The following is a 141,244-nucleotide window of genomic DNA, read 5'->3' as shown; positions in this document are numbered from 1 at the left end:
ATAGCATTCTTCTTCCTCTTCTTTGCAACAATCCAAAAGTTCTTGACAAGACAATTTTATTAAATTTAAACCTTTAGCTCTACGTTTGATATTCACTGCCGCTGGAACAGCTTCTACACTCCCAATAGCCCAACACATGTCACAACAAAATAGTATATAATTAATTTCTAAAAAATAATATAATTAAAATCAGGACAACAATGACCAATAATGCAGTGGTATAAAATGTTACTCCATTCATTTTCTTAGCAAAATAAACTGGAAGTCACTTACTGCAATCCCTCGGTTGTTTTATGACTGCATTCAACACACAACCTCTCTCAGTACGCCAATCCAAATGATTAGGAAAATCATTCGGCAATCTCTCCTAATATATCCATTAATACGTCAAAAGATATATGCCATACCTAATATTGGAGCATTACATATAAAAATCAGTGTTGTTCTATATAATATCAGGTAAAATAATCTGCAAAATCCTACCTGAACAAAACTTGCTTCCATCAAGATATAAGCAGAATATGAGCTAAATATTTAGATTCAGAGAGTAGAGAGTAGTAGAGAAATTCAAATTTACAGGCTAAATATTAGATTCAGATAGTAGAGAGTAGGAGATAAATTCAAATTTACAGGGAGAGTAGAGAGTAGGAGAGAAATTCAAATTTACAAAAATGAGCGAGGAGATGGATCGAAGTATCAAGCATAGAGTCTAACCTAAAAACTTGCAGCAGCAACAAAGAAGGAGAGAAAAAATGAGCTGGAGAGTAGGAGAGAAATCAAATTTATAGAAATGAGTGAGGAGATGGATCAAAGGATCAAGCAAAGTGTCTAATTATCTGAAAACTTGCAGCAGCAATAGAGAAGAAGAGAAAAATGAGTCGGAGAGTAGGAGAGAAATTCAAATTTATAGAAATGAGCGAGGAGATGGAACGAAGGATCAAGCATAGAGTCTAACCTGAAAACTTGCAGCAGCAACGGAGAAGGAGAGAAAAAATGAGCTGGAGAGTATGAGAGAAATCAAATTTATAGAAATGAGCAAGGAGATGGATTGAAGGATCAAGCACAATGACTAATATGAAAACTTGCAGCAGCAACAGAAAAGGAGAGAAAAATGAGCCTGAGAGTAAGAGAGAAATTCAAATTTACAGAAATGAGCGAGGAGATGGATCAAAGGATCAAGCATAGAGTCTAAACTGAAAACTTGCAGCAGAAATAGAGAAGGAGGGAAAAATGTGCCAGAGATGGAACCTTTCAACAAATTGGAGAGGGTAGTGTGAGGTTTTGTGAAAATGAGCGGGAGAGTATTATATATACAATTCAGGCTTTGAGAAATCTACTAAACCATGCTAGGCTTTTTCTTTTTTCTTCTAAGAATGAGTAGGCCCCTTTGTGCATGGTGACCAGCACAAATTACGTTCTTGTAATTTCATACAATTAAACTCGTCGTTGATTAGGTCACTACTCATGCGGACGTCGTGTAGGGCCCGAGGTTGAGCTACTCTGTTTTTTTGTTTTATAGATTTTTAGTCATGAAGATGATGACAACGCTGACAAGTTATTAGTTAAGATATTTTTTAAGCCAAACACGAGAATTGCGAATTGTTAAATAAAGTTTAAACGGTGCGTTTAGTCTATATTGCTGAATAACTAATAAGGCTGACACGTGAAATATAGAAAAACAACAATTAAGATCTCAAAGATTTAGAGTGCAGAAATATAGAAAAAATAAATACTATAAAAATTCGCAAACATCAATTAAGATCTTAGAGATTCAGAATGTAGAATATAGAAAAATAAATAAATACTATCAAAATTCGCAAAGAACAATTAAGATCTCATAGATTCAGAGAGCACAAATATAGAAAAAATAAATAAATAAGAAATACTATCAAAATTCACAAACAACAATTAAGATTCAGAGATTCATAGACTAAAATATATATATAAAAAAAAAAAATTTCACAATTTGCAAATAGAAATTAACATTCAGAGATTCAAAGTGTAGAAATATAGAAAAAAATATATATATATATACTTTCAACATTCGCAAATAACAATTAAGATATCAGAGATTCTGAGTGTACAAATATAGAAAAAGGAAATACTATCAAAATTCTCAAACAGCAACTAAGATTCGGAGATTTAAATGGTAGAAATATAGTCAAAATTCACAAACAACAATTAAGATCTCAGAGATTCAGATAGTAGAAATATAGAAAAAAAAATACTATCAAAATTCGCAAACAATAATTAAGATTCAAAGTGTAGAAATATAGAAAGAAAAAAAAAAATTACTATCAAAATTCACCAACACCAATTACAATCTCAAAGATTCAGAGAGTAGAAATATAAAAATAATAAAAATAAAAATGAAAAAATATAAAAAATACTATCAAAATTCCCAAACAACAATTAAGATCTCAAAGATTCAGAGTGTAGAAATATGTAAAAAAAAAAAAAAAAAAAAAAAATACTATCAAAAGACACATTGAAGTTACGCCCTATAGCTACACCTCATTTACAAAATTTGGGCACATCATCACCTTCTCAACGAGAAGTATTAATTTTCCCGGTGAATTTCCCTGCAAACGAAACAAGTTCTCACTTCTAATCGATTGGCGGTTGGTAGGGTTTCTAATTTTTGGTTTGTTGCGTACATGAAGATCCATGATACATTTAACGAATCTGAACATGAGATGAAAAATCTGCAAGGATCAAGTTTCTAGGAGCAAAGCATAATTATACCTACGTGTTTGAACAAGTGGCTCATATTAGAACACAGTAGAAGACCAAGTAGATGGGAGCGGAGTAAACGTCGCGATAGTAACGTTCACAAAGCGAGAATATGTGGATAGGACCTCGAAAGGTCTAATTTACTTGCACAATTAGGGTACGGGGTATTTTGGAGATTTCCAAAATGCGTTCATACAATTAGGGTTTAGAGTTTTCCTATATATATGTTATTATGTAACCCTGAACAATTAGTAGAAAAATACAGCCGCACTCTCTGTGGATGTAAACACATTGCCGAACCACGTAAATCTGTGTCTCAACTCTCTCTTAATCTCTCTTTTCGATTCTATATTATTCATCATTGTTGTACATGGTAACAACACTATGCCTATTGCCTATGCTTTGTTCCTTTTGATTAAATTATTTTTTTCTTTTTTCTATATTTCTATTCAATACTCCATAATACAACAAAAGTCTAACAAATAGTAAACAACCATTAAAATTTAGATATTAGAGAGTATAAATATTAAAAAATGAAATACTTTGTATAATCCTCTATGTAATCTAACCTGAACACTTGTTGAGCTTGCTGTCCTTCAGCGGAATAGGAGCTAAGGATTCAAATACAGAGAGTAGCAGAGATATTAAGAATTACAGATATGAGGGGGAGATGGAATGATGGATCGAAGGACAAGCACAATGACCAGATAGAATCTAACCTAAACACTTCCAGCAAGAGAAAAGGAGAGAATTCATAATGCAAAAGTGAGCAGGAGATGGAACCTGAGCAATTTTAGTAGGATCTAAAGATTCGGATTCAGAGAGTAGGAGAGAGATTCAGAATTATAGTAATGAAGGATCGGAGGATCAAGCACAATTAGCAGATAGAATCTAACCTAAACACTTCGAGCAAGATAGAAAATGAGAGAATTCAGAATGCAAAAATGAGCAGTAGATGGAACTTGAGCACTTTCAACAAATAGGAGAGAGTAGGAGTGACTAGTGAGGTTCAGAGATGTGAAAATGAGTGAGAGAGCAATTATAATTCAGGCTTTGAGACATCTTTGGGCAGAATACGGACTCTAAGAAACCAGCTTAGGTTATTTATTTATTATTTATTTTTTTTCTAAGAATGAGTAGGCACCTTTCTGAATGGTAATAACTTGTGATTTCTGAATCTAAATGAGGATTGCATGGATATAGAGCATGTGACTTCCAAACATTGTAACCGTTGTGCATCGTGGGCATCAACTGCCCCCACTAGCCAATGCTTTCTCATTCTATATGCAAAGTTGACAGTCAAAAATTGTATAAAATGAGTTTAATTATATATAATTAGGCGAATCATCTAATATTATTGTACAACTAGTACTACAAATTTGTGAAACATTCAAAACAGCATCAACGATAATAGAAGACTACCTTGTTCCTAAAATCATGCATTATACATGATTTTTCTGCATCAGTAGCCCTTTTCCCCTGTTATTATTACTATTTGAAATATGGAAAGATGCTTAAAGATTCTTGTGTTCTTACAAAAGTTCAATTGTTCATTGATATAATTTTCCCAGGTGAAGAAGATTGTGCAAGGGCAATTTGATTTATTCCAGTCCAGGTATAAGTCATTTCTTGAAGAGTATGAGGCTAAAGAGTTGTTGAGACTCATGTCATATGAAAGTCGCCAAACAAATATTTACCAGGTCTGCTTAGATCCTTAAGTTATCATTTGAAAGATGATTCAATATACCATCTTCAATTTTTTAGGTTCTGTTATAGAGAGACCTCAATGTTCTAACCTCATATCATGCTTAATGAATCAAATATGTTTGGGGCCTAGCTTGAACTCAGCCATAAAGTATAGTTGCAAGGTTTTGGTATAAAAGTTTCTACTTCCTTTTTCTAAATGTTGACATCATGATCAGGCAAGCAATATTGATGTAAGAATTAGTTGTATAAGGGTTTGGACTCCATTTACTATGACTACAAAACGCTGGCTTTTCTTTATGCCATGCCTTTTCTATGTGTCTTTCCTTTGCTCCATGAAACAGTTAGAATTCCAGCATGGAGGAAAAACTAGTTCCTTGTTTGGAGTTTTCGGTCTTCATTAACTTCTTGATTGCGTGCTTGATGATTCATTACACTAAACTAGATACTATTTTTGAGGTTCTGGAATATGCTCAGTTTTTCAAAAGTTATAATATTTTATCTCAAGTCCAATTCCATTTTCCTAAAGTATTGTTCTTTTTTGAATTCATTCATGTATAGGATTTCAGTTGTTCATTATAAGTTCATACTTACCCTCAATTTTTTTACAACAATCCCCAATGAAAGGTAAAGAGATGAGAGATGAGAGATGAGAGATGAGAAAGGAGAGAGATAATTTGTATGAAAATAATGTATAGAAAGCTATAGGAAAGATTTTTTTGGGAAGAACTATAGCATTCCCAATGCTTAGGGAGTATATGATGTAGGTGGTTTTTTGTGATTTTATTTTACATTTTTCCTATATGAAGGGAAGGGAAGAGGTTATAGGGAAGCTGCCAGAAATGCTCTTATACCCTACGCACTACCACCACTTTCTATCTAGCTTTACTTTGTGGATGAGAATTTTTCTGACTTGGACACCAAAGTGCCTTCAGTCTCTGAACCACCTTTGGAGGAAAAGCTTCCCTCGAAAGGAGGCAATCTACAGCCACATGGTCAACTGTCTAGACGATCAACTGAATTGTTGTCTTGATCATGTGGTCGTGAATACACGACCTGAAAATCTCGAGATAAAAGTTAAGAAATAGGCTATGTTTGTTTCGGCGTAAAATGCTATTTGCACACCTAATTAATCCAATTTATTGCAACCCCCAAGTCTTCATATGTAGAACCATCAAACTCTAATAAAATGTGTAAATTAAGCAACTTAAAATGTCGCAGGTCAGCATGCAATCAAGGGACACTGCATATAAGTTTTAATGAAAATTCTCTTGATGAGTTATTAATTCTTGACTAACATTTAAATAACGGTTACACTGCTAAGCATAACAAGAAACTAATCGAAGGACTAGCTAAATGATAAACACCTACTTCAGATAACATCCTCCAAGTAAGCATCATGTTGCTGAGGACTTCTGTTGAGAGATAAAGCGATTATGGAGTTTTTACCAAGAGTATATTAATATACATAGTTGAACACAACTCTAGCTCAAAAGCCTAAGCTAATGGGATAAGGTCCACTTAGGTATATTAAGCACTCTTTTCTTTTATATTTTCTCAATGTCAGACACAACACTCACGAGTGCACTCACAACAATCTCCCTCTCACTCGTGAGTCTTTTCACATTAACCCAGCTCTCCCTCGCTTGTGAATCTTTTTACATTTTCAAGAGTGTCTCACATCAAGAATTGTGCATTAAGACACAACTCTAAACCCGAGTTGTGGGTGGAGGCACAACTTTAAACCCAACGCGTCCAGACACCAGTCCCAGGAAGGTAACCATGGCTTTGATACCATTTGTTTGGGAAATAAAGCGGTTATGGAGTTTTTACCAGGAGTACATTAATATACATAATTGGACACAACTCTAGCTCAAAAGCCTTAGCTAATGGGTTAAGGTCCACTTAGGTATATTAAGCACTATTTTCTTTTATATTTTCTTAATGTGGTACACAACATTCACGAGTACACTCACAACAACTTCTCTCCTTATGCATGCACTCATCAATCGTATAACAAACATCTTATCAATCAATGCGAATCCCAAATTAAGTATACCTCTCACTAGCTTAGAGCACATGCAAAAGCAATGCGGATGAAGAAGCTGCAAAAGATGACGTGAACAATGAGGAATTGGTGTAGCAAGTAAGATGTGTTGGCCCCAACATATTTGATGGGAGGATAGACAATGGAGCTTCAAAATTGAGAACATGAATTTTTTGCCTAATTGAAGGCCTAAGGTTTGGCTTAGGGTGAGCGCACCAAAGCCCAATAATCATCAAGTACTCCATTTGCTACTTATCAAACTCTCCACCCAGCCTTGGATCAGCTGCTTCAAGTACATTTCCACTTCCACAGAGCTCCCTAGCTAACCCAATTCACCATGACTTCTTGATCTTCGGGTGCCTTGGGCTCGATTGGTTTTCTTCCAAAAGCAATCTCCAAATTAAGTGACAATTCCAAAACTATAAACATCTGATTCCTGTCTAGCTTTACCAGTCATGCAACATCCCAAAGACAAAAGAGTGGTTTGTGACCCCTTTACAAGCTCTAGCCTAGCTAGCCCAAAATCCCCAAGCTTGGTATTAAATTCTGAATCAAGCATAATGTTGCTCAATTATATATATATATATATATATATATATATATATATATATATATATATATATATCCTTATGCACAACGCACTGCCCCATTCTTCATGCAAGTAAAGCAATGCCAACGCCAATCCTTGAGCAACTTTGTACCTCATTGCCCATATCAACAAGTTTTCTTCTCGAAAAATATGTGAATCTAAGCTTCCATTAGGCATCAACTCGTACACGAGTAAGAGTTCTTCTCTTTTATGGCACCAACCAATCAATTACACCAAATTCTTATGTCTCAATCGACTAATGATTTTTACTTATGATGCATACTCCTTTATGATCCCCTATTTAGACCCTTTTAATTGATACCTTCTTAACAGCAACATAGGATTTTGAGTCCTTAAACAATCCTTTATAAACCCCACCAAATCCGCCCTAGCCTAGCCTAGCTTTTCCTCATGATTGAAATTCTTTGTGGCATGAGCCAACTCATTAAATGAGAACCTCTTTGGTCTAGCCTGTTCCTCTTTGAAACTCATCATCCATGTACCTACCAAAGGCAAGATCATCCTCTTCTTTGTCACTTTTATTCCTCTTCCGCAAGCAAAAGTACATAATTCATGTTTTTCTTTTGGTTGGTGGGTTTGGTTACAATAACTTGTTTTTCCATATTACTTGAACTAAACTCCCATGTGTAAATTGCATGCATTGCATCTTATAAGAAGCTCCTGATGCGCCCGAGAATCCAAAAGTAACCCATTTAGGAAGGTGATCTCTCAAATCAATGTTATAAGAAAGGGACTGCTCTTACAAAACCAGTGAAACGAAAAATCAATTCATGAGAAATAGAATAACAATTGCTATTTAATTGATTAGATATAAACAGGTCTGAAGTTCTCCAATGTCGTCCGGCCGGCCAGCCGGCTGACTAAAGGAAACTCCATTAAATTAAAAACATGAGATTTTTTTGGATAGGTCAATGCATGTCTCAGAGAGCGTTTTATCATACTATACGTGAACCCCCTAGCTTAATGCATGCAGAGGATGAAGAGTGAAACAATTGTAATTAAAGATTGGCAAGCTATATATTTACCATAAAATCGCAAAACAACACATAAATAAATAAAATAAATAAATAAAATTTTAAAAGAAATAGAATCTAAAATTCATCTGGGCAAGTAAATAAAAATTAAATGTTATATATTATTAAAGTAACTTTCAAAGGAGGGCTATAATTGGAGTATAGAGTTGTACTTATAACCTAAGTGGCTATAGAAAAATATTAGACCTATAACTCATTTACGAGTTGATATGTGGTAGTACTTAATTGAAGGACAGAAATTTAGTTAATTGAAGGACAGAAATTGATATGTGGTAGTACTTAATTGAAGGACAGAAAAAAGTGCATATTAAATTTGAATAATGTTAGGGACCATCTTTTTATCTTCCTAAAGTTGATGTGGCTTTCAAAATTACCATTAAATCAAAATTCAAGTATGATGAAACTGAATAATGCCTATATGGGAGTTTTCTCTCTAGGTTTCGAAAAAACCCTAGAGGAGAAGAAAGTTTGCTTCTAGTCTTTCAAAAGGCTAGGAAGGTGAATCAAGAGACGAAAGGAATCCGGAGTTATTTGGCGTTGCTAATGGCTGAAGACTTGTCAGCATTATGGGAGAATTTTTCTCTTCTGGACGAGGAGTGTGAAAGGGTGGAGATTGAAACTTAGGCAGTAGAGGGGACAGCATTACGTGGTCAATCCAGCTTGGTTAGGAAGCTAGTTGCTGATCGGTATGTTAGTAAGGAGATCATTCGCCGTACTCTAATACGGGGGTGGATGCCTTCGGGCTCTCTTACCTTCAAAGTATTGGGAGAAAACCTTTTTCTTATAGAGTTTGAAAACGATTGGGATAAGTCCAGAGTGTTAAAAGGGAGGCCTTGGGTGTTTGAAGGCAATTTTTTTTTTTTTTTTTTTTTTTTTTGTAGAAGAGTATGATGGGCTGACCCCACTAGTAACTATAGCCTTTGAAAAGGTGACATTTTTGGTCTGAATGTTTCGTCTCCCATTGGGATGCATGAATAATGTAGTTGGGCACCAATTTGGATCAACAATGGGCACTGTGGAGGAGGTGATACGGATGAGGATGATATAGGTTGGGGAGAATATTTGTGTGTTCGTATCAAAATTGATTTGTCCAAGCCTTTACCTCGAGGATGAATACTAAAAATTCAAGGGAATGAGATTAAGATTATGTTCCAGTATGAAAGACTCTCCCATATTTGCTTTGATTGTGGGGTTATACGGCATGGGCGGGGAGGATGTATGAAGCGAAGTGGAAGCAGAATCCAAGAAGCAAAAAAGCCATACGACCCTTGGATTAGAGTCCCTTCTCCATCTCGTAGACCGGTGTGGCAGAGAAACAAGGATCATGGGAGTTTTGAGGGGAGGTGGTGTAGAGGGTCGAGTTCAACTGAACAGCACCACAAATCGAAGAGTTTTGCTAGAGCATCTACCAGACGCAGTTCCGAAGATGGTGGAGGTGGTGCAACCCCGGCAGCGGCACAAAACCACAGAGGGGTAGATCCGACTTTTGGGAAAAATTTCCCTTCAGAGAATGGATTTGAACATTACTGCAAGTAACGGAAAGTACACTAATGGGGGGATTTCGAACGAAAATCTGGGCCATTATGATCCCCATATTTTCTCAAATCAATAGGGAAGATATGGTGATTATTATGGGCCATTAAATGATCCACAAAACATGGAGAATGAAGTTGGGGACAAGGAGAAGGATTGTTAATTAATGATGAAGAGTCTCCCCATATTGGGGTGGAAGCCATGCAAAAGGAGGGGTTGACACCAAACAATGCCCACGTGAGAGGTTCTGGAGTGGTGAATGAGCTATTAAGGGTGGAAACCAATTAGGGGAATTTGTTCAATATTTAATGCATGGAGGGTCAGCTTGGAGAGGGACACGTCATGGGTTGTTCTGTATCCAACGTGGCTCTTTATGGTGGGACTCATGGAGACTCATGACAAGCATCCAAAGAAGTCTCGGGCATGGAGAACAAGGGGACTACTCCCCACTCATGGAAAAGGAAAGCTCGTGGGGGGCAAAATTTGAAGCTGTTGTTGAGCGAACGTGAGTGAAATGGGGGAAAACGCAAAAAGAATGAGGAGGAGGGGGACTCCCTTGGGCTTCTGTATAAGGGCAGAACAATACAACACCAAGGGCGAAGCCCCTTTTTGTTACGGGATGAGATGGAGGAGGATGATGTCGGAGCAACAATTCAAAAGGCGGTGGCTGATGGGCAGCCCCGCCAGGAGCAATGAGTGCCCTAAGTTGGAACTGTCGGGGGCTTGGGAACCCAGAGACAATTCGTGACCTTTGCCAACTGGTGAAGGAGAAGAGACCCCGTTTGGTTTTCCTTATGGAAACCAAAATGTTTTCAAAAAAGATTGAATTTCTAAGAATAAAATTGAAATTTGAGCACATGTTTGTAGTAGATAGTGTTGAGCGGAGTGGTGGTTTGGCCATTTTTTGGAAAGATGATTTCAATGTAGAGATTCAAAATTTTAGTCGAAGACATATAGATTGCAACATCACACGCATAGAGGATAATAAAGTCTGAAAATTTACGAGTTTCTATGGACATCCCGAGACGAATAAAAGACAAGAAGCTTGGGCTTTGCTCTGCCATTTGGCCACATTCTCCCCAGAACCGTGGCTGTGCATGGGAGATTTTAATGAAATTCTAGAACAAGGAGAAAAATGGGGAGGAGCTAGAAGGGCAAGAGCTTTTATAGAAGATTTTAGAAGTGTCGTAGAAGTTTGCTCTCTTAGTGATTTGGGAGCAGTGGGCTAGAGTTCACATGGAATAACGGATGGCAAGGTAAAGATTTTACCAAGGAAAGATTGGATAGAGCATTGGCAAATAATAGATGGTGTGATCTATTTCCTTATGCGGAGGTCTCAAATTTGGCGTATAGAATGTCGGACCACAGCCCCCTATTCATAAATTTCGATGGTAGAAGGAAGGACTTAAGACACATGCAACGCTCATTTCGGTTTGAAGCTAGATGGTCAAAACTTGAAGGTTTCGGTGATGTGGTGAAAAAGGGGTGGAGGTGGAGGTGGAGGTGGAAGGCTAGAGAAAAGGACCCATGGGAAGCAGTACATGAAAATCTGAAGAAGTGTAGGGGTGTTCTCAAACAATGGGTGCGGAAGAAGACAAAAAACTCAGAGGCTTTAATTCAAATCAAGACCAAAAAGCTGGAAGCAATTCAATCCCTACCTGGTCAGCCGAACTTGGTGGTGGAAATGGCTCTAAAATCATATCTGAATATGTTATTGGAACAAGAAGACTGGAAGTGGCGCCAACGAGCAAAGGTGGAATGGTTGAGGAATGGAGATAGGAACACCAAGTTCTTTCATGCGTGTGTTAGCCAACACAATAGAAGAAATAATATTAGTAGTGTTTTGAATATTGATGGTGTTTTATGTACGCAATTAGGGGACGTGGAGGGAGCTTTTGTGACTTATTTTCAGACAATCCTCACTACTAGCAGTCCATCACAGATTGAGGAGTGCATCTCAGGTATGGAGAGAAAGGTCACCTGAGATATGAATGATAAGCTACTGGCTAGCTTTTCGGAAGTGGAGGTGAAGGCGGCTTTGGATCAAATGGAGCCTATGAAAGCACCTGGACCAGATGGTTTTTCTGCAGAGTTTTATCAACAAAACTGGGAAACAGTAGGCCCGGAGGTAAGTAGTGCTATTTTAAATTATTTAAGTAGCGCTACTATGGAGGGGAATTTCAATTCTACTAATATTGTACTGATTCCTAAAATAAAAATCCAAAAAGTGTCTCTGATTTTAGGCCAATAAGCTTGTGTAATGTGTTTTACAAGTTGATTTCAAAAATTTTGGCGAATCGCCTCAAGGTTGTCCTCCCACATATTATTTCATGCAACCAAAGTGCCTTTATTCCTGGAAAGTTAATCACCGATAATATTTTGGCCGCTTATGAGAGCTTACACACAATGCGCACACGCTTGTGGAGTAAGGTGGGGTTTATGGGGATCAAACTTGACATGAGCAAAGCGTATGACCGAGTTGAATGGGCTTTTATAGAGGCTGTCATGGTAAAATTGGGATTTGATGCGAAGTGGATAAAGCTGATTATGGGTTGTGTAAATTCTGTTACATATTCCGTGGTTGTCAATGGGAATCCGATGGGACATATAATTCCATCGCGAGGCCTTAGACAAGGAGACCCACTATCCCCATATCTATTTTTATTGTGTGCAGAAGCCCTTAGTGTTATGTTGCAAAGGGCTGAAAATAATTGGGTTATCACGAGAGTTCCGACTTCCAAAAATAGGCCAAGAATAAACCATCTCTTCTTTGCAGATGATAGCCTATTATTTTGTAAAGCGAACTTGGTGGAATGGAGAAGAATTACTCGGATACTAGACAGGTATGAAGGTGCATCGGGTCAAAAACTGAACAAGGAGAAAACTTCACTATTTTTTAGTCGGAATACAAGTGAGGAACGAAGAAGGGAGATTACACAATTGTCAGGACTTCCAGCAACTCGACAATATGATAAATATTTGGGGCTCCCAACCCTTGTTGGTAAATTGAGGACACAAGCTTTTAAAGGGATCAAAGATAAAGTGTGGAATTGTATTCATAATTGGAAGGTGAAATTTTTATCACAAGCGGGCAAAGAAATCCTGGCCTCCTAAAATTTGCAGCCCAAGCCATTCCAACCTATTGTATGAGTGTCTTCAAACTACCGGGGTCACTATGCAAGGAGATCAACGGGATGATGCAAAAATTTTGGTGGGGCCATAAGGAGAATCAATACAAAATTCATTGGATGAGTTGGGAACGGATGGGAAAATCAAAAGAAAATGGAGGTATGGGGTTTAGAGACTTGGTGGTTTTCAATAAGGCTTTATTGGCTAAACAACTTTGGAGACTTTTACAAAATCCGAATTCTTTGGTTGCTTGAATCCTCAAGGCAAAATACTACCCTCATGGGTCTATTATGGATGCAACTATGGGGAGGAGACCGTCATATGCCTGGCGAAGCATCTTATCTGCCAGATCCATTATTGAGCACGAGACCATGTGGAGGGGTGGAGATGGTGCAGACATAAGGGTGTGGCAAGACAATTGGATTCCAAAACCAATATGATACTCGATACAGACACCGAGAAACACCATCATGGCCGAAGCTCGGGTAAGTGCTCTAATTGATCAAAATACCAATTCTTGGAATGTCACGGCTGTGAAGGATATTTTCTGGGAGGATGAAGCAAACATTATTCTCAATATTCCCCTAAGTCCATTGAAACCCTGGGATAGACGGACATGGAGATGCACGAGAAATGGAGTCTTCTCCGTTCGAAGTGCATATCATATGGAGATGGAACTAGCAGATTTTTCTCGCAGTGGCAGCTCGGAGACAGGGAAACATAATTCAGTTTGGAAAACTTGCTGGAAGTTGCAGGTGCCAAATGTAGTTAAAATGTTTCTGTGGAAGGCTTTCAACAATGTGCTATCAACCAAGAAGAATTTATTCAAGAAAGGTGTGACGAAGGATAGTATGTGCCCGATATGTGGAGTCGAGGAGGAAACTGTTTCCCACATTCTTTGGGACTGTGCATCGGCGAGAGATGTATGGGGTGGGAGCACCCTGAAGCTGCAAAAATTGGCTTCTCGTGGGAGGGATTTCATCTCTATTTTTGAAGAAGTGGCAGCGCATGGTGACATAGGAGAGGTGGAAATGTTCTCGGTAATTGCCAGACGAATATGGTTAAGACGGAACCAGGTGGTACCCGAAAGTTTTTTCATGCATCCAAATCAATTGCTGAAAGAATCAATATCGTCGCTGGAGGAATACAAGGCAGCAAATATGGTGGAGGCAGCTCCTAAGCAGCAAATAATTGTGCCATCAGTAGTGTGGCAGCCCCCTCCAATGTCAATGCTGAAAATTAACTGGGATGCTGCTGTGGGGAAAAATTGTAGACGAATTGGCTTGGGTGTTATAGCTCGAGATTGTAATGGGCGGGTTATTGCAGCAGATAGCATAACCAGAATGATTGAAGTAGATTGGGCAATGGCAGAATCCATCGCAGCAGTACAAGGGCTGCTTCTGGGCAAAGAGTTGGCTCCAAAGGGTTAATCTTTGAAGGGGATGCAAAGCAAATTGTACATGAAGTTAATTCGCGCGAACCATGCAACAGTAGATATGGGCACTTTGTGGAAGATATCCAAGAGGGTATGGCGGGCCTCTATGCTTCGTGCTTTAATTTTATCCCAAGAGACGGTAATTATCCAGCGCATGGCTTAGCCAAGGAGGCCATCAAACATGTCATCGATATTACGTGGAGGAATGAAATACCCCCGTGTATCTATGATATCATAAAGAGAGAGGAAACTACACCTCCCCTTTGATTGTATTGTTATTTCTGAACGAGCTATGGAATAAGATATCCAGTTTTCAAAAAAAAAAAAAAAAAAATTCAAGTATGATTCATCTAAAATTTAATAGTGATTTTAAAAGCTACATAAGCTTTAGGAGGATAAAAAGATGGTCCATAGCATTACTGATTAAATTTAGTCTAAGTTAGTAAACTGCTATTAATGAGGTTAAGAATTTAATGTATATTTTAAATGTTTATAGACACTTGGCATTATTTTACATGGGTTAGAGGATATTTCCTCTAGGTTTAGAGGCAATTTCTATCCTTAATTGAATGGTGTTAAAACAATTTTTTTTTTTTAAAAAAAAAATGGTTTACGTTGCTCCAATCATATATTGACACTTGGGAACAAGTAGTAAATAAATTGTAGGTGTATGGTGCGCACCATGATTGTAATTTCGTAAGAACAATCTGCGTTTTTAAAAGATATTGCAAAACGTAAGGTGTTTGGCATTGCGATTTAAAAAAACATTTAATTTAAAATATGAAAAAAAAAATTGCGATTTCTATAAGGGTGCGTTTTTTAAAAAATAATCAGCGATTTTAAACCAAATCGCAACTATAGGGTGTTTGAGATTGCGATTTTAAAAATGCAAATTTTAAAATCGCAAAAAAATCTGCGATTTCCATAAGCTCATTAGAGGGTGCTTATTTGAAAAAAAGTGCGAATTTAAAACAAAATCACAATTTCTATTAAAAAGATATTTGGCGCAATAGTTACCTTTTTTAGAACGGGAATAAAAAAAAAATACCAAGAATACCCACCTAAAATATATTTAAACCCTTCTTTTCTCTTTTTTTTTTTTTTTTTTTCTTCATCCTCTCTGTCTTGTTCATCCTTATTGGTAATTTGGTCATGAAACCACAATTATATGCTAATGTTATCCAAACATTTAATTGATAAAAAGAAAATACTTTTTAGTATGTTTTACCAAACGCATGTGCGATTTTAAAAAGTAACGATTTTAAAAACGCAATTTTAAAAAATGCAATTTTTAAAATTGCACTTATTGAAATCGCACTCCCAAAAGTAGACTAGATGGTGCTTATTTGAAAAAGTGCAATTTAAACCAAAATCATAATTTTGGCATAACAAATATTTGATAAAAAAAAATATTTTTTAACATGTTTTACTAAACGCCTTTACTATTTTAAAAAGTAAAACTCAATTTTTAAATTCACACTTACTGAAACCGCAATCCCAAACAGACCCGTAGCATTGCTCTGGCATATAACATTATTAATTAGGCCAATAATTATATAAATCCATTCTCACACACCAACAATGTCAATACATATATACTCATGAAGCGCAAAAAGGGGTTATCCATTATCGTTATGATAAGTAGTACTGTTTATTTAGTTAAAAGAGATTCGATATTTCGTAGTTAATTAATTTGGAATTAAATTTTGTCTTTGACTCTTTGCTGCTCAAAAATGTTTACATAGGTGGCGGATCAAAATTAGAAATGATTCATTATGAGCCCTTAATAGTGAATCATAGTTCCAGGAAATTATATGATTGTGCAAAAACTTTGAATAGTCATAAGTTTATGCTCAGTGTTCATCAATGGTGAGAAGTTTTATTCACTTAAGGGCTTATTTAGTTCGCAAATTGAGTATTCCGTTAGGAAAAAGAATAGCTATTACCAGAAATAAATGAAAGTGAAATGAAATAGTTATTCATATTCTTTAGTTTGGTAACAATATATGTATTTTAATTGGAGTTAAACCAAAATTACCAAAAACCTCATCCTTCTTTAAAATAATAATAATAATAATAACAATAATAATAATAATAAATAAATAAAAACCTAGAATTGCAGGGGTGGCCCCGGCAACCCCATTCGGAATTTTTTTTTCTTTTTATTTTTTAATAGAAAACAAATTTTAGGGTTAAAATAATAAGAGGTTTTTTAGAAAATCTATTACAAATATTTCATAAGGAATAGTTATTCCACTCATTTTTTTTAGAGGAATGACTATTCCTATGTGTATGAGATTAGTTATTCCCTCTCAGAAATAGACCCCAATCAAACAAAAGAATGATTTTTTCATAAGAATAGCCATTCAATTCTACATGTCTAGTCCGCAAACCAAACGGGCCCTTAATGTATGTTTTTGAGATCTCTGTGGTGGAAAGTTGTGAAAAAAATATGTAATTAAATGGCTACATGAGCTACAAGGGATAAGCAACACTGTCTAGATCAATTTGAAATTTGCACGACGTCTAAAGATGGAGTGTTGCACATCATTTTTTGTTCATTTTTAATTTTATTTTTTTTACAAATCTACTGTTAACTCTATAGGACTCATATCTATCTCTTATACAAAAATAAACAAGAGATAGATAAAAAATAAAAACCAAATATTTCTCACAAAAGAGTAAAACTTGAGTCTAACTACAAAACAAATTTTTTCTTCAAATTCTTTAAATTTGGTCTATTGAATTGACTTTTATTTTTATAACCCATACATGTAATTTATTAATTCTATTAAAAGTACATGTAAACATTAGATACTCTAACAACATAGGTCAATTTAATATATTGGGCTTAATGCCAGCTCAGTTAAGAAGAAAACTTATTCTTAACTAGAATAAAATTTTATTTAAAAAAAAAAAAATGTAAAAAGAAAGTCATATTTTTTTGTTTCTCTTTTAATTTTTGAGTCCGTAGAAAGGAGGAATTAATTATTTACTATTTAGTACATTAGAAGAAAGGTCAGTCCATTTTCATATCCGGTGAAATCATACCACAATGACTTCTTTGACCTCCTCGCCAAACTTCAGTAAATTAGACCCGAATAACCGTGTAAAAATTCCCTAAGGTTACTTTTCAAAAACAAGAGGGACTACTTCACTTTGCAGTTCAGCTGTTTGAAAAATTTCCTCTTCAGAATTGCTAGTGTCAATATGGACAAAGCGGAGCTTGAGAGCTTTCTAAAGGTTCTACCTCCTGTAGACTTTTGCTGCGTCTACGGTTCAGCTCTTCATCCAAACAATCATGAAAAGGTTCTGCTTTGTTTTTGCCGTGTCAATATTATTCTTCTCAAATTCAAGATTTTTTTTTTCTTCTGTAATTTTATATTAATCAATGAATTTCTGTGGTTCTAGTCAACCATGGTAGATTACATTCTTGGTGTATCGGATCCTGAGCAATGGCATTCTCAGGTAAGTTCGAAATATGGATCATTTTTACTCATTCGCATGTAGAGAATAAAGATTGTTTCAATGTCTTAAAGAATTTGATTTTTCTGATTTTATACAACCCAGAATCTAAAAATGAACAAAAGGCACTATGCTTCATGGCTGGCGCACCTTGGCGGGGCGAGAATGGTATTGTTTCTCTCTCTTTCTCTATCACGTTGGGTTTTGTTCTCATTGTCTCTGATACTATATATTGGTTCATTGTGGTAGATTACTCAAATTGCTGATGAAATCGGTGTTGGAGTACACTTCAACCCTTTTGTTAGTTGGAATGACAAGGTATTGACCATTCAATCCTTAAAATCCCCTTAGCTGTGTCTCTGACTGTGTGGGCACCTGCTCTGTATGTTAGAATTTTATGGGCATTAACATTTTATCCTATGTCCCGGCATCTCATGCAATGTTCTCTGAGTGTCTTGTAATCGTCACATTTAAGCAAATGTAACAGATGTTCAAATATGGGATTGTTCGGATGCATGACTTGGTTCAAGACATACTGAATTGGGAGAGATTCTACTTGAGTGGTCGTTTACAAAAACCGGTATGTCCTTCCTATGGCTTTTAGAAATCATTTATTTTTATGTGTCTTCATTTCTTTGCCTGGAAATAATACAACAAACATCTATTTATGGCCAACAAGTCATCAACTTTCTAATTAATGTTTTTATTATGTTTCTGTATTTTGTATCCCTCTATTTTTTTCAATCCATCATTATATGTTATTTATGAGAGCGTGTTGCAAAATGTGATATAAATTCTTTCAAAAGAACCAAAAACAAATTGTAAAAGTTCAAATACTTGAAAATTCTTTCTCACTGATCATGCTTGTTCCTTTTCATAGTTAGTCATTTAATAATTTAGTTGTTTTTACTGGAAGCCCTTTCAAGTATGAGAGAAATCCTTTAATAAACTAGAATATTTATACCATAGTTTAAAATAATTTTGCTCGTTTAGAAGTGCTTGTTAATTTTACAATGTGCAGCCTCGTTTGAGATTCTAAAGTTTCTCGAGTAAGTCTTTGCTAAAGTTTAAATAGGCTTTCTCTAACTCAAAAAATCATCATAAGGACAGAAAACTAGTTTTTGCCCCTTTAAAAATCACAAATACTATTGTTCATAGTAGTTCTAAGAAAATGGAGGCTGACTACTGGTAAAGCATTTTGGACTAATAAGTAGATGGCAGATAATACATGTATGGTCCTGCCTGGGAAACACGTAATCTTGTAAAACAAGTTATGACTTGAAATTATAGTTCATGTGGGCTCAGATTAGCTGTTGAAGTTATTGATTGTACTGATTTGTCATAATGAGCCAGAAACAATCATGGTTTTGGTGTTTCATCTATTTGGTTAATATATTATAAGAAACCCATGTGAGTTTTTCTATAAGGAGGTTTTGAGAACAAGCCAAAATATTGGGAACATGTGGTTTTCTAGGCCTCCAACTTGAATTTTTTTTGAAATTCACTTCATTATGATTATTGGCAGCCACATTGAAGCCAAAATTGTATGTTCAATCACATCTGGTTGGCAATTGTTAATTTTTGACAGTAACAAGTGGGGAGGAGTTGATTATGCCTCCAAATCTTTTGAATATTCCTAAACCATATTTAAGTTTCACTTTAAATTTAAATGCTTGTATTATAAAGTCATTGATGAAAATCACTAAATATAGTCACGCTACTTGATATTGTCAAGTTATTTTACCATCTTATAAGAAAAGACAACCCGTCCGATAGCTAGAATAAGTAGCTGATATTATCCACATGCTTACTGCCATAACCACTCTGCGTTAGTTCCAACAGGGTACATTCCTGGCCACATGTTGATTGGGCTCAAAAATTGATGATAATGATGTTAAATTAGGTTTCATTTGTGGATTTAACAGATTTTTCATAGAAAACAAAAGAGAATAAAGCAAGCTAGCAAAATTTCATTTAGCTCAAAGTATATGAGCCAAAGTGTTCAAAACGTGTTAGGTTGCAGTTAATGTTGATATTGGAGGCAGGAAATTAAGTGAATATTTGAAGTGCCTTAGGCTTTCATGGAATGTGGGCAACACCAGAGGCTATTGAGTTTTTTCCTTTTGCTTGATTGCCCCATTAGGGGATCTTTTTATTTTTTTTCAACCACCCTCCTTTTCTTTCTCATCTTTCTTTTTTCTGATTTTGTTTTTGGTAGTTCGATAAATGTAGATATAGAAAAGTGAGTTACTGAATAGTTCTTTGTTGATGTTGTTTGGAGAAAAAAAAATCATTTTTGTGATACCCAACCATAATATGCTTCAATTGAGTAGCATCTGCATGTACAGAGTTCCATTTAGATTCTGCATAAAGTACATCAATACATGGTTGTTGACTAATTTAGCGTGTTATTTGATCATATTAATAGGGAGACTCTTTCTTATGCTGTTTACTAACTGTAATGTCCCAGCTTTTCGAACTCTGGTAGCATTGCCTGTCTCAAACTTCCTCTGCATTGCGTTTACCTGATGTTCCTAATCTATGATCACAAATCTCAAGGAAGTTTCAATTTCTTCTTACAGGTCCATATACTTGTGGATAATCTGGATCTAGAAAATGTAAACTCTTCTAATTTGAGGGCTGCAATCTCTGCTGCCCTCCTCCTTCTGCCACCAAAATTCACTGAGGTTTGCTTCGTTTTCAACCCTTGACCTCTCTTAGAACTACTAGAATTTGTTAAGTAATTATATATTCATGCAGGAAGATTTGTATGCCAAAATATGTAGCCTCTCATATATGGGTGATTTGCGTATGCTTTTTGCAGAGGACAAAAATAAGGTAATGGTTGACATAGCTTAAATAGATCTTCAGAGTGAAACTGCTTCTAGCCTTTCAGGCATTAACATCTTTATGCTTGCTTGCTACTTTGCATCTATTGGATCTGCTGGAATTATATGTTGCTCTGATTTGGCTGAGATTAATTAATAATTGGCCAACAAGATATGCTGATTTGGCTCTGATTTTAGTGAATAATTTTTTTGCTATGAGTTTATAAAACAAGATGTGCTTGTGGAAGACATTATACAGTTCTCACAAGTAGAACGGGAAGTTTCTTAAGTGCTAGTTCTTAACCTCCACTTCATTACTTGTTTTTCCATTGTAACTGCTTAGTGGATGTCTTACTATTTTTTTCAATGTCAATTTTCTATTTTTATATCAAAGACGTTAATACAAGTTACATCTGGTATGGCATTTCTGTGGCCCAATAGGAGACATTGTTTACCAACATTTCTTTTGTTCTTACAAAAGTTCAGTTGTTCATTAATATAATTTTCCCAGGTGAAGAAGATTGTACAAGGGCAATTTGATTTATTCCAGTCCAGGTATAAGTCATTTCTTGAAGAGTACGAGGCTAAAGAGTTGTTGAGACTCACGTCATATGGAAGTCGCCAAACAAATATTTCCCAGGTCTGCTTAGATCCTTAAGTTATCATTTTAAAGATGATTCAATATGCTATCTTCGATTTTTTAGGTTCTGTTCTAGAGAGACCTCAATGTTCTAACCTCATATCCTGCTTAATGAATCAAATATGTTTGGGGCCTTGAATCAAGTTATCATTTTAAAGATGATTCAAATATGCATTTTTACCTCTTAGAACAGGATTGTGGCTTATCCGTAGCTCGGCATCTTGTTAATACCCTTCCTCCAATGGTCAGAAGCCAAATGGGCATGAAGCTAGGAGAGAAGACAAAGCTGAGTGACTCTGGTATGAACTTCAACTTATCTTTGGCGGATTTATGGTAAAGAGTAGTTTTTGAAGACGCAAATAGATTCTATAGTTTTATCACTACACATCTACACTCATCCCAACTTTGTGCACTCAATTTTACTGGGAAAAAAATGATTTGGGTCATTCATTTTCAAACATCCATTTGGACATTGGATGACAAGCAGTGGTGTTACCATGTTACACTTAGTTAGACGATAGTTTCAATAATTATGCCAAAGTTGAGTTGATAATAACATCTTTCTGAACAACTGAAGGTCAAGTTATACATGAAGTTTTGATTGGCTCGAGAGATGAGGCTGCAAAATGCATGCAGAAGGTTCTGAGGCAAAAGGTCTTGGTTTCAAGTGCAAGGCAGGCTGTCTCTGGGCTACTAACCGCTGGTGGTGTAAATGCTGTTAGATATCTTGCTAACAAAATGTGCAAGGCTTGGAAATCCTTGAGATGAGACTTCACCTCTATTTTTTGAAAGAAAAAGAAAAAATTGTGTAACTCAGTTTTGAACCGGTACTAGTTCTGGCAGGCTAAACCTTTGAGTTACACTCTAAGCCTATTCCTTTGTTGCTGCCCCTTTGCAAACTTTATAATGGAGTTATGATGTTGTGGTCACCGTCAGCATGAGATTTCACCCCAACAACTCCAAATGGGCTTGCCTGGATGTGCTGATCAACTTGTTTGTCAAAAAAACAGTGTATTTGTTAAATAAAGAGTAATGTTATTCTTTACACTCTTTTACACCGGCTTATATGATATGTTTTAAGTGACTCATTATTATTATTTTTTTTTCCAAAAGTGACTCTTTTACGTCAATATGCCATGTAGCATTGAAATTAGAGGCTTGCATGGATGCAAAGATGGATATTTGTAAGCATACCAAACAAGGAACATATTCTTATTGTAGAAGCTTGATGACTTTTTGGATCTGCACTATTTTGAACTTGAATCTTTGAATTTTTTTTGGGAATTTCTTCCAATGGAAACATTATGTGGGGTCCGTGTTTACTTAACTGCAAGCATGTGGGAACATGAGGCAGATTTTTCTTGTGATGGATAAGGGTTGTGTATGTGGATGGTGGGATGGCAGCCCATAACACCACTACCCACCAGGGTGCCCATGTTAGCATTTTCCTTTGATTATTTCTTGCATAATTATGAACTTTTCTCTCACTCTTTTTTTTTTTTTTTTTTTTTTCTATTCATAATTATTAGCCATTAGAGGCTTTTGCTAGCTTCCTAATATTAATGATTCAGCTTGTGGCTTTCTCTTTGATTTTATAATTGAGTACATCGTACCAATGTTCAAGATTAGGCAACTTCAGTACTCCATGAGCAATCCCATAATTACTTTTGATGTGTTTCATATTTTTGAGAGGTGTTGATCTGCTTGCAGTATGGGATTTGGATCAGGTGCAAATCAATGAGCTGCTTGTATTACATGCTCATGTGAGAAGGCAAACAGCCAACTAGCTGTTCGAGCACTTGAGAAGGCAAACGAGCTTCTACCTGTTCGAACAAGTGCTTGGATAAGGTGCAATAATCTGCTCGTATTGCATGCATTATATATAGCTTTAAGTAATATGGGACTTAATTGCTATCAAAAGGTCAAAAGATTTGCAAAAAGACCTATTGGTACTTCAACAGCCCTGGGAAAGACACTCTGATACCTTAAATTACTTTACAACTTGAATATTTTGGGCTTGTTTGGGAAGACCACTCTTTCCAATTTTTCTCAACTTTTTTCAGTTGATTTGATACCCCTAACACTCAACTCAACTCAAAACTTTTCAACTTTATTCAAAAAATTTCAACTAAACTGATAAAAAACATTAAATAAAAATTTAAAATCAATAAAATTAAAAATATATATATATATATATATATATATATATATATAGGGGTGGTGGCCGAACCACCCTAAGGGGGTGGCTAAACCACCCCCAAGAGTCTCGAGGTGGCCAATCCACCCCCCAAAAGGTGAATCGACTACTCCTAAAATTAGTTGAGGGTGGTGCTACCACCCCCAGAATGGGTTTTGGGGGCGGATCGGATACCCTTGAAACAAGTTGAGGGTGGCGCGGCCACCCTCGATTGGGTTTCAGGAGTGGCTCATCCACCCTCGAAATTAGTTGGGCGCCACCCCCGTTTGGGTTTCAAGGGTGGTTGATCCACCCCCGAAATTGGTTGGGTGCCACCCCCATTCGGGTTTTGGGGGTGGCCAATCCACTCCCGAAACCAGTTGGAGGTGGTTTTAAGGGTGACCGATCAACCTTAGAAACCGGTAAATGGTGGCGCGGCCACACCAACTGGGTTTCGGGGGTAGCTTGGCCACCCCTGGGGTGGTTCAAAACCACCTCAATATATATATAATTTGATTTTATTATTAATATTATTATTATATTCTTCAAACAATCCAAACATAATCTCAACTCTTTTTTCTCATAATCTCAACTCCTTTTTCTCTTCGATATGTGCAATTTTGAGTTCAATAGAGTAAAATAGAAAATACATCAACTCTTTTGATAAAAAAAAAAAAAAAGAAGAAATTAGAATACAATCGTTGAAATCTTCAACGCACAAAGCAAGTTGCCTTTCTATATTAGTCCAATTACAGTTTTTTCCAGAAGATTCGGTATCTTGTTGTCTGCCGTGCCTGGTAGAAAACAAGATCCTATTTTATCAGGATTGTCGATTCCAGGTCAACCATTGTGCATGCCGCATGGGACTTGCAACCTCACCTTCATTATCAATTATTGAGGAAAATATATGAAAAATTCACAATTCCACACAAATAAAACCACGCTTGGTGAGATATGAAGGTCATATAACAGCACCAATATTCTTCCTATCTTTTTCATCGGTGTCTACATTGCCCGGATAATATTTGGTTAATTATATTAGAGGAGTATTTTTGTCTTTTCACTTTTTAAGGGACAAAAATACCCCTTTAATATAACTAACTGAATATTATCCAGTTCATTTCCAGTTCAAATGAGCTGGAGATGATCCTAATTCCTTTGGGTATTGGAAGAGAATACAAGGGAAAAACAAAAACATGGGTTCTGTGGGAGAATCGCAGAGAATACAAGGGAAAAACAATAACATGGTTTCTGTGGGAGAATCGCAGAGAACACAAGAGAAAAACAATAACACGGTTTCTGTGGGAGAATGGGGTGATAATGTCCAACCAAGAAACTATTGGAGATGTAGCAAACAAGATTTCTTCCCAGAAGAATCCTTCCAAAACTGGGGCACATATCGATTTGCGCTATCACAAATAGGGCTTCGGTTCAAAGATCGTCTCCTACGCAGATCAAATGATGCCGACGAGATTGGAGAACTTCGTAAACAGAGCGAGAACGATATGAAACGATGCCTGACATGGTGGGATCTCACCTAGTTTGGATTTGGCGCAGTCATTGGTGCTGGTATCTTTGTGCTGACGGGGCAAGAAGCGCATGATCATGCTGGACCAGCCATTGTCTTGTCCTATGCTGCTTCCGGTGTATCAGCAATGCTCTCTGTCTTCTGCTACACAGAATTTGCAATAGAAGTACCAGTTGCAGGAGGGTCATTTGCTTACTTAAGAATTGAATTAGGCGACTTTGCAGCTTTTATAGCAGCTGCAAACATACTTCTTGAGATGGTTGTTGGAATTGCAGCAGTTGCCAGAGCATGGACTTCTTACTTTACAAATCTACTGAACCGCCAACAAAACTCATTACGCATCCACACGAACCTTGCCGAAGGGTTTAATTTTCTGGACCCAATAGCCGTCACAGTCCTGGCAATTGCTGCTGCAATTGGAATGATAAGCACAAAGAAAACATCATACATAAACTGGATAGCATCTGCAATTAACACGATAGTAATTTTATTTGTGATAATTGTAGGATTTGCTCACGCTGACACATCAAATTTGAAACCGTTTATGCCTTATGGAACTAAAGGAATCTTTCAGGCTGCCTCTATTGTCTACTTTGCTTATGGTGGATTTGATAACGTTGCCACCATGGCTGAAGAAACCAAAAACCCATCAAGAGACATACCATTAGGATTGCTTGGATCAATGTCCATCACCACTGTGATATATTGCTTAATGGCACTTTCACTGGCCATGATGCAGAAGTATACAGAAATAGATAGGGATGCACCATATTCTGTAGCATTTCAGAGTGTGGGCATGAAATGGGCAAAGTACCTGGTAGCTCTTGGTGCCCTGAAGGGAATGACCACTGTTCTTCTGGTAGGATCACTAGGACAGGCACGATATACTACTCATATTGCACGAGCCCACATGATTCCACCATGGTTTGCTCTTGTCCATCCAAAGACAGGAACCCCCATAAATGCTACACTATTGATTACCATTTCAGGTGCCTGTATTGCTTTCTTCTCAAGCTTGGATGTCTTGGCAGGGCTGTTATCAGTGAGTACACTCTTTGTCTTTATGATGATAGCTGTCGCACTTCTTGTGAGGAGATACTATGTTACAGAAGTCACCCCGCAAATTCACCTTCTGAAATTAGTTATCTTCTTGCTGATCATCATTGCCTCCTCAATGGCAACTGCAGCTTTCTGGGGACTAAATCCTGATGGTTGGCTTGGATACACTATCACGGTTCCTCTTTGGTTCTTGGGGACTGCAGGAATTGCAATGTTTCTGCCTCAACAGAGGACGCCAAAAGTTTGGGGGGTTCCACTTGTCCCTTGGCTTCCATCCTTGTCAATTGCAACAAATATATTTCTCATGGGATCTTTGGGTTCTCAGTCATTTGTTAGATTTGGAATCTGCACCATTGTAATGCTAATATACTATGTATTCTTTGGTCTCCATGCAACTTATGATATGGCTAACCAGCAAGAAAAGATGAAATCCCTGAATGATGATGACAAACCAGGGCCTTGAAATTACTGTAATTCTTTACCCTTCAGTCTGCCACGCCTTAATAAAATTTCCTTCTCACTTGTGTTTCATATTAGGATGCTCGAAGTGCCTGAAAATAGTGATAGGAAGTCCAGAAAGAAATATTCTCAATGTAAAAATGTATAAACATAGTATATCTACAGACTACATGGCACTGTACTGAAAGGAAGACACATTACTAATTTAATATTTAAATGAATGAAGTTAATTCTAGACATGAATATGGTGGTTTACTGATCAAATAAAGTTAATAATAGAGAGAGTGAATAACCAAATATCTACGCAGAAAAATCTGCTATGACCTACTCCACCAGATTTTAGCATCCTCGCAACATCTAGGACTTAGCAGACAAGCCAAGATGAGAATCCTATGGATACTTATTGTTGCCCCCATTTCAGCATAATGGCCTGAAACAATGTTTGGTCCAGTACTATAACTTCAACTATTTGTGCTAGGTCAGATGGAGATCTCGAACTACAGGGAAATGGCGGACAAGAAAACAACCTGTGGATAAGACCCTACCCTAGAACAAACAGCTGATGGAACTTCATAATATATTTTAAAGAAACTCAACACTAGTAGAGAGATGCATGCTGATTAGAATTGCATGGAGGATACTTATCAAGGGTCTGATGTGAAAATGTATTTATCAAATGAAGCCCTTTGGCAAACCCAATTGATCTGTTACTCTCATAAATCCTGAAATTAGAAATCACAAGTAACACTATTGCCTGATCAATACGGGAAGTAACAAATTAAAAGAAAAAGGTATCATATCCTTTTTTTCTGTACTTCGATACAGAGCTTTCTCCCTAACAATTAAAAGAGGCATTTAAGCTAGAATCTTGTAACAGATAACCATTAAAGTTGCAAGAGCAATCAAAATTATCCATTACGCATTAGCCACTAATTCTGGTTTGTTTAATTAAAAGACCAATAAAAACCAACATAACCAAGCAAGCAAAGGAGCAGACCAACTGTCAAAAGAAACTCTGAAATTTAAGGCTTTAGTTTCTATTATTATTTTGTGGCTCCTAAAGACCTTGCAGAAGAATTACATGGCACCTTGAATTTCAATCTCAAAATGAAGAAATCAAATAGGTTATCAGGATCATATAAAAGTAACTATAATAGCACTTTTACCAAATTAATTGCAATGATCTTGTTTCAGAGTTTAGAGAACACCCCATTTGGAGTCCTAAGCCAAAGGCTAACAAACCCAGCCCACTTGGCCTTGTACGAATGGCAGCAGTGTTTTATTAGGTATAGTATCTTATCTGAGTTCAGAATTTGGCTCCGTCTGAATTTTCTTAAGGTTATTTTTGGTTATTTTAAGTTTCAAGATTCTAATGCCGCAGATTTCATTTTATGAATAGGTGATGCCAATTCAGTTACTAGGCAAAATATGTGGCCTTCAGAATGGTTCACTAGTCAAATTCTCCTTGAATCTTATAGTTTCTACAATGTTACCTCAAGAAGGCTTGAATCTTCAATTTAGAAGTAAAGCACGGATGGTATATTCCATAGAGTTAGTGACTACAATTGTATCACCATTCTGTCATAAGATAAAACAAAAAGTACATGAACATAAAAACCTAAGATTCAAGCAAATCAATGACTATAATCTGTTCAACCCAAGATAAGACAAAACTTCTACACTTGTACCTGACTAGGATTACCTATTTTAGATGATTTAAGAACAATTATTGTCAGTTTCGTTCCAAGCACTGTACTATTTATTCGTCTGATCGTCTCTAGTAAAGCTGCACCAACATTGAATCAAGAAAGACTTCAGAAGATACACTTTCTTTTTGATGAATGTAATTCTACAGACATCCCTAAACCAAAAAAGAAATAAAACAGAAAAGAATTCCTACAGACATCACAGATGCCACACTCCTATATATATATATATACAAGGAGCAAGTATCCCATTTATATAAAAAACTTCTACAGTGCATGAGTACACATCAAATTTATCAACTAGCAAATGTTAATAATAAAACCCCATAGACTGAATCATTCTAGCATGTCAAATATTGGGTTCACCTACTTGTACACAGGTCTAGGCCCTCCAATTTGTTACAGCAAGTGACAGATTGTATCATATTATGTTGTATAACTATTCATGTACAAGTGAGAAATCAAATACCTAAATTTTATACTAGTATTATATAGGGTTGCAGTTTCATGGCTTTGAACATTTATATGAACACTCAAAAGTCTAGCTGTTTATGTTTGCTCTTCAAATACAAAAACCTTACGTTAGTAGACTCACAACTGAAAAAAAAAAAAGAAAAAAGCATTCAATAGCCTTCTTCATCTGAAATTTTGAACAAAAGATAGGATTCCCATATTAAAAAAAGGTTCCATCTATTTCAGAAGTTGAGACGTAAGTCCTAAATGTAAGAAGCCGAATAACTAAATCATTTTTTTAGGAAGCTATTATAAAAATTTTGGTAGAATTGATTACCAGCAAACAATAGGAACTATTACAGTTAACGTTTCTATGACAGGGTTTGGAGCTCATACATGATTTATCAGGAATTCTTATACCGTTATATCAACTCAATAATCCATAGTAGTAGCTGGCTCAACCTTCAGGCACCATCTCAAGGAGCTCAAAATAATAACATGATTCTCTTTTGAATATAATGTTTTTTTTGTATAAGTAATGTTGTATATATCAAAAAGCACAGAGGGGAGTCTTTTAAATATAATATTCTCGACTTAATAAATATGAAGCAACAACAGAAAATACCTTCTTTTAGAAAATAGATGAAGTGATATAGCAGTTAATTTTCAATGACTTTCTAGTGTTTTTATCAATTAAGAAATCCAAAATACATTTGGTGCAGATTCCTTTGCACTTTGTGACTTAAGATACGGCTTCAAAGCAAGTAGCATATTCTCATCCAAACTCATTCTCTAAACCCTTGGAAACCATTTTTCATAGCATGATTAGAGACAAACTAGTCCCCAGCTAAAATTCACTCTTGTTCTATAATTCTCCTTCTTGTTGAACAAAAGCACAGCCCACTTAATCACTAAGCTATTTCTTTGTTAGGGTGCATGTGTTGGAGAAAGCATTAAACTAATATTGTCCTTGCCTACTTTAAAGGGAAAAACATCTCATATCATTCATCAATATCAAGTTTATTAATTAACCAATTTGTTTTATGAGAGAAATTGATTCCAAACAGTCTTGGAAAGTAGCAGGTGTGTATATATGCATGTATCTATGTGAAGACTACTATCAATATACCTTCATTGGATTACTGCTAGTATCCTCTGATGTCTAGATATTACGACGCAGCGGTTCATATTTCATATCCTCCACAATTTCCAAATGGTTTGTGAAGTAAAGTCTTACAACAAGGAAAGTGGATTACGCAACTAAAATAAAAGCAAATGCAATTATGCAAATGATTAAAGATAACTACAAACATATGCAGCGTCATTCTTAAAGATAACTTCAAAATCATATTTTAGAAGTAGTTGTAGTCAACAGTCTAACTAAACTTTGAAGGGCAAGACAATAATAGGAAAAGAAAAAAAAAAGACTTACTTCAGACATCAGCAGTATAGGCTGCTCCAACACTTGTCAATGGCAGCTTGAATTTTCTTAGGTTTGCAAAGCTCTTGAACAACTCTTGCCCAAGTAGAGGCTTTAGGAGGCAGAAACTTTTGCAACATCACATCTACAATTCTGGTAGCACCTAAAATTCTATGCCGCTTAAACAGCCGGGCTGCAAGCTCGTCTAAAAACTCCCTCCCATCTTGAGGTGGGTGTACCTTTTCTCTTAAAGTTCTCAGAAAAATATTGCATGTAACTAAGTCAGGATCACAACCCTGATCCAGCATACTATTTAGAAGATCAATGGCATGGGAGATGTTACTCTGCTTGCACAAACCATTGAAAATTATGTTATAAGTGATCACATCTGGTTGCGATTCAGGCTCTTGACAAAGCATATCATTGAAAAGTTTCAAACCCTGCTCTACCAAGCCCGCATTGCAAAGCCCATGAATCATTGAACTGTAAGCCACAACATCAGGTTTAAATCCCTTGCCCAACATCTGCTTCCACATCATCAAGGCATCCCTAAGCTTCCCATCCTCACATAAGCCATGAATAAGTACACTGTAACAAACCTCATTATGGGTACAGTTATTCTCTGCCATCTCTTTCCACACAAGAATTGCTTTAAGGCTATCACCCGTTTGGAAAAACCCCTTCATTAAGGAGCTATAAGTGAAAGCATTGGGCATGCAACCCTCATTCATCATCTCAGAGAGAACTTCTTTTGCTTCATCCAGCTTTCCTTCTCGGCATAGACCATCTATAAGAGCACTATAAACAACAGTATTGGGTTTACATCCCCTTTCCGTCATCTCCTTCCACAATTTCATTGCCTCTTCAGTCTTTCCCTCCCTAAACAACCCACTAACAAGGGCTGAATAAACATACTCATTTGCACAATGCCCTCTCTCCTTCATAGAGATCAGCACATGAGCACCATCAACAGTTCTTCCTTGCTTGACAAGCCCATTGATGAGTGTTCCATATGTGACATCGTTAGGCACACATTTACTCGATACCATTCTATCCAATAGACTCACTGCCTTCTCCAACTTGCCCTTGAGGCACAAACCATGGATGAGGGTGTTATAAGTCACTTCATTAGGAACGCACCCTTTGAGAAACATATTATCAACGAGCTTTGCAGCACGTGCCAAGTCACCCTTCTTGCACATCGCGTTGATCAAAACGTTAAATGTTGCAGCATTCGGGAAACACCCCTCAATTTGCATCTCATCCAACAGTGAAACTGCCTCGTCAATCCTATTCTCCCTGCACAACCCGTCCATCAATGTACTAAACGTGAACACATCGGGAATGCATTTCCTAACCGGCATTTCTCTAAACATCTCAACTGCTCTATTAACCAATCCCAACTTACACAAAGCCTTTATAACCAAATTGAAAGTAAGCACATTGGGTGAAATATTCTCATTCCCACTACCCACAATATGCGAATGAAACTCTAATGCCCGAGAAAAACAACCTTCTTGTATAATAACATTAAGCACAGAGTTAAACGACCTCACAGTCCTCCTACATTGAAACTCACACACCATTCTATCAAACAATTCAACAGCTTTTTCGGGTAAATGAGCTTTCCCATAAGCTCTAAACATAACAACAAAACTTTTCTCAATAAACCTTCGGTTTTCGCGTTTCATTCGATCTAAAACCTTCTCTAACGACCGAAAATCACCAGAGTCGGCATAGTTCTCAATGAGTGAATAGAAAGTGGAATCACCCAACTTGTAAGAACCCAATTTGGGACTCGACTTGAAGATTTCATCAGGTATTGGGGGCTCAGTTTCACCATTATTTTCAGTTTCAGGGGCTTTGTTTGATGGAACGGTGAGAACTGAAAAGTGAAAGTGAGAGTGAGAGTGAAGCAGAGCAGGGAACTTACATGGGATTGAAGAGATGCCCAGCTTGAGGACTCTCCTGATAGAGTTGCAGAGGAGCTCTCTGCGAAATGTTGAGCATTTAGTCATGGGTATTATTGGATTGAAGCTATATTTGTATATATATCCGAGCTTGATTTAGGTGAAAAGAAACAATAATAGATGAAAATCGGAGATGGGTTTTGCGAGATTTTGGGAGAGCTCAACCTCTATAAGAAGAAAACAGAGGGAAATAATCGCTCACACAAAATTTCTTGCTGAGACCCTGCGAGTCAATTCATTCGATACATTTCTTTTTTACGAGCATTAGTTTTACCATTCCATTTTTTTAGCGTTGTTTTTACAACAGAGTTTTTAACGATGGGGTTGCAACTTGCAAGTACCAAAGTGCGTTAGGTAATTTTTAACAAATCTAAAATAAATTCAACACAAAATTAGAGGACTATAATTGAAGAGTTTGACTCGTATGATTAAATATGTTAGATTAGCATTGACATATATAGTCTTATATTCATATTTCGACATAACTTGTGACCCGTGAACTCAATGCACAGCATAATGACAGACAATATTTGACATGACCCGTGAACTTAATACGAACCCAATACAAAATTAAAGGGTTATGATTAGAATGTTTGACACGTATAATTAAATGAGTCGGATTAAAGTTAACTTACATAATCTTATACTCATACTCAATATGACCCGAATCCAACACGTAAACACGAATTTTCACCCTTAATTTATAGGAACAAGATTCTCTCCATTGCAAATGATCTAGATAATATCTAGCTAGTTATCCCTCTACTATAACTAATCGGATATTATGTAGTTGATTTAAAATAGAGAAGATCCTATTTCTTATTTATCCGGGTAATATTTCTGACAGGCCTCCTTTTTGAACTATTTCTGGCCAATTTCAAGTGGTTTCGGATATCACAAAAACACAATAACTAGTGTTACGTTCGTTGATGTCTTTAATCAGTAGCACTTCTTTTATTTCCATGCACATCAAACACAACGAGAGCACCAACAACTGTAATGATTACAAGGCGCTGAGAATGATGTATACACATATTTACAGAAAGGGAATTCCATATCGTGCCAACGACGACTTTCACTCTTCTAAACTTGAGAGAAATTTGGGGCAGGTTTTCATGAATGGGGCTAGCCATTGGGTTGGGCATACAAACAGATATAGGGGGTTCTTGGAGTATGGAAAGATGGCGATCCTGTTGTTTGATATGTGTGATGAGGAATTCCGAGTGATGAAGCTTCCGAATGTTCTAGCTAGTCTGCCATCGCGAGCCTATTCTCTTATAGTTTCTGATGGATTGCTCTCTTTGATACAAAATAACCCAATAGGAAATGACCCTTTGGTTGATTACCATTTGGGTCAGCAATATGATGGTTGTTGCATTTGGTCGATGAAAGAATATGGCGTAATAGTCTTGGACTAAACAATATACTACTGATTTAAGGGATTGGGAATGGTTGGGGGAGACATTGAGTTTTAGGAACAAAAACGAGATTCTAATTGTGACAAGTAGTAAAGAGATGTTCTTATATGATCTCAAGACCAATAGATTTGTTAGTCTTGAAATTAAAAAACTATATAATTTATTGCTTAGTATGAATACATGCATAGAAAGTCTAGTTTCACTCAATGAAGTAAATGTTGTGCGACACGAAACTTCTTCATGGGAAAGGATCCGGCTCACAAAAAGGGACTAAAAGGACTCGAAAAGACGCAAGCACCATGAAATATGAAGGAAATGTTCGACAATTGGCTCCCCTTAGACCCCTTGCTACTAGGTATGGTTAATCTTTTCTTATGAACTATGAGTTTGGTGAGAATGATAAAGTAGCAGTTCTTTTAGACAATTGTACAATTGATTTAAGGGTTGAAGCAGTTTTTCTGGCGTATGCCCGAGCAATTGTATTTTTTTTTTTTTTTTTTCCTAAAAATAAAAAAAAAAAAAAAAAAGAAGTGCAAGGGCTGATTGGCATTACACGTTAGCAAGGTTAGATAAAAATGTAGTTTCTAACATTACAAAATTATATATTAAAATATAGGACAAACAACATGACACCACACACTAGCAAGCTACCCATTTCTTATTCTGTAATGGTATGCTACACAGCAGGTCTTATCATCTATAAAACATTAGTAATAAAGGCAGATATTCTGTCTAGAAGACAGAAAAAGGTAGACATTCTAAAGCGTTCAAGCTGCTGCTTCATTAGCAGAGGAAACCTTTTTGAGGATATAAATAGGATCTCCCACTTTAAGGAACTCTCCCTTCCCTTGGGTACGAGAGTCCTTCCAGACTAAATTCTGACCAAAGTAGACCTGCAGAACCATTTAAAGTGTTATCTGTTAATCATTTGAACGGAGAGAATAAAATTGTTTGGTAGTTAAGGATTCAGGACTCACCTTTCCTTGCTGTTTCTGGGTCGGTCGCAAAACTTTGTCTGACCGGATTTTCTTAAGAGTGTCATTCAGCTCAGGGCCTGCAATTCCAGTTTCTTGGTTGATTGTAGGGACCTAAAATATACAGAAGCTCCTTGTAAAGATTGGAAGATATAACACAGTCAAAGAGCTGATATACACAGCTCTAATGGAAAGCCCATATGTAATAGACGAACAGCTGCAAATAATATATCAGGACCCAATGATAAGGATATGTACATGTAGAAATTTTAGGGTGGTCAGATATTGGAACTTATAATGAAATGTCAAAAGTTTTGCAAAACTAAATGAATTAGTTGATTTAAAGTGAGGATGGTATCCAGCAGAGGATCGATTTCATCGCCACTAAACATGTTCAACCTGTTCAACTCTGGTGCTGGAGAAGGCACTCATGCTTCACCTTTGAGCTCAACTGCAAGCTTTAAATTTTATCTTCAATAGTTAGTCATACCAAGTGGCTGATAACATTTTTCATTTCAAGCTACCTACCATAAAGTGAAGATATTTGTACGTCACATTGGTAAAATGAAAACACGCGCAACACATGTTGTTAGAGTATCAGCAGCTAAGCCAACAACTCATCTAATGCTCAGACAGGAAGTTCATGTAGCTGGCAATCTGTTCAACTCCAAAAAGAACACGAAGACTCGCGAACGCTCTGTTTCTACTGATATAGCAGTTGCTGCAGATCTTGATATCACGCAGGAGTTTTCAATAAGAAGATGAAGGGAATATTCAAATGCTCATTGACAAAGGATCAGTCTCAGCCGTTAGCTAGGGTAACAAAGTTATTATATCTGCTGTATTATTTATCTTTAGATTGAATTGTAATAGTTTCAGTTGTAACTAACTGCACATATACTCGAAGTTATCATTGTACAGTTTACTGTGTTTATATTGAATGCAACACAGCAGGAAAATTTATCCTGGCCAAATCAATTCTGCAAATACTTTCTTTCAACATAAATTCTCTTTATGGAAAATAATTTGACTTTCATTCGATAGGCAGAAAATGAAGAGAGATTGGTCTTACCTTACAGCGGGAGCATAGCTTGACACCCTGAAAAGTGAATTTGTTTATCTTGATCTCTGTCCACAAGTCTTCAGCAAATGGTTCACAACCATCAACCAGGATGCTGAAAAATGCAAGTAAAACATTTTCTAAGACCCATAAGTAGTGTTCATGAGAGAAATCCGTCAACATTTTGGTCATGTTTAGTTATTAGTGTTGGCTCTTATAGAAGGGATTGGTTCCAACACCAAACAGAGCAGAGTACATGGATGAAATAAATGGATAGAGGTCCCCATAAATCTTGTTATCCGAATTCCTAGTAATTCAGGTAGTAAATGTAAGAAAGCTAATATGGGGCCCACTTGCCCAAACAAATTTTGGGTTGTTCCCCCACCTTCGCAAGCAAGTGGGTTTCATATTAGTTCTTTCACATTTGTTTCCCAAATTGCTAGCAGTCCGAACACCAAATTGCTGGAGATCCATATTCAAAATAAAGAGATGATAAAAGAGTGGATACTTGGGTCTGAAACGGTTAGCTGATATGGGCTCCTTGAGAAGCTTATTTAGTCCATCCATTGATCCCTGTAAAAGATATGTTGATATCAACCTTTAAGATTCTGTCTAAAAGCCAGGAAAACTTGGCTTTCATTTCTCAATTGGACCAACCTGAGATAATAGCAAGTATGGATACATGTCATTGAACAAGATACTGTGTCCGGGAGCATACCCAGGTTCCACAGGCCTTGTCTCGGAAGCTGCATTAGAAAATGATAGAATCCATGATGAAAATAGAAGTAAATATAAGAAGTATAAATAAGAAAGGAAGAGTCATCCCAGATACCCAGAATGATTGGAAATCCTCTGTGGAGGCTTCCATGGCAAGAGTGTAAAGAAAAACATATAACAAAATAGAAGATGTAACAAAAAAAGGAAAACATGTAACTAATCATAGGGGAGTTGGGACACATCAATTGTTATTGAGTTTGGAAATATGTATTTACCCCTTTTTTTCTTCTTCCTGCTGATGGTATGTATGCATTTGTCTACCATGTGTACATGTGTGTGTGTCAGTGTGTGTGTGTGTGTGTGTTACAATGCCATAACATGGGCCTGCAAATGCCCATTCATCCTTCAATTCAAGAACTTTTTATTTTCAGTGCCCCCCATCCAAAATAATTTTGCTTTATCATTGGTAACCTGAATTAGTGGGCACAATGTCCTCCTCTTTTAAAATGTACAAAGATCAAGCCCTACCGCTATTAAAACGAACTAGCCGACTGGGCTTCCCAAGATAATTTGAAAACCATTGTGATGCTTCATCTCCTTCATCCAATGCAGAGCCCGACCATTCCCAGACTGAGACTCCATCTACTCTTTCTCGTGGTCTACTGAGAGAAACCTTTAGCACATTCATCCCAGGTGCTTTTAAGACTGAAAGACAAATAAGTGGTAAATTATAATGAAGAAGCAAAAAGATAGAGAAATTCAAATATTTTATGTGCAATGAAAGGAGAAAGATGTTGGACATATAAAATAATTGTTGAGAGAAATGTTATAAGGCCTAAGCCACCTTTCAACATAAAATCTAGAATATTGAGACCAACTAGCACAGACCATTAAAATCACTACTCCATAATCGACCTCGTCATACCTACTAGCATAGGCTATGAAATCATACTTCCTTTGATGAAAATTTCATGAAATATAAGGGAAAAATGACCATAGGATATGTGAGCTTAGTTACTGATGGTGATGGATGTATACCACCAGGTAAGAAAAGCTATTGAACATCATAATTTAGCACATGAATGAGCAATTAAGAATTTATCTTTTGATCACACATAAATTTTCCAGATCAAAAAGAAAGAATTAAGGTTTCATCTCAAAATCAGCTAGTAAACTCTATATAAACAGTCTGGCCAAGAATACACACACACACACACATATAGTTATCAGAGAAACATACATCAATTTGATAATTTAACAGTCGACAATGAATCTCTTCTGTTTTATTTATTTATTTATTATTTTCTTTTATGATAAAAATAAACACTCTCCTGTTGTGAAAAAAAAAAAAATCAATGTAGGGCTTAGCCTGGTACCTGAGATGAGGCAACCACCATAATTTCAAAGAATTTAGTTCAGAAGACAATATAAATGAAGAACAAAGAATTTACCCATGTATGAGCTTTTCGTAGGTTCCCAACCCTCTGAAAAGGCCTCATTTGGCAACTCCACCTCAACCAAAGCAAGCTTTGGTTCAACTCTCTGAGTATATGCCCTCCCTTTGCTATTTACAACTAGCCATTGCCGATCCCATCGAAATCCTGCAATATCAAGCACCAAAAAAAAATAAAAAGGCAATCAGGTCTAACTGAAAAAAGTTTTTTATTTTTTTGATGCGCAACTCTAAAGTAATTTTATAGAAGAGACATTGGCAGAGTCAAAGTGGCTTCTATAGTAGACTGCTGGTCACAACTTCTGCAGAAGTTGAAGGTCTGCTGGTGTTGTTGAGAATCTTTGGTTGTATAGATTTCTTTTGCTGGTGGATTTTGGTTTTTTTTTTTTTTTTTAAGAGTGTAATTGATATAGTTGCTTTATAGATACTGCTGTTTTGTGCAAGTAGTTATCTGGTAAAGGCCATTTTGGTTGTAAGAGTCTGTTTTTTGAGTCTGTAAGGTGTTGTATAGCTGAGTTATCAGGAGGCTTCTTGTTTCCTGGAGTTCTAGCTGATTTGCAAGAGTGTGTTGTTTTTTTGTTGGTTAATGAAAATTTCATTCATTCAGACTTTGAAATTTAAAGCACAAATCTGTCTAGTTTATATGCATATGATCTCAAACTGTTTATGAGTAAATCAATCATTGACAAGAAGTAGCCCTACACCATTCACTGTGAAAAAAAAGCCAAAAAAATATTGAATTCCATCTGACTCTTTTAAGATACGTGTATTAGCATTTGCATAAACCACATAAAAGATTAAGTCAACGAAAGGAATATAATGGATGATCCAAATTATATGCAAAACTTAGAAATTTCTTCAAGATATCGATAACAAAAAGATAATTGCATATACTTACATGCACTGCTTCTATTACTTCTATACATAATTTCTGCTTTCTAATTTTTAATTTTTAAAAAAAATTCTGAAGTTCCAAAATATTTGTTATGTTTTCCTCCGATCAATTGAACAATTATAAAAGCTCTCTGCAATCAAAAGGGTTCTGACCATGGAAAATTCAGCAAGTCAGTAATTCACATTACAAATTATAGATGATCAATCAAAATTTGCAATGGATCACTCAATTTCAAATTGAAAAAGAAAAAGCGCTAAACCCCAGAAGCTGATAAAGTGTAATACACACTAATTAATGTTCAGGGTGAGAATACTTCAAGAAAACAGAGAGAACAATCAAATGGGTCAAAGAAACAATATGGAAGAACTGCAAAAGGAATAAAAAAGAAAAATTTGAAGAAGTGGATCATGGTGATTTACCAGTGGGAGTGATGGGCGCTTGATGAACAGAAATTCCACGACATGACTTTATTGGGTATATGAAAATTGATGAGACTTTGGCTTCCATTCTCTCTGAGTACTGGGTGTTCTTGTGTGTGTTTGACTGATGATATATATTACACAGCCAAGTGCCAACAACTGCTTTGCACTTGGACGTTTTATATGGAGCGAGATATCCATACCAATCCACACGGCAAAAGGATTAAAAAAAGGGGAAAAAAACAAAAACAAAAAACAAAAAACAAAGAAGAATCCAAAAAGAGACACAAGTAAGCAAACGAAGAAACTTTTACAGGGTGAATTCTGTTCTTTTTTTAAAATGGGCAGGGGGGCGGCTACTTTCCAACGAAAAGCATATTTTCCTTGCCTTTTTCGTTTGCATGTGTTCATTTATTCTTTTAGATAAGCTTATCGGTCCAACCTCGACATTGGCAATTTGATTTTTCTTCAATCTTTATACGAATGTTGACCTTTCATTATCATAAAAGGAGAAAAGAATATCAATAGAACAAAAATCAAGTTTGAGTATAAAGTCCCTATATCAAATCATTAGATTTAACAGAAAGATTATATAAATGATGTTATTCATCAAAGAATCAATAAGTTTCGAATATCTTGGCAAGAAATTCATCATGAAGTTGCTAGTTTTTATCAAATTGCTATAACTTCAGAAGTCATAACTTTCCTATCGCAATTTCCATCACTAGATACCTCCTTTATTCTTGATCTATCAGTGGTTGAAGCTAAATATTCTTGTTCCTTACCTTCTCTTTTATGTAACCCATCAGCTAATGGACTTTGAACAAAAAAGAAAAAGAAAGAAAAAAAAGAAAGAATCAGGAAAGTGGGTTGTTAACAAAAAGCAGAGATGATATATGTGGAAGTTTTATGTAATGAAAATAGATCCCCTCCATGGACTAAGCCTTATAAAAAATTCAATTTAAACCGTAACGCTTTCAACATCGAACCGAGTCAAGTGCAAACCGAGTCGGATACAAACGACGCTCCACATTTATATACGTGAACCCCCTAGCCTCCTACGTATGGAGAAATGCATGCAGAGGATGAAGAGTGAAACAATTGTAAGATTGGCAAGCTATTTACCATAAAATCGCAAAACAACAAATAAATAAATAATTAAAATTTTAAAAGAAAAAGAATCTAAATTGGGCAAGTAAATAAAAATTAAATGTTATGTAAAAAATATTACATATATATATTATTAAAGTAACTTTCAAAGGGGGGCTATAATTGGAGGATAGAGCCGTACTAACCTAAATAGCTATAGAAAAATATTAGACCTATAAAATAACTCATTTACAATTTGTTGATATGTGTTAGCAGTTAATTAAATGATATTAAAAAGCAAAAAAAATTTAAGTAGTTTACGTTGTTCCAATCATATATTGACACGCGGGAACAAGTTGTAAATAAATTATAGGTGTAGCATTGCTCTGGCATATAACATTATTAATTAGGCCAATAATTATATAAATCCATCCTCACACACCAATGATGTCAATATACTCATGCAAGGGCAAAAAGGAGCTATCGATATGAAAAGTAGTATTGTTTATTTAGTTAAAAGGGTTCGATATTTTGTAGTTAATTTGGAATTAATTTTTGTCTTATCTGCTCAAAAATGTTTACTTAATTAACATATCCTTTCGAGATTTCTGTGGTGAAAAGTTGTGAAAGTAATATGTAAATACACTACAAAAATATACAGGTATTAGTGACCTAAGATTTGTGACGTGTCAATGGCTAGACGCGTCACTAAATGGATTGTGATGTGTTATTAGTGGCGTGGGTCACATGCAGTGGCAGATTTAGGAATAGGAGTTACAGGAGCGTAAAAAATTAATTTTTTTTTCTCCTTATGTATTATATATATTTTTTATAATACGGTAAATACAATCAAAAAATAAATTATACCATAATATATGTATCACAAATCAAATCAAACTCATCAAATTACCCAACAAAAAAACAAAAAAAAAAAACAAAAAATCAAAGTAACTATTAAAAATCTTCTTCTAACGACGTCACAAACGAATAATAATTTAAACTACTTATGAAATAAACTAAGCACAATTAAATGACTACTAGTGTTTAAGAAAAATGAGTACTTTTAGTGGGCTATTAGCATACGGCTATTTCTTTTAGAAAAACCTCAAATCTCAAAGCATGAATTATATTAAAGTTTAAGCCTACATAAAAGAGACTAGAGTCTAAATTTAGCAGCAAAAAAAAAAAAAAAATCACATTTATCTATCAACTATGACTAGAAACATTAAAAAATTCACCCACTATCTTTTTTTAATAATAAACTATTATCTATTCTCTCTCCACTAATAAAATATAACTTTATTCTCTCTCTCTTTAATAAAAAATAGTCTCATTTCTCTACATAATGGCCATTTGAACGACCAAAGCAAGGCCAAGGGTGCCCCTGGTAATTTTTTTTTACCAGGGGCACCCATAAAATTCTGATTGAAAATACTTAATAAATTTTTTTAAAAAAAAAATTACCAGGGGCGCCTGCCCCCAGGTCGCCCCTGTGTAAATCCGCCACTGGTCACATGGCAATAATCCACCAATCAAGAATTCCATTTAGTGAAATAGCTATGTGGCGTCACTGTCGAGATCAATTTAAAATATGCACGACATCTAAAGGAAGGGTGTTACACATTCATCTTTTGTTCATCTTTTATTTTATTTATTTTTTATAAATCTACCATTAAATCTGTAGGACCCATGTACATCTCTTATATAAAAATGGACAATAAAAAATGAAAACCAAATATTTTTCATAAAAAAGTAAAACTTGAGGCTAACTACAAAACAAAGTTTTTATTCAAATTCTTCAAATTTGGTCTTTTGAATTGACTTTTATTTTTACATCACATACATGTAATCTCTTTTTTTTTTTTTTTTTTTTTTTTACATGTCCGCACAAGAGGGGGGAGGGGGATTCAAACTATTGACCTGTGCTTCATTAGACGTGATCCCAACCGATTGAGCTACCTCTTAGAGACCATACATGTAATTTATTAATTCTATTAAAAGTACATGTAAACATTAGAGATTCTAACAACATAGGTCAATTTAATATATTGGGCTTAATGCCAGCCCAGTTAAGAAGAAAACTTATTCTTAACTAGAATAAAATTTTATTTTTTTTAAAAAAAAAAAAATGTAAAAAGAAAGCCACTCTTTTTCAAACTTTCATATTTTTTTGTTTCTCTATTAATTTTTGAGCCGTAGAAAGGAGGAATTAATTATTTACTATTTTAGTACATTGGAAGAAAGGTCAGTCCATTTTCATATCCGGTGAAATCATACCACGTGGTCAATTCAAAATGACTTCTTTGACCTCCACGCCAAACTTCAGTAAAATTAGACCCGAATAACGTCTAAATTCCCAAAGGAAAAGTGAGTTACTGAGTAGCATCTGCTTCAGTTGAGTAGCATCTGCATGTACAAAGTTCCATTTAGATTCTACATAAAGTACATCAATACATGGCTGTTGACTAATTTAGTGTGTTTTTTGATCATATTAATAGGGAGACTCTTTCTTATATGCTGTTTACTTCTTGTAATGTCCCAGCTTATTGAACTCTGCTTGCATTGCCTGTCTCAAACTTCTTCTGCAGTTTACTTGATGTTCCTAATCTGTGATCACAAATGTGGTCATTGCCTCATTTTTTTCCTTTGTCATCTAAATCTCAAGGAAGTTTCAATTTCATCTTACAGGTCTGTATACTTGTGGATAATCTAGATCTAGAAAATGTAAACTCTTCTAATTTGAGGGCTGCAATCTCTGCTACCCTCCTCCTTCTGCCACCAAAATTCACTGAGGTTTGCTTCGTTTTCAACCCTTGACCACTCTAGAACTACTAGAATTTGTTAAGTGATTATATATTCATGCAGGAAGATCTGTATGCCAAAATATGTAGCCTCTCATATATGGGTGATTTGCGTATGCTTTTTGCAGAGGACAAAAATAAGGTAGTGGTTGACATAGCTCAAATAGATCTTCAGAGTGAAACTGCTTCTAGCCTTTCAGGCATTAACATCTTTATGCTTGCTTGCTACTTTGCATCTATTGGATCTGTTGGAATTATATGTTGCTCTGATTTGGCTGAGATTAATTAATAATTGGCCAAACTTATGGACTATTTTTAGTGAATAATTTTTTTGCTATAAGTTTATACAAGAAGATATGCTTGTGGAAGACATTATACAGTTCTCACAACTAGAACCGGAAGTTCCTTAAGTGCTAGTTTTTAACCTCCAGTTCATAATTACTTGTTTTTCCATTGCAACTGCTTAGTGGATGTCTTACTATTTTTTTCAATGTCAATTTCTATTTTTATATCAGAGACGTTAATGCAAGTTACATCTGGTATGGCATTTCTATGGCCCAACAGGAGACATTGTTTACCAACATGTCTTTAATTTGTTCTTACAAAAGTTCAGTTGTTCATTAATATAATTTTCCCAGGTGAAGAAGATTGTACAAGGGCAATTTGATTTATTCCTGTCCAGGTAAAAGTCATTTCTTTAAGAGTATGAGGCTATAGACTTGTTGAGACTCACGTCATATGAACTAGCCAAACAAATATTTCCCAGGTCTGCTTAGATCCTTAAGTTATCATTTTAAATATGATTCAGTATACTATCTTTGATTTTTTAGGTTCTGTTCTAGAGAGACCTCAATGTTCTAACCTCATATCCTGCTTAATGAATCAAATATGTTTGGGGCCTTGAATCAAGTTATAAAGATGATTCAAATATGCCTTTTTACCTCTTAGAACAGGATTGTGGCTTATCATAGCTCGCCATCTTGTTAATACCCTTCCTACAATGGTCAGAAGCCAAATAGGCATGAAGCTGGGAGAGAAGAAAAAGCTGAGTGACTCTGGTATGAACTTCAACTTATCTTCGGAGGATTTATGGTAAAGAGTAGTTTGTGAAGAAGCAAATAGATTCCATAGTTTTATCACTACACATCTACACTCATCCCAACTTTGTGTACTCAATTTTACTGGGAAAAACATGATTTGGGTCATTCATTTTCAAACATCCATTTGGATGTTGGATGACAAGCAAATGGTGTTACCATGTTACATTTAATTAGACGAAAGTTTCAATAATTATGCCAAAGTTGAGTTGATAATAACATCTTTTTGAAAAACTGAAGGTCAAGTTATACATGAAGTGAAGTTTTGATTGACTAGAGAGATGAGGCTGCAAAATGCATGCTGAAGGTTCTGAGGCAAAAGGTCATGGTTTCAAGTGCAAGGCATGCTGTCTCTGGGCTACTGACCGCTGGTGGTGTAAATGCTGTTAGACATCTTGCTAACAAAATGTGCAAGGCTTGGAAATCCTTGAGATGAGACTTCACCTCTATTTTTTGATATATATATATATATATATATATATATATATATATATATATTTAACACAGTTTTGAACTGGTACTAGTTCTGGCATGAACTGGTGGAGGCCCGGAGGGTTTGCTCCCTTCAAAGTTCAAAGTTCAACACCTTATGGGTGCAAATAATCTCTTGAGGCCACACTCTCTAATGAAAAGCTAGCGATTTAACTAGTTCTGTGTAGGAAAACTTTCGAAAGTGCGGTGCACGAAACCGGAGTTTACTCTGCAGAGGTGAGTCCGAAGAGCCCCACTTTAAAGAGGTTCCCCAACATCAAATATATATATATATATATATTCAGTTCCCACTCAAATAATTTGTTTCCAAGAGGACTAATAAAGAAAGCATAATTTGGCAAGGAATACCCTAGAATTCAACCTTTATTAAAATAGGAGAAAATACAGATTTCCATATATATCCATACAAAACTTACTTTTTGACCAATCAAATCGATCCCTTTCATCCAATCTCATGATTCTTTTGACAATGAGTAATACTACTCTTCACACTCATTTATCACATTCATTTCACACTAACTTACATGATATGTTTTAAGTGATTTTTTTTTTTTGTTTTTGTTCAAATGTAGACATAAAAGCTACTTAAAACATATCATATAAGCCGGTGTAAAAGAGTGTAAAAAATAGCATTACTCTTTATTTAACAAATACACTATTTCTTTGACACACAAGTTGATCAGTGCATCCAGGCAAGCCCATGTGGACTTGTTGGGGTGCAATCTCATGCTGACGGTGACCACAGTATCATAACTCCATTATAAAGTTTGCAGGGGGCAGCCACAAAGGAATAGGCTTAGAGTATAAATCAAAGGTTTAGCCTTGTTTGGGAAGCAAGATTTTTCAACTCAAACTGAAATTTTTTCTAAATTCATGTTTGGCAATTTTTTAAACTCAATTCAACTCAACTCAAAAAATTTCAACTTAACTCAAAAATTTTCATCCCAATTAATAAAAATTATAAATAAAGATTGAAAAAATAAATAAATAAATTTAGGATAGCAGAAATACCCCAGGTGGTAGCTGGGCCACCCCAAGCCCAACTGGGGTGGTCCGACCACCCCTTAATATTTTATTATTTTTTTAAACTTCTTATTATTATTTTTTTAATTAAATTTAAAATATATAGAATATTTTATTATTATTTCTATCAATGGGACATATGTTTCATTTATGGCCCTAGAGAGATCCTAATTATTAATTGGATATTCTCCAATCCAAAATGGACCGGAGAAAATCCTCTACCGTGTTTGACCCACATTCCTTCGTGGGCCATGGGTCGAATAATGAAGGTTGTTGATAGAGGACAATTTTCAATCATATTTGCTTTAACAAAAGTGACATATATAGCGATTCTGACATCATATGGGGACATAATTAATGGCGTTGGAAAGCTAATTTAGAGGGTTACAAAGTCATATTTCATTAAGTTTTTCTAATTCAAATGGTTAGTAATATTTGCCGATAGTTAAGAGTACTAATTACTAACGTTCCTGCTCTGCTAGTTAACGCGCTTTGGACGAATTTTTTTGTTGTGGAGCCCACAAGATCTCCATCAACAATTAAATAATTGATGCAGTGCAACTTGACTTTGATACCAATTAATGCAGCTTGTCGTGATTAGTTTGCCAAGACAAACAAGATAAGAATCACAACTCTTCTTAAAACTAATAATCAATCTAGGATTTAATGTGGATAGAAAAGAAAACCACTCTTAAAAGTGTTTTTCATTGATAACTGGTCAAAATAACACAATAAATTAAGGCTATAGATAGCCATTACATATATTTATATTACCTAGACTCCTGAACCTAAGAAAACGCTCAAATAAAAGTTTGTTCACAAAAATTTATTGGAGCTTGTCTGAACGTGTAAGAGGCTCTTTCGAACCTAACTATGGTTTCCTTGTATTCTTACATGAATTCTCAATTCACACAGCAGCTCGTTCTAAGCCAACTTTAAATGAGTGCATCTATGAATAACTCATTCGAACCCAACTTCATATGAGTTATTGAACGAGCTATTTCGTCAACTCGTTTTAAAGTTTGTTCAAACATAAACAACAGACGAGCAATTTTGTACGGCTTTTCAATTTTCTTTTTACGGTCTATTTTAACTCAGTAAACATTTGAATTAGAAAAACTTAATGAAATATGACTTTGTAACCCTCTAAATTAGCTTTCCAACGCCATTAATTATGTCCCCATATGATGTCAGAATCGCTATATATGTCCCTTTTGTTAAAGCAAATATGATTGAAAATTGTCCTCTATCAACAACCTTCATTATTCGACCTATGGCCCACGAAGGAATGTAGGTCAAACACGGTAGAGGATTTTCTCAGGTCCATTTTGGATTGGAGAATATCTAATTAATAATTAGGATCTCTTTAAGGCCATAAATGAAACATATGTCCCATTGATAGAAATAATAATAAAATATTCTATATATTTTAAATTTAATTAAAATAATAATAATAAGAAGTTTTAAAAAATAATAAAACATTAAGGGGCGGTCGGACCACCCCAGTTGGGCTTGGGGTGGCCCAGCCACCACCTGGGGTGTTTTGGCTACCATAAATTTATTTATTTATTTTTTCAATCTTTATTTATAATTTTTATTAATTGGGATGAAAATTTTTGAGTTAAGTTGAAATTTTTTGAGTTGAGTTGAATTGAGTTTAAAAAATTGCCAAACATGAATTTAGAAAAAATTTCAGTTCGAGTTGGAAAATCTTTGGGACGCAAGAGTTTCCAACTCAAACTGAAATTTTTTCTAAATTCATGTTTGGCAATTTTTTAAACTCAATTCAACTCAACTCAAAAAATTTCAACTTAACTCAAAAATTTTCATCCCAATTAATAAAAATTATAAATAAAGATTGAAAAAATAAATAAATAAATTTATGGTAGCCAAAACACCCCAGGTGGTGGCTGGGCCACCCCAAGCCCAACTGGGGTGGTCCGACCGCCCCTTAATGTTTTATTATTTTTTAAAACTTCTTATTATTATTATTTTAATTAAATTTAAAATATATAGAATATTTTATTATTATTTCTATCAATGGGACATATGTTTCATTTATGGCCTTAAAGAGATCCTAATTATTAATTAGATATTCTCCAATCCAAAATGGACCTGAGAAAATCCTCTACCGTGTTTGACCTACATTCCTTCGTGGGCCATAGGTCGAATAATGAAGGTTGTTGATAGAGGACAATTTTCAATCATATTTGCTTTAACAAAAGGGACATATATAGCGATTCTGACATCATATGGGGACATAATTAATGGCGTTGGAAAGCTAATTTAGAGGGTTACAAAGTCATATTTCATTAAGTTTTTCTAATTCAAATGTTTACTGAGTTAAAATAGACCGTAAAAAGAAAATTGAAAAGCCGTACAAAATTGCTCGTCTGTTGTTTATGTTTGAACAAACTTTAAAACGAGTTGACGAAATAGCTCGTTCAATAACTCATATGAAGTTGGGTTCGAATGAGTTATTCATAGATGCACTCATTTAAAGTTGGCTTAGAACGAGCTGCTGTGTGAATTGAGAATTCATGTAAGAATACAAGGAAACCATAGTTAGGTTCGAAAGAGCCTCTTACACGTTCAGACAAGCTCCAATAAATTTTTGTGAACAAACTTTTATTTGAGCGTTTTCTTAGGTTCAGGAGTCTAGGTAATATAAATATATGTAATGGCTATCTATAGCCTTAATTTATTGTGTTATTTTGACCAGTTATCAATGAAAAACACTTTTAAGAGTGGTTTTCTTTTCTATCCACATTAAATCCTAGATTGATTATTAGTTTTAAGAAGAGTTGTGATTCTTATCTTGTTTGTCTTGGCAAACTAATCACGACAAGCTGTATTAATTGGTATCAAAGTCAAGTTGCACTGCATCAATTATTTAATTGTTGATGGAGATCTTGTGGGCTCCACAACAAAAAAATTCGTCCAAAGCGCGTTAACTAGCAGAGCAGGAACGTTAGTAATTAGTACTCTTAACTATCGGCAAATATTACTAACCATTTGAATTAGAAAAACTTAATGAAATATGACTTTGTAACCCTCTAAATTAGCTTTCCAACGCCATTAATTATGTCCCCATATGATGTCAGAATCGCTATATATGTCACTTTTGTTAAAGCAAATATGATTGAAAATTGTCCTCTATCAACAACCTTCATTATTCGACCCATGGCCCACGAAGGAATGTGGGTCAAACACGGTAGAGGATTTTCTCCGGTCCATTTTGGATTGGAGAATATCCAATTAATAATTAGGATCTCTCTAGGGCCATAAATGAAACATATGTCCCATTGATAGAAATAATAATAAAATATTCTATATATTTTAAATTTAATTAAAAAAATAATAATAAGAAGTTTAAAAAAATAATAAAATATTAAGGGGTGGTCGGACCACCCCAGTTGGGCTTGGGGTGGCCCAGCTACCACCTGGGGTATTTCTGCTATCCTAAATTTATTTATTTATTTTTTCAATCTTTATTTATAATTTTTATTAATTGGGATGAAAATTTTTGAGTTAAGTTGAAATTTTTTGAGTTGAGTTGAATTGAGTTTAAAAAATTGCCAAACATGAATTTAGAAAAAATTTCAGTTTGAGTTGAAAAATCTTGCTTCCCAAACAAGGCTAACCTTTGATTTACACTCTAAGCCTATTCCTTTGTGGCTGCCCCCTGCAAACTTTATAATGGAGTTATGATACTGTGGTCACCGTCAGCATGAGATTGCACCCCAACAAGTCCACATGGGCTTGCCTGGATGCACTGATCAACTTGTGTGTCAAAGAAATAGTGTATTTGTTAAATAAAGAGTAATGCTATTTTTTACACTCTTTTACACCGGCTTATATGATATGTTTTAAGTAGCTTTTATGTCTACATTTGAACAAAAACAAAAACAAAAAAATCACTTAAAACATATCATGTAAGTTAGTGTGAAATGAACGTGATAAATGAGTGTGAAGAGTAGTATTACTCATTGTCAAAAGAATCATGAGATTGGATGAAAAGGATCGATTTGATTGGTCAAAAAGTAAGTTTTGTATGGATATGTATGGAAATCTGTATTTTCTCCTATTTTAATAAAGGTTGAATTCTAGGGTATTCCTTGCCAAATTATGCTTTCTTTATTAGTCCTCTTGGAAACAAATTATTTGAGTGGGAACTGAATATATATATATATATATATTTGATGTTGGGGAACCTCTTTAAAGTGGGGCTCTTCGGACTCACCTCTGCAGAGTAAACTCCGGTTTCGTGCACCGCACTTTCGAAAGTTTTCCTACACAGAACTAGTTAAATCGCTAGCTTTTCATTAGAGAGTGTGGCCTCAAGAGATTATTTGCACCCATAAGGTGTTGAACTTTGAACTTTGAAGGGAGCAAACCCTCCGGGCCTCCACCACTTTGGCCGACCCTTGAAATTTATGAGGCTGAGATTATAACCCACCTTGACTCTCTTATTATTTTTTTCTTCCCAAAAGCAACTCTTTTACGTCAATATGCCACGTAGCATTGAAATTAGAGGCTCCTATGGATGCAATGACTTTTTGGATCTGCACTATTTTGAGCTGGAATCTTTGAATTTTTTTTTTTGCGAATTTCTTCCAATGGAATCATTATATGGGGTCCTTGTTGACTTACCAGCAAGCATGTGGGAGCATGAGGCAGATTTTTCTTGCAATGGATAAGGGTTGTGAATGCGGATTGTGGGATGGCAGCCCATAACAACGCCACCAACCAGGGTGCCCACGTTAGCATTTTCCTTTGCTCACGTGAGAAGGCAAACGGGCATCTACCTGTTCGAACAAGTGCTCTTGCTCACATGAGAAGGCAAACGGGCATCTACCTATTCGAACAAGTGCTCGGATAAGGTACAATAATCTGCTCGTATTGCATGCATTATAGGTAGCTCTAAGTAATATGGGAAGGTCACTAGACAGGGAACAAAAGCTTTTCTTAATTGCTACCAAACGGTCAAAAAATCTGCAAAAGGACCTATTGGCACTCCAACAGCCCATACCTTAAATTACTTTACAACTGGAATATAAAAATATCTTAACTCTTTCGATAAGAAAGAAGAAATTAGAACACAATCGTTGAAATCTTCACAACACAAAGCAAGTTGCCTTTCTATAAGTCCAATTACAGTTTTTCCAAAAGATTCGGCATCTTGTCTGCCGTGCCTGGTAGAAAACCAGATCCTATCTTGTCAGCATTGTCAATTCCAAGTCAAACATTGTGCATGGGGCTTGCAACCACACATTCATTGTCAATTATTGAGGAAAATATATGAAAAAATTCACAATTCCGCACAAATAAAACCACACTTGGTGAGATATGAAGGTTATATAACAGCACCAATCTTCCTATCTTTTTTCATCAGTGTCTACATTGCCCTTTAGTATTGGCAGAGAATACAAGGGAAAAACAATAACATGGGTTCTGTGGGAGAATCGGGTGATGATGTCCAACCAAGAAATTATTGGAGATGTAGCAAACAAGATTTCTTCCCAGAAGAATCCTTCCAAAACTGGGGCACATATCGATTTGCGCTATCGCAAATAGGGCTTCGGTTCAAAGATCGTCTCCTACGCAGATCAAATGATGCCGAGGAGATTGGAGAACTTCGTAAACAGAGCGAAAACGATATGAAACGATGCCTGACGTGGTGGGATCTCACCTGGTTTGGATTTGGCTCAGTCATTGGTGCTGGTATCTTTGTGCTCACTGGGCAAGAAGCGCATGATCATGCTGGACCAGCCATTGTTTTGTCCTATGTTGCTTCCGGTGTTTCAGCAATGCTCTCTGTCTTCTGCTACACAGAATTTGCAATAGAAGTCCCAGTTGCAGGAGGGTCATTTGCTTACTTAAGAATTGAATTAGGCGACTTTGCAGCTTTTATAACAGCTGCAAACATACTTCTTGAGAGCATTGTTGGAACTGCAGCAGTTGCCAGAGCATGGACTTCTTACTTTACAAGTCTACTGAACCGCCAACGAAACTCATTACGCATCCACACAAACCTCGCCGAAGGGTTTAATCTCCTGGATCCAATAGCTGTCACAGTCCTGGCAATTGCCGCAGCAATCGCAATGATCAGCACAAGGAAAACATCATACTTAAACTGGATAGCATCTGCAATTAACACGATAGTAATTTTATTTGTGATAATTGCAGGATTCGCTCACGCTGACACATCAAATTTGAAACCCTTTATGCCTTATGGAGCTAAAGGAATCTTTCAGGCTGCCGCAATTGTCTACTTTGCTTATGGTGGATTTGATAACATCGCCACCATGGCTGAAGAAACCAAAAATCCATCAAGAGACATACCATTAGGATTGCTTGGATCAATGTCCATCATCACTGTGATATATTGCTTAATGGCACTTTCACTGGCCATGATGCAGAAGTATACAGAAATAGATCGGGATGCAGCATATTCTGTAGCATTTCAGGGTGTGGGCATGAAATGGGCAAAGTACCTGGTAGCTCTTGGTGCCCTGAAGGGAATGACCACTGTTCTTCTGGTAGGGGCACTAGGACAGGCACGATATACTACTCATATTGCACGAGCCCACATGATTCCACCATGGTTTGCTCTTGTCCATCCAAAGACAGGAACCCCCATAAATGCTACACTCTTGATTACCATTTCAAGTGCCTGTATTGCTTTCTTCTCAAGCTTGGATGTCTTGGCTGGCCTGTTATCAGTGAGTACACTCTTTGTCTTTATGATGATGGCAGTTGCACTTCTTGTGAGGAGATACTATGTTACAGAAGTCACCCCACGAATTCACCTCCTGAAGTTAGTTATCTTCTTGCTGATCATCATTGCCTCCTCAATGGCAACTGCAGCTTTCTGGGGACTAAATCCTGATGGTTGGCTTGGATACACTATCACGGTTCCTCTTTGGTTCTTGGGGACAGCAGGAATTGCAATGTTTCTGCCTCAACAGAGGACGCCAAAAGTTTGGGGGGTTCCACTTGTCCCTTGGCTTCCATCCTTATCAATTGCAACAAATATCTTTCTCATGGGATCTTTGGGTTCTCAGTCATTTATTAGATTTGGAATCTGTAGCATTGTAATGCTAATATACTATGTATTCTTTGGTCTCCATGCAACTTATGATATGGCTCACCAGCAAGAAAAGCTGAAATCCCTGAATGATGATGACAAACCAGGGCCTTAAAATTACTGTATTTCTTTACCCTTCAGTCTGCCAATCCTTAATAAAATTTCCTTCCCACTTGTGTTTCATATTAAGATGCTCGAAGAGCCTGAAAATAGTGATAGGAAGTCCAGAAAGAATTATTCTCAATGAAGGTTTTGACGGAGCTTAACCGCTCTTCCTTAGCACAAGCGTTAAGCAATAATAATTTCTGCGATTCTTTTCCTTTTCTTCTATAACCATACAGTAGGAGGAAAGAGAGAACTCAAAAGACACATTACTAATTTAATATTAAAAATTTAAGCGAGACTCTTGCCCAATTTCATTGCCTCTTCAGTCTTTCCCTTCCTAAACAACCCACTAACAAGGGCTGAATAAACATACCCATTTGCACAATGCCTTCTCTCCTTCATAGAGATCAGCACATGAGCCCCATCAACAGCTCTTCCTTGCTTGCAAGCCCATTGATGAGTGTTCCATATGTGACATCGTTAGGCACACATTTACTCGATACCATTCTATCCAATAGACTCACTGCCTTCTCCAATTTGCCCTTGAGGCACAAACCATGGATGAGGGTGTTATAAGTCACTTCATTAGGAACACACCCTTTGAGAAACATATTATCAACGAGCTTTGCAGCACGTGCCAATTCACCCTTCTTGCACATCGCATTGATCAACACGTTAAATGTTGCAGCACTCGGGAAACACCCCTCAATTTGCATCTCATCCAACAGTGAAACTGCCTCGTCAATCCTATTCTCCCTGCACAACCCTTCCATCAATGTACTAAACGTGAACACATCAGGAATGCATTCCTAACCGGCATTTCTCTAAACATCTCAACTGCTCTATTAACCAATCCCAACTTACACAAAGCCGTTATAACCAAATTGAAAGTAAGCACATTGGGTGAAATATTCTCATTCCCACTACCCACAATATGCGAATGAAACTCTAATGCCCGAGAAAAACAACCTTCTTGTATAATAACATTATGCACAGAGTTAAACGACCTCACAGTAGTCCTACATTGAAACTCACACACCATTCTATCAAACAAGTCAACAGCTTTTTCGGGCAAATGCGCTTTCCCATAAGCTCTAAACATAACAACGAAACTTTTCTCAATAAACCTTCGGTTTTCGCGTTTCATTTGATCTAAAATCTTCTCTAACGACCGGAAATCAACAGAGTCGGCATAGTTCTCAATGAGTGAATAGAAAGTGGAATCACCCAACTTGTAAGAACCCAATTTGGGACTCGACTTGAAGATTTCATCAGGTATTGGGGGCTCAGTTTCACGACTATTTTCAGTTTCAGAGGCTTTGTTTGATGGAACGGTGAGAACTCAAAAGTGAGTGAGAGTGAAGCAGAGCAGGGAACTTACATGGGATTGAAGAGATGCCCAGCTTGAGGACTCTTCTGATAGAGTCTTTTAAGATACGTGTATTAGCATTTGCATAAACCACATAAAAAATTAAAACAAAAAAAAAAAGGAATATAATGGATAATCCAAATTATATGCAAAATTTAAAATTTCTTCAAGAGATCGATAACAGAAAGATAATTGCATATACATACATGCACTGCTTCTATTACTTCTATCCAAAATTTCTACGTTTTGATTTTTTTTTTTTTTTAAATAAAAAAAATACTCTGAAGTTTCAAAATCTTTTTTATGTTTTCCTCCGATCAATTGAACAATTATAAAATTTCCATTGTGGGGTAACTGTTTCGAACACCAATTACTGAAAATCAAAATTTCAATCCAAAGCTCTCAGCAATCGAAAGGGTTCTGACCATGGAAAATTCAGCAAGTCAGTAATTCACATTACAAATTATAGATGATCAATCAAAATTTTCAATTGAGCTCTCAATTTCAACTTGAAAAAGAAAAGCGCTAAACCCCAGAAGCTGATAAAGTGTAATACACACTAATTAATGTTCAGGGTGAGAATACTTCAAGAGAACAGAGAGAACAATCAAATGGGTCAAAGAAACAATGGTGGAAGAACAGCAAAAGGAACAAAAAAGAAAAATTTGAAGAAGTGGATCATGGCGAGTTACCAGTGGGAGTGATGGGCTCTTCAGGAACAGAAATTCCACGACATGACTTTATTGGGTATATGAAAATTGATGAGACTTTGGCTGCCATTCTCTCTTGAGTACTGGGTGTTCTTGTGTGTGTTTTGCTGATGATATATATTACACAGCCAAGTGCCAACTGCTGTGCACCTGGACGTTTTATATAGAGCGAGAGATCCATACCAATCCAAACAGCAAAAGGGTCAAAAAAAGGTGGGGAAAAAAAACAAAAAAACAAAGAAGAATCCAAATCAATAGATTTTTTATTACCAAAAAATAATAATAATAATAATTTTTATTAAAAAAAAAATAATGTTATTCAGCATACTTTAATGGTTTATGAGAGGAGTAAGTAATTTTCACTAGTCATTATGAAAGAATCAATAAGTTCCGAATATCTTGGCAAGAAATTTATCATGAAGTTGCTAGTTTTTATCAAATTGCTATAACTTCAGAAGTCATAACTTTCCTATCGCAATTTCCATCAGTGGTTGCAAGCTAAATATTCTTGCTCCTTACCTTCTCTTTTATGTAATCCATAAGCTAATGGACTTTGAAAAAAAAAAAAAAAAAAAATTAGAATCAGGAAAGTGGGGTTGTTAACGAAAAGCAGAGATGATATGGAAGTTTTATGTAATGAAAGTAGATTCCCTCCATGGAGTAAGCCTCATAAAACAGTTCCATTTAAACCACCGTAGCGCTTTCAAAGTCGAACCGGGTCGAGTGCAAACTAAATCTGATTCAAACGAGGCTCCATATTTATATACGCCATGATCACGCAATTAGCCTGCCACAAGAGATGCAAGAGTGGAAGAGGCTGATTGTGCTAAACGATGATTGATCTTTTAAAGGACTATTCAATTGAAGATCAAAGATGGGCATACTTTGGGCTGCTATAAATTGTTTCATCTCCAGGCAAACATTACCTAATTGTGAAGGAGGATGACTTAATGAATCTCAACTATGTTTGTTTTGCTCCGTCATCCCTCCAAAGAAAAGAAAAACATTTTCCAAATTCTACAAAAAAAAAAACAGCCATTTATGGTAAAATATTTTTGCAGATGTTGGTCAATTTGTCCATTGTGTGGACCTAGAAATGATGCTTCTGTGCAACAGGATAACTAAAGGTGTACTCTTGCAAATACCCATTTTACTAGTGTTCCACCCCCCTTTCTTTTTTGAATTAAAATTGGGAAAATGAGTTATAAAGGAGGATTTTTATCGCTCTTGATCCGAAAAAAAAAAAAAAAAAAAAAGAAAAAAAAAGAAAAAAAAGAAAAAGAAAAAGAAAAAAGAAGAAGTGGGAGATCCTAAACAATAAAAAACGGAAAAAGGGATAGACTCTCCATTCTTCAACAATATACTCAAAAGAAAAGTACGAAGTTACAAATAAACAGTAAGAAATGGGAAAAACAAGTGTCCCGGTCCTTTCATGTTCCACCCCTTTATTTATGCTTTTTTATTACCCATATAAAAGCCTATATTTTTGTCCCTTTTTAGGTAAACACATCAAGGTGCATCTCTTTTACATTAGAAATTATTACGGCAGTATTTTTCCATTTTTTTCTTATCTCATCTTACAAATTCAATAGATCAACCGTTAAATTTATGAACTCATGTATATCCCATGCAAATTGAATAGTAAATTCATCAATTTACTATGAAGATGGTTGAAAAATGAATAAATTCTATCATTTCTCGTTATATACTATCCTTAATGATTTGTATAAAGTTGTCCAGCACTAGTTTCTTGTTAGATACTAGTACTCTGTTTGGTAAAAGGTTTTGTGATTTTAGTGGTTTGATAACTATAACAAAAATTGATTGATGTAAAAAAAAAGTAAGAATTTTTTTTTTGAAAAAGTAAAAAAGTAAGAATATTTGGTATCAAAAAAATGAAAATTTTTTGTTTTGTAGTGATTTTATTTATTTATTTGAGAATAATAAAAAGTAATTGATGTGAAGTAAAAAGTAAGAAAATATTGAAAAAATGAAAAGAATGAGATAAATAGTATTAAAACGAAATCGTTTACCAAACTGTGAGTCCCAATAGACCATCTCACTCACATGTGGTGTGACAAATTGCTGTAAATCCCTCCTTAAGAGTTAAGACATATATCAAATGAAAATCTTATGAAGCCTACCTATTTGAACACACTCGTTGCTGCACCACATTCAGTCATTCTCATCTTTAGCCCCATCGCAGCCAAAACTCAAAACTTGAGAAAGTAGAATAGTAGTCTAGTGCATCACAACTGTAATAACTACCAGCTATGTCATGCTACTACGCCCAACCATTTTCTCCTCTCACTCTGCCATTCTCTTCGCGCACGTTGGCTTCCCTCCAAACAGACCAACCCCAACCCACATCCCTTCAAAAACACGCTCGTTCTCAACCCCTCCTCACCACAACGCTCACCGCTTCCTCTGCAAAACCCTTGTCTCAGGACTCATGGGTCGAATCCCTTCGCTCCCAAGCGCGGTCCAATCTCTTCCGGGAAGCCATGTTGACATACATCCAGATGTTGGCTCTGGCGGGTATTTCACCCGACAACTTCGCTTTCCCGGCTGTCCTCAAGGCCGTGGTGGGACTTCAGGACTTAAATCTTGGGAAACAGATTCATGCCCACGTTTTTAAATTTGGGTACGCCTCCTCTTCGGTCACTGTGGCTAATACCCTTGTTCATATGTATGGGAAATGTGGGGATATAGGGGACGTGTACAAGGTGTTTGAGAGAATGACTGAGAGGGACCAAGTTTCTTGGAATTCCATCATTGCTGCATTGTGTCGTTTTGAGGAGTGGGAACTTGCTTTGGAGGCGTTTCGGTTAATGCTGTTTGAGAATGAGGCGCCTAGCTCATTTACTTTGGTGAGTGGCGCGCTAGCTTGTTCAAATTTGCGTAGCCATGATGGTTTGCGGCTTGGTAAGCAACTGCATGCGTTTAGTTTAAGAACAGGAATTTGGAGAACGTATACCAACAACGCTTTCATGGCTATGTATGCTAAATTAGGAAGGGTTGCTGACTCGCAAGCTTTATTTGAGTTATTTGAGGATCGTGATATGGTTTCGTGGAACACCATGATAAGTTCCTTCTCTCAAAACGATCAGTTTTTAGAAGCATTATCATTCTTGCGTCTTATGGTTCTTGAAGGAACTAAACCGGATGGGGTCACCTTTGCAAGCGTACTTCCTGCCTGTTCTCATTTGGAGATGTTGGACAGAGGGAAGGAAATTCATGCTTATGCCTTGAAAACTACTAACTTACTTGAGAATTCTTTTGTGGGTAGTGCTTTGGTTGACATGTATTGTAACTGTCAACAAGTTGAAAGTGGTCGCCGAGTTTTTGATGGTATCTTAGAGAGGAGCATTGCACTTTATAATGCTATGGTTACTGGTTATTCACAAAATGAGCATCACGAGAAGGCCTTGAAACTCTTCTTTCAAATGGAACTTGATGGAATTTGTCCAAACACCACCACAATGTCGAGTGTTTTGCCAGCTAGTGTGCGCTGTGAACTGTTCTCTGACAAGGAAGGTATGCATGGTTATGTAATTAAGAGGGGTTTGGAGAGGGATCGGTATCTGCAGAATGCACTTATGGACATGTACTTCAGAATGGGAAAGACAGAAATCTCAGAACATATATTTAATGGCATGGAGGTCAGAGATATAGTATCTTGGAACACAATGATCACTGGTTATGTCATTTGTGGACGCCATAATGTTGCGTTCAACCTGCTACATGAGATGCAAATAGTTGAAGAAAAGAACAAAGATGATGATTATGAGGATAAGAACATGGTTCCCCTTAAGCCAAATTCAGTAACACTTATGACTGTTCTGCCGGGTTGCGCTGCCCTTGCTGCACTAGCAAAGGGGAAAGAGATCCATGCTTATGCCATCAGACACTTATTGGCATCAGATGTTGCTGTCGGTAGTGCACTAGTTGACATGTATGCAAAATGTGGCTGCTTGAACTCTTCTAAGAGAGTGTTTGATCGGATGCCCATCAAGAATGTAATCACCTGGAATGTTCTCATCATGGCTTATGGGATGCATGGGAGAGGGGAGGAAGCCTATGAACTATTTAAGGATATGGTAGCAGAAGGAGACAAGAACGATGGTTTAAGGCCTAATCAAGTTACATTTATTGCAATTCTTGCAGCGTGTAGTCACTCCAGGATGGTAAATGAAGGCCTATACTTATTCCATAGAATGAAAGAGAACCACGGGGTTGAACCTGCACCAGACCACTATGCTTGTGTGGTGGACTTGCTTGGTCGAGCAGGTCAACTAGAAGAAGCATACGAGCTTATCAATACCATGCCCCCTGGGTTTGACAAGACAGATGCCTGGAGTAGCTTGCTTGGTGCTTGTCGGATACACCAGAATGTAGAAATTGGGGAGATTGCAGCTAAGAATCTCCTTGATTTCGAGCCAAATGTAGCTAGCCACTATGTTTTACTGTCTAATATCTACTCTTCTGCCGGACTCTGGGAAAAGGCGATGGATATCCGGAAAAGGATGAAAGAAATGGGAGTAAGAAAGGAAGCTGGGTGTAGTTGGATTGAGTTTGGTGATGAGGTTCATAAGTTCGCGGCTGGGGATGGGTCACACCCACAAAGTGAGCAGCTCCATGGATTTCTTGAAATCCTGTTGGAAAAGATGAAAAAGGAGGGGTATGTGCCTGATACTTCTTGTGTACTTCACAATGTTGGTGAGGAGGAGAAAGAGACTTTACTCTGTGGGCACAGTGAGAAACTGGCTATAGCTTTTGGTATTCTTAACACCCCTCCTGGAACTACCATTAGAGTGGCCAAGAACCTTAGAGTTTGTAATGACTGCCATGTTGCTTCTAAGTTTATCTCGAAGATGGAAGATAGGGAGATCATTGTTAGAGACGTGAGGAGGTTCCATCATTTTAGGAATGGAACTTGTTCATGTGGGGACTACTGGTGATAGGTGCCAGGATTCATTTTTTTTGTTCTGAAGAATTAACAAAATTTTGTTTATATTCTAACATTCATTTTGTAATTGAGATATACCATGTAAGAATTGGCTGAGTTTTCAAAAAAATCTTGAAGCCTGGAGGTGTTGATGAGGGTACGTGTTTGAATTAAAAATTGTTGGTAGTCAACGTCTTAATCACTATTTGGCTCAACTCAAATCTAGATCCTAAATTTCAAGAACCAGCGTTCGGAGTTTATATGGAGTGTGAATTTTGTTGAAAAAAAAAAAAGGTAAAGCTTTAAAAACACCCGCATTCTTTATATGTATCAAGTTGTGAAATGTTCAGGGTGTCCATTGAATAGCGTCTTATGCTATAGGAGTTTGTCAAGCTTCTATCACGTAAGCTCCCCACTTAGAGTTTGTTTGGAATTGCGTTTGAAAAATAGAGCTTTTAAGTCAAAAATAGCTTTCAGGCAAAAACTTCATTTTTAAGCATTTGCTAAAAGTGCTTTTTGGCTATTTTTAAGCTTTTTGGACTCTTAAAAACACTTTTAAATTTGTTTACCAAACGAACACTGTTTTCTTTAAATAGGCTTTTTAAGTGTTACTTTTAGGCATTTCAAACACAATCTCAAATAGGCCCTTAGAATGATTTCTCTAATTAATTATATTTACACTTGAATGGAGTTCTGTCATTCCATTTACATCCATAGAGTAGTGCATCATGGCTTCTTATGAACTTCAATCTGCTATTTAAGTTACAGAACTTACCCAACATGTCTTTTGTGTCATAAACCTCATATGCATTGTACTTGGTTCCACTCTCAAAAGATTCAAGCCTCTCACTAAATCTCTGTACAGGTACAGTCTACTAAAACCCTGGATTTGCTAGTAAATAGATTGCAGCCAAGAATATATGAAAATGTTCATTGTTTTGACTGACTCAAAACAAATCATGACAATTGGATGCTGAAGACCTGGATTTGCAAATAAATAATGTTTCAAGACTAGTAAGTTTATCTTTAGTATACCTATACATGGATATCGTTGTTCAGCTATGGTCCTTTGCTACTAAGAAAACGAAGGGAGTAAAAAATTCCAATTTTTTTGTTTGCTGTCTTTGCAATTAGTAAACTGAGCATATCCACGGTTGAACTTAAGCTAGCTAGGGCAAAACCTAAATACTCATAGGCATGGAAGGCACATGAACATGTGAACAAGGAGCAGCTGCTCAATTCATATGTATGTTGCTCACAATTTACTACTACAACTAAAAGGTCTGTTATTTAGAAGAAAATGGAGTGATCCTCAAGCCTGCTTTCAGGCAAAAATAACTTGGGAAAAATTCCTAGAGCACATAGGAAATCTGCAATTCATATCACACAAAGCCTGAAAAAGCTAAGATTCATAGCACAAATCATACAAAGACCACTAGAAAGGATAAAGGAATGTCAGATAATCAAATCTAAAACACCAAAATTCTTTTAAGCGTTCACAAAAAGTCTACTAACAGCCTTCTTATTCAATAAGATTACTCCATCCAATTCAATCAACACTAAAAGATATCACTTCTTTTTACGCTTGGCAGCTTGCTTTCCTTGACCCTTCTTCGGTGCTCCCTTTCCTCGACGCTTCAACATTTCGAGCTTAGATAAGCGCCTAGGCAAACACAATATACACATATGTGAGATCATTCAAATGTGCATGAATCCTATCCACATACCATTAAGAGCTACTAAACATTCTTATATCGTACAAATAATCAAGCTTCATAAAAACATTCTGGAGAAATTCTTCTTAAAGTACAAAGCAGTCTTAATAGATTGCACTAAATGCAAGACTACATTGCAAATGAAGGAAGAAAAGAAGCAATTTTCATTTCATAAAATATACCAAAAAAATTACACTAAAAACACATAAATACTGAAACAAAAGTAATTTCTTTATAATTATTTTCAGAAAATGAAAAAATAATAATAATGATATGCTAAAATATTCACTGTATTGAAAGGATATTTAAGAAATTCACAATCAGAAAGAGTTGCAGCCCTAATGAAAGCTTCAAGCAATAACCAACCTTCTAGATTGACTAGTTTAAGGAGCTTATCCACATTGTATAAAGAACTTAATAATCAAAGCTGTATGAGCTCTAGCTCAAATGGCTTCCCTCCTCTTGTAGAAACAAGGTGGAGGTTTTTCTCTGATTTGCTCAACTACTATGAACCAATAAGGTGCTGCCTGCCTTTACAAAACAGGCAACCATAACAGACACTTGCTTTTGTTGACTGCTCCAAATCCACACTCATAAAGACAAACTGCTTAAAGATCCTCTCATAACACACACCTCTTCTCATAACCCAATAAGGAAGCCCATGATCCTAAAATCCTTGGTATCATGACAAGTTCCACGAAGAAAAATGTGGTTGAAAAAGCTAAGAAAATATTTCATGGTAGAGAGAGAGAGATTACTCTTGTTCTCGACGAGCCATCACAAGAGGATCATCCTTCACGATGTCATGTGGGTACCATTCAGCAACTTTGTCACCGATAAGCCTCTTTCGTAACAGCTTGTGTGGTGATCTCTGGCCTGTTGGATTAAGTACGTGCCCAAATATCCTTGCTCTTGCTTCGTTCACTCCTTCAGTGACTACCTTGGCCAGAATGTTCTTTAGCCCACCAGTAGCCATCGCCATTTCACCTTCATAAGTCAAAACAGAAGAAGCTTTTTGGTCAGATTTCGAGCACCTAATGGTACTCCAGGAACACACTCTCAAAGCACAAATACATGGGGTTAATCCTTAGTACTAAGAAAAAATTCATGTTGCCAGGAATCCCAAAATTATTGACCTACAATGCCACCACCTCGGGGCTTTCAACACCACAACTGCGTGCAAGCAAAGCTAAACTATGAAAACTTGTACAAATTCAATCCCAATTTTAGCACTATTACAAGAATATAAACCATTACATATTGCAGTTGCCGGCACGCGATAATGCAACATAACACGATCGCCCAGCAACCATTAGCAACCCATTAGTGATGTTTACATATTTGAGCCTTTACTATAACCCAATACCTTGTTTCGGCATTTTACCGAACAGGTTGCATGCACTGAGAAACCAACTTTGGTAATTGATCATAACCACGTATGAGAAAGAGAGAGAGAGCTTTGCATACCTGAATGTTATTAGGGTATAGTGGAATGTAAGAAGCAAAATAGCATTTGTGGGTTTGGTTTTTGAGCGATTGTGAAAGCGGGCGTAGAATAGGCGAGAAAGCGGTCCTGTCGTTTCACGGACAGCTACCAAAGAGGCCCAATGTCACTCTCTCCTCCAGGTCTCCAACACACCTGCGTTTTTGTGAAAATCGGTTTATGCGGTTCGGAGGAATAATATTAGCCTTATTAGGCAATCTCGTATTTTTTTGGAATTTTTATGGTATTTTACCTTGTATTTTTTTTATTATTATTATTATTATTTATAATCTTGATTATTGTTTTCAAAGTTAAATGATTAATATTTTTTTTATAGAAAATAAAAATTGAAAAAAATTATATGATAAAATACCTTTAAAAATTTAAAGGAACTTATCACTTTAAGTTAAGAGTTGCATCCTTGTGAAAATCGGTCCTTAAAAAAACCTAAAAACAAAAAACTTTGTCGGATATTTTTCTTAATCCCAATCTTTTTGAAAAAGTAGAATCGTTTTTTCCTTTTTTTAATATTTCTACTGATTTATTTTCTTATTAACTTTACAAGTAAAGTATTTTTCAGTTAGCTTTGAGCCTCACTCAAAGTGACTTAATGCTTGTAGCACAAAATTTATCCATTTACATTCTTGTGACCAGTGGCGGAACCAGATAATTGATATTCAGGGTGCTGCTAAAATTTTTTTGAGGGTGCCAAGTAGTAATTTGCATAAGGAGGAAATTTTTTTTTTTTTTTTTTTTTTGGGGTGCCGTGTGGAACTTGGGTAAGAAAATAGCAAAAATAAAAATGAAAAGCTCACGGCAACCCCCAAAGCCTTAAGTGGCTCCGCCACTGCTTGTGACAATGCAAAATCTGTTTTAATTATATATAACATTGTTACTAAAAAACAAAAATAAAATTAAATGACTAAGAGTACGTTTGGAATTGCGATTTCGCAAGAATAATCTGCATTTTAAAAAAATATCGCAGAACGTAAGATGTTTAATATTGCAATTTTAAAAAACACTTAATCTGAAATAGGAAAAAAAATTTACGATTTCTATAAGTAGGCTAAATGGTGCTTATTTGAAAAAAAGAGTGAATTTAAACCAAAATCACGATTTCGTATAAAAAATATTTAATAAAAAAATATTTTTTAACATGTTTTATCAAACGCTTTTGCGATTTCAAAAACACAATTTTTAAAATATTTAATAAAAAAATATTTTTTAACATGTTTTATCAAACGCTTTTGTGATTTCAAAAACACAATTTTTAAAATCACACTTATTAAAATCACAATTTCAAACAGACCCTAAGAACCAATACATCCAAAAGTTCTTTAAATGACTAAGAAAAATAGTTTTGCTTGAAATGTTGAAAGCACTTTAACCAGAAATCACACTTCATTTTTGTCTTTTGATGTTTTCATCTGGAGCTGCTCTTCTAACTAGCCAACAAGGAAGAAGATTAAGGGGGGAAAAAAAAAGTGCAAAGAAACAACTTTTCACAAGCTCAGATTTCTAAACGTTTGAATTAGTGTAGTTACATTGTTCCTTCAACGAATGATGCTTTTGGCAAATTAGCAGAGCAAAATTTTCCTACATCTTTTTAGTTGAAAACTTAAGGATTAGAACAATATCCGCTCTTGGTAGATCTCCAATGCCTGAATGGCCTTTTCTATGAACAACTTCCGATGCAGCCTATACCTGCACATGTTCAGATTAACATAGCAATAATTAACAGATGATCTCACTTTTACAACATGTAGAAGCCTAAAAGCTCTGGAAAATTATGGGAAGACCGCGTACTTGATTGCAGCTTCAAGCGGCCTCCGAGCTTCTGGCATAGAATCTGGCAGTAACATGAGAAAAATCATAAGCTTCAAATGTCTATACCATTATCTTTCAGGAATATTAGTAGTCTGCATTAGCCCATAGAATGCTGAAGATTTTGATCCTAGGTTAGAATCTAAGGCAAAAGTAGATAGAATCCTACTATCAAAGCAGTCTTTCCAGAGTGTGAGGATTAGCAGAGCAGCCTTACCTAGCATTTTCTGGTCATCCTCAGAGGTAGTAGGGAATTCTGCAAGCATTTGTTGGCATTCTTCCTGTAGCTCCTTCACAGCTTTCCTTTCCATACTTGGGATTGGAGGCACATCCCCATCTGACCAGGTGGGAATTGTTCTTGCAGCAGCTATGACCGCTCCATCAACAAAAGTATCTCCATCATTAGATAGCCGACCTGCTAAAAATTTTATCGGGATCGTTGGACGATAATTCCAGATTCTAATTGCTAAAAGAATTTAACATTGAGCAAGTTGTGAGAAGTAAATATCAGATAATCCATACTGTTATGATAATACTCTTCAGGAAGGCCAGATATATTGAAGACTGACAAGAAGGAATCTAAATGAATACGTGCATTGCTTCTGAACTCGATCACATCCCAAGGATTCTGCCCGCTCAAGCCAGATATAAATTTGAAGTTAATTTCAAGAAAAATACAATTACAAAACCAAATTTAAATGCAAAATATAACTTCCAAAGTATTCTAAACAGAGGTGCTATGGCCTATGAAGATGCTGCTCGCATACTTCTACCCTCCAGCACTCTACTAATTATAAGGACTTCGGGTAAGAGCACTAATCACGGGCCATGGCATAGAAAACTCATATTAAGCACAATACATCCAATATAATTTCAGTTGAGCACGTACTGAATTAAAATGACCCACACAGGGCCAAGAACTTGTCTGTGAAAGCACTTCAAACTATTTTTCCATAAAATTCAAATTTTAGATCATTGTGAAGTTTTTCCATCCAACAGCTAGGCGCATGTCTTGAAACTCATCCCAGAGATATGCAAAAGTGGGAGATTACATGAGAAGGCAATCTCATGATAACCTATTTGTATTGAAAAGGGTTTTCTCAAATTCAAATATACCAGGAAGCCAACATGATGGAATATTGTTGAGAGGATGATATTAGAAAATAATAGAGGGAAAAAAAATTCCAGCAACTGTAGCTGTTACATGTAACACCAGAAAATAATAGGTGATGCTTTAAATCTACAGCATTTATTTTGGTTGTTTATACCAAAAAATCCTTCACATGCATAGCAAATAGAAAACAGATAGTTAGAGCTCCCACTTCAATTTCTTTTTTCATTTAAAATAAGAAAAAAAAAAAAAAAATCAGACAGGGTTCTCTTACCTTAGAAAATCACATGAGACGAAAATTAAGATGATTGTTCCAAAGAAAATCTCCCAATGAGAACACAAAACATGCACCACCACGAAGTTTTGAGTATACAGGCGTTATGTCCCTTCTTAAAGTACTCAAAAAGGAAACAGAAAGAGGAAAAGGAAGTTTGACACTTAAAGGCAGCATTTAGCACTAATCTTAATAAAAAAGAAAAGAAAAGTAGGTAGGTGGTGGAGGTGAACTCATTGAACAATAAAAATATATCCTCCTCATATCAGCTAAGAAGCATTTGTAAACCATATGAAAATGTTGTATGATCCCAAAATTTCCATGTTTGCCCCTATGGGATTAGAAAGTATCATAAAATTAGTACTAAATTGGTTGTTGATTCAGTGTTTTTTGGAAACTAGACTTGACCATCTGGTCAGAAAGGTTGAACCATGACAAAGACATCACTGTGCTTAAAGTTCAAGTTAAAAGCTTGGGAAAAGCCTATTGATAATCTGTGTCAACCTCTCGGGGGAGAGGTTGACACAGATTAAAGGACTGATTGAAGGTATGCCACTACAGTATGAGAAAGTTAATACTTAAATGCTACAGATTAGTAGTAACGATCACATTGTGCACAATATTTGACAAGAAGAACCGAGTGCATAGATTTTTCGAGTTTTTTGTTCAGTAGTTGCTAAAGCTTCTAAAACCAACCAAAAGGCACTGTATTCCAAGGTGGTATCCAGATATTGCACTTACGCCTCCCTTAAAAAATATCAATAATCCTTTTCTTTTTCCTCTCTTATATTTTAAGGGCTGAATCACTTTGAGTAATCCAATCAACAGAACTTCCTTAGGTTGTCACTTTAATATATTTTAATTTTAAAGAAGTTGCATGTAAGACGAATTCACAATTTCAGAAAAGAACTTCCTTTTTTTCTTGACTCGAAAGAAATCAGTATCACTTTTTTGACTTGTATTACCATCTCAACTAGCTTAGCACCATCTGAAACAGGAAAAACAACAGAGTAGAGCTGAAAGCAAAGTACCACAGATGATGAAAACCCATATCGTTGCATGAACATGTCATTCTTCTGTCCCCTCAGGTAATCGACGGTCATCTGTGGAGTATATGAAATTAGCAGCAGATGGTGTGGAATTAGGAAGATATAACTGATCCTAGTTCTCCTTTTTTTTTTTTTTTTTTTGGCCAGTCAAACACAAGTGATAATTTGTTCTGCATAATAACACGAGGAGTAAATATTCAAAATAAATAGCTGAAGTGGAAACCAGTTCTAATTAGAATGTCAAGCCATAATCTCAATGGTAACTTCATGCACACTGAATAGCATTTGAAAGTTGACATATTTTTTTGCAGCTAGATCTTATCAGAATTACATCATCAATTTGATTTCATGAATAGCAATGGTAAGATCTTGTCAGGAAAAGCAATAATACTTGGGCGGAAATACACTTTACCCCTTGAAGTATTCACCCATTTGCACTTTTAACCCCAATGTTTAAAAAGAGATACTTAACCCCCCCCCCCCCCCTCCCCCCCAAACTTTCAAATCGTTGCAATTCGACCATTCTAACTTCTTTTTTTCCCAAAATGCCCCCATCCCAAGTTTTTTTTTTTTTTTTTTTTTTTTTTTAAAAAAAAAAGGGTAGCTAGCCACCATACACTTTACCTCCCTGAACTATCCACCCATTTGTACTTTTAACCCCAATGTTTAAAAAGTGACACTTTACCTCCCTGAACTATCCACCCATTTGTACTTTTAACCCCAATGTTTAAAAAGTGACACTTTACCCTCTCAAACTTTCAAATTGTTGCAATTCGACCATTCTAACTTTTTTTTTTTTTTTTTTTTTCCAAAATGCCCCCATCCCAAGTTTAAAAAATAAAATAAATAAAATAAAATAAAATTAAGGGGTGGCCGACAATTTGAAAGTTTTTGGGGGGGGGGGGGGGGTAAAGTATCACTTTTTAAACATTGGGGTTAAAAGTGCAAATGGGTGGATAGTTCACGGAGGTAAAATGTATTTTCCCCATAATGCTTCATGAGAGTTCTACAAAGAATCAGAATCTTAGCAAAAACAATCATTCCGTGCATAAAGATGGTGTCATTACGGGTTTACAGTCCTGAATCTATGATAGATAAATCCTTTACACGCTCTTCACTCAGATAATTTTATCCAAAAACGCAAGGACAACAAATTGAGATGTAAATTAACAATTTCTAATAAGAGCCAAATCATAATTTAAGTTCTGCAGTCACTATGATTATATAGTTGACTGAACTTCTCTTAAAGAAACAAAATTCAAAACCCCACCAAGTGCATGCATTCTGGATTTGATTACACATACTGTATTGGAATTAGGGAGTTTGGAAATTTAAGCAGGAATATAACTTATTTATTATAAATAAGATTAAAAATTAATCCCTCAATGAACTATCTCATAAGACCAACCCACTGACCTGAACATTCCTTTTGTTTATAACCTTTTCTTTTACATTGCCTCAGCACTAAAGTCATGTCCTCACATAAAACATATTATTCTGGAGGGAAAACGACTACTAGATATAAACTATTATCATTTGGTTTCTTTAGCTTAGACAAAATCCATACCACTGCACTGACTAGGACAAGGAAAAGGAAATTAACAGGCATTCTAAGGAGTTTGACTGGCACTTAGTTGTTCTCTCAACAAGATGACCTTAAATATATATCTCATAAAATCAATTACTCTTCTGTGCAACAGTATTAATCCAGGTGTTACTCTTGTAAATCCTCAGTGTACTAGGTTCTGCCCCTTTATTTGAGCCTTTTAATTCAATGTCTATTTCTATTAAAACAATTACTCTTCTGTACACTAACTTTAATGTCCATTCTCAGATATGCAATTCATTACCAAAAGTCAAGTATATGAAAGTTCAAAAGCTTAGATATCTGTCCTGCCCCTATACAGGGGGGGCACTTCTAGGTGTATCCCTTGGACATCTCCTTAAGAATGTGTATAACATTGCCCACCTCCATTGCATCATCAGTCATTAGTACTATGATTAGATCAAGTTTATATGAAAATAAAAATTTAACAAATTTAAATTAAGATCACCAAAGTCATGTCACAAATGGATAATATAAAGAAACAGGTACCATATACATACACTGAGTAAGTGAATAAAAAAACAGATAATCAAATACTCTATTGGCCTCCAGTAGTCACTCAGTAAGTGCAGTTCAGTGGTGAAATCTATAAACAACAAAGTTTTGACAGTGGTTGGAACTTCTTTGTTTGGTTTCTAACTAGAGAAGGAAATTCTTTGCCACTCAATTACAGCTACAAATGGGTTTATGACAGTACGAAAAGGTTCACAGGCAATAAAGAGTATCAACATTATTGTCATTTTTGCATAATCTAGACTATCTTTAGTATTTTTTATTTATTACATAATAAAGAGTGTTTTCTAACATGTATTTGATTTGCACAATTCTTACAGATTTACACTGTTAATACTATGTATGCATTTCCACATGAAGAAACACTTTACCTGTACAGAGAATTGATAATCAATATTTGATTTGATAAGCATAAACAACATTACCGGATCTCCTTTTTTAATCCTTTGTCCAGCATTTATCATGACTTCAAGCATTCGATCCTTAAAACGCCAGTGGAAAAAACAATTTGGTTGAAAGGAATGGTTTAGCATGTCTGGCAGAAATATGAGCAAGTTTATCAAACATATATATAACGAAAAACTAACCAACTTACACAGCAAATTAAAAACATATAAAGTGCGGGAACAGTTAAGACTCCATAAAAGGAGTGAAACAAATATAAACTGATCCTAAAATGAGTCATTGCACTTCTGGCTTTGGAAGTGATGTCAAAACTTTAATTTGCAGTTGAACATTTTCTGTCATGTCTCCCCATAGTCTTCTACAAAAGTAATATTGAATGTACAACACTATTTTTAGGCAAAAATCCAAAATGGTCCATCCAATTTTGCTTGTATTGTGTTCATCCCTCCGTTTTTAATTTGATCCATTTAGTCGTTAGAGTTCCTCATCGCATTCAATATGATCCCTTTGTTCAGTTCCGTCAACATGAGTTCTATGAGACATGTGTTTCTCTTGTATACTCGTGTACTTGAGAGCACCTTATGCTTTTATTGATATTTCGATTACTTATCAAAAAAACACAAAATTGTTGTAAGACATGTGACCTTTGAACAAGGGAGATGATGCAGTCCAGTGAGAGCGTAACTCTCAACTCCAGCTCTTGATTCTGTAGCCAAGCACCAACAAAATCAAGGAATGAAATGAGTGGGTCTCAGCCTTCATGGCCACCATGGAAGTCTGATCACCCCAAACTCCCAATCTCAGCTTCTTATGGCTCTCAAACACCTAACTCACCAAATCCAATAATAAAAGATAAAAGACTGGTAATAGGTTTTGAAAACAAAGTTGGGGGTGTATCTGAGGTTGGTATTTTAGATAAATTGCCAATGGTATGATGTCATTTTGGTGATCATCTGGTCTCATGTGACACTGGACGGGACAGATATGGATGGAAGGAATACATTGAATGCAATCTGAACTTCAGGGACTAAATTAGAAATACAATGACTAAATTGACAACACACACAAACTTAGAAGGACAAATTCATATTTTAGCCTTATTTTTATACTTGGTTAAATGGATCTATAATGACGCAATTCTCACTAAAAGGTATTTGGTCATTAGCGGAACCCAGATAGCATGTCCTATTTGACATATGTTGCAAGAAAAAGTTTCCTGTTAAGATCTTCACAATCAAATCTTTTTCTTCTTAGAGCTCTTTTATCATTAGACAGGGGACATATATTTTGAGTCTGTTAAACATCCCCAAACTTGGATAGTAGGTGGATTCCAGTTTCTAGTGAGACCAAACGACTAGGGAAACCAAAAATTCTTTATGGGTTTTATCACAATGAAACTTTTATTGAAAGAAAAGTGCAACTAGAACACTACCAAAAACACCTTATATTACACAGCGACATCGAAATGCACCTGAAGGCAAGTCTAGCAATTATCTATTTTAGAGGAACATATACTAATTTCAGGATGATTTCTGCCTCGGCAGCTTCATTTACAATGAATTTCTTCTATCACACAAGCATACAAATGGGAAACTATTCTAAGGACAGCCTAATTGTAATTTAAAGGAACCAAAAGGAATAAAGTAGAAATAATTCAATACATAAAGTCAAAGATACAGAGCATAAGGTCAAACCAAGTAAGAACCTAAACCTATATCCATCACTTGCATATCGAAATCCCTTAAAAAGAAAAAATACATAAAACCTCTCACATAATCTATCCCCATTGCCAGAGTGAAAAGGTTTCATGCACTACTGTCTAACAAAGTACCATGTCTACATTATGTAAATTACGAAAATAAATTTGAATTCTGTGCAGAAGATTACATTACTTTTCTTTTTTTTATCAAGTTAACAAAATTTTATTCCAATGAAAATTTAGTATATTCCGACACTGCATGGTGTTATCTTTGCAATATACCATTATCATGGGCAAAACTATTAGACAATATGATTAGCAGAATTTACAGGAATAAAAGGTTACCAGCATAAGGGATTAACATATTTGAATCTTGGACGAGTGCACCAATCCTCAATTGCATGTTAATGCATCGTGATTGTGCTATACCCACTGCCCAAATGAATCTCTCAGGATCAGGGGCAAGGCGCTTTATTTTAAGTGGTACACCTGAGTGCTGAGTGCAGTTAAACAGACACAAATACATTATTAAAGATTTTATTGAGATACTGGAGTACATAATGGAAAAGGATAAACAGAATGCTTGCTATAGTAGAAAACAGACAGGTTTCTTAGTACCCAGTTCTTTTCCCAAAATTCCAAGGCTCGGTGCTGCTGTTCTCTCATAGCTGAAGCAAGCTTAGCATCCTGAAGCTCTAAAAGATCGTCCTATAGCAAATATAGAGCAATAGGGAACAACAAGGTCAATAATTGTGGAAGGACTTTAAAAGAATAACTGTCAAGAATTATCAAACTGACTATTAGAGGGCCACCAAGATAGTTTCTACCAGTAAAGAACACTTCTTGGACTCACAAGTAACAGAGCCACTTCATTCAAGTTGATGCCAAATTTCTATGATCATGATTTTTAAGTCCACAATTAACACAATCATAGTGGCTTCATGTAATGGCTTATATGGCTTATGTGGCTTATATTTATGTATAATACTCATTTAGTCCTCTATTCTCTTTCTCCTTATCACTCAAAGTCAGGAGTTTGAATGATGAAGAAGATATTGCGCCCCCCCTAATAAAATTGCAAGGGATGTCCTTCATGTGAAAAAAAAAAAAAAAAAAAAAGTACTGCATTCAAAGATTGATAAAATACATGAGAATCTATGAACAGGAGAGTGAAAAACACTACAAAAATTTCAAAGAACCATTAGAGCTCCAAAGATTTACAGTCTGCAGTCACGCACCTCTGTAGCTAAAAGCAAGCTAGTGCACTCCTCTGCACTAGGTAAAAAGTCACCATACAACTGCCAAAAGTTATTCTCCCGATCAAATGCATATAAAAGAAGGCACGCTAACCTTAGGTCCCAATCTGTCTGCCACAAAGAGTTACCCCATATAAAAATCCACTCAGACAAATTAAAAAAAAAAAAAAAAGAAAAAAAAAAAGGAAAAAGGCATTAATTGAAAATCAGTATCCAGACAAACTTGTTCGCCCATTGAACTAAAAAAAAGAATGAATTATACGTTGGAAGCAGAGTTTAATAAGGAAAATTCTATTATATTATACAATGAATGCTCTAAGTAAGCAATTAAGCCTTAATTACTTTATATTAAGTGGAAATTGCAATTACCTGTGGATTGGTTGAGTTGATAATATCAAATATAGGATGACCCACTGGTATTATATCTGGGAAAAACATCCATGGGAGCTTTTGGCTTATGGTTAACATCAATTCTAGTGGAATTTCCATAATTACCTGCACAATTAAGTACAAAGCTAAATTAAAAATAGAAAACTAGAAAAGGGACTCCATGATTAACCATGACATCAAATTCTGAAAATTATCTATAACACAAAATATCAGTAGTCCTGTCAAAATCTGCAAGAACAAGATCAGTAGCTAATTCAATAATGGGGGCAAACTGACTGACAGACTAATGATTAGGAAGCTATAATGCCATCAATAACACTCATCAAGTGAAGCCACTCACCCTGGCTCGGCGAAGTGGTTCAACATCTTTGGCTGCATACACTCCAAATCCATCTGGTCCTTCTTTGAAGTCAATTCCATATGCTCTCATGCTCCGTACATAACCAATCTTATAGAAATCAGGGTCTGCTGGCTCCAACTATGTGAAAAATAAAATAAAATATTCAGCAACGAAAATTTAATATCATACCAAGAAGAAACCATATATCAAATGGGTATGTGTTACAAATGAATACCCAAACAACTTCCCTTTTTGGTTTACTAGTATAATTCCAATGAACATGGAAATTCACTGACTTGTATATATGAGCTTGAGAAATCAATGCAATACTGCCTTTCAAAAATCCAACATTCTTATCCTTAAGTTTTCTCAACCACTAAAAAGTAAATGAAGAAAAGAGGTTTTTACCTCAGAGAGTGATTCTTCGACTTGGGTACTTTGGTATATCGGATATGGAGGAGTCTCAGTGGTCGCTCTAATGGGTTTCACGTGATTTTGGATGTCCGTAGCAAAAGAATAACTGGGTCGTGGTGAACAACCATGGTGGAAATTCTTCAACTGATTCACATATACAACCAAATTTTAGACACAAAAAAAAAGCACATAAAGAAGTAAATACACAGAGAGAGAGAGAGAGAGAGAGAGAGAGAGAGTTGGGACCTTGGGGTTAGAGATGAAGCAGTGGGTGGGATGGTGAAGAGGAAGAGAGGAGGCCATTAGAGAGAGGTGAGAAGTCTCACTGCATAATGCATATGGTTTAGTTCACTGTGTTTAGTGATATCCCCAGTTGAATTTCGAAGGAAAGAAACGTTATCCACTTCACTGGCCCGCCCACGGACGATGTTGATAATTGACTACCTAGGAGTAATTACCAATAATTTTGATATTTTTACAGTAGAAGCACTGAAAACAAAAATGCAGAACTATATATATCTCTGTTTGTTAATATATTTCTGGAGTATTTTTTTATTTTAAATTGGAAAAAAAAATATTTTGATATGATATAAAAGCGTTTTATTTATTTTGAGTGGAGAAAATAAAAGGCAGAAAATAGAAATTTTAACAAACAATGCTGGTCAGATACAGGTCTTGTAATTTGATCTCATGTATATTTAGAAATCAGATATTCATAATGTGGATATTTATTAAAAATAACGTTCAAATTTTATGTTATTTCCCTATTTGTCAAATAAAGGAGATATTTTTTCTTAGAAAAAGTTTTCTCTAAAATTGGGTTCAGAAAAATTCAAATCCATCAATTAAAATTGATATATGTTCTTTTAAGTAATGCTATATATTATACATTGTTTATCTTATAATTATTCTAAATTGTTAATGTGATCGGCCTGACTAATCTTGAATCAATTATTGTTCAAAGAAAAAAACTTTTGGGTGTGTTTGACAAACGTTTTTTATGGCATTGATTTTGTACTGTAACAAAAATTGATTGATGTAAAAAATAAAAAAATAAAAAAGGGTAAAGTTTTACCCTTTTTTTTTTTTTTTTTAAATGTGAAAAAATAAGAATATTCTGTATGAAAAAATAAAAAAATAAAAAAATTTGTTACGATTTTTTTATTTGAATAATAATAAAAAGTGATTAATATAATGTAAAAAGTAAAAAAATAAAAAAAATGTTAAAAAAATGAAAAACTGTTGTCTTTGCTAATGCCATAAAAAACAAAACGTTTGTCAAACACACTCTTGATGACTAGTTAGACTCGCCATATTAACATTACGAGATAATTGTAAGATGAAAATATAATTTTTAACATTATTCGTTCCTAAAACCTGTAATATTCATAGGCATTTTTATCACTTATCCTCCTTTTTTTTTTTTTTTTTTTTTTTTTTGCACCTTGTAAAAGCTAGAAAGCATTTTGGCCTTATTTCATTTTCTAGTATTTACAAAAAGAATGCCCATGGGAGCTCTCCTCTTCCAGAATGTCCCACTTCTGTAACCTTTCTCTTTCCCTGGCCTTCTTCTGTTCTTCAGCTTGTCTTTCATCTCGTACATCCCTCCAAAAATAGAAACCTTAATCAAGCAAACCGAAGCTCTTAACTTGATGACATCCCCAAATGAAAATTTTGACCATTTTCAAAGCAGAATCAGAAGCTTAATGGCAGCAACAATCAATGAAACCCCACGGCTGAAAATTTGAACCTGGAAGAAAACCTCCAGTTTGAACTTCAAGAACAACTCAAGAGCGAGGAGGAGATCTTATGGAAGCAGAAATCAAGGGAAACCTGACTTACCTGTAAGGATCTCAATACCAAATATTTTCATGCTTCTAATATAATCCCTAGGAACTAGGAAGTCAAATTTTATTTATTGTATCAAAACTGATAAGGGAATTGGATTAATAATGTGAAGGAAATTGGAGATCACTTTGTACTTTGTGAATTATTTTAACAATCTTTTTGCTACTACAAATCCCTCCCTTCAATGGGAGCTTGAAAGCTTTTTTACTGCCATTATTGTAGAGGAGGAAAACAACAGATGCTTGGTTTTTCAAACCATAAGACAACTTAACCCCACCAAAGAACTAAGACCAGATAGAATGACGGGTCTTTTTGACCAAGAATATAAGAAGTTAGAATTGAATGATCATTCTATGCATTTGATTGGTAAGAACACACATGAATGACGAATTTTCTGTTCATTGTTGTTCTTTTTGTTCTATTCATTTAACTGACCCTTTTTTCCTTGTTTGGAGACCAGCTGAATAATGGACCAGACTTTTCGTTGGTCAAAGGAATAGAAGAGCTTGTATGCTTATTTGCTTTTGAAGAACATGATGATAGACCAGAGAAATACAGTATACCATTCTTCAAATACTAATCTTTACCCTCTTCCAATTCTCAAAAAGAGTTGCAAACATTAGTTGCGTGTATCCTGGTTCAAGGGACGTGAGTTTCACTGGTTCAATGCAGGCCCAATTTACTTGTGTAGTCAAGTCCAACGAAAAGTAAAGACTCAAGAGTAATCCGGATGTCCTGGAATGCAGCTAGACTTCTCGTACTGAGAGGCATTTAGAAATGGTCAAAAGAGAATGACTTTCTAAGGAGAATTACTTATTTGAACAACTTCAAAGTCTCTAAAGCATCATACAAATATGAAAAAAAAAGAAGAAAAAACCTTGTTGAATCACCCACAAAATGCAGCCATACCCAACGTAATTCAAGGTAAAAGCTTCATATTCCCCTAGTCTGCGATGTTCTTTGTGAGCTTTTCTTCTTGTTGTTGAACGTGACTCTTCTTTTTGGGTATTCTTTTTTTTTTTTTTTGCTTTAAAGATTGGATTTTATGTGGGTTTTCTGTTTTTGGTTTTTGGGTGTTCTTGTTTTCATTGGGTTTGCTTCATAGGAGAAGATTTAGATTGTGGGTGTTGGTGTTTATGAGAAATAGTTGGAAGAAGGAAAAATGAGTGACATAATATATATATTGATGAATTAGTGACATAATATTCGTGAAAGGAGTGAAAAATAGTTGAATAAAGTGGTCAAAATGATACTTCTCTGAGCTTTGTAGAACTAAATGGAGTAGGAGTTTCTGATGTTTCTTTGGATTCTGAAGAACTAAATGTAGATGTTGGTGTTTCTGACGCTTATTGAAGAATCTGCTGTAAGATTATTTCTTCTATTTGAATGCTAACTCTTGACGCAAGCTAAGAAGCAACGGGAGATTAGATCTATAGAATTCAATTCCCGTTCTCAACCCATGACCAATATGAGCTCGTAGGTTTGGCAATATTATTGTTGCTATTTGGGTTGAGTATCATGAGCTTGCTTGTGCATATGATTTGATAAGTGTTCATTTCCTGTGCAAAACTGTGCATGTGTACGTGACAAATTCTTAAAATTGGGATGCCAATCAAAAAGCAGAGACCAAATGTGATGGGCTGTGTGCTGAAAGATTGCCATGGCTGTTTTTCTGGTGGGTTAACGGCATTTGTAGTTTACTGAAATTAAAGCAGCATCGTGCATTTGGGAGTTTCTTTCAAATACATAACTATATGGTAATAAGAGTGGCAAGGACCCTCCTTTGTAATTTTCCCCTCCCTCTTTTCCCAAAAAAAAAAAATCCATAAAAGTTTGTAGGGGTTTGATGGGCATGTATGAAATTTGGGTCAGGTATTGATATATATGATGGTTCTGGAATGAGAAACACAAAACTTATCTTTAATTGATGTTTATGTATCTAAGACACTATTAGCAGGTTAGCAGAAGAAATTGAGGTACTGATCAAGCATTCAGAATTTGGCTTAAGGGCTGCCAAGTAAATTTTGGTTGTAGAAATGAGGTTTAGGCTTTATGAATTAGGGCATATTTATTGTTATGTTATTATTGTCACTCAAAGTGTTGGTTTTTTCTTATTTTAAATTTAGTTTATTAGAATAAATAGTAGTTTTTCAAACTTTGACGAATTGTTATAAATAGTTTTGGTGCTTAGTGAGTTGTTGTTGCAACTTTTGTGAGACAAGTTGGTTTGTTAGCAAGTGAGGTATGTAGCTTAGCTTGGAACTTCAATGCGATTCTGTAGAACCTTGTGCATTAGAGTAAAATTATTTTTATAATGCTGGATATTTTCTTTTACTTGTGCGTTGAAAAAATTATGGATAAATCCCAAATATTCTTTTGTGGGGAATTTGACTGGCTCATACTGTTTTAGAATTTGATGTGTTATTTAGCTTAAACTTGCAATTTCCCTAGCTGTATTTTATATGCTGCTTACTGGGCATTAACTTATTCTTTTTTCTATTTTTTTTTTTTTTTTTGAAGAATTAGCAGGAGGTCCTGCGAATTATTAGCTGATTGTTGGAGTCTGGTCAGAATTGGAGGTTTCAATAAGTATGTCATTGTATTAGTTATTTTTACTGTTGGAAGATGACACCTGAAGTCTGTAGTTTCTAAGTATATTGGACCCAAAATATGATACTAGGAGAATATATCTTATAGACGAATTAGGATTTTTGATTTAATGTATTTGGTTCTTGGATGAAATAGATTTGTAAGAAAAAGTTTCAATAAGTTTTGATATCAGTTCTAAGTATAAATAGTCTTTGTTCTTCAATACTCTTTATGTTTGGACAACTGCTTTTGTCTTTCTTAATTTGCTTAGTTTTCAAGATCTTTTTTCTCATTCTAGGTTGGTGTTTCTCTTGTATAGTTTGTGTGTACCTAGGTTGCGCTTTTCACCTTTGTGGTGATATTTTGATTTCTTATATATATATAGTTTGTGTCTTGCTTTGGGCTTGGGGTGTGACAGTTAACTCAAATTGTTTTCTAATTGTGACAATATCAGTCACTAGGTGAAGATCATAAAGGAAACCATGACAGAAACTGTTGTTGCCCTTGTCATCAATGAGCTGGTTCAGTTGATCATTCATGAATCAAAACTGCTAGGGGGTGTCCGCCAGAAAGTTGTGGACATTAGAGATGAACTGGAAAGTATCCAATGTTTCCTCAAAGATGCAGATAAAGGAGACCTCCAAGATGGCATCAAAATTTGGGTGAAACAAGTGAGAGACGCAGCCTATCATATAGAAGATGTAATAGATGAATACGTTCTTCACGTGGCACAACGTCGTCATCAGCAAAGTTTTATTGCTTTCCTTCATAAAATTGGCCGGTTATTGAAAAAACTAAAACCACATCATGACATAGCTACCAAGATTCAAGATATCAAAATTTTAGTCCGTGAAATCAAAGAACGAAGTGAAAGATATGGTGTTAGTTCCTCAAAGCAAGGATCAAGTAGCAGTACAACAAATGTTACATGGCATGACCCTCGAGTGGGTTCACTTTTCATTGAGGGAAATGAAGTTGTGGGTATTGAGTCTACGAGGGATGAACTTGTAAGCTGGCTAGTAGGGGGAGCATCTAAACGCTCTGTGATTTCATTGGTAGGCATGGGTGGAATTGGTAAGACAACTCTTGCTAAGAAAGTATTTGAGAATAAATCGGTGAAGGAACATTTTGACTGCTGTGTTTGGATCACTGTATCTCAATCATACAACGTGCAGAAGATACTCATGTCCATGACAAAGCAAATCTACCTGGCAAAAGAAATGGCTCTGAGGCAAATAGACATGACAGACGAGATCTCACTAATTAGCCAGCTTAGAAAATATTTACAACAAAAGAGGTATGTTGTGGTTTTTGATGATGTCTGGAAGATAGAGTTCTGGGAAATTGTGAAACATGCTTTACCATGCAATGACAGAGGCAGCAGAATTATCATCACAACACGCAGTGATCTGATTGGTGTTTCTTGTAAAGAATATTTCTCCGACCAGGTCTACAAGCTACAACCTTTATCTCAAAACAAGGCCTGGGAATTGTTTTGCATAAAGGCATTTGGGAGCGAGTTTCAAGGATGTTGTCCCAAAGAATTGGTGAGATTGTCGATGGACATTGTCAAAAAATGTGAAGGCCTGCCACTTGCAATTGTTGCCATAGGTGGCCTTCTGTCAACAAAGGAGAAGGTGCCATTAGAATGGAAAAAGTTGCATGATAGCCTCAGTTCTGAGCTAGAATGCAATCCTCACCTTACAAGTATCACAAACATTCTCTCTCTCAGTTATCATGATCTACCATGCTACCTAAAGTCTTGTTACTTATACTTTGGCAATTTTCCGGAGGACTACTCAATCACTTGTCCAAGATTACTAAAACTATGGGTAGCTGAGGGCTTTATACAAGGAAAGAAAGGCAAATCATTGGAAGATGTGGCAGAAGAATACTTCAAGGAGCTCATCCACAGAAACTTGGTTCAAGTTTCATTTGGGGAGCTTGATTATGAGATACTTAGAAAGTACAAAATCCATGATCTGCTGCATGAAATCATCCTATCGAAGGCTGGAGAGTTGGATTTTTGTCAAGTTCTAGAAGCAGGTGACGCAACTTTTCATGGAAAAAGTCGGTGCCTATCAATCCATGATGCTAGAGAAAATGTTTTTGAGACAAGTGAGTACTCTCGGATTCGTTCTATTTTTCTCTTCAACATTAATGAAATTCCCAGGTCTTTCATAGTTAAATTGTTCAAAAAGTTCAAACTTTTGAAAGTGTTGGATTTTGAAGATGCTCCTATTGATTATCTTCCTCAAGAAGTGGGTAATTTATTCCACTTGAAGCACTTAAGTTTGAGGAGAACAAAAGTGAAGATACTTCCAAAGTCAGTGGGTAGGCTACAGAACCTACAGTCACTAAACATCTTGGAAACCACAATGCGTGAGCTACCCATTGAGATATTTAGGCTTTATAAGCTGAGACATATTTTGGCTCATTCTGATGATATTGAAATAAAAAGTAACTTTTATTCATTGAAAGGAGTAAAAGTACATGAAGGGGTTGGATGTTTAAACGACTTGCAGACGCTATCACTTATTGAGGCAAATCATCATGGGGTTGGTCTATTTGAAGAGCTTGGAAAGTTGAGTCAGTTAAGGATGTTGGGCATTTCAAATATGACTGCAGAACGTGGGAGGGCTCTATGTATCTCCATACAAAATCTGGTCCACCTTAAAATTTTGATTGTAGGCTCAACCAGTGAAGATGAGAATATAGACTTACAATCAATTTCATCACCACCTCCATTTCTAGAGCATCTCTCTCTAAGAGGGCGATTGGAGAGGTTGCCCAATTGGATTCCCAAGCTTTTGAATTTGGTCACACTAATCTTATTTTTCTCATCATTAGAGGAAGATCCATTGCCATGTGTCCAGGCTTTGCCTAATCTAATTACCCTTTCCCTCACTCATGCATATGTTGGGGAGCAACTTCATTTTGAGGAAGGTAGTTTTCGAAAACTCAACAGGCTCACTCTCAAAGATTTGAATAAATTGAAGATGGTGAAAATAGACAGAGGATCACTGCTCGGTCTTGAGCAACTAGAGATTGGGCCTTGCCCTCAGATGAAGGAGATACCCATTGGAATCCAGCACCTGAAAAGCCTAAAGACTCTCGACTTCTATGAAATGAAGGGAGAATTTGTGCTAAATATGCAGCCAGATGAAGGCAAAGATTATTGGAAAGTCAAGAAAGTAACTACTATCTATTTCAAGTATAGGATTAAAGGAGAACGATATCAAAAATACAAGCTCGGTGACTCAGACTTGTTGGAGCTTCTACAAGGGTGAGTCTTGGAGGGTCAAACTACCATGCAGTTTTAGTGATGAACAAGGTATGCACCTCTAGGCCACAAGACTTCCATGAAAATTTTGTAGTTCTGTCATATGTAATGATAAAATTCTTCACATTGTAGCTGACTAACCAAATTTCCATGGTTAATATGAGTTGCATTGGCCGATAAGTTCCAACATAGGCTACAGTTTGAATTGTTACCACAACCATTTACATTTTTAATTGTTCTCCTTTTTTTTTTTCGTACTTTTTGTTTATATATATTAATGTTCAGCACTGAAAATTTTGCAACAACGAAAATATTACAACTGAAAATATTAAGTATAAGAAAATGTGACTTGTATGCCACGATATAACATTGTTGGAGTATTTTCATAAAATAATGATATTTCCCATATATTTCTCCATGAATTTGAAATATTCAAGACTTCCAACCAAATTCATACCATGCATCCTCTATTCAATTAAATTTATATTAGAACAAGATTACCCCAAAACAACATTACATTATAATATAACTAATTAAAGGGACTAAACATTAAAACTACACTAAAATGTTTTGAAGAAAGGCTTAAATATTTTGGCTAATTAGCGTTCTGAGTGGACAATGTTTGCTTGAAATGCATTCTAATGTACACACAAGTTTTCCTTCGTTCTTTTTCCAGTTGTTCTTAATGGTGCTTTGATTTGACAAAAGTTCATGGCAGCAGCAACAGATGATCACTCATGGAAACGATTGCAATTTACGTTATAATTCTATGTGGTTTCACGCTATACCTGTTGAAGCGCTTCACAAATAAGCTCTTCTTATGTAATTAGTTCATTTTAAGCCTTTTGAAATTTTTGCTTGAACCCTTGCAAGATTTTCCATCTCTATCTGGGACCATAAAAATTTTGTGCAATTTTGAGCCAAAACCCAGAAGCACCAGTCAATTTTTCAACTTTATTAACCCAAAATCATTAGAGATTAAATGCTAAAAAGAAGTACCAATATTCACAATTCACATATCAAAGAACTTTCATGGCTTCCATTTGGAATTTGGAACAGACCAAGAATTCAAAATTTTTATTTAAATATTAATTGGTGTGCAATTCCCATGAATCGAATAATTATTCTTTCTTCTTTTTTCTTTAAGATGAATATCTATTTCTCATTAAGAAGAATAACTATTTTGCATGAATAGTTATCCCATGAATAATAAAGTAATGAAATAGCTAATTTATTTTAAGTTATAATCCCCGTACCGACCAAGCTTTTAATCAGTTTTCAACTTGTACAACTAGCTCAAACGGATTTGGATCTCTTGAAATTTTTGGGAAAATTCTAGATTTTGGAATTAGGGATTCATACCGTTTATGTTAATCTAATGGCTACTGTCCTGCCACGTGCCCCATTTATAATAAAATAATATTTAAATTTTATTATTTCTTTTATATTTTCTTTTTAAAATTTAAATATTATTTTATTATAAGTGGGACACGTAGCAGGATAGTAACCACTGGATTAAAATGGACGGCTTGGATTCCTAATTCTAGAATCTAGAATTCGCATAGAAATTCCAAGAGATTCAGATCCAAATCAAACATGGTGTATGCCTGTATGATATACGATTCGTGCAAAAGCTAAATGAGAAAAAAGTGTTAGAATTTTATGTAGGGTGGGATATTATTTGATACAACATGAAATTAGTGGGTTACAATTGAAATTGATGTATATAGTCTTTATACTCATGTCTCAACACGATCTAAATCTGATCTGTAATATTTAGGCTGTTAATTTTTCACATGACTTATAAATTTGACATAAACCCAACATGAAATTAATTGCTTAAAGTTGAATGATTTAACTTATTTAATTAAAAGAGTCATATTAAAGTTAATCTATATAATGTTTTACGTATATTTTAACACGACTTAATTTGACGCTTAAAGGCTAATTGGGCGGACTCTTAACATGAGAAGCAACAAAACCCTCCAAATTAATCTTCAACAAAATCGGAACCACGTACTTGGGCACACATGTCAAGATCAGCTTCTCTCCTCTACGACCGGTGGAAAGAACGCGTTGTTTATTCATGCACTTTTGAGTGGGAATATTGTTATTTATTTTTTTCTTTTTTGTCAGCGACGACTAGAATTTTGGAAAAGAAGAGGTTGTATGCTTATTTGCTTTTGAAGAACCTGATGATAGACCATAGAAATACAGTATACCATTCTTCAAATACTAATCTTTACTCTCTTCCAAATCTCAAAAGAGTTGCAAACATTAGTTGCGTGTACCCCGGTTCAAGGGACGTTAGTTTTACTGGTTCAACGCAGGCCCAATTTACTTGTGTGTGCAGTAAAGACTCAAGAGTAATCCGGATGTAAGGACGGCAAATGGTCAAAAGGGAATGACTTTCCAAGGAGAATTACTTATTTGAACAACTAGAAGGTCTCTAAAGGATCATAAAAATATGGGAAAATAAAATTAGTTGAATCACCCACAAAATGCAGCCATACCCAGCGTAATTCAAGGTAACAGCTTCAAATTCCCCTGGTTTCTGCAATGTTCTTTGTGAGCATAGAATTTTTGTTGTTGTTGTTAAAAGTGACTTTATTTTTTTGGTATTCTTTTATTTTGCTTTAACGATTGGATTTTTATGTGGGTTTGCTGTTTTTGGTTTGTGGGTGTTCTTGTTTTTCATTGGGTTTGCTTAATTGCTTCAGAGGGGAAGATTTAGATTGTGGGTGTTTGCGTTTATGAGAAGTAGTTGGAAGAAAAGGAAAAATGAGTGACATAATATTCGTGAAAGAAGAACGAAAAATAGTTGAATAAAATGCTCAAAGTGATTTTTACAGTGGAGGGAGGTGATGCTTCTCTGGACTTTGTAGAACTAAATGGAGTAAGAGTTTCTGATGTTTCTTTGGATTCTGATGAACTAAATGTAAATGTTGATGTTTTCTGACTTTTATTGTTGAATCTGCTGTAAGATAATTGCTTAGCCCCAAGAAAAATTCAGAATTAGTGAGAGGTCCCTCGAGTTGAGATACTCTATTAGCTGATTGTAGGAGTATGATTAGAAGTACATGTTTCAATAAGTATGTCATTGTATTAGTTATTTGTATTGTTAGACGACGAGACCTGGAGTTTGTAGTTTCTAAGTATATTTGACCTAGATTGTGCTGCTGGGAGTATATCTTACAGACGAATTGGGATTTTTGATTTATTGTGTTTGACAGTTATGGAGTACTTTAACAAGAAAATGTATTTTGTTATTAAGTTTTGTTGGATTATTTATTGATCTCTAATTGATGTTATGCAAGTAATTTGGTAGTATGAATAATTGGTGCTTGGATAAAATAGAATTGTAAGAAAATGCTACAATTAGGTTTAATGTTAGTTCCAAGTATAAATATTATTTATTCTTCAATACTCTTTACCTTTAGACAACTTTGTTTGTTTTTCCTAATTTGCTTAGTTTTCAGGTTTACTTGTTCTTTTTTGTCTCTTTCTAGCTAGGTGTTTCTCTTGTATAGTTTTTGTGTACCTGGGTTGCGCTTTCACTTTTTAATGATAGCGCGATTACTTGTAAAACCAAATATCAATTCTTAGTGGGCGTATGTCTTGCTTTTGGCTTGGGGCGTGACAATTAGTCCAAATTCTTTTCTAACTGTGAGAATATCATTAACTAGGTGAAGATCAAAGAGGAAACCATGACAGAAACCATTGTGACCCTTGTCATTAACGAGCTTGTTCAATTGATCACTCATGAATCAAAACTGTTAAAGGGTGTCCACCGGGAGGTTGTGAATATTAGAGATGAACTGGAGAGCATCCAATGTTTCCTCCAAGATGCAGATAAAAGAGACCTCCAAGATGGTTTCAAAACGTGGGTAAACCAAGTGAGAGAAGCAGCCTATCATATAGAAGACGTAATAGATGAATACGTTTTTCACATGGCACAATGTCGTAATCAGCAAGGTTTTATTGCTTCCCTCCATAAAATTGGCCACTCATTGAAAAAACTAAAACCACGTCATGACATAGCTAGCAAGATTCAAGATATCAAAATATCAGTCCGTGAAATCAAGGAACGAAGTGAAAGATATGGTTTTAATTCCTCAGAGCAAGGATCAAGTAGTAGTGCAATCAGTGTCACATGGCATGACCCTCGAGTGGGTTCACTTTTCATTGAGGAAGATGAAGTTGTCGGCATTGAGTCTACGAGGGATGAACTCGTAAGCTGGATGGTTGGGGGAGCATCTAAACGCTCGGTGCTTTCAGTGGTAGGAATGGGCGGAATTGGTAAGACAACTCTTGCTAAGAAAGTATATGAGAATGAATTAGTGAAAGGACATTTTGATTGCCGTATTTGGATCACTGTGTCTCAGTCATACAACGTGCAGAAGATACTCATGTCCATGTCAAAGCAAATCTACCAGGCAAAAGAAAGGCAAATAGACATGACAGACGAGATCATACTAATTAGCCAGCTGAGGAAATGTTTACAACAAAAGAGGTATGTTGTGGTCTTTGATGATGTTTGGAAGACAGAATTTTGGGAAATTGTGAAACATTCTTTACCATGCAATGATAGAGGCAGTAGGATCATCATCACAACACGCAATGATCTCATTGGTGTATCTTGTAAAGAATCATTATCTGATCAGGTTCGCAAGCTACAACCTCTGTCTCAAGACAAGGCTTGGGAATTGTTTTGTAGAAAGGCATTCCTATCCGAGTTTCAAGGGTGTTGTCCCCGAGAGTTGGTGAGGCTGTCAATGAACATTGTAAAAAAATGTGAAGGCCTGCCACTTGCAATTGTTGCCATAGGTGGTCTTCTGTCAACAAAGGAGAAGGTGCCATTAGAATGGCAAAATTTGCATGATAGCCTCAATTCTGAGCTAGAAAGTAATCCACACCTTACAAATATAACAAAAATTCTCTCTCTCAGTTATCACGATCTTCCATCCTACCTAAAGTCTTGCTACTTATACTTCAGTATGTTTCCAGAGAACTACTCAATCACAGGTGCAAGATTACTTTGGCTGTGGGTAGCTGAGGGCTTTATAAAAGGAAAGAAGGGAAAAGCATTGGAAGACGTAGCGGAAGAATACTTGAAGGAGCTCATCCACAGAAACTTGGTTCAAGTTTCATTTGGGGAACTTGATTATGAAGTATACACAAAATACAGAATCCATGATTTGCTGCATGAAATCATCCTATCGAAGGGTGGAGAGTTGAATTTCTCTCAAGTTCTGGAAGCAGGTGACACCACTTCTTATGGAAAAAGTCGGTGCCTATCAATCCACAGTGCTAGAGAAGATATTTTTGAGACAAGTGAGTATTCTCGGGTTCGTTCTGTTTTTCTGTTCACCATTAATGAAATGCCGAGGTCTTTCATAGTTAAATTGTTCAAAAAGTTCAACCTTTTGAAAGTGTTAGATTTTGAAGATGCTCCTATTGATTATCTTCCTCACGAAGTGGGGAATTTATTCCATTTGAAGTGCATAAGTTTGAGGAGAACAAAAGTGAAGATACTTCCAAAGTCAATGGGTAGGCTACAAAACCTACAGACTCTAAATGTAATGGAAACCCCCGTGTGTGAGCTACCAATTGAGATATTTAGGCTTTATAAACTGAGACATATTTTGGCCCATTCTCATGACTTTGAAATTGAAAGTAGTTTGTATGCAATGAAAGGAGTAAAAGTGCATGATGGGGTTGGGTGTTTAAGGGACTTGCAGACGCTGTCACTTGTAGAGGCAAATCATCAAGGTGTTTGTCTATTCACAGAGCTGGGAAAGTTGAGTCAATTGAGGATGCTTGGCATTTCAAATATGGCGGCAGAAAATGGGATGGATTTATGTGCCTCCCTACAAAATATGGTCCAACTTAAGGTTTTGGTTGTAAGCTCAATCAGCGAAGAAGAAATTTTAGATTTACAATCAATTTCATCGCCGCCTCAATTTTTAGAACATATCTTTCTAAGGGGGCGGTTGGAGAGGTTGCCCAACTGGATTCTAGGGCTTCATAATCTGGTTACGTTAGGCTTATGTTTCTCATTTTTAGTGGAAGATCCACTAATTTGTGTCAAGACTTTGCCTAATTTAATTAATCTTAACCTTCATCAGGGGTATGATGGTGAAGGGCTGCATTTTGAGGAAGGTGGTTTTCAAAAGCTTAAAAGGCTCACACTGAAAAAGTTGAACAGATTAAAGAAGGTGGAAATAGACAGAGGATCACTGCCCGTTCTTGAGCAACTAGAGATTGGGCCATGCCCACAAATGAAGGAGGTACCCTCTGGAATCCAGCACCTGAAAAGCTTAAAGAGTCTCGACTTCTATGAAATGCATAGAGAATTTGTGCTGCATTTGCAGCCAGATAGAGACAAAGATTATTGGAAAGTCAAGAAGGTAACTACTGTCCGTTTTGGCTATAGGATTAAAGGAGAACGATATCAAATATACAAGCTAGGTGAGTCAGACTTGTTGGAGCGTCTGCAAGTGTGAGTGATGCAGGAGCCTGACAGAGTACAGCCTACATCCACATTGTTTGCATTTATTTCAGTTCGTTGCTTCTATGATGCTGCAAGGTCTACAAATCTACAAATTTGGTGGTACAAGGACTCCTACATGGGAGTCCCACATGAAGGTGACTTGGTAATCCGACTAGTCTTTCGTGAATAGAGTCCTGCCTGGAGGGGAATTTATTCAGCTGATCACTTCCGTAGCTCAATTGAGGACTTCTTCTATCATCAATTATCTATCATGTAATTATTCCACCTTCATTATCTGTTAGTGGTATTAGGATTGTTTACGCTCCTTTATAAGAATAAGCAGATAGCTATATAAGCTGTAATGTACTCCCGAAAACATCAATTGAATGAAGAGTTATAATTTTTAAACTATGTGCTTGAGTGAGATGCTTGCTTTTGTTCAAGTTGAGATTTCTATGCTTGAGCTGTTTTTGATTTTTTTTTTTTCCCTGTTTTTGTGTTCCATGCTGAGATGGCATTCTTTAATTGGAAGGTACAAAGAACTTAGTTTGTGACAGTCTTTATAGAAGTTATTTCCTTTTCTTTGGCATCTCTGCCACCTAAAAGCACAAACCAAACGGAAACTTGACTTGTTTAGCCGCCCCTGTTTTCCTTGTTCGGCGGTCAACTGAATAATGGACCAGACTTTTGGTTGGTCAGAGGAAAAGTGGAGGTTGTATGCTTAGTTTCTTTTGAAGAATATGATAGACCAGAAAAATACAACCTATCCTGGTTCAATTTTCTTGAGAGCTGATTAGTCTAAGAGTAGGTATTAAGAAATAAAGGTCAAAAGGGAATGAGTTTCCAAGGAGAATTACTTAATGGACGGAAATTTCCTCTTCCAACCCACTCTCTAAGGCATCATAGGAAAATGGAAAAAGGAAACTAGTTGCATGAGCCACTAGGAGGTAAATCAGAAGCCTATATAATAATAATACTCTTATCTGTGGTTAAGATAGCATCACCACGTACCATATAGTTGTGTAAAGCCAAGACCCCCTGTTTTGTGTCTGAAACTAAAGCCATCTCACCCCCTGCTAATTTCTCCATCGTTTGGGCTACAGCACAAGTTAAAAACAGAAGCCATCTCACCACCCGCAAGCCACCTTCCTCTGCCAACATTTTTGTCAAACTCAACGCAGCCATACCCAATGTAATTCAAGGTAAAAGCTTAAAATTCCTCTAGTTTCTGCAACGTTCTTTTGAGCATAGATTTTTTTTTTTGGGGTGTTCCTGAGCGTGACTCTTCTTTTCTTTTGCTTTAAAGATTGGATTTTTATATGGGGTTTTCTGTTTTCGGTTTGTGGGTGTTCCTGTTTTCACTGGGTTTGCTTCAGAGGGGAAGATTTAGATTGTGGGTGTTCTCGATGCTTCTCTGGGCTTTGTAGAACTAAATGTAGATGTCGGTGTTTCTGATGCTTATTGCAGAATCTGCTGTAAGATTATTTCTTCTAAATGCTAGCTCTTGAAGCACGCTATGAAGCAGGTTTGACAATATTATTGTTGCTATTTGGCTTGAGTACATGACACTGACAGCATCATGCATTTGGGAGTTCGTTCCAATTAAATGCATGAAAGTTTATAGGTTTTTGATGGGCATGTATGAAATGCTGGGTTTGGTACTCATATATATGATGGTTATGGGAAGAAATTGAGTTACTGATCAATCATTCAAAGTGGTCACTATTGACGTGTACTTTTGTGAAGGGTGGTGAAGTATAGGGAAGAATTCAACAGCTATGTATGTGCGCACTAATGGGGTGTTAATTTGGAAGAATTGAGATTTTTGAGTTATGGTGTTTGGCAGTTATGGAGTACTTTAACAAGAAAATTTATTTTGTTATTAAGTTTTGTTGGATTATTTATAGGTCTCTAATGGACGTTTTTTTTTAAGTAATTTGGTAGTACAAATAGTTGGTTCTTGGATGAAATAGAATTGTAAGAAAATCTTTCAGCTAGGTTTAATATCAGTTCTTAGTATAAATAATCTTTATTATTCAATGCTCTTTACCTTTGAACATTTACATTTGTTTTTCCCAATTTGCTTAGCTTTCAGAATTTTCTTATTATTTTTTCTCATTTTAGCTTGGTGTTTCTCTTATATAGTTCATGCATATCTGGGTTACGCTTTCGCTTTTTATTGATATTTTGATTTCTTAAAAAAAAACAAAAACAATTCTTAGTAAGTGTCATGTCTTGCTATGTCCTTGGGGTGTGTCCGTTAACCCAATTTCTTTTCTAACTGTGACAATATCATTCACTGGGTGAAGGTCAGAGAGGAAACCATGACAGAAACCGTTGTGACCCTTGTCATCAATGAGCTGGTTCAGTTGATTACTCATGAATCAAAATTGCTAAGGGGTGTCCACCGAGATGTTGTGGACATTAGAGATGAACTTGAGAGCATTCAGTGTTTCCTTAAAGATGCAGATAGAGGAGACCTCCAAGATGGCGTCAAAACATGGGTGAAACAAGTGAGAGAAGTAGCCTATCATATAGAAGATGTAATTGATGAATACATTCTTCACGTGGCACAACATCGTCATCAGCAAAGTTTTATTGCTTTCCTCCATAAAATTGGCCACTTATTCAAAATATTAAAACCATGTCATGACATAGCTACAAAGATTCAAGATATCAAAATATCAATCCGCGAAATCAAGGAAAGAAGTGAAAGATATGGTTTTAGTTCCTTAGAGCAAGGATCAAGTAATAGTGAAGCTAATGTTACATGCCATGACCCTAGAGTGGGTGCACTTTTCATTGAGGAAGATGAAGTTGTGGGCATTGAGTCTACAAGGGATGAGCTGGTAAGCTGGTTGGTGGGGGGAGTATCTAAACGATCTGTTATTTCAGTTGTAGGCATGGGCGGAATTGGTAAGACAACTCTTGCTAGGAAAGTATATGAGAATGAATTAGTGAAAGGACATTTTGACTGCCGTGTTTGGATCACAGTGTCTCAGTCATTCAACGTCCAGAAGATACTCATATCCATGTCAAAGCAAATCTACTGTGAAAATGAAACGGCTCCAGGGCAAATAGACATGATGGACGAGATCACATTAATCAGCCAGTTGAGGAAATATTTACAGCAAAAGAGGTATGTTGTGGTTTTTGATGATGTTTGGAAGTTAGAGTTTTGGGAAATTGTGAAACATGCTTTACCATGCAATGACAAAGGAAGCAGGATTATTATCACAACACGCAGTGATCTCATTGGTGTATCTTGTAAAGAATCTTTATTCGATCAGGTCCACAAGCTACAACCTCTGTCTCAAGACAAGGCTTGGGAATTGTTTTGTAGAAAGGCATTCCAGTCCGAGTTTCAAAGGTGTTGTCCCAAAGAGTTAGTGAAACTGTCGATGGACATTGTCAAAAAATGTGAAGGCCTGCCACTTGCAATTGTTGCCATAGGTGGTCTTTTGTCAACAAAGGAAAATGTGCCATTAGAATGGAAAAAGTTGCATGATAGCCTCAGTTCTGAGCTAGAATGTAATCCACACCTTACAAGTGTAACAAAAATTCTCTCTCTTAGTTATCATGATCTTCCGTGCTACCTAAAGTCTTGCTACTTATATTTCGGCATTTTTCCAGAGGACTACTCAATAACGGGTGAAAGATTACTTTGGCTATGGGTAGCTAAGGGTTTTATAAAAGAAAAGAAGGGAAAACCATTGGAAGACATAGCAAAAGAATACTTAAAGGAGCTCATCCATCGAAACTTGGTTCAAGTTTCATTTGGGGAGCTTGATTATGAATTATTCAGAAAGTACAGAATCCATGATCTGTTGCATGAAATCATCCTATCAAAGGCCGGGGAGTTAAACTTCTGTCAAGTTCTCGAAGCAGGTGACGCAACTTTCCCTGTAAAAGGTCGGTGCCTATCAATCCACGATGCTAGAGAAAATATTTTTGAAACAAGTGAGTACTCTCGGGTTCGTTCTGTTTTTCTCTTCAACATTAATGAAATGCCCAATTCTTTCATAGTTAGATTGTTCAAAAAGTTCAAGCTTTTGAAAGTGTTAGATTTTGAAGATGCTCCTATTGATTATCTTCCTCAAGAAGTGGGTAATTTATTCCATTTGAAGTACTTAAGTTTGAGGAGAACAAAAGTGAAGATACTCCCAAAGTCAGTGGGTAGGCTACATAATCTGCAAACACTAAATGTCGTGGAAACCGTAGTGCGTGAGCTACCAATTGAAATATTTAGGCTTTATAAGCTAAGACAGATTTTGGCTCATTTTCATGACTTTGAAATTAAAAGTAGCTTTTATTCGGTGCGAGGAGTAAAAGTACATGAAGGGGTTGGATGTTTAAACGAATTGCAGGCACTATCAATTATTGAGGCAAATCATCATGGGGTTGGTTTATTTGAAGAGCTTAGAAAGTTGAGTCAATTGAAGATGTTGGCTATTTCAAATATGACTGCTGAACGTGGGAGTGCTCTATGTATCTCCATTCAAAATATGGTCCACCTTAAAATTTTGTTTGTAGGCTCAATTAGTGAAGATGAGATTATAGACTTACAATCAATTTCATCTCCACCTCCATTTTTAGAGCATCTTTCTCTAAGAGGTCGATTGGAGAAGTTGCCTAGTTGGATTCCAAAACTTCAAAATTTGATCACACTACTCTTATTTTTCTCATCATTAGAGGAAGATCCACTACCGTGTGTCCAGGCTTTGCCTAATCTAATTACTCTTTCCCTCAATCATGTGTATGATGGGGAGCAGTTGTATTTTGAAGAAGGCGGTTTTCGAAAACTGAAGAGGCTCACACTTAGAGAGTTGAAAACATTAAAGATGGTGGAAATAGACAGAGGATCACTGCCTAGTCTTGAGCAACTAGAGATTGGACCGTGCCCGCAAATGAAAGAGGTACCCGTTGGAATCCAACACTTGAAAAGTCTAAAGATTCTTGACTTTTATGAAATGCATGGAGAATTTGTGCTACGTATGCAGCCAGATGGAGGCGAAGATTATTGGAAAGTCAAGAAGGTAACTACTATCCGTCTCAGGTATAGAATTAAAGGAGAACGATATCAAATATACCAACTCGGTGATTCGGCCTTGTTGGAGCGTTTGCAAAGGTGAGTCTTGGAGGATCAAACTGCGATGCAATTGAGTGATAAACAAGGTATGCGTCTCTAGGCCATAGGATTTTCATGACTTTTTTTTTTTAGTTATGTTATATGTAATGATAAAATTCTTTACATTATGTGGTTGTCTAAGACAGACTTGCATTGGCCGGTGAGGTCCAACCTAACCTACAGTTTGAAATGTTACCACAACCTTTTACACTTCAAATTATGTTCCTTGTTTTTTTGTACTTATATTTATTTGATATTTTCCATCTCTATCGGGGACCATAAAAATTTTGTGCAATTTTGAGCCAAAACTCAAAAGCATCAGTCAATTCTTCAAAAACAAAAAAAAAAATAAAAAAATAAAAAAATAAAAAAATTTTTAAGAGGAATATCTATTTCTCATTAAAAAGAATAACTATCCCACAAATAATAAAGTAACCAAATGAATGAAATAACTATTTTATTTTAAGCAATAATCTGCGGACCACCAAGCCTTCAATGAGTAGAAAGAAGTCAATGTTCAACCTACACAACTAGTTCAAACATGGGGTATACCATTATACAATTCATGCAAAAGCTAAATGAGAAAAGAGTGTTGAATTTTATGTACGTTGGGATATTATTTTAAATAAGAATAGTAAAAGTGATTAGTATCACATTAATGATAATAAGTTTAGAACTGTCTCAACATGCTGATGTATGTTGTCACATCATGTTATTGACTAGTAAGAGTCACTATGGACTTGTGAGTTCGACACGAATTTAACATGAAATTAGAGAGTTACAGTTGAAGTTGACCCATATAATCTTTATATTCATGTCTTGATACGATTCAAATTCGACATGCGATATTTAGGCTGTTAATTTTTTATATGACTTGTAAATTCGATATGAATCCAACACAAAATTAATTATTTAAAGTTAAAGGATCTAACTTGTTTAATTAAAACAGTCGTATTGAAGTTAATCTAAATAATGTTTGACCACTTAATTTGACGCTTAAAGACTAATTGCGGACTCTTAACAAGACAGCAACAAAATGGGACCACGTATTTGGCACACATGTCAAGATCAGATTCTCTCCTTTACGACCGGTGGAAAGAACGCGTTGTTTATACATTGACATTCGAGTTGTATTGTTATTTTATTTTTTCCTTTTCGTCAGCGACGACCAAAATTTTGGTAGGCCGAAGGAAATAAGAGATTGTATGCTTACTTGCTTTTGAAGAACGTAGAAATACACTAATACAGTATACCATTCTTCAAATACTAATCTTTACCATTTTCCAAATCTCAAAAGAGTTGCAAACATTAGTTGCGTGTATCCTGGTTCAAGCTGGGAAGTGAGTTTCACTGGTTCAACGCAGGCCGAATTTACTTGTGTGTGCAGTAAAGACTCGAGCAATCCGGATGTCAGGGACTGCAGCTAGACTTCTCGTACTGTGAGGTATGAAGAGATGGTCAAAGGGGACTGATTTTTCCAAGGAGAATTACTTATTTGAACAACTAGAAAGTCTCTAAAGGATCATACAACTATGGGAAAATAAAATTAGTTGAATCACCCACCAAAAGCAGCCATACCCAGCGTAATTCAAGGTAAAAGCTTAAAATTCCCCTGCTTTCTGCAATGTTCTTTGTGAGCGTAGATTTATTATTATTATTATTATTATTATTATTATTATTATTATTTTGTTGTTAAACGTGACTCTTGTTTTGGGTATTCTTTCATTTTGCTTTAAGATTGGATTTTTATGTGGGTTTGCTGTTTTTGGCTTGTGGGTGTTCTTGTTTTCATTGGGTTTGCTTAATTGCTGCAGAGGGGAAGATTTAGATTGTGGGTGTTCGTGTTTATGAGAAGTAGTTGGAAGAGAAGGAAATATGTGTAACATAATATTCGTGAAAGAAGAACGAAAAATAGTTGAATGAAATGCTCAAAGTGATTTTTACAGTGGAGGGAGGTGATGCTTCTATGGGCTCTGTAGAACTAAATGGAGTAAGAATTTCTGATGTTTCTTTGGATTCTGAAGAACTAAATGTAGATGTTGGTGTTTCTGATGCTTATTGCAGAATCTGCTGCAAGGTTATTTCTTAGCCTGCATCAAGAGTTAGCGTTCAAAATAGAATAAATAATCTTAAAGCAGATTCTGCAATAAGCGTCAGAAGCAGGTTTGGCAATATTATTGTAGCTATTTGTCTTGAGTATCATGAGCTTGCTTGTGCATATGATTTCACAAGTGTTTATTTCCTGTGCAACACATGGCATGTGTACATGACAATATATGGTTGTCTTCGCCTTAGAATTGGGATGCCTGTCAAAAATCAAAAGACCAAATGTGGTGGGCTGTCCGCTGAAACATAGTCATATAGTTTTTCTGGTGGGTTAACGGCATTTGTGGTTTCCTGAAATTACAGCAGCATTGTGCCTTTGGGAATTCCTTTCAAATACACTCTATGGTAATAAGATGTCTATAAAAGTTTATAGGGGTTTGATGGGCATGTATGAAATGTTGGGTCTGGTACTGACATATATGATGGTTATAAGATGAGAAACACAGAACTTATCTTGAATTGTAAACAAATGAACATTATTGATGTTTTTGTATCTAAGACACTGTTACTAGGTTAGCAGAAGAGGTGGTTGGTTGCCAACCGACAACCACCCTTTGGGGGAGGGGTGGGCTCGCTGCCTTTAGGGTGGCGTGCAGCCCTCCCATGGGCTAGGGGTGGCTCGCAGGCCACCCCTTTCTTTTTATTAAAAAAATAAGTAATTTTTAAGTTTTATATATTTATTTATTTTTATTAAGAGAATAAGGGCACTATATGAATTTAATAAAAAAAAACGGCATTTTTGACATACTTTGGTAGTTTGATGTATCACTTTAGCACACTTGTCACTTAATGGGCTATTAGTGAGACGTCCCTTGAGTGGAGATACTCTATTAGCTGATTGTTGGAGTATGATTAGAAGTACATGTTTCAATAAGTATGTATTTATATTAGTTATTTGTATTGTTGGACGATGAGACCTGGAGTTTGTAGTTTCTAAGTATATTGGACCTAGATTGTGCTACTCGGAGAATATATCTTAGACACGAATTGGGATTTTTGATTTATTGTGTTTGGCAATTATGGAGTACTTTAACAAGAAAATGTATTTTGTTATTAAGTTTTGTTGGATTATTTATAGATCTCTAATTGATGTTATGTAAGTAATTTGGTAGTATAAATAAGTGGTTCTTGGATAAAATAGAATTGTAAGAAAATGTTACAATTAGCTTTAATGTTAGCTCTGAGTATAAATATTCTTTATTCTTCAATTTGCTTAGTTTGCTTAGTTTTCAGGCTTATTCTTCAGTTTCTGTCATGGTTTCCTAATTTGCTTAGTTTTCAGGCTTACTTGTTCTTTTTTGTCTCTTTTTAGCTAGGTGTTTCTCTTGTGTAGTTTTTATGTACCTGGGTTGTGGTTTCGCTTTTTAATGATAACGCGATTACTTGTAAAAAAAAAATATAAATTCTTTGTGGGCATATGTCTTGCTTTTGGCTTGGGGCGTGACAATTAATCCAAATTCTTTTCTAACTGTGACAATATCATTAACTAGGCGAAGATCAGAGAGGAAACCATGACAGAAACTGTTGTGACCCTTGTTATCAACGAGCTTGTTCAATTGATCGCTCATGAATCAAAACTGTTAAGGGGTGTCCACCGGGAAGTTGTGAATATTAAAGATGAACTGGAGAGCATCCAATGTTTTCTCAAAGACGCAGATAAAAGAGACCTCCAAGATGGCGTCAAAACGTGGGTGAAACAAGTGAGAGAAGCAGCCTATCATATAGAAGACGTAATAGATGAATACGTTTTTCACATGGCACAATGTCGTCATCAGCAAGGTTTTATTGCTTCCCTCCATAAAATTGGCCGCTTAATGAAAAAACTAAAACCACATCATGACATAGCTACCAAGATTCAAGATATCAAATTATCAGTTCGTGAAATCAAGGAACGAAGTGAAAGATATGGTTTTAATTCCTTAGAGCAAGGATCAAGTAGTAGTGCAACCAGTGTTACATGGCATGACCCTCGACTGGGTTCACTTTTCATTGAGGAAGATGAAGTTGTGGGCATTGAGTCTACGAGGGATGAACTCGTAAGCTGGATGGTTGGGGGAGAATCTAAACGCTCTGTGATTTCAGTGGTAGGCATGGGCGGAATTGGTAAGACAACTCTTGCTAAGAAAGTATATGAGAATGAATTAGTGAAAGGACATTTTGACTGCCGTGTTTGGATCACGGTGTCTCAGTCATACAATGTGCAGAAGATACTCATGTCCATGTCAAAGCAAATCTACCAAGCAAAAGAAACTGCTCCTGGGCAAATAGACATGATAGATGAGATTGTATTAATTAGCCAGCTGAGGAAATGTTTACAGCAAAAGAGGTATGTTGTGGTCTTTGACGATGTTTGGAAGACAGAGTTTTGGGAAATAGTGAAACATGCTTTACCATGCAATGATATCGGCAGCAGGATTATCATCACAACACGCTATGATCTCATTGGTGTATCTTGTAAAGAATCATTATCTGATCAGGTCCACAAGCTACAACCTCTATCTCAAGACAAGGCTTGGGAATTGTTTTGTAAAAAGGCATTCCAGTCCGAGTTTCAAGGGTGTTGTCCCAGAGAGTTGGTGAGACCGTCGATGGACATTGTCAAAAAATGTGAAGGCCTGCCACTTGCAATTGTTGCCATAGGTGGTCTTCTGTCAACAAAGGAGAAGGTGCCATTAGAATGGCAAAATTTGCATGATAGCCTCAATTCTGAGCTAGAAAGTAATCCACACCTTACAAGTATAACAAAAATTCTCTCTCTCAGTTATTATGATCTTCCGTCTTACCTAAAGTCTTGCTACTTATACTTTGGTATGTTTCCGGAGGACTACTCAATCACTGGTGCAAGACTACTTTTGCTATGGGTAGCGGAGGGCTTTATAAATGGAAAGAAGGGAAAAGTATTGGAAGAAGTAGCGGAAGAATACTTAATGGAGCTCATCCATAGAAACTTGGTTCAAGTTTCATTTGGGGAACTTGATTATGAGATAGACAAAAAGTACCGAATCCATGATTTGTTGCATGAAATCATCCTATCAAAGTCTGGAGAGTTGAACTTCTCTCAAGTTCTGGAAGCAGGTGACACCAGTTCCCCTAGAAAAAGTCGGTGCCTATCAATCCACTGTGCTAGAGAAAATGTTTTTGAGACAAGTGAGTATTCTCGGGTTCGTTCTGTTTTTCTCTTCAACATTAATGAAATGCCCAGTTCTTTCATGGTTAAATTGTTCAAAAAGTTCAAGCTTTTGAAAGTGTTAGATTTTGAAGATGCTCCTATTGATTGTCTTCCTCAAGAAGTGGGGAATTTATTCCATTTGAAGTACTTAAGTTTGAGGAGAACAAAAGTTAAGATACTTCCCAAGTCAATGGGTAGGCTACAAAACCTACAGACTCTGAATGTCATGGAAACCCTAGTGCGTGAGCTACCAATTGAGATATTTAGGCTTTATAAACTGAGACATCTTTTGGCTCATTATCATGACCGTGGAATTGAAAGTAGTTTGTATGCAATGAAAGGAGTAAAATTATGTGATGGGGTTGGATGTTTAAGGGACTTGCAAACGCTATCACTTGTAGAGGCAAATCATCAAGGTGTTGGTCTATTCACAGAGCTGGGAAAGTTGAGTCAGTTGAGGACTCTTGGCATTTCAAATATGGCGGCAGAAAATGGGAGGGATTTGTGTGCCTCCCTACAAAATATGGTCCAGCTTAAGATTTTGGTTGTAAGCTCAATCAGCGAAGAAGAAATTTTAGATTTAGAATCAATTTCATCGCCGCCTCAATTTTTAGAACATATCTTTCTAAGGGGACGGTTGAAAAAGTTGCCCAAATGGATTCTAGGGCTTCATAATCTGGTCACATTAGGCTTATGTTTCTCATTTTTAGTGGAAGATCCACTAATTTGTGTCAAGACTTTGCCTAATTTAATTAATCTTACCCTTCGTCAAGGGTATGATGGTGAACGGCTCCATTTTGAGGAAGGCGGTTTTCAAAAGCTTAAAAAGCTCACACTGAAAAAGATGAACATATTAAAGATGGTGGAAATAGACAGAGGATCACTGCCCGTTCTTGAGCAACTAGAGATTGGGCCATGCCCACAAATGAGGGAGGTACCCTCTGGAATTCAGCACCTGAAAAGCTTAAAGATTATCGACTTCTATGAAATGCAGAGAGATTTTGTGCTATATTTGCAGCCAGATAGAGGCAAAGATTATTGGAAAGTCAAGAAGGTAACTACTATCCGTTTCAGCTATAGGATTAAAGGAGAACAATATCAAATATACAAGTTAGGTGAGTCAGACTTGTTGGAGCGTCTACAAGTGTGAGTGATGCAGGAATATGACAGAGTACAGGCTACAACCACATCGTAGTTCATTGCTTCTATGATTCTGCAAGGTCTACGAATCTACAATTATCTACCATCTAATTATTCCCCCTTCATCATCTGTTAGTAGTATTAGGATTATTTACGTTCCTTAATGAATATCCAGGTAGCTGTATAAGCTGTAAACAAATATCAATTGAATGAAGAGTTATAATTTTTAAACTATGTGCTTCAGTGAGATGCTTGCTTTTGTTCAAGATGAGATTTCTATGCTTGAGCTGTTTTTGATTTCCCCCCCCCCCCCCTTTTTTTTTGTGTTCCATGCTGAGATGCCATTCTTTTATTGGAAGGTACAAGTTCTTCGTTTTTTACTGTATTTATAGAAGTTATTTTATAAAAGGTACAGAAAAATACATAGTACAAATCTTCCAAATCTCGAAGGAGTAGCAAATATTAATTGCTTGCGTGTATCCTGGTTCAATTTTCTTATGAGCTGATTAATTAGTCCAAGAGTAATCCGGATGTTCTCACTGCACACTGATGTTGGACAGAAATTTCCTCCTGCAACGTACTCTCTAAAGCAGCATACAAATATGAAAAAGAAAACTAGTTAAGAGTCAATAGAAGAGCAAATCAGAAGCCTATATAATAATACTCTTATCTATGGTTAAGATAGCATCACATGATCACCATATAGTTATGTAAATCCAAGACTCCCTGTTTTTTGTCTGTAACCTTTCCATACTTTTAACTGAAACTGAAGCTAATTTTTCCATCATTTGGGCTACCACACACGTTAAAAACAGAAGCCATCTTACCATCATAGGAAAAGTTAAAAGGCAAGTAGATCCTCTAAATTCCAATGCAGACTGCATATGAAAATATCTTACCTAACCTTTGCATATTTGCATCTATATTGCGTCAAACCATCATCCAAAAAGTTAAAACATGCTCGTACTCCAGATTTCAATGTTGGCTTCATCGGAAAATACTTTACCTACATTGTTAAACTTAGAATATTTGCTTCTATATTGCGTTCAAAACCATCATAGGAAAAGTTAAGACAGGTAAATCCTCTAAATTCCAATGCAAACTCCATCTGAAAATATCTTACCTATATTGTTGACCTTTGCATATTTGCTTTTATATTGTTAAAACAAGCTAAGTCGTCTTTTGTCAATTACCCACCATGCCATGCCATGGACAAAGCAGCAGCCACTGGCCAACTCTCCAAATCTTCAACAATCTTGGGCACATATGTCAAGATCACCCTCTCCTTTACGATCAGTAGTGGAAACAACGCGTGGTTATACGATGGCTTTTGACTCGCGTTGTCTCTGCCACCACAAATCCCAAACCAAACCAAACGGAAGCTTGACCTTATTACTTAGCCGACCATTTTTATCTTGTTTGCCGGTCAACTTAATAATATTGGACCAGACTTTTGGTTGGTCGAAGGAAAAGAGGAGCTACAGTGCTTATTTGCTGTTGAAGAATATGATAGACCAGAAAAATACAGCATAGCATAGAAAAATACAGTGTAAACATGTGAGCATTCACATTGGCCTTAACAAATTTTTTTTTTTTTTTTGCTATTTTAACTAGCAATGTAAAAAAAAAAAAAAATGCTTTACATCCGGCTCAATAAAATGACTAAGGATTTGTTGAGCTGCTACAATGCTCGGAATATTAATAATAAAAGTAATCTTGCTCTTTTTTTTTTTCTTGAGAGTACGAAAAGTAGATAAATAAATAATATTTTAAATAGAAAAGTGAAAGTGAATAACTAAAATGTTGAGCAAGATGTAGGCGATTTGAAAAAAGGATAGCTAAAATATAAACATGTGTTTTTTTTCTAAACTTTAAATAAAAATTTGTTGAACCAGATGTGATTGCTCTTAGGAAGAAGGAAGGAAGAAATCTCTCCCAACTTTTTTTTTTTTTTTTTTTGAATAATATAGTGATGAGCTGAATGTGATTGCTCTATAACAGTTCTTATTTGTCTTCTTTCTATATATGCTTTTAGTAGTGATCTACGAGGTGAAGCTTTTCTATTTGTTCATTTTTTTTCGATTTCCTCTAGTCGTTCTAAAGGTTTGTTTACACGAAACCTTAAGGGTAACGATCTTAAATTTTCAACCTATCTTTTGTTTTTTATTTGCTTCTTCTCTGGGAGCAAATCATTGACCGATGGTGAAAGAATTATCAAGCATATAGAAGAAATATTGTCACTAATGGTATAGGCATTGAAGGAGATTGTGTTTGTAAATGCACTTGTAGCAAAGATGGAAAAGCTAAGAAATCATTTTTTAGTTGAGAAAGTTGTGATGTACCAGTTATCGGCCAAAGACATGATTTGCCGGAATATGTTGCAGATCTGAAAATTGATTGGGACAGTGACATTCAAAAAATTAAACAAAGCATAGATTAAATTTTACCCTCTAAGAAATCTCAAAGGAGTTGCAAACATTAGCTGCGTGTATTCTGGTTCAATGGACTTGTGTGCTGATTAGTCAAGAGCAAGAAATGGTCAAGTGGGAATGAGTTTAATTTCCAAGGAGAATTCCTTAACTGGACAGAAATTTCCTGAGTGGACCAAATTTCTCCAACCCACTCTCTAAGGCATCATACGAATATTGAAAAAGGAAGCTAGTTGCATGAGCCACTAGGAGGCCAGTAAATCAGAAGCCTATATAATAATACTCTTATCGTCACACCACCATATAGTTGTGTAAAGCCAAGACCCCCTGTTTTGTGTCTCCAACTTTTCCATACTTTTAACTGAAACTGAAGCTAATTTCTCCATCGTTTGGGCTACCACATAATTTAAAAATAGCAGCCATTTGTCAAACTCAATGCAGTCATACCCGAAGTAATTCAAGGTAAAAGCTTCAAATTCCCCTAGTTTCTGCATTATTCTTTTTTTAAGCAATTTTTTTTTTTTTGTTGGGGTGTGTTGAACATGACTCTTCTTTTTGGGAATTCTTTTCTTTTGCTTTAAAGATTTGATTTTTATATGGGGTTTTTGCTTTAGGTTTGTGGGTGTTCTTGTATTCATTGGGTTTGCTTGAGAGGGGAAGATTTAGATTGTGGGTGTTCTTGATGCTTCTCTGGGCTTTGTAGAAGTAAATGGAGTAGGAGTTTCTGATGTTTCTGACACTAACTGCAGAATCTGCTCTTGACGGAAGCTAAGAAGAAGGCTTGGCAATATTATTGTTGCTATTTGGCCCGAGTATCATGGGCTTGCTTGAGCATATATGATGGGAGCTGCTTAATAGATTTTGAGTTCTAAAGCGACAAATTTAGGTATGACTTTTTTTTTTTTTTTTTTTTTTTTTTTTTTTTTTAAAGTTTAAATACTTAATTAAATAATTTTAATTTTAAATAATTCTTTCTTTCAAATGACTTACAAAATTCATATATGTTATGAGACATTTAATTTCAACTGATGTCATATTTTGTGCTGAGTTACATTTAATTCCTTTTATGTATAATTTAATTTGCGCAAAACGAACTTTATTTTAAAAATTATTTTTATTGAATGAACTTAGCCAATATTTTGGTTTTAAGTTGGGGTGAAATTATGAGTTTAGTAATTGCTTTAGGAGTTCAATTAATGTGACTTTCTCTTTTTATCTTTCTTTTCCTTGAAAGTCTTAATATTTTGGACTTCAATTCTTTGTATATATGTTTTGGAATGGAGAAGATTTTTGTTGAGATGCTATAGTGCTCAGCTATATGAATAAAAACAGTAATCTTGTCCTCTCTTTTTAGAAATTTGGGAATAGAAAAAGTTGACAAAAAAAAAAAAAATATTTTATAGGAAAAAGTGATAGTAAAAATGTAAAATTTTGAGCCGAATTTAGGTATTTTGAAAAAGTAGATAACTAAAATAGAAAAATACTATCCTTTAGCTAAAATTTAGCTAAAAAAAGAAAAAGAAAAAAGACTTGTCATTATCGGCTTGTGTACTTTAGTTAAGGGTGGTAAAGGATTGGGAAGCAGTCAAAAGCTATGTATGTGCACTGATGGGGTGTTTTGAAATAATTTGTAGGAAATTTCAATATTGTCCTGTCTTATCTTAGTTTAAGGGTTGCAAAGTAAAGTTTGGTTGTAGAAATGAGATTTAGGCTTGGAAAATTAAATATGTGAGAATTTTATGAATTTATCCTTGGGCTTTTGATAATTGGTGTCTTTGTGGCATAATTGATGTATTATAGTTGGTGTCATGTTTTCCTTTGGGCTTAGGGCGTGAGAATACCCAAATTCTTTTCTAATTGTGACAATATCATTTACTAGGTGAAGATAAAGAGGAAACCATGACAGAAACTGTTGTGGCCCTTGTCGTCAACGAGTTGGTTCAATTGATTGTCCATGAATCAAATTTGCTCAAGGGTGTCCACCAGGAAGTTGTGGACATTAAAGATGAACTGGAGAGCATCCAGAGTTTTCTCAAAGATGTCGATAAAGGAGACCTCCAAGCTGGCGTCAAAATGTGGGTAAAACAAGTGAGAGAAGCAGCTTATCATATAGAAGATGTAATAGATGAATACGTTCTTCACATGGCACAACATCGTCATCAGCAAAGTTTTCTTGCTTTCCTCAATAAAATTGGCCGCTTATTGAAATACATAAAGCCGCGCCATGACATAGCTACCAAGATTCAAGATATCAAAATATCGGTCCGTGAAATCAAGGAACGAAGTGAAAGATATGGTTTTAATTCCTTAGAGCAAGGATCAAGTAATAATGCAGCAAATGTTGCATGGCATGACCCTCGAGTGGGTGCACTTTTCATTGAAGAAGATGAAGTTGTGGGGATTGAGTCAACCAGGGATGAACTCGTAAGCTGGTTGGTGGGGGAAGCATCTAAACGCTCTGTGATGTCGGTGGTCGGCATGGGCGGAATTGGTAAGACAACTCTTGCTAAGAAAGTGTATGAGAATGAATCAGTGAAGGGACATTTTGATTGTCGTGTTTGGATCACTGTGTCTCAATCATACAATGTGCAGAAGATACTCATGTCCATGATAGACCAAATCTACCAAGCAAAAGAAACTGCTCTCGAGCAAATAGACATGACAGACGAGATCACACTCATTACCCAGTTGAGGAAATTCTTACAACAAAAGAGGTATGTTGTGGTTTTTGATGATGTTTGGAAAACAGAGTTTTGGGAAATTGTGAAACATGCTTTGCCATTCAATGATAGAGGCAGCAGGATTATCATCACAACACGAAGTGATCTCATTGCTTCTTTTTGTAAGGAATCTTTTTCTGATCATGTCCACAGGCTACAACCTTTATCTCAAGACAAGGCGTGGGAATTGTTCTGCAAAAAGGCATTCTGGAGCGAGTTTCAGGGGTGTTGTCCGAAGGAATTGGTGAAAATGTCGATGGACATTGTGAGAAAATGTGAAGGCCTACCGCTTGCAATTGTTGCCATAGGTGGTCTTCTATCAACAAAGGAGAAGGTGCCATTAGAATGGAAAAAGTTGCATGATAGCCTCAATTCTGAGCTAGAATGCAATCCTCACCTTACAAGTATAACAAAAATCCTCTCACTCAGCTATCATGATCTGCCCTACTACCTAAAGTCTTGCTTCTTGTACTTTGGCAATTTACCGGAGGATTACTCAATCACTGGTCCAAGATTACTTCGACTATGGGTAGCTGAGGGGTTTATAAGAGAAAAGAAAGGCAAACCATTAGAAGACGTGGCGCAAGAATACTTGAAGGAGCTCATCCATAGAAACTTGGTGCAAGGTTTATTTAGTGAGCTTGATTATGAGATCCTCAGAAAGTACAGAATCCATGATTTGCTGCGTGAAATTATCTTGTCAAAGGCTGGAGAGTTGAATTTATCTCAAGTTCTAGAAGTCGGAGATGCAACTTTTGATGGAAGAAGTCGATGCCTATCAATCCATGATGCTAGAGAAAATGTTCTGGACACAAGTGAGTACTCTCGAGTTCGTTCTGTTTTTTTCTTCAACACTAATGAAATGCCCAGGTCTTTCATTGTTAAATTGTTCAAAAGGTTTAGTCTTTTGAAAGTGTTGGATTTTGAAGATGGTCGTATTGATTATCTTCCTGATGAAGTGGGTGATTTATTCCACTTGAAGAACTTAAGTTTGAGAAGAACAAAAGTGAGTATACTTCCAAAGTCAGTGGGTAGGCTACATAATCTACAAACGCTTAATGTTGTGGAAAGTGGAGTTCGTGAGCTACCAATTGAGATATTCAAGCTTTATAAGCTAAGGCATATTTTGGCTCATTCTCATGACTTTGAAATTAAAAGTAGCTTTTATTCTGTGAGAGGAGTAAAAGTACATGAAGGGGTTGGATGTTTAAACGAATTGCAGACACTAGCAAGTATTGAGGCAAATCATCATGGGGTTGGTGTATTTGAAGACCTTGGAAAGTTGATTAAGTTAAGGATGTTGGGCATTTCAAACATGACTGCAGAACGTGGGAGGGCTTTGTGTGACTCCATACAAAATATGGTCCACCTTAACATTTTGCTTGTAGGCTCAATCAGTGAAGATGAGATCATAGACTTACAATCAATTTCAACACCACCTCCATTTCTAGCGCATATCTATCTAAGGGGGAGATTGGAGAGGGTGCCCAACTGGATTTCAGAGCTTCAGAATCTTGTCACACTAGTGTTATTTTTCTCATCATTAGAGGAGGATCCACTGTCGAGTGTCCAGGCTTTGCCTAATCTAATCACCCTTTCTCTTAATCATGCTTATGATGGGGAGCAACTGCATTTTGAGGAAGGCGGTTTTAAAAAACTCAAGAAGCTCACACTCAGAGAGTTGAAAGGATTAAAGATGGTGGATATAGACAATGGCTCACTGCCTGTTCTTGAGGAGCTAGCTATTGGGCCATGCCCGCAGATGGAGGAGGTGCCCTCTGGATTCCTACAGCTGAAAAGTCTAAAGATTCTCGACTTCTATGAAATGCATAGAGAATTTGTGATACGTATGCAGCCAGATGGAGGCGAAGATTATTGGAAAGTTAAGAGGGTAACTACTATCCGTCTCAGGTATAGGATTAAAGGAGAAAAATATCAAATATACAAGCTTAATGACTCAGACTTGTCGGAGCGTCTACAAGGGTGAGTGCTGGAGGATCAAACTGCCTTGCGGTTCCGTGAAAGACAAGGTATGATTTGACAAAAAATTTTATTTTCCATCTTTCTTTCTTTTTTCCATTTGTTCTTATTGGTGCTTTGATTTGACAACAAATCTTTAGTTCATGGTGGCAGCAATAGATCACTGATTTCATGACCCAGGAAACAATTGACATTTTCATTATACTCTGTTACGTGGCAGGAATCATACAACAACAGGGGAAGTAAGAAGTAGTCATGCAGTTGAAGGACTTTTGGAATAAGAGGATATCTCCTCAGTAGATTTCTTGAATAAGAGGGTGTCTCCTCAGTAGTTACTAGTAATAGTAGTTATCAATATTTGTAGTAATTCATCTACTCTGTTCTTATCAACAGTGTCTTGTAATACTTACGGTTATAATTATTCAATTTTCTTTGAATTACCTCACCATTACTCCAATATGTTATCTTTATTCGCCATTGTAGCCTTGCCCGTTCACGGACCTTTTATACATTCAATTTCATCACCACCTCTATTTCTAGAGCATATCTCTCTAGGGGGGAGAATGGAGAAGTTGCGTGCCCAACTGGATTTTAGAGCTTCAGAATCTGGTCACACTAATCTTATGTTTCTCATCGTTAAAGTAGGCGCCGCAAAGTTTATTGGAAAGTCAAGAATGTAACTACTATCCATTTCAGGTATAGGATTAAAGCGTTTCGAAATTTTTGCTTGAATCTCGTGCAAGATTTTCCATCTCCAGCCGAGAGCATAAAAATTTTGTGCAATTTTGAGCCAAGACCGAGAAGCATCAGCCAATTCTTCAACTTTAATAACTCAAAAGCATCGGGGATTAAATGCTAACAAGAAGTACAAATACTCACAATTCACATGTCGAAGAACAATCATGGCTTCCATTGGAATAGTCACCAAAACCCAAAATTAAGATAACAACAATTCAAAATCTATAAAATAATGGGCTATATGGCCTGTGCAAAAGAAAAAAGTGTTAGAATTTCATGTACGATGAAATATTACCTTAAATAATAATGTAAAAGTGATTAGTGTGACATTAGTGATAATAAGTTTAAAACTATCTCAACATGTTAACGTGTGTTGCCACACCAAGGACTCAGCTCGATATTATTGACTACAAGGAGTCAGCATGGACAAAGCAACACCGACACAAGTCTCCAAATCTTCAACAAAATAAAGCAAATATTTGAAAATTTGCTAAGTTAAATACTTTTGTCGTGAAAATTGCTGAGATTTGAAAATGAAGGATTAGAAAATCAGAATGGAGGAATGAAGATACTGAAATGCATATATCTTCCAAAGCAAAAATAGTCATTGGCTGCGCACTGGAAGTCAATAGCATGTAATTAGGTAAAGGCTCAAGCAAATAGATATTCAATATATAATCTGCCAAATTACCTAATCCCAGCCAGCTCCATCTATTTGAGACTCCCTCTAATATCTTCTGCTATATATATATATACACACGCAAGTACAACATTGTGGGTGGTTTGGTAAGTATGTCACTTGTGCCCAATTCAACCTAGTTGAACCCAAGCCTTGAAAAGCTTATTTAGCAAGCCAAAAAAAAAAAAAGAAGAAAGAAAGTGGATTTCTGACCTTTATTCATAAGCATGCATCATGAGCCTTATTGATCATTTACTTTCATTATTTTGTATTTGTTTTAAACCTACACGTCCCCTTCACAATCTCGATATTCTAATTGATGCCTGAAATCAATCAACAATTAGGGACTATATATATATATATATATATGGTTGGAAAAGAATGTTGAATATATACGTTGAAGTTCAAAATGATTAGGTGACTTAAACAAGTATTGCTATAAGTCATCTTATGTTACTCTTATGTTCCTCAAAGAATGATGGGTTCTTAAAATCACCATTGGGTTTGTAATTGATCACTATTGGATTTTTATCTAATGGTGATTTTAAAAGCCTCATCATTTTTAGAGTGATACAATAGAGACTTCTAGAATTACTCGACTTAAATAGATTAAATCTCATATCGATAAAATATGAATAGTTAAGATAACATAATTGATTGAAATTCATGGGTTTAAATCAAAATGACAAAGCATACAACTCATTCTATTATATGGTATGTTGAGACTAACTGATCATAATCTTTTGTGGTTTTCCCAGTGAAGTTCCTCAGCTAGATCAAGGAGTGTATTACATCTCCTAGGTTTTCTATATGCCTAAATGGTACTTTGGTTGGCTATTTTGAAGGAAAGAAGGGGCTAAGGCAAGGGGATCCCTTATCTCCTTATTTGTTTGTTCTAGTCACGGCGGTTTTCTCTAGGATTATGGCCGATCGTACTGTTGGTGGTTCGGGTTTCAAGTTTCATCCTAAATGTTTGAAACAGAAACTTACTCATCTATGTTTTGCAGATGACCTCCTTATCTTTTCTGAAGCCAATTTGAGGTCTATAAACATCATTCAAGATGCTTTGCTTGAATTTGAAGAGTTATCTGGTCTAAAAGCTAATCCCTCAAAGAGTTCTTTCTTTTGTTATGGTATTTCAGATTGAGTGAAACACTTGCTGCTGGGTGAATTAAAGATGAATGAAGGTCGTCTTCCAGTTAGAGATCTTGGGGTGCTCCTTATATCTGCTAGACTTTTTATAGCAAATTGTAGAGCTTTGTTGGACAGAATTACTGGACGCATTGACTTTTGGCTTTCTAGGAATCTCTCCTATGCAGGTAGGCTCCAATTGTTGTCATCTGTCCTGTATAGTCTACAAGTTTATTAGACTAGCATTTTTATTCTTCCTAAGAGGATCATCACGGCTATTGAATGGAAATTCAATAGGTTTCCTTGGAATGGAAAGATTGAAGGGTCTGCAAAGGCTAAAGTCTCTTGGCATGCTTGTGCTTTCCTAAGAAGGAAGGAGGTTTGTGGATGAAAAGATTGGAAGTTTGGAACCAAACTTCTATGCTCAGACATGTTTGGAGTCTTTTTGCTAGGTTTGGCTCTTTATGGGTAGCTTGGGTGAAAGAAAATCTGTTGAAAAGGAAGAGTTTCTGGAGTGTGAGTATTCCTCAAAATTGTTCTTGGGACTGGAGGAAGATCCTAAAGTTGAGGGATATTGCTAAAAGAATCTTGAAGTTTGAGGTTGGTAATGGGGAGAATATTTTTCTTTGGCTGGATTCTTGGCATCCTTCTCGAATTTTGTTTGAGGTTTTTGGGCATAGGGTTGTCTATGATGCCCATAGTAGTGTGGAGGCTAAGCTCTCTTCTGTCATTCTTAATGGAGACTGGTTTTGGAGACCAGCTAGGTTTGAGGTTCTAGTTGAGATTCAAGCTAGGCTTCATGAGATAAGTTTTGGTCCTTTCGATAAACCTTTGTGGACTGTCTCTAGGAAAGACACCTATGTTAGCTCAGAAACTTGGGATTTTCTTAGAGAAAAAAAGGATGAGGCTGTTCGGTGGAAGTTGGTGTGGTTTCCACATTCATACATTCATTTTGTGGCTTGCTATGCAGGATAAGCTTCTCACAGGGGATCGTTTGATTAAGTGGGGATATAAAGTTGAGGTTAAGTGTCTTTTCAGTCATAATCAAACTTCCAATTTGGAAGTTTTGTATGCATCGTTGTCAAGTAACCAATTCTCCTGTTATCTGTGATGAGGTTTTGCAGCTAGGAATCAGCAATTTTTTATTGAGTGGATGCATGGGTTTTTCTTGGGAACATGTTGTCTTTCATCAAGTCTCAAACATCTAGTGACCCTAATTCTTTCATCTATAACCTCGTCTCCAGGTGATCACTCTCTCTCAACTTTCTTGGGAATAAGTTGGAGTAGTTGAATAAATGAACTCAATTTTTATTCAAGTTTGATTCATTTAATAGAGTTTAGATAAGTCTGAGTTTGAAGTGTTCATTAACAGTTCGGGTAGTTTACTACCCTGCAAGGGAGAAATAATATTATGGCTTGCTTTGATAGAATTATATAATTAAGTTATACGTACACTTAACACAAAATCTGACATCTAATTATATCTATAAATTTAAGTAAGAAAAAAGAATATACTTTTCATAATTCTTCCAAATCGTTTTAGTTCAGAATTTAAATCCACGTTGTTTTATTTTGGTTTCTCAAGAGAGTGATGGAGTGGTATCTCTAATCTTATGTTTCTCATCATTAGAGGAAGATCTACTATCATGTGTCCAGGCTTTGCCTAATCTAGTTACCCTTTCCCTCAATCATGCACAGGGACGGAGTCAGAAAATTTTATGGGAGGGGGCCAACCAAAATTTTTTTTTCGGTTCTTTAGAATTTTTTTATTAAAAAAAATTATTTTTGTTGTTTTTTATGAACTAAAGACTACTGTAAGGGCCAAAAAAAGTGAGCATTTGAAAGTAAGGACCAAAAATAAAAAAAACTTAATGGGTATGTCTCAAAAAAATTACGAATAGGGCCAAAAAATTTTATTGGATATGGCCAAAAAATCTAAAAATATGGCCAATTTTTTTTTTTTTTTTTTTTTTTGGGAGGTGGCCAAATGACTAAACTTAAAACATTACTTTATTTTATTTTATTTTTTTTTACTTATAAATTTTTTTTTCTTCCTTATTTGGGGGGGACCATGGCCCACCCCGGCCCCCCCCCCCTCCCTCCGTCTCTGATCATGCATATGATGGGGAGCAAGTACTGCACTTCACTACAAAAAAAATTCCATGATTAGTGACGGGTCAAGATGAGAAAATTAAAGATGATAGAAATAGATAAGGGATCATTGCCCAGTCTTGAGCAACTAGAGATGGGTCTGTGCTCACAGATGGAGGAGGTACCTTCTGGAATCCAACACCTGAAAAGCCTAAAGATTCTCGACTTCTATGAAATGCAAGGAAAATTTGTGCTACATATTCGCGCAGCCAAATGGAGGAAAAGATTATTGGAAAGCCAATAAAGTAACTACTATATGTTTCAGGTATATGATTAAAGGAGAATGATATCAAAAATACAAGCTCGGTGACTCAAAGTTGTTGGAGTGTTTGCAAGGGTCAGTCTTGGAGGATCACCGCCATGCAATTTCTGTGATGGACAAGACATGCACCTCTAAGCCACAATACTTGATTTATTTTATTTATTTTTATTTATTTTTATGTAATGATAAAATTATCCACATTATTAAGTATAATGTTTATGGCATAGTTTAGTAAGTATAAGAAACTGTGACTTGTATGCCACAATATTACCTTGTTGGAGTATTTTCATAAAATAATGATATTTTAAATCTTTTCTAATTTTTTTAAAAAGAATTAAAAAAATGAAAAATGAAAAACCAAGTGGTGGCGTGCCTTTTTTTTTTTTTTAATAGTTATTATTATTTTCGAATTTATAAGAATATTTTTGCCTTATTAAAAATTGAGCTTGAAATTCAATCTAATGTAGTAATGTATAAAAGTTTTCCTTCTTTCGTTTTCCGGTTATTCTTATTAGTGCTTTGGATTTGACAACAAATCTTAGTTTATGGTAGCAGCAACAGAATCACTACTGAGGTTGTACAAAATCCATTTTTCGCTTATTTCGTGAACTAGGAGACAATTTCAATTTTCGTTGTTATAATTCTATAGGGTTTCATGCTATACCTGTTGAAGTACCTTACAAGTAAGCTCTTCATATGTTCTTTGTTCATTTTAATTTCAAGTATTTTGAAAATTTTCCTTGAATCCCTTGCAAGATTTTCCTTCTCCAGCCGAGACAATAAAAATTTTGTGCAATTCTTCAACTTTATTAACACAAAAGCATTAAATGCTAATAGAAAGTACCAATACTACTCACAATTCACATGTCAAAGGATAATCTTCGCATTGTTTGTTGAGGCCTTTTTTACTGTATGTTGATATTAAAATAAATAAATAAATAAATAATGATTAATATAGAAAAGTACTAAAAATGTGGTATAAAGGTGGGAAATTTTGTTTTTTAATGTTTTTTTTTAATTGAAATAGTAATAAAAAGTAAATGATATGATATAAAAAGTGAGAATGTTTTGATGTTGATTTTTTTTAAAAAAATGAGATGAATAGTGTGGTGATGTTTGGTGTTGTTTAACAAACACCACCCATGACTTGACTTGCATTAGGACAGTCACCAAAACCCAAAATTAAGATAACAATTCAAAATCCATAAACAAATCAGCCAAATGAGAATTTGATAGCACCCGGATATCGAATTTAGTAAAGCCTTTGCTTATCTTCTTAATGATTCATATTGAGCTAGTAACCCAACAAAGCTGCGGACTAGGATTGTTAATTTTTGATTGAATTTAATATGAATTTAGCAGTTAGCACCTAAATCTCGACACAATTTAAACTCCATATGCAATTTTTAAGTAGTTAATTTTTTATACGAGCTGTAAATTCCACCTGAAATTAACGGATTAAAATTAAAAATCTAACTCATTTAATTAAATAAATTAAATTAAAGTTTGTCATATTTTGACATGACCATGACGTGAACTTAACACTCAAACATCAATTACCCATCATGCCATGCCATGGACAAATTAAGGGTCAACTCTCCAGATCTTCAACGATCTCGGCCGGAACCACATAGTTGGGTACATACGTCAAGATCACCGTCTCCTTTATGATCAGTAGTGGAAAGAACGTGTGGTTATGCAATGGCTTCATTTGACCTTTTTTTTTTTTTTTTTTTTTTTAGCGACTCACGTTGTCTCCACCACCTCAAAGCCCAAACCAAACGGAAGGTACCCTGTTAAATTATAGTTATTTAAAAAGCTTAAACTGATAGGAAAAGATAAATTTAATTACTCAATCATTACTAACACTCCCACTTACATGTGAGGTTAAACTCTCTTTTAATAAGTAAGGCCTAACATATGAAATATTTAATTTAAATAAAAGTGAATTGACAGAGTAAAAGTTTGATCCAACACTCTAACCGATTCTCAATTTCACCGCTCCTCTCTGTAACTTTCTCTCCCTCTCTACCTCTTTTTTCTCGGTGAGCTCTATCGCCCCGCCCTCTCTGTCTCCCTTGAACTCTCTTCTCACGATTTCACTGTGTCTTTGTTTTGCCGTTGAAGACAAGGAGAAGGAGTAAATTAATAGGAAAGGAAAAAGAAGAACGGAAAAGGAGAAATAATAAAAAGAAGGGCGGCTGTGATTATAAAATAAGGAAAGAAAATAAGGGAGATTTAGAAGTGATAGGGGTGTAAAAGAAATATAACGATGACAAAGGTACGTTGATTGAGGGGAGGAAAAGGAAAAAATAATATAAAATAAAAATAATAAAATGAATCAGAAGGTGGTGTCGGCAAGTTGTTCTAAAAATGGGAAGGGAAGAAAAGTGAAATAATCCATTTAATTCTCTTAAAATAATCCATATATATATTTTTTTTGTTCAAAAATAATCCTTATAATTCTCTCTACTAATCAATCGTCTATACAAGGATATTAATTCTAAGCAAGCAATCACGTGTACGTCTACTAATTCTCTCTACTAAGAGATATGATGATTCCGAGTAATCTCTTTAAATAAGGATTTTAAATCTGAGTGGCGTTATAAAGTAATCACTTTTTATTACTATTCAAATAAAAAAATCACTATAAAATAAATTTTTTTCATTATTCTATACCCATTCTTACTTTTTCACTTTATTTTTTTTTATTATTATTATTTTTTCACATAAATCAATTTTTACTACATTATCGAACTAAAACCTTTTAACAAACACACCGACCCTGTGGGTCACCTTGTGACCAACGGATTGAGGGTCACCCATGATGGTTTTTTTTTTTTATATTTTTAAATAATAATAATATGACCCGTAGGCCATAAGACGAGTGGGTTAGATTCACTAGTGAACCTACGGGTTAAGAGTTTTTTTTTTTTTTTTTTTTTAAAAAAATAAAAAATTATCTTTTAATAGAAAATTAGGGTATTTTAAGAATTTCACTCTTCCGTTAGGATTTACTATTAAATCCTAATGGAGTGTGAAATTTGGAACGAAACAAAAATTTAATACATCAAATAAGAGTTTTTAGACATCAGAAAAGTGTTAGGAAAAACTCGTCATTTGACACATTTCACGTGTAAGTGAACTTACCGTAATTTTTTTTTGTTTTGTCTCTGACTCTCTCTGACCGTTTTTTCCTTGAGTGGCGGTGGACCAGACTTTTGGTTGGCAGAAGGAAAAGAAGAGGTTGTATGCTTGTTTTGCTTTTAACATGATAGAAATACAGTTTACTATTCTTCAAAGTACTAATCTTTACCCTATTCCAAATCTCAAAAGAGTTGCATACATTAACTGCGAGTATAGCCTGGCTCAAGTGAGTTTTGTGTGTGCTGACTAGTCAAGAGTAATCCAGATGTCCTAGACTGCAGCTGGATTGCAAAAACTAATTGAATCATCCACAAAATGGACCCATACCCAACGTAATTCAAGGTAAAAGCTTCAAATTCCCCTAGTTTCTGCAATGTTCCTTGTGAGCATAGATTTTTTTTTTTTTTTTTTTTAATTTTTAATTTTTAATTTTTTTGGTGTTGAACATGACTCTTCCTTTTGGGTATTCTTTTGTTTTGCTTTAAAGATTGGATTTTTATGTGGGTGTTCTTGTTTTCATTGGGTTTGCTTCAAAGGGAAAGATTTAGATTGTGGGTGTTTGCGTTTAATATATGAGAAGTAGTTGGATGAAGGAAATATGTGCATGTGACTTGTGATTAGTTGTGAATGATTGTTGTTGTTAATGGTTGTTGCACCACCTATCAACTTGAGGGGGGCTATTAACATATGTAATGACTCTGCAGATAAAGCCAACACGTCACAAGTAAATGCAAGCCAATCCCACAAGTCTCCAACATATTTGAATTTAATATCTCAGAGATTATCAAGAGAAGTTATAGCTCACACATCTAATAAGGACTCTCATTCAAAGTCACAAGGATTAGATAATGATTGATGCTTTTAAATTCAAATTCAAATGTATATTGTTATTATACTTTATCCTTTGTAACTGAATTACTCTATACATGAAAAGCTTTGCATACGGGTTTGGTATCTTGCCAAAACCCTTCACATCATTTAAACTTTCATGGTATCAAAGCACTTTTAGGCATAAGCCAATTTCATCCTAGTTCCTGGTTCAATGGCAATTTCCAGCAACACTTCCGCCAACATCTCACTACCCAACTTCAACCAAAATCCCACAAAACTTGAAAACAACAATAACTATTTGAGGTGGCAAACACAAGTCCACCCAGCATTGCGCAATAGCGAATTGATGGGCATTGTTGATGGTATTGATCCATGCCCGCCGAAATTTATCACTGATGATGAGGGAAAGGAGATTCCTAACCCAGAATTCAGTATGTGGACCCGTAAGGGCCAATATGTTCTTAGTTGGCTCACTACGACTCTGTCTAACTCGGTATTATCTGTAGTCTATGGAAAGGATACCTCTCAACAGGTCTGGGCTGCTCTTTCAAGCAGGTTTGCATCACAATCTTGCTCCAGGATCACTAACCTGAAGAAGAACCTGCAGAATTTGAAACAAGGGTCGACGTCATGCTCAGAGTACTTGCAAATTGCCAAGTCCTCAGCAGACCAACTTGCTGCCGTTGGTCAGGCTGTTAAAGATGATCACTAACCTGAAGAAGAACCTGCAGAATTTGAAACAAGGGTCGACGTCATGCTCAGAGTACTTGCAAATTGCCAAGTCCTCAGCAGACCAACTTGCTGCCGTTGGTCAGGCTGTTAAAGATGACGAACTAATCTCTCTTGTGATGAATGGTCTCAATCCTTCATTCACCAATTTTATCACCTCATACTCGATTGCTACCAGAGAGAAGCAACTCAACTTTGGACTTTCATGATGAATTGTTAAACCATGAAATGCTACTAAATCAGCAACGTATAGTTGCTCCTGACTCTTCCACTTTTGCCTTGTTCTCAGAGAAATCAGGCAGTGGAAATCATAATTTTCAGAAGAACAGAGGATATCCATAGCAACGTTTTCCATCACAGCAACGGTTTGTTCCACAGCAAAAGTTTACTTCACGGCAGAGATTCTCTCCACAGCACAAGTTTCCTTCTAGAAACTTTCCTCAGAACCAGTTCAGTTCTCCTAGAAACTTTACTCAGAATCAGTTTAGCCCAAAATTGCATGCACCAGATACACAAGGTAACTCAGATCCCTTTTCTACGTCTAACCATGTTCCCTGTCACATTTGTGGCAAACTCAATCACCAAGCACTAGATTGCTACCACCGTATGGATTACTCCTTTCAAGGACGTCATCCTCCTACTCAACTAGCTGCTATGGTGGCCCATACCAATTCTAAATATGAGGATCAGCCATGGTTTGCCGACAGTGGAGAAAATGCTCACATCACTAGTGAGCTCGACAACCTACAGATTCAGAAACCTTTCCAGAGCACAGACACGGTGGCTATTGGGAATGGCACTGGCTTAGCTATTGACACACTGGTTCTACTCTTTTGCACTCTCCCAAGTCCTCATTTAAGCTTACAAATATATTACATTGTCCTCAAGTCTCAACTAATCTTCTTTCAATACAAAAATTCTGTGTTGATAATTCATGTTATTTTATTCTCACTGGTTCTCATTACTTTGTAAAGGACCTACGGACCAAAGCAATTCTCTTGGAAGGGAGGAGTGAGAATGGGCTATACCCGATGCGGTTTGGAAGGAATAAACTCCAAGGAGTCAAGACATTTACTGCTTTCTTAGGAATTAAAACATCACCTCTAGTGTGGCACTTTAGATTAGGTTATCCCTCATTTGAAGTTGTTAATCGAGTTGTTAAGGAGAAACAATTACCTGTTACCTCCTCTTCTTTCAATAAAAGCACTGTGTGTATTTCTTGTCAACTGGGTAAAAGTAAAAAGCTTCCATTTCATGGCTCTTCTCGTGTTTCTATTGCTCCATTGGAATTAATACACACTGATATTTGGACATCTCCTGTATCATCTGTGAGTGGTTTTAAATATTACGTGCTATTTATTGATGATTACTCTAGATATAGTTGGATATATCCCATTCATCTCAAATCTGAAGTCCTAGAAAAATTCATTCAATTCAAACTAATGGTGGAAAAACAATTCTCCACCAACATCAAACAAATTCAATCTGATGGAGGGGGTGAATATATCTCCATTCATTTTCAATCTTTTCTCACTAAAAATGGGATAGTCCATCGGAAATCTTGTCCATACACATCACAGCAAAATGGCCTTGCAGAACGCAAACTTTGACATATCCTAGAAACAGGTTTAACACTTTTAGCTCATTCCTCTCTCTCAAATAAGTATTGGGCAGATGCATTTGTTACGGTAGTTTATATTATTAATAGATTGCCAACTCCTACACTCAACTATAAGTCCCCATACTTCAAATTATATTCTAAAGATCCAGATTATCAATCTCTAAAAGTGTTTGGATGTCAATGTTTTCCCTTGTTACGACCATATAGTGCTCATAAACTTGAATATCGTTCCAAACCATGTGTGTTTCTTGGTTACCACTTTGCTGGTTATAAATGCATGGATCCCATTACTAAGAAAGTATACTTGTCAAGACATGTTATCTTTGATGAGAATTCCTTGCCAGCAAAGGATATTGCCACTTCTCAACTTCCATCCAAGATAAATGCTAAAGGTGACTCTTCTTTCTCACAATGCTTTCCTTTATTTTCATTGGATTTTATTTCCTCTACTCCAACTAATGTTTCCAGGTCTGATCATGGTGCTGCTACCTTTCCTACCCATACCAACAGTCCACCTACAAGCCCAGTGGCAGCAACTCCCCATCTTGACAATAGTACCTCCAGCAATCTCTCTCCCTCTAGTAGTTTCTCTAGTGGTACCACGAGTAGTTCCACACCCTCAACTATACCTCCACAAGAGCCTTTTTCCGTGCCTTCTGCCCCTTAAAATCAAATTGTCCCCATTCTCAATTCTCACCCTATGGTCACTCGCTCTAAAACCGGTTCTCTTCGCCCCAAATCCTTCTCAAATTATCAAAGCTTTCATTCCACCAAGTACCCTCTTATTAGTCACTTTACTGTCCTGCAGGAAATAGAACCAACGTGCTATAGCAAAGCTAGTGGGGATTTGAGATGGAAAGAAGCTATGAAGCTTGAATTTGATGCCTTGATATCCAATGGTACTTGGGTATTGTGTCCTCGCCCTGCTCTTCACAACATCATTCGAAACAAGTGGGTCTATAAGATTAAAAGGAAGGCAGATGGTTCTGTTGAAAGATTTAAAGCCCGGTTGGTGACTAAGGGCTTTGATCAACAATGTGGAGTGGATTATACCACAACCTTTAGCCTGGTAATCATACCTTCAACCATCAGGGTTATTTTATCATTGGCAGTTCACTTTGAGTGGGACATCCGTCAATTAGATGTCTCCAACGCATTTTTCCGTGGCTTCTTGGCTGAAGAAGTTTACATGGAACAACCTCAAGGATTCAAAGACAACGACAATCCGGAGTTTGTGTGTCGACTTCATAAAGCAATTTATGGTCTCAAACAAGCTCCGCGAGCTTGGTTCACTCGGTTATCTACATTCCTACTACATCTTGGCTTCCAGGCGTCACTTGTGGATACTTCTTTATTTACATTTCTCAGGTACGATTCAGATTTATATGTTAGTATATGTAGATGACATAATACTAACTGGTACACACACTTCGGTTATGAATTCTCTGATTTCTAGAATGCAACAAGAGTTCCCACTTAAGGACTTGGGTCCACTTAGTTTCTTCTTGGGTATCCAAGTTACACGTAACTCCACTGGTTTGCATCTTTGCCAAATGAAATATATTACAGATCTCCTACACCATACACATATGGATGGCGCAAAACCAGCAAAGTCTCCATGTTCCTCTGGAACTAAATTATCCAGATTTGATGCTGAAGCTTTGGAAGACCCATCTATCTATAGACATGTTGTTGGATCACTGCAGTATTCTACCTTAACTCGACCAGAAATTGCATTTTCGGTGAACCAACTTTGTCAACATTTGCACTCACCCACGTCTGCTCATCTCTTTGCTGCTAAACGTGTCCTTCGTTATTTGAAAGGCACACTTGATCATGGCCTATGGTACACCAAGAGTCCTTTGCAACTTAATGCCTTTTGCGATTCAGATTGGGCAGGAGACCCTGATGATCGACGTAGTACTTTTGGTTTTGCTGTGTTCTTGGGTAATTGTTTAATTTCTTGGAGTGCGAAGAAGCAATTTGTAGTCTCTCGTTCCAGTACCGAGGCTGAATACTGGTCCTTAGCCATTGCCACTACCGAGCTATATTGGTTACGAATGCTTTTCAAAGATATTCACATATCTCTTTTTCTAGCTCCAGTCCTTTGGTGTGACAATGTTAGTGCACTTGCTTTAGCTAGTAATCCAATTTATCATGCACGAACAAAGCATATAGAAGTGGATTATCACTTTGTCCGGGAAAAAGTGCTTAATTGTGACGTACTCATCAAGTATATCTCTACTCATGATCAAGTACCTGATATTTTTACCAAGGGATTGTTCTCTACCAGATTTCTTACTCTCAAATCCAAGTTAATGGTTGTTGCACCACCTATCAACTTGAGGGGGGCTGTTAACATATGTAATGACTCTGCAGATAAAGCCAACACGTCACAAGTAAATGCAAGCCAATCCTACAAGTCTCCAACAGATTTGAATTTAATATCTCAGAGATTATCAAGAGAAGTTATAGCTCACACATCTAATAAGGACTCTCATTCAAAGTCACAAGGATTAGATAATGATTGATGCTTTTAAATTCAAATTCAAATGTATATTGTTATTATACTTTATCCTTTGTAACTGAATTACTCTATAAATGAAAAGCTTTGCATACGGGTTTGGTATCTTGCCAAAACCCTTAACATCATTTAAACTTTCAGAGCTTAACCGAGCAGATTGTGAGCGCTTTGGCTCGTTTACTGCCTTAAGTATGTCTTTGTATTAGTTATTGCTCTATTGGAATATGACACTTGGAGTTTGTACTTTCTAACTATAATGGACCCATATTATGCTGGTGGGAGTGGGAGAATATATCTTAGAGGTGAAATGAGATTTTTGATTTATTGTGTTTAGATTATTTATAGATCTCTAATTGATGTTTTATAAGTAATTTGGTAGTATAAGTAGTGGGTTATTGGATAAAATATAACTTAAAAAAATGTTTCAATTAGATTTAATATCAGTGCTTAGTATAAATTGTATTTGCTTTTCATTACTTTTTATCTTTGGACAACAGCGTTTGTCTTTACTAATTTGCTTAGTTTTCAGGATTTCTTGTTTTTTTCTCTCCTAGTTATGTGTTTCTCATGTATAGTTCATGTGTTCTTGCATTGTGTTTTCTTTTTTTAATGATATTTCTGTTACTTCTAAAAAAACACAATACAAGTTCTAAGTAGGTGTCATGTCCTGCTATGGGCTTGGGGCATGACAATTAACCCAAATTGATTTTTGATTGTGACAATATTAGAGAGGAAACCATGACAAAAACCATTGTGACCTTTGTCATCAATGAGCTGGTTCAGTTGATGGCTCATGAATCAAAATTGCTAAGGGTTGTCCACTGAGATGTTGTGTACATTAGAGATGAACTTGAGAGCATCCAGTGTTTCCTCAAAGATGCAGATAAGGGTGACCTCCAAGATGGCGTCAAAACATGGGTGAAACAAGTGAAAGAAGTAGCCTATCATATTGAAGATGTAATTGATGAATATGTTCTTCACGTGGCACAACATCGTCATCAGCAAAGTTTTATTGCTTTCCCTAAAATTGGCCACTTATTCAAAAAAATTAAAACCACGTCATGACATAGCTACAAAGATTCAAGATATCAAAATATCAATCCGTGAAATCAAGGAAAGAAGTGAAAGATATGGTTTTAGTTCCTTAGAGCAAGGATCAAGTAGTAGTGAATCCAGTGTTACATGCCATGACCCTGTAGTGGGATCACTTTTCATTGAGGAAGATGAAGTTGTGGGCATTGAGTCTACAGGGGATGAGCTCGTAAACTGGTTGGTGGGGGGAGTATCTAAACGATCTTTTATTTCAGTTGTAGGCATGGGCGAAATTGGAAAGATAACTTGCTAAGAAAGTATATGAGAATGAATTAGTGAAAGGACATTTTGATTGCCGTGTTTGGATCACAGTGTCTTAGTCATACAACGTCCAGAAGATACTCATGTCCATAACAAAGCAAGTCCACTGTGAAAAAGAAATGGCTCCAGGGCAAATAGACTTGACGGACAAGATCACACTAATCAGCCAACTGAGGCAATATTTACAGCAAAAGAGGTATGTTGTGGTTTTTGAAGATGTTTGGAAGACAGAGTTTTGGAAATTGTGAAACATGCTATACCATGCAATGACAAAGGAAGCAGGATTATTATCACAACACACAGTGATCTCATTGGTGTATCTTGTAAAGAATCTTATCCGATCAGGTCCACAAGCTACAACCTCTGTCTCAAGACAAGGCTTGGGAATTGTTTTGTAGAAAGGCATTCCAGCCCGAGTTTCAAAGGTGTTGTCCCAAAGAGTTGGTAAAACTGTCGATGGACATTGTCAAAAAATGTGATGGCCTGCCACTTGCAATTGTTGCCATAGGTGGTCGTCTGTCAACAAAGGAAAATGTGCCATTAGAATGGAAAAAGTTGCATGATAGCCTCAGTTCTAAGCTAGAATGTAATCCACACCTTACAAGTGTAACAAAAATTCTCTCTCTTAGTTATCATGATCTTCCGTGCTACCTAAAGTCTTGCTACTTGTACTTAGACATTTTTCCAGAGGACTACTCAATCACAGGTACAAGATTACTTTGGCTATGGGTAGCTGGGGGCTTCATAAAAAGAAAGAAGGGAAAAGCATTGGAAGACGTTGCTGAAGAATACTTAATGGAGCTCATCTATAGAAATTTGGTTCAAGTTTCATTTGGGGAGCTTTATTATGAGATATTCAGAAAGTATAGAATCCATGATCTGCAGCATGAAACCATCCTATCGAAGGCTGGAGAGTTGAATTTCTCTCAAGTTCTAGAAGCAGGTGAAACTATTTTCCATGGTAAAAGTCGGAGTCTATCAATCCACGATGCTAGAGAAAATGTTTTTGAGACATGTGAGTACTCTCGTGTCCGTTCTATTTTTCTCTTCAACATTAATGAAATGCGCAAGTCTTTCATAGTTAAATTGTTCAAAAAGTTCTAGCTTTTGAAAGTGTTAGATTTTGAAGATGCTCCTATTGATTATCTTCCTCAAGAAGTGGGTACTTTATTCCATTTGAAGTACTTAAGTTGGAGGAGAACAGAAGTGAAGATACTTCCAAATTCAGTAGGTAGGCTACATAATCTACAGACACTAAATGTCGTGGAAACCTTATTGCATGAGCTTCCAATTGAGATATTTACACTTTATAAGCTAAGATAGATTATGGCTCATTCTCATGACTTCAAAATTAAAAGTGGCCTTTATTCGGCGCGAGGAGTAAAAGTACATGAAGCTGTTGGATGTTTAAACAAATTGCAAGAATTATCAATTATTGAGGCAAATCATCATGGGGTTGGTTTATTTGAAAAGCTTGGAAAGTTGAGTCAGTTGAGGGTGTTGGGCATTTCAAATATGAGTGCAGAATGTGTGAGGGCCCTATGTACCTCCATACAAAAAATGGTTCACCTTAACATTTTGGTTGTAGCCTCAATTAATGAAGATGAGATTATAGACTTAGAATCAATTTCTTTGCTACCTCCATTTCTAAAGCATATCTATCTAAGAGGGCGATTGAAGAAGTTGCCGAATTGGATTCCAGAGCTTCAAAATTTGGTCACACTAGTCTTATTTTTCTCATAATTAGAGGAATATCCATTGTCGTGTGTCCAAGCTTTGCCAAATCTAATTACCCTTTCCCTCAATCATGCGTATGATGGGGAGCAACTGCATTTTGAGGAAGGCGGTTTTAGAAAACTCAAGACGCTCACACTCAGAGAGATGGAAAAATTAAAGATGGTGGAAATAGACAGAGGATCATTGCCCAGTCTTGAGCAACTAGAGATTGGGCCATGTCTGCAAATGATGGAGATACCCTCTGGATTCCAACACGTTGCAAGCCTAAAGATTATCGACTTCTATGAAATGTAGAGAGAATTTGTGCTACGTATGCAGCCTGATGGAGGGGAAGATTATTGGAAAGTCCAGAAGGTAACTACTATCCGTCTCAGGTATAGGATTAAAGGAAAACACTATCAAATATACAAGCTCGGTGACTCGGACTTATTGGAGCGTCTGCAAGGGTTGGTTTCTGAGGATCAAACTGCCATGTAGAATTTCAATGATGAACAAGGTATGTACCTCTAATTAGCCACAAGATTTCCATGATTCTTTTAATTTTTAATTTTTAATTTTTTTAATTTTTTTTTAATTTTTTATGTAATGATAAAATTCTTCGCATAATGCGGCTGACTAAGAAAGTCTTACATTGGCCACACAATGAGTTCCCACCTAAGCTACAGTTTGAAATTCTACCAACTCCTTTTGCTCTCTAAATTGTGTTCCTTGTTTTTTAGACTTCTATTTATTTGATATTTTAATCTGCCATCACTAAAAATAGTTTGATACTAATCTATGTTAGAACAAGGACCTAGCAGTTGTAATTAGACTTGGGCCAGTACAGAGGACCTTTTATAATTAAAAGATTAATTCTTTGGTGGGGGGTTATTCTTAGCAATGTGTTATAAAAGAGTTATATTTTTGATGTATTTCCCCATAAATTGGAAATATTCAAGACGTTCTAACTCGCACCATCCATTATGCAATTAATAATAATAGAACAAAATTGCCTTAAAATAACATTGCATTATAGTATAACTACAGAGACTAAAATGTTAAAATAACACTAAAATGCTTTAAAAAAAAGGGTTATGTATTTGGCTAAACTGGCATCTTGAGTGGACAATGTTTAATCAGGGTGAGGAGCTTGAAATGCATTCTGATGTACAATAGTTTTTCCTTATGTCTTTTGCAGTTGTTCTTCTTGGCGATTTGATTCGACATCAAATTATTCAGTTCATTGCTTGGCTTTGACAACAAATCAATGGTGTTGTAGAAAATCCATTTCGCTAATTTCAAGAACCCAAAAACAATTGCAATTTATTTTATAATTCTATGTTGTTTCATACTATACCAGTTGAAGTACTTTACACGTAAACACTCCATATGTAAATTAATTCATTTTAAGCATTTTGAAATTTTTGCTTGAATCCCTGGCAAGATTTTTCTTCTCTAACCGGGACTGTAAAAACGTTGTGCAATATTGAGCCAAAACCCAGAAGCATGAGTGATTAAATGCTGCTAATAATAATTTGTTCTTACAAAAAAAAAAAAAAGTGCTGCTAATAAGAAGTACCAATATTCACAATTCACATGTCAAAGAACAATCATGGCTTCCATTCGAATAGTCACCAAAACCCAAAATTAAGATAAACAACAATTCAAAATCTGAAGGAAAAAAGAAAAAAGAAAAAAAAAAAAAAAATCAACCAAATGAATTAAAATAAGAACTGGGTGCTTGAAATGAGAATTTGATGGCACCTAGATACTGAATTCAATAAAGCCTTTGATTATCTTCAACACGGCTACAGAATAAAGCCTTTGATAATCTTCTACCTGCGAGTCCCACATGAAGGTGACTTGGTAATCCAATTAGTCTTACGTGAATAGAGTCCTGCCTGGAGGGGAATATATTCAGCTGATCACTTCCGTAGCTCAATTGAGGACTTCTTCTATCATGTAATTATTCCACCTTCATTATCTGTTAGTAGTATTAGGACTCTTTACGCTCCTTGATGAATAAGCAGATAGCTATATAAGCTGTAATGTACTCCCAAAAATATCAATTGATCAATGAAGAGTTATAATTTTTAAACTATGTGCTTGAGTGAGATGCTTGCTTTTGTTTAAGATGAGATTTCTATGGTTGAGGTGTTTTTGTGTTCCATGCTGAGAAGTCATTCTTTTATTGGAAGGCACAAAGAACTTAGTTTGTGACCGTCTTTATAGAAGTTAATTCCTTTTCTTTCAGGTCTCTGTCACCTCAAAGCACAAACCAAACGGAATCTTGACCTGTTTAGCCGGCACTTTTTTCCTTGTTTGGCGGCCTACTGAATAATGGACCAGACTTTTCTTTGGTCAGAGGAAAAGAGGAGGTTGTATGCTTAATTTGCTTTTGAAGAGTATGATAGACCAGAAAAATACAGCATAGTACTATTGTTCTAAGTTACCCTCTTCCAAATCTCAAAAGAGTTGGCAAACATTAAATTGTTTGCGTGCATAGACCCCTGTTTTTGTGCCTATAACTTTTCCATACTTTTAACTGAAACTGAAGCTAATTTCTCCATCGTTTGGGCTACCACACAAGTTAAAAACAGCAGCCATCTCACCACCCGCAAGCTTCCTTCCTCTGCCAACATTTTTGTCAAACTCAATGCTGCCATACCGAAAGTAATTCAAGGTAAAAGCTTCAAATTCCTCTAGTTTCTGCAACGTTCTTTTGAGCATAGATTTTTTTTGATTTTTTTTTTGGGTGTCTTGAGCGTGACTCTTCTTTTTGGGCATTCTTTTCTTCTGCTTTAAAGATTGGATTTTATGTGGGTTTTCTGTTTTTGGTTTGTGGGTATTCTTGGTTTCGTTCGGTTTGCTTAAGAGGGGAAGATTTAGATTGTTTGTGTTTGAGTTTATGAGAAGTAGTTGGAAGAAGGAAATATGAGTGACATAATATTGGTGAATAAAGAACGAAAAATAGTTGAATAAAATGGTCAAAGTGATTCTTACAATAGGGGGAAGTGATACTTCTCTGGTCTTCGTAGAACTAAATGGAGTAGGATTTTCTGATGTTTCTTTGTTGCAGAATCTGCTGCAAGATTATTTCTTCTATTTGAACGCTCAACTCTTGACGCAGGCTAGCTAAGAAGCAGGTTTGACAATATGGTTGTCTTCGCCTTAGAATTGGTATGCCTGTCAAAAAGCAGAGACCAAATGTGTTACCGCTGAAACATGGTCATGTAGTTTATAGGGGTTTGATGGGCATGTATGAAATGCTGGGTCTCGTACTGAACTATATGATGGTTATGGGATGAGAAATACAGAACTTATCGTTAATTGTAAACAAATAAAGATTATTTATGTGAATGTATCTAAGACATTATTAGCAGGTTAGCAGAAGAAATTGAGGTACTGATCAAGAATTCAGAGTGGTCATCATTGGCTTGTGTGCTTTTGTTAGGGGTGGTAAAGGATAGGGAAGCATGCATTTGACAGCTATGTATTTGCACTAATGGGGTGTTTGGAAGAATTTGGAGGAAATTCCAATGCTGTCATGTCTTAATTTGAAATAATTCTACAAGTCACTCTTGTGTTCTTCAAAAAATGAGGTGGTTTTTAAATTTACAATTTAATCAAAATTCAATAGTTATAAATCATAAGCAAAATTGTGATTTTAGAAGTCACATTAATCTTGAAATGAGACAAGATGAACTTCTAGCCTTACTCCTTAGTTTAAGGCTTGCCAAGTTTAGTTTGGTTGTAGAAATGAGGTTGAGGCTTTATGAATTAGGGCGTATTTATTGTTATGTTATTATTGTTACTCATAGTATTGGTTTTTCTTATTTTAAATTGAGTTTATTAGAATAAATAGTAGTTTTTCAAGCTTCTATAAGCTGTTATAAATAGTTTTGGGCACAAGTAAGTTGTTACAACTTTTGGAAGGCAACTTGGTTTGGTAGCAAGCGAGGTATGTTGCTTAGCTAATGGAATTTGAAAAATATCATTTTACTTGTTTAAATGCGATTCTTGAACCATGTTCATGAAAGTAAAATTATTTTTATATTGCTGGACATTTTCTTCTACTTGTTCGTTGAGAAAATTACATGCACTTGGTAAATGCATTAGTTTATATTACTTATGGTTGTGGGGAAAGATTGACATTTTCTAATCCTATTATCTATGCTTCTTACACGACATTAGCCCCCATTCTTAATTTGTTTGTTTGTTTTTTTTTTTTGTTTTTTTTTTTTTAATTTCAGAATTAGCAGGAGGTTCCTCGAGTTGAGATACTTGGTTAACTGATTGTTGGAGTCTGGTTAGATGTAGAGGTTTCAATAAGTATGACGTTGTATTTGTTGGAGTTGGAGTTTGTAGTTTATAAGTACATTGGACCCAATCTATGCTGCGGAGAGAATATATGTTACAGAAGAATTGGGATTTTTGAGTTATTGTACGTGTTTGACAGTTATGGAGTACTTTAACTAGAAAATTTATTTTGCTATTACGTTTTGTTGCATTATTTATAGATCTCTAATTGACGTTTTCTTAAGTAATTTGGTAGTGCAAATAGTTGGTTCTTGGATGAAATAGAATTGTAAGAAAATGTTTCAGTTAGGTTTAATATAAGTTCTTAGTATAAATAGTCTTTGTTATTCAATACTCTTTACCTCTTTACCTTTGAACATTTCCGTTTGTCTTTCTCAATTTGCTTAGTTTTCAGATTATTTTTTTTTTCCTCTCATTTTAGCTTGGTGTTTCTCTTGGATAATTCTTGTGTATCTAAGTTACGCTTACACTTTTTAACGATATTTTGATTTCTTATAAAAAAAAACAAAAACAGTTCTTAGTAAGTGCCATGTCTTGCTATGAGCTTGGGATGTGTCAGTTAGCCAAAATTCTTTTCTAACGGTGACAATATTATTCACTAGGTGAAGCCAAAGAGGAAACCATGACTGAAATCGTTGTGGCCCTTGTCATCGACAAGCTGGTTCAGCTAATCGTTCATGAATCAAAACTGCTAAAGGGAGTCCATCAAGAAGTTGTGGACATTAGAGATGAACTGGAGAGCATCCAATGTTTCCTCAAAGATGCAGATAAAGGAAACCTCCAAGATGGCGTCAAGATGTGGGTGAAACAAGTGAGAGAAGCAGCCTACCATATAGAAGACGTAATAGATGAATATGTTCTTCACGTGGCACAATATCGTCATCAGCAAAGTCTTATTGGTTTTCTCCACAAAATTGGCCACATACTCACAAAACTAAAACCACGTCATGACATATCTACCAAGATTCACGATATCAAAATATCAGTCCGTGAAATCAAAGAAAGAAGTGAAAGATATGGTTTTCGTTTCGTAGAGCAAGGATCAAGTAGCAGTGAATCCAATGTTACATGGCATGACCCTAGAGTGGGTTCACTTTTCATTGAGGAAGATGAAGTTGTGGGCATCGAGTCAACGAGGGATGAGCTCGTAAGTTGGTTGGTGGGGGGAGCATCTAAACGCTCTGTGATTTCAATTGTAGGGATGGGCGGAATTGGTAAGACAACTCTTGCTAAGAAAGTATATGAGAATGACATAGTGAAACGACATTTTGATTGTCATGTTTGGATCACAGTGTCTCAGTCATACAACGTCCAGACGATACTCATGTCCATGATAAAGCAAGTCTACCATAAAAATGAAATGACTCCATGGAAAATAAACATGATAGACGAGATCACACTAATTAGCCAGTTGAGGAAATATTTACAGCAAAAGAGGTATGCTGTGGTTTTTGATGATGTTTGGAAGACAGAGTTTTGGGAAATTGTGAAACATGCTTTACCATGCAATGACAGAGGAAGCAGGATTATTATCACAACACGCAGTGATCTCATTGGTGTTTCTTGTAAAGAATCTTTATTCGATCAGGTCCACAAGCTACAACCTCTGTCTCAAGACAAGGCTTGGGAATTGTTTTGTAAAAAGGCATTCCAGTCCGAGTTTCAAAGGTCTTGTCCCAAGGAGTTGGTGATACTGTCGATGGACATTGTCAAAAAATGTGAGGGCCTGCCACTTGCAATTGTTGCCATAGGTGGTCTTCTGTCAACAAAGGAAAATGTGCCATTAGAATGGAAAAAGTTGCATGATAGCCTCAGTTCTGAGCTAGAATGTAATCCCCACCTTACAAATATTACAAAAATTCTCTCTCTTAGTTATCATGATCTTCCATGCAACCTAAAGTCTTGCTACTTGTACTTTGGCATTTTTCCAGAGGACTACTCAATAGCAGGTGAAAGATTACTTTGGCTATGGGTAGCTGAGGGCTTTATAAAAGGAAAGAAGGGAAAAGAATTGGAAGACGTAGCTGAAGAATACTTAATGGAGCTCATCCAAAGAAACTTGGTTCAAGTTTCATTTGGGGAACTTGATTATGAGGTAAACAAAAAATATAGAATCCATGATTTGCTGCATGAAACCATCCTATCGAAGGCTAGAGAGTTGAATTTCTCTCAAGTTCTGGAAGCAGGTGATACCACTTCCCATGGTATAAGTCGGTGCCTATCCATCCACGACGCCAGAGAAGATGTTTTTGAGAGAAGTGAGTACTCTCGGGTTCGTTCTGTTTTTCTCTTCAACATTAATGAAATGCCAAATTCTTTCATAGTTAAATTGTTCAAAAAGTTCAAGCTTTTGACAGTGTTAGATTTTGAAGATGCTCCTATTGATTATCTTCCTCAAGAAGTGGGTAATTTATTCCATTTGAAGTACTTAAGTTTGAGGAGAACAAAAGTGAAGATACTTCCAAAGTCAGTGGGTAGGCTATATAACCTGCAGACACTAAATGTCGCGGAAACTGCAGTGCGTGAGCTACCAATTGAGATATTTAGGATTTATAAGCTGAGACAGATTTTGGCTCATTCTCATGACTTAGAAGTTAAAAGTAGCTTTTATTCATTGCAAGGAGTAAAAGTACATGAAAGGGTTGGATGTTTAAAGGACTTGCAGGCCCTATCACTTATTGAGGCCAATCATCATGGGGTTGTTTTATTTGAAGAGCTCAATAAGTTGAGTCAGTTGAAGATGTTGGCTATTTCAAATATGACTGCTGAATTTGGGAGGGCTCTTTGTACCTGCATTCGAAATATGGTACACCTTAGATTTTTGATTGTTGTCTCAATTAACGAAGATGAGATTATAGACTTACAATCAATTTCATCCCCACCTCCATTTCTAGAGCATATCTCTCTAAGGGGTCGATTGGGGAAGTTGCCCAATTGGATTCCTGAGCTTCAAAATCTACTCACACTAGTCTTATTTTTCTCATCATTAGAGGAAGATCCACTACCGTGTGTCCAAGCTTTGCCTAATCTAATTAACCTTACCCTCAATCATGCATATGATGGGGATCAGCTACATTTTGATGAAGGCGGTTTTCGAAAATTGAAGAAGCTCACACTTAGAGAGTTGAAAACATTAAAGATGGTGGAAATAGACAGAGGATCACTGCCCACTCTTGAGCAACTAGAGATTGGACCATGCCCGCAGATGAAAGAGTTACCTGCTGGAATCCAACACTTGAAAAGTCTAAAGATTCTTGACTTCTATGAAATGTATGGAGAATTTGTGCTACGTATGCAGCCAAATGGAGGCGAAGATTATTGGAAAGTTAAGAAGGTAACTACTGTCCGTCTCAGGTATAGGATTAATGGAGAACAATATCAAATATACCAACTCAGTGACTTAAACTTGCTGGAGCATTTGCAAAGGTGAGTCTTGGAGGATCAAACTGCGATGCGGTTGAGTGATAAACAAGGTATGTGCCTCTAGGCCATAGGATTTCCATGACTTTTTTTAAGTTATGCCATATGTAATGATAAAATTCTTTACATTATGTGGCTGTTTAAGACAGACTTGAATTGGCCGGTGAGGTCCTACCTAAGCTATAGTTTGAAATGTTACCACAACCTTTTACTTTTACACTTCAAATTGTGTTCCTTGTTTTTTTGTACTTATTTATTTGATATTTTCCATCTCTATTTGGGACCATAAAAATTTTGTGCAATTTTGAGCCAAAACTCAGAAGCATCCATCAATTCTTCAAAAGAAAAAAAGAAAATTAAGAGTATCTATTCCTCATTAAGAAGAATAACTATTCAACATGAATAGTTATCCCCCCAAATAATAAAGTAACCAAATGAATGAAATAACTATTTTATTTTAAGCTATATTCTGCGTACAACCAAGCCTTCAATGAGTAGAAAGAATTCAATTTTCAATCTACACAGCTAGGTCAAACATGGGGTATACCATTATACAATTTGTGCAAAAGCTAAATAAGCTAAATGAGAAAAGAGTGTTAGAATTTCATGTACGGTAGGATATTATTTTAAATAAGAATGGTAAAAGTGATTAGTATCACACTAGTGATAATAAGTTTAGAACTGTCTCAACATGCTAATCTATGTTGTCACGCCATGTTATTGACAATAAGACTCACTATGGACTAGTACAATTTTTTTTTTTTTTTTTTTTTTAATATTTGAACCAGGAGACACGCAAGTACGCAACCAAGAAGGATACTTTCATTGAGCTAAAGGATATAATTTTGGCTAAGGTTTCTAGTTGGAAAGCCATACTTTTAATCCCAGGCAGCCAGGACTACTCTTGTGAATTTTGTGGCTAATGTTATTCCTTCTTATATTATGTCTCTTTTTCTCTTGCCCAAGTCTCTTTGATCTAAGATCAATTCGATTTTGAGAAAATTTTGGTGGGGTTTTCCTCAAGAAAAGAAACATAATCTCTCATTCCTTTCATGGGATAGTATTTGTCAGCCCAAGTCCTTGGGTGGACTAGGTATTTGCTCTATGGATTGGTTGGAAAATGGTTTCATATGATTCTCCTCTTTGGGTTTAAGCTCTTCGTGCTAAATATCTTCAGAATGGGATTTCTTTTTTGTATGTTTCTCCTAATCCCTTATCTTCATGGTTTTGGAAAGGTTTGTTGAAGAATAGGAATGTGGTGGAAAATGGTGCTTGTTGGTCCATATCTAATGGGGAGAAAATTCATGTTTGGAAGTCTCCATGGATTCCATCCATGCCTAGCTTTAAGCCTAGGCCGATTGTGCATTTGGTGGAGCTACCTGATTTTTTTGTTGCTGACCTTATTCTTTGAGGTTCACGTTCTTGGAATGTTGATTTGCTTCAAGGCCTCTTTGATTCTACTTCAGTTCAGAATATCCTTGGCATTCATATTCCTTGGATTAGAACTAATGACAAATGGACTTGGGCCCCTTCTCCCTCTAGTATCTTCTCTGTAAAGTCTGCTCGTGAAATCTCATTGCCTATTTCTAGCAGGTCTTCTCCTCTATCTTCTTCTGATTGGCAAGCTCTTTGGGGCCTTATGTTAGGAAATTAATTCTATTCCCAAGACCCGTGAGATGCGAAAAATAAGAAGAATGTGGAATAACAAAAATAAGCAATCACACATGACACAAAGATTTAAGTGGTTCGGCTTAACAAGCCTACATCCACTGGTGGAGACGACCCGGAGAAAATTCACTATCAAAAGATGAGTACAAGAGAGTAACAGGGCGAGAAAACCACTCAAATCCAAAGCCCCAAATACACCCAATTCTCACTTTGCCCAAAGGAGAATAATAACAAAAAAGGGGAAAAACACTCTCTTTCTTGCTCTCTCTTTTTCTCTCTATTGTTGGCACACCAAAACAATTGTTTTGTTTCTCTCTCTACGTTTATGTGCTGTGGACACCCCTTTTTATAAGACATAAAAGTTGGCTAAGCAAGGCTCCTCCAATTCCAAATCGTAGAAGGACTTCAAGTCCAAATCATGCTCTAAAAGGAAAACCAATTCCAAGAGCAACTAGAAATACAAAACATGAGTCAAAAGGATCCTCTTTTAATGATGCTGGGTCCCACCAACTTTATGGTGAAAGTCACAAAATGCCAACAATCTCCCACTTGACTTGAATCCCATTAAGTTGCAACAAAGTGAATCTCCTCCGGATGTCTCCTCCACCTGTCCTCAAGCTCGAAGACCAACTGAAGTTGCGCATAGCTTCAGTTTCTCAATAGTCACTCCTTTTGTTAGCATGTCTATCGGATTCTCAGTTCCACGAATCTTCTCAAGCAGCAATTGTTCACTTTCAAGAAGAGATCGAATGAAGTGATACCTCAACTGTATACGCTTTGTTCTTGAATGATACGCCGGGTTCTTCGCAAGAAAAATGGCACTCTGACTATCACTGTGTAGAACAACCTTCTCATTCTTCTTTCCCAACTCATCCAAAAAACCTTGTAGCCAAACCATCTCCTTTCCAACTTCTATCATGGCCACACACTCCGCCTTTGTAGTGGAAAGGGCTACAATTTTCTATAACCTTGAGGTCCAACACATAGCAGTACCTCCTATAGTATATACAGACCATGTAGTACTTTTCCTACAACATCACCCACTAGATCAGCATCCACATAGCCCTGCAGCTTCAATTCTGCACCTGTGAAGCAAAGGGACATATCTGAAGTTCCTCTTAGATATCGCAAAATCCACTTGACTGCCTCCCAACGCTGCTTCCCTGGATTACTCATGTACCTGCTCACAACTCCAATTACATGTGCAATATCCAGTCTAGTATAGACCATTGCATACATCAGACTTCCGATAGCTAAGGCATAAGGTACCTTGCTCATGTATGCTTTCTCTTGATCTGTCTTCAGTGACTGATCCTTGGTTAGTCTGAAGTGACTCCCTAAGGGTGTGCTCATTGACTTAGCTTCATCCATGCTAAATTTGCTGATGAAATCTTCAGTGTACTATTGGCCCTGTCCCTGATGATTCTCATCCCAAGGATTTGTTTAGCAGCACCCAAATCCTTCATTGTGAACTGTTTTGACAGTTGGTTCTTCAACTTGTTGATGTCTTCCATACTGGCCCCCGTAATGAGCATATCATCTACGTACAGAAGTAGAATAATGTAAGAGTTCTTAAGACTCTTGACATACAACAATGATCTGCATTGCATCTTGTGAACCCAGTACTGCACATGAAACTGTCAAACTTCTTGTACCATTGTCTTGGAGCTTGTTTCAGGCCATACAAGCTTTTTCTCAGTTTGCACACTAAACTCTCCTTCCCCTGCACTACGAATCCCTGTGGCTGCTGCATATAAATTTCTTCCTCCAACTCACCATGAAGGAACGCAGTCTTCACATCTAACTGCTCTAGATGTAAGTTCTCCGCCGCGACAATGCTCAGCACAATTCTGATGGTTGTCATCTTCACCACCAGAGAGAATATGTCTGTGTAGTCAATTCCTTCTTTCTGCTGGAATCCCTTTACTACCAATCCTGCCTTGTAGCGTTTGCTACCATCATGTTCACCCTTTATTCTGAACACCCATTTGTTGTGCAAAGCCTTTTTACCTGTTGGCAACTCAGTCAGCTCCCAGGTCTGGTTAAAAAAATAATGAGTCCATCTCATCTTTCAGGGCTAACTCCCACTTGATTGAATTTTCAACCTCCAAGGCTTCAACAAATGTCTCTGGCTCACCGCCATCCGTCAACAAAATATAAAACAAGGAGGGTGAAAAACGCTGTGGAGATTTAATGGTTCTAGTAGATCTACGGATAGCCACTGTCCGTGGACCCTGTTCAGTCTCTTGATCTACTGTTTCTTCAACTACTAGACCATCTTCAGTTTCTGAATCCTTATCAGCTTCTGAATTCCTTCTCAGAGCTACACCTTTAGAAATTCCATCTAGGTTGATAAATTCAGGCTTCTCAGCCTCTGACTCTGTACTTACTAGTTCTGCACTTGAATTTTTCTTATACACAGCCATCTCATTAAAAGTAACATTTCTACTTCTAATGATCTTCTGGTTTTGATCATCCCAAAACCTATACCCGAATGCCTCATCCCCATAGCCAATGAAATAACATTTTCTAGACTTAGCATCTAGCTTGCTATGAGCATCAGATTCAATATAAACATATGAAACACAACCAACAACTTTCAAATGAGTAAGATTTACCTCCTTTCCACTCCAGACTTCTTCAGGTAGTCTATGGCCCAAAGGAAGTAATGGTCCTCTGTTTATCAAGTAAGCAGCAGTGCTTACTGCATCTGCCCATAAAGTTTTCGGTAGTCCAGCATGCAACCTCATACTTCTTGCACACTCATTGAGGGTCCTATTCATGCGTTCAGCCACGTCATTCTGCTGTGGCGTTCCCAGAATAGTTTTCTCCATTCTAATCCCATTCACCGCACAAAGCTGTTTGAAACTCCCGTCTTCGTATTCTCCCCCATTGTCTGATCTTAGACACTTCAATTTCAGACCAGTTTCTGTCTCTACCATAACCTTCTGCTTCTTAAAAACTTCAAATACATCAGATTTAAGCTTTAAGAAGTAAACCCATACCTTCCTGCTTGAGTCATCAATAAATGTAATGTAATACTGCGAGCCTCCAAGAGATGCCACTGGTGCGGGACCCCACAAATTTGTGTGTACCAACTCCAGCTTTCTCGGCTTCGGTGTTCTGCCAACTTTCGCAAAACTCACATTCTTCTGCTTTCCTAGGATGCAGCCTTCACACCAATCAGACTCAACTGACTTCAACTCCGGTAGTTTCCCCTTTGACAGAAGTATCTTCATCCCTAGCTTTGTCGCTCTTATTCCCAAGCCTTAGGTGCAATAATTTTGAGTTAGCACCCATATCTGCAACAGCAATTGTATCCCTGCTGTTCGTCGTCATATAGAGAGTACCCATCTTATGACCACGAGCCAAAATCTTGGCTCCCTTGCTGACCTTCAACTTTCCACCGTGGAAATGAATTGAATGCCCTTCATCATCAAGTTGTCCTACTGAAATCAGGTTCTTTTTCAGCTCTGGGATATGCCTGACATTTTGCAGCTTCCATACCGAGTCATGGTGGACTATAATGTGAACATTGCCTATACCCACAACATTCAGCGCCGTTCCGTCAGCCAAATACACCTTCCTGAAATCTCTACCAACATAATTTTTGAGATCTTCACGGATCGGTGTGGTGTGAAAAGTAGCCCCTGAGTCCAAGACCCAAGAATCAAAAGGACTGTCAACAGATAGAAGTAGGGCATTGTGCACTTCTTCTATTACCACGACATTTGTGGCGTCATTTTCAGTCTTCTTCTTCAGCTCTCTGTAGTTCTTCTTGAAGTGTACTATCTTGCCATAGTTCCAGCACTTAGGTTGTCGTCCAAACCTGGATTTGCTCCTACCCTTCCTGGACTTAGATCTGCCCCTCACAAAGTTTCTATCTTGTCCTCTGCCCCGAGTTTCAAGGTTTAAAGCAACACCGGAACAAGAGGCTTCACCCGCATCTCTTCTGCAAACCTCTTTACTGAGAATCAAATCCTTAACGTTTTCATAGCTCAGATTACTCTTTCCTATAGAGTTACTCACAACTATCCTCACTGCTTCCCAACTATTTGGCAAAGATGCCAAGATGATTAACGTGCGAACCTCATCATCAAAATTAATTTTCATCGAGGATAATTGATTTGTGATGGTGTTGAACTCATTGAGATGATGTGCCACCGAAGCCCCTTCTGCCATCTTTAGGTTGAACAATTTCTTCATCAGATGCACCTTGTTGTTAGCCGACGGCTTCTCATACATGCTTGACAAAGCCGCCATTAAACCTGTTGTGGTCTTCTCCTTTGTATCCAATTGATTTTGACAGTGATAACCTAATAACTGCTAGGGCTTTACGATCAAGCAGAGCCCACTCGCTAACATACATGTCGTTAGGTTGTTCTTCCAAAAGAGGTTGTTGAAGATCATTCCCATAAAGAATATCTTCAATTTGTACCTTCCAATACCCTAAATCTTTGCCGTCAAATTTCTCAATTCCCATCTTTCCTTCTTCACCTGCCATCGCTCCCATTCGAACCACAAGCTCTGATACCAATTGTTAGGAAATTAATTCTATTCCCAAGACCCATGAGATGCGAAAAATAAGAAGAATGCGGAATAACAAAAATAAGCAATCACACACAACACAAAGATTTAAGTGGTTCGGCTTAACAAGCCTACATCCACCGGCGGAGGTGACCGGGAGAAAATTCACTATCAAAAGATGAGTACAAGAGAGTAACAGGGCGAGAAAACCACTCAAACCCAAAGCCCCAAATACATCCAATTCTCACTTTGTCGAAAGGAGAATAATAACAAAAAAGGGGAAAAACACTCTCTTTCTTGCTCTCTCTTTTTCTCTCTACTGTTGGCACACAAAAACAATTGCTTTGTTTTTCTCTCTACGTTTGTGCTGTGGACACCCCTTTTTATAGGACATAAAAGTTGGCTAAGCAAGGCTCCTCCAATTCCAAATCGTAGAAGAACTTCAAGTCCAAATCATGCTCTAAAAGGAAAACCAATTCCAAGAGCAACTAGGAATACAAAATGTGAGTCAAAAGGATCCTCTTTTAATGATGTTGGGTCCCACCAAATTTATGGTGAAAGTCACAAAATGCCAACACCTTAAACTTCAAGCTAGATTGAAGCATCTTCTATGGAAGGTTGCTTGGGACATCTTACCTTCTAGAGCTAACATTGGGCTGTTTGCTGTTTCTGAGGATCCTTTGGCTTGGGTGTGCCCTTTTTGCAAAAGGTCTTCTAGAGACATTATGCCACATTTTCCTGGGATGTGATTTAGCCTGAATCCTTAGGAGGAGTTCTCCTTGGCCATTCATTATTTCCTCTTTCTCCTCCAGGCCTATTTCAGATTGGATCCTTACTATTTTTCTTGCAGATAGGCTTGCCATTCCTTTGGTTGAAACTAGAAGATTTCAATTATTTGCTACTCTTACTCTTAGGAGTTTCATAATTCAGCTTGGCGTGATGTAGCTCTCCCCTCTCGATGGCTCCCTCCCCAGTCAAGTTCTTTTAAAGAAAATTTTGATGTTGCAGTTAGAGGCAATTGGGCAGTAGTAGCAGCCATGATCATGGATTGCTTAGGAAATATTGTTCTTGTTGCTACTCAAAAACTCCATTCTTCAGATGTCCTCTTGGGTGAAGCTGCAGTTGCTCTTCTTGCCACTCGTTTGGCTTCTACTTCAGGTTTCAGGTGTTTTGATTTAGAAGGGGATGCACTTCTTGTGATTCTTGCTATGAATCAGCCTCATCTATTTTCTTCTTGGCAATTTGCCGCTATTGTATCTGACATTGCTCTTGACCTATCCTCCTTTCAAAGCTAGAATGCTTTCAAAGTGTCTAGATGTGCTAATTTCTATGCACACAGTTTAGCTAAATGGGCCGCTACCTACCTTGTGTTCGGTAGCATTCCCTTAAGTTCTCGCATTCTCTCTTCCTTATGGATCAAGAGTGGGAAGATCCTCCCTAGTAGCCCTTTTCCCCATTTCAATTAAAAAAAAAAAAAAAAAAAGCTTAAAAATGTCTCAACATGCTAATGTATGTTGTAACACCATGTTATTGACCTAAGAGTCACTATGGATTAGTACAAAAATGTTTTTATACGACCTGTGAATTTGATACGAACTTAACATGAAATTAGCGGATTATAGTTGAAGTTGATCTATATAGTCTTTATACCCATGTCTCGAGATGATTTGAATCCGATCTACGATATTTAGGCTGTCAATTTTTAACACAACTTGTAAATCCGACATGAACCTAACACGAACTTAATTGCTTAAAGTTGAAAGGTTTAACTTATTTAATTAAAAAAGTCATATTGAAGTTAATCTAAATAATGTTTTACCTATATTTTAACACGACTTAATTTGACGCTTAAAGACTAATTGTTGACTCTTAACTAGACAAAGCAACAAAACCCTCCAAATCTTCAACGAAATTGGAACCACGTATTTGGCACACATGTCAAGATCAGATTCTCTCCTTTACGACCGGTGGAAAGAACGCGTTGTTTATACATTGTCTTTTGAGTTGTATTGTTATTTTATTGTTTCCTTTTTTGTCAACAACGACCAGAGTTTTTAGTTGGTTGAAGGAAAAGAAGAGGTTGTATGCTTATTTGCTTTTGAAGAACATAGAAATACACTTAGAGCATCTTTAGCAGAGTAGTTAAAATGCTCATAATAACTATATTTAGCTATTATGAGCATTTTTTTTTGCGTCCAGCTGATTAGTTCCATAGTAGCTAAACTACATATTTTGCTACTATGAATAGCAAAAATGAGCTATTCACTGTAGCGCAATGTTCAAGTTTTTTAATGTTTTTCTCTCTCTTTCTCAACGCTCTCTGGATAAATGGGGATCCTTCTCTTCATCATTCTCGACATCCACTTAGCCAAAAGACAACCACCATCAAAATCGTAACATTGAATTAAACCAAACATGGTGCAGAGTTGAAACCTCATCTTTCAACATCAATTTCTAGGGTTTCACTTTCTAGATTCACAACACTGGCATCATTTTGGTGGAGAATTTTTGGTTGAAACCCCCATTTTTCTTTTATGCAAAATTGTCTTCTCTGCTCAGTTGATCCCCCCTCTCTCATCCCTGAGAAGAGAGGAGAGAGAGAGAGAGAGAGAGAGAGAGAGAGTGTTTAAGAAAACAATTAAAGAAAAAATCTGAATTCTCTGTTCGGCTGAAACCCCATCTCAATCTCTTCCATGAGAATTGTGGCGGGGAATCGTGAGAGGGAGAGTTTAAGAAAAGAAGGAAAAAAATTCAAAAAAAATAATATTTTAATCAAATAGAGAATAGAATAGATAATCTGTTGGAGTATATACGAAAAAATGAGCAGTTAAAATAGAGAATTGTACTTTTTCATTAGCTACTTTACAATGCTCTAATACAGTATACCATTCTTCAAATAATCTTTACCATTTTCCAAATCTCAAATGAGTTGCAAACATTGGTTGCGTGTATCCTGATTCAACGGAGGCCCAATTTACTTGTGTGTGCAGTAAAGACTCAAGAGCAATCTGGATGTCAGGGACTGCAGCTAGACTTCTCGTACTGTGAGGTATATATGAAGAAATGGTCAAAGTCTCTAAAGGATCATACAACTATGGGAAAATAAAATTTGTTGAATCACCAACCAAAAGCAGCCATACCCAGCGTAATTCAAGGTAAAAGCTTCAAATTCCCCTACTTTCTGCAATGTTCTTTGTGAGCGTAGATTTATTATTATTATTATTTTGAACGCAAGTAAATTAAGAGACAGTGCAGGAGTGCGATCGAGCGCAGATTGAGCACAGGATCGATCGCACTTCTAGAGAGAAAAATACACGCTGCTAAGTGAAGTTTGTTGAAGAAGTTAGGTTTTAATTGAAGATTGATGAAGAGTTAGTTTCCTTTCTGTTAGTATGGTTTGTAAATAACAACTTTATTGTTATGTAGTTAGCAGTTAGTGAATGCTATATATATTGTAAATGTACAAGAAATCATTCACTTCAATGCAATATACAAAGAGTTTTTCTCTCCATTCTCTCTTTTTCTCTGTTTTCACATACTCATATTGCATTGTTGATAGAATATGACTCTTCTTTTGGGTATTTGATGTGGTATTTTTATGACAAAAAATATCAATTATAAAATTACTACTCGCAATACGACGAATCCCGTAGGATAGGGCTATTTTGAGGGTGTCGAACCCTGCAGGAGTTTTGTTATCAAATTCAAAAGATCAAAATTAACTTAATTAAAAAGAGAATTGATTTGATTTTCTTTAAAACTAAAGTGCATGAAAAAAAAAGAGATTTAAAATAAGAAAGAGAGTGTAGGGTATTGACTTTACCTCTATCCGCACAACAATGACTAATCATAAATAATCCCAGAAATTCATTCT

At 36.2% G+C, this 141,244-nt stretch overlaps 15 protein-coding genes and 4 pseudogenes across 23 annotated transcripts; 14 read left to right on the top strand and 5 right to left on the bottom strand.

Annotated features, from left to right (window-relative positions):
• The first annotated feature begins 17,290 nt into the window (after nucleotides 1-17,290).
• On the top strand, nucleotides 17,291-22,246 carry LOC132171593 (translocator assembly/maintenance protein). Of its 2 annotated transcripts, XM_059582957.2 has the most exons (10): nucleotides 17,291-17,534; nucleotides 17,637-17,693; nucleotides 17,796-17,858; nucleotides 17,940-18,008; nucleotides 18,178-18,270; nucleotides 20,273-20,377; nucleotides 20,451-20,528; nucleotides 21,030-21,158; nucleotides 21,352-21,457; nucleotides 21,736-22,246. In XM_059582957.2, exons 1-10 carry the CDS (start codon nucleotides 17,436-17,438, stop codon nucleotides 21,924-21,926), a joined length of 990 nt encoding a protein of 329 aa, XP_059438940.1. In that variant the 5' UTR covers nucleotides 17,291-17,435; the 3' UTR covers nucleotides 21,927-22,246. The 2 variants fall into 2 exon arrangements, with proteins under 2 accessions (XP_059438940.1, XP_059438941.1); XM_059582958.2 differs by lacking the exon at nucleotides 20,451-20,528.
• A 2,021-nt stretch (nucleotides 22,247-24,267) lies between these two features.
• EMB1025 (Pentatricopeptide repeat (PPR) superfamily protein) lies at nucleotides 24,268-32,137 on the bottom strand. 3 transcript variants are annotated; one of them, XR_015909058.1, is made up of 3 exons: nucleotides 29,972-32,137; nucleotides 25,380-26,472; nucleotides 24,268-25,272 (listed from the first exon to the last, which is right to left on the bottom strand). XR_015909058.1 is itself a non-coding variant. In XM_059581129.2 (2 exons), exon 1 carries the CDS (start codon nucleotides 31,975-31,977, stop codon nucleotides 29,980-29,982), a length of 1,998 nt encoding a protein of 665 aa, XP_059437112.1. In that variant the 5' UTR covers nucleotides 31,978-32,137; the 3' UTR covers nucleotides 25,328-26,472; nucleotides 29,972-29,979. The 3 variants fall into 3 exon arrangements, 1 of the variants encoding a protein (XP_059437112.1); XR_015909059.1 differs by having other exon boundaries at nucleotides 25,677-26,472; XM_059581129.2 differs by lacking the exon at nucleotides 24,268-25,272 and having other exon boundaries at nucleotides 25,328-26,472.
• On the top strand, nucleotides 24,990-26,384 carry LOC132170230 (cationic amino acid transporter 5 pseudogene; annotated as a pseudogene).
• Nucleotides 32,138-33,890: 1,753 nt separating the features above from the next.
• On the bottom strand, nucleotides 33,891-39,034 carry LOC132170235 (uncharacterized). Its single transcript, XM_059581132.2, has 8 exons — nucleotides 38,866-39,034; nucleotides 37,550-37,699; nucleotides 36,627-36,803; nucleotides 36,039-36,127; nucleotides 35,890-35,954; nucleotides 35,394-35,496; nucleotides 34,325-34,435; nucleotides 33,891-34,240 (listed from the first exon to the last, which is right to left on the bottom strand). Exons 1-8 carry the CDS (start codon nucleotides 38,951-38,953, stop codon nucleotides 34,115-34,117), a joined length of 909 nt encoding a protein of 302 aa, XP_059437115.2. The 5' UTR covers nucleotides 38,954-39,034; the 3' UTR covers nucleotides 33,891-34,114.
• A 3,539-nt stretch (nucleotides 39,035-42,573) lies between these two features.
• Nucleotides 42,574-44,288, top strand: LOC132169247 (uncharacterized; annotated as a pseudogene).
• Nucleotides 44,289-50,571: 6,283 nt separating this feature from the next.
• On the top strand, nucleotides 50,572-52,631 carry LOC132170232 (cationic amino acid transporter 5-like). The gene is given in 2 exon segments (XM_059581131.2): nucleotides 50,572-52,554; nucleotides 52,557-52,631. Coding segments are annotated over 2 exon segments (1,797 nt in total). The 5' UTR covers nucleotides 50,572-50,814; the 3' UTR covers nucleotides 52,614-52,631.
• Nucleotides 52,632-52,730: 99 nt separating this feature from the next.
• LOC132169245 (uncharacterized) lies at nucleotides 52,731-54,711 on the bottom strand (annotated as a pseudogene).
• Nucleotides 54,712-56,817: 2,106 nt separating this feature from the next.
• OTP84 (Tetratricopeptide repeat (TPR)-like superfamily protein) lies at nucleotides 56,818-59,749 on the top strand. Its single transcript, XM_059582644.2, has one exon. The coding sequence runs from the start codon at nucleotides 56,915-56,917 to the stop codon at nucleotides 59,600-59,602; it is 2,688 nt and encodes an 895-aa protein (XP_059438627.2). The 5' UTR covers nucleotides 56,818-56,914; the 3' UTR covers nucleotides 59,603-59,749.
• A 1,179-nt stretch (nucleotides 59,750-60,928) lies between these two features.
• Nucleotides 60,929-62,974, bottom strand: LOC132171843 (37S ribosomal protein S27). Its single transcript, XM_059583250.2, has 3 exons — nucleotides 62,772-62,974; nucleotides 62,063-62,291; nucleotides 60,929-61,252 (listed from the first exon to the last, which is right to left on the bottom strand). Exons 2-3 carry the CDS (start codon nucleotides 62,284-62,286, stop codon nucleotides 61,159-61,161), a joined length of 318 nt encoding a protein of 105 aa, XP_059439233.2. The 5' UTR covers nucleotides 62,287-62,291; nucleotides 62,772-62,974; the 3' UTR covers nucleotides 60,929-61,158.
• A 1,297-nt stretch (nucleotides 62,975-64,271) lies between these two features.
• PTAC14 (plastid transcriptionally active 14) lies at nucleotides 64,272-74,070 on the bottom strand. Of its 3 annotated transcripts, none has more exons than XM_059581591.2 (13): nucleotides 73,915-74,069; nucleotides 73,663-73,812; nucleotides 73,255-73,392; nucleotides 72,894-73,019; nucleotides 72,507-72,635; nucleotides 71,887-71,976; nucleotides 71,614-71,764; nucleotides 69,590-69,699; nucleotides 67,028-67,099; nucleotides 65,134-65,239; nucleotides 64,829-65,029; nucleotides 64,594-64,636; nucleotides 64,272-64,491 (listed from the first exon to the last, which is right to left on the bottom strand). In XM_059581591.2, exons 1-13 carry the CDS (start codon nucleotides 73,969-73,971, stop codon nucleotides 64,413-64,415), a joined length of 1,452 nt encoding a protein of 483 aa, XP_059437574.2. In that variant the 5' UTR covers nucleotides 73,972-74,069; the 3' UTR covers nucleotides 64,272-64,412. The 3 variants fall into 3 exon arrangements, with proteins under 3 accessions (XP_059437574.2, XP_059437575.2, XP_059437576.2); XM_059581592.2 differs by having other exon boundaries at nucleotides 64,829-65,026; XM_059581593.2 differs by lacking the exon at nucleotides 72,507-72,635 and having other exon boundaries at nucleotides 73,915-74,070.
• Nucleotides 74,071-76,431: 2,361 nt separating this feature from the next.
• On the top strand, nucleotides 76,432-93,147 carry LOC132169242 (disease resistance protein RPM1-like). Its single transcript, XM_088511485.1, has 2 exons — nucleotides 76,432-76,440; nucleotides 90,196-93,147. The coding sequence occupies exon 2, from the start codon at nucleotides 90,206-90,208 to the stop codon at nucleotides 93,011-93,013; it is 2,808 nt and encodes a 935-aa protein (XP_088367611.1). The 5' UTR covers nucleotides 76,432-76,440; nucleotides 90,196-90,205; the 3' UTR covers nucleotides 93,014-93,147.
• LOC132168415 (disease resistance protein RPM1) lies at nucleotides 78,071-81,601 on the top strand. The gene is made up of 2 exons (XM_088510743.1): nucleotides 78,071-78,105; nucleotides 78,560-81,601. The coding sequence occupies exon 2, from the start codon at nucleotides 78,588-78,590 to the stop codon at nucleotides 81,393-81,395; it is 2,808 nt and encodes a 935-aa protein (XP_088366869.1). The 5' UTR covers nucleotides 78,071-78,105; nucleotides 78,560-78,587; the 3' UTR covers nucleotides 81,396-81,601.
• LOC132171500 (disease resistance protein RPM1) lies at nucleotides 83,542-88,268 on the top strand. Of its 2 annotated transcripts, none has more exons than XM_059582826.2 (2): nucleotides 83,542-83,916; nucleotides 85,081-88,268. In XM_059582826.2, the coding sequence occupies exon 2, from the start codon at nucleotides 85,096-85,098 to the stop codon at nucleotides 87,892-87,894; it is 2,799 nt and encodes a 932-aa protein (XP_059438809.2). In that variant the 5' UTR covers nucleotides 83,542-83,916; nucleotides 85,081-85,095; the 3' UTR covers nucleotides 87,895-88,268. The 2 variants fall into 2 exon arrangements, with proteins under 2 accessions (XP_059438809.2, XP_059438808.2); XM_059582825.2 differs by having other exon boundaries at nucleotides 85,075-88,268.
• A 1,368-nt stretch (nucleotides 93,148-94,515) lies between the features above and the next one.
• LOC132169243 (disease resistance protein RPM1-like) lies at nucleotides 94,516-99,647 on the top strand. 2 transcript variants are annotated; one of them, XM_088519110.1, is made up of 3 exons: nucleotides 94,540-94,602; nucleotides 94,824-94,999; nucleotides 96,606-99,647. In XM_088519110.1, exons 2-3 carry the CDS (start codon nucleotides 94,934-94,936, stop codon nucleotides 99,432-99,434), a joined length of 2,895 nt encoding a protein of 964 aa, XP_088375236.1. In that variant the 5' UTR covers nucleotides 94,540-94,602; nucleotides 94,824-94,933; the 3' UTR covers nucleotides 99,435-99,647. The 2 variants fall into 2 exon arrangements, with proteins under 2 accessions (XP_088375239.1, XP_088375236.1); XM_088519113.1 differs by lacking the exon at nucleotides 94,824-94,999 and having other exon boundaries at nucleotides 94,516-94,602.
• LOC132171873 (disease resistance protein RPM1) lies at nucleotides 94,520-106,995 on the top strand. 2 transcript variants are annotated; one of them, XM_088519117.1, is made up of 4 exons: nucleotides 94,520-94,602; nucleotides 102,603-102,739; nucleotides 103,733-106,603; nucleotides 106,774-106,995. In XM_088519117.1, the coding sequence occupies exon 3, from the start codon at nucleotides 103,753-103,755 to the stop codon at nucleotides 106,558-106,560; it is 2,808 nt and encodes a 935-aa protein (XP_088375243.1). In that variant the 5' UTR covers nucleotides 94,520-94,602; nucleotides 102,603-102,739; nucleotides 103,733-103,752; the 3' UTR covers nucleotides 106,561-106,603; nucleotides 106,774-106,995. The 2 variants fall into 2 exon arrangements, with proteins under 2 accessions (XP_088375243.1, XP_059439266.2); XM_059583283.2 differs by lacking the exon at nucleotides 94,520-94,602 and adding an exon at nucleotides 102,142-102,315.
• A 2,152-nt stretch (nucleotides 106,996-109,147) lies between these two features.
• Nucleotides 109,148-110,212, top strand: LOC148588005 (uncharacterized). Its single transcript, XM_088513717.1, has 3 exons — nucleotides 109,148-109,289; nucleotides 109,574-110,025; nucleotides 110,072-110,212. The coding sequence occupies exons 1-3, from the start codon at nucleotides 109,148-109,150 to the stop codon at nucleotides 110,210-110,212; spliced, it is 735 nt and encodes a 244-aa protein (XP_088369843.1).
• A 5,491-nt stretch (nucleotides 110,213-115,703) lies between these two features.
• Nucleotides 115,704-116,204, top strand: LOC148588004 (uncharacterized). The gene has a single exon (XM_088513713.1). The coding sequence runs from the start codon at nucleotides 115,704-115,706 to the stop codon at nucleotides 116,202-116,204; it is 501 nt and encodes a 166-aa protein (XP_088369839.1).
• Nucleotides 116,205-121,104: 4,900 nt separating this feature from the next.
• On the top strand, nucleotides 121,105-123,933 carry LOC148588003 (disease resistance protein RPM1-like; annotated as a pseudogene).
• Nucleotides 123,934-128,377: 4,444 nt separating this feature from the next.
• On the top strand, nucleotides 128,378-131,185 carry LOC132172724 (disease resistance protein RPM1-like). Its single transcript, XM_059584281.2, has one exon. It carries the CDS (start codon nucleotides 128,378-128,380, stop codon nucleotides 131,183-131,185), a length of 2,808 nt encoding a protein of 935 aa, XP_059440264.2.
• Nucleotides 131,186-141,244: the final 10,059 nt, after the last annotated feature.

Source organism: Corylus avellana, chromosome 1 (genome assembly GCF_965113065.1).
Source record: "Corylus avellana chromosome 1, dhCorAvel1.hap1.2, whole genome shotgun sequence".
Lineage (NCBI taxonomy): Eukaryota > Viridiplantae > Streptophyta > Magnoliopsida > Fagales > Betulaceae > Corylus > Corylus avellana.
The sequence above is the reverse complement of the archived record's forward strand: the minus strand, read 5'-3'. Positions and strand labels throughout refer to the sequence as shown.

What these genes read in the sequence shown, in the direction of transcription:
- LOC132171593 (XM_059582957.2), top strand. Translation starts at nt 17,436, where the DNA reads ATGGACAAAGCGGAGCTTGAGAGCTTTCTAAAGGTTCTACCTCCTGTA. An exon ending in ACCTTGGCGGGGCGAGAATG is followed by an intron (nt 17,859 to 17,939) that starts GTATTGTTTCTC and finishes TCATTGTGGTAG; the next exon opens with ATTACTCAAATTGCTGATGA. An exon ending in GACAAAGCTGAGTGACTCTG is followed by an intron (nt 21,458 to 21,735) that starts GTATGAACTTCA and finishes GAACAACTGAAG; the next exon opens with GTCAAGTTATACATGAAGTT.
- EMB1025 (XM_059581129.2), bottom strand. Translation starts at nt 31,977, where the DNA reads ATGACTAAATGCTCAACATTTCGCAGAGAGCTCCTCTGCAACTCTATC.
- LOC132170235 (XM_059581132.2), bottom strand. Translation starts at nt 38,953, where the DNA reads ATGGAAGCCAAAGTCTCATCAATTTTCATATACCCAATAAAGTCATGT. An exon ending in GCTAGTTCGTTTTAATAGCG is followed by an intron (nt 36,128 to 36,626) that starts GTAGGGCTTGAT and finishes TTTCTAATGCAG; the next exon opens with CTTCCGAGACAAGGCCTGTG. An exon ending in GCTAACCGTTTCAGACCCAA is followed by an intron (nt 35,497 to 35,889) that starts GTATCCACTCTT and finishes TGCATTTTTCAG; the next exon opens with CATCCTGGTTGATGGTTGTG.
- OTP84 (XM_059582644.2), top strand. Translation starts at nt 56,915, where the DNA reads ATGTCATGCTACTACGCCCAACCATTTTCTCCTCTCACTCTGCCATTC.
- LOC132171843 (XM_059583250.2), bottom strand. Translation starts at nt 62,286, where the DNA reads ATGGCGATGGCTACTGGTGGGCTAAAGAACATTCTGGCCAAGGTAGTC. An exon ending in ATGGCTCGTCGAGAACAAGA is followed by an intron (nt 61,253 to 62,062) that starts GTAATCTCTCTC and finishes GTGTTTGCCTAG; the next exon opens with GCGCTTATCTAAGCTCGAAA.
- PTAC14 (XM_059581591.2), bottom strand. Translation starts at nt 73,971, where the DNA reads ATGGCCTCCTCTCTTCCTCTTCACCATCCCACCCACTGCTTCATCTCT. An exon ending in TCAACTCAACCAATCCACAG is followed by an intron (nt 72,636 to 72,893) that starts GTAATTGCAATT and finishes TCTTTGTGGCAG; the next exon opens with ACAGATTGGGACCTAAGGTT. An exon ending in AATTTTGGGAAAAGAACTGG is followed by an intron (nt 71,765 to 71,886) that starts GTACTAAGAAAC and finishes AACTGCACTCAG; the next exon opens with CACTCAGGTGTACCACTTAA.
- LOC132168415 (XM_088510743.1), top strand. Translation starts at nt 78,588, where the DNA reads ATGACAGAAACTGTTGTTGCCCTTGTCATCAATGAGCTGGTTCAGTTG.
- LOC132171500 (XM_059582826.2), top strand. Translation starts at nt 85,096, where the DNA reads ATGACAGAAACCATTGTGACCCTTGTCATTAACGAGCTTGTTCAATTG.
- LOC132169242 (XM_088511485.1), top strand. Translation starts at nt 90,206, where the DNA reads ATGACAGAAACCGTTGTGACCCTTGTCATCAATGAGCTGGTTCAGTTG.
- LOC132169243 (XM_088519110.1), top strand. Translation starts at nt 94,934, where the DNA reads ATGCTCAAAGTGATTTTTACAGTGGAGGGAGGTGATGCTTCTATGGGC. An exon ending in GCTCTGTAGAACTAAATGGA is followed by an intron (nt 95,000 to 96,605) that starts GTAAGAATTTCT and finishes ATCATTAACTAG; the next exon opens with GCGAAGATCAGAGAGGAAAC.
- LOC132171873 (XM_088519117.1), top strand. Translation starts at nt 103,753, where the DNA reads ATGACAGAAACTGTTGTGGCCCTTGTCGTCAACGAGTTGGTTCAATTG.
- LOC148588005 (XM_088513717.1), top strand. Translation starts at nt 109,148, where the DNA reads ATGAATGAAGGTCGTCTTCCAGTTAGAGATCTTGGGGTGCTCCTTATA. An exon ending in TAGGAATCTCTCCTATGCAG is followed by an intron (nt 109,290 to 109,573) that starts GTAGGCTCCAAT and finishes CTTTATGGGTAG; the next exon opens with CTTGGGTGAAAGAAAATCTG. An exon ending in AGGCTGTTCGGTGGAAGTTG is followed by an intron (nt 110,026 to 110,071) that starts GTGTGGTTTCCA and finishes CTTGCTATGCAG; the next exon opens with GATAAGCTTCTCACAGGGGA.
- LOC148588004 (XM_088513713.1), top strand. Translation starts at nt 115,704, where the DNA reads ATGGCAATTTCCAGCAACACTTCCGCCAACATCTCACTACCCAACTTC.
- LOC132172724 (XM_059584281.2), top strand. Translation starts at nt 128,378, where the DNA reads ATGACTGAAATCGTTGTGGCCCTTGTCATCGACAAGCTGGTTCAGCTA.